The sequence below is a fragment of the Trematomus bernacchii genome, unplaced genomic scaffold (genome assembly GCF_902827165.1).
Source record: "Trematomus bernacchii unplaced genomic scaffold, fTreBer1.1, whole genome shotgun sequence".
Taxonomy (NCBI): Eukaryota; Metazoa; Chordata; class Actinopteri; order Perciformes; family Nototheniidae; genus Trematomus; species Trematomus bernacchii.
The window spans coordinates 1,490,922-1,635,055 of record NW_022987549.1 but is presented as its reverse complement, the minus strand read 5'-3'; the positions used below and the strand labels follow the sequence as shown (position 1 = coordinate 1,635,055).

Sequence of the window (144,134 nt, the reverse complement as noted above, 5' to 3'; positions counted from 1 at the left end):
AACTACAGTGACATAATGACTGCCTGGAGCCTGGCTCAGACCCCATGTGGGGATCAAACGCTCGCCATAACCTGTTGTTATTTTTGTGTTTTGGGGTTGACCCTTGCTGACGCACACACACGCACACAGACACACACACACACACACACGTCTCCGTCTCCGTCCTGTTTTTAGGTTGTGAGCAACTTTACCCAGAAGGGAAGGTAGGGTCGTGAACTTGGAGCGGCCCTCACTCATTTGGACTTCCTCCTCATTAATCGCCTGTCACACACACACACACACACACACACACACACACACACACACACACACACACACACACACACACACACACACACACACACACACACACACACACACACACGACACCAACACCTGACCGACACTTGGACGTGACGAGCGGTAATAACTCGGCTCCTCTGGAATGCTGGGATTGTGAGTTGGGAATTTCCCACCTGACTGCACACGCTCTTTAAAGGCAGCCGCTGTGTGTGTACGTGTGTGTACGTGTGTGTGTGTGTGTGTGTGTGTTCCCCCTCAGCATCTATGTCAACATGCTCAAGCCCTTTTCCTTCCTGGCTGCCGGACCCTGTGCTCCTCTCAGTCCTGTAAGGAATCTCAGATCTCCTTTCATTGACGGACCTCCCACTCCTCTTTCTGAAACACAAACACCTTCAACCCTGCAGGAAAGATTAGTGGGAAATTTTCTGACATGTCCGTGTTGCTATGTCTCAATTTGGATTCTTCCCTTACTAAACTGCCTTGTAGTGTTGTCTCAAATTGCTCAAACATTACCATATACAATAGCAAAAAAGAGTGGTGCAGGAGAAACAAAATTGTGTATGCTGATTCGAAAATTAGCATTTCATTATTATCGCAGATTATCGCAGAAAATTATTTAACGTTTATGATACCTACATGTTTTGTTCAGCAGGATACTCTCCATATATTAACACCACTAGAGTAAAAAGCTAACGTTAGGCTATGAAGGAACTACAGCACGGTCACATGACTTCACGTCACCACCGCTAATCATGCTGTGCAGTCATTCATGTCAGTGGTTCCTCACAGCCTCGTGCATCCAATACTGTTTCAGATTCCCCTCCGGTTGAAATACTCTGTCACGCCTCACTATGTTGGCCTGATCAATGTGATCAATACAACAGCCTGTATCACTATCAGCCTGCATTGATCCTCTCTGAGTTTTTATCAACACACTTTGACCCGCTGCTCTGTTTGTTGGAAGAAGGAGAAGTAAAAAAATGACTGTAGATATTATTCCTTCATCATGTTTGCAGTTCTTCATGATTGAGAATGTACTGTATGCATTTAAAGTGTTGATCATCTAGATTTTGAATAATTTTAGCCTTATTTAATTGTACATTTGTATAACTTATACATAATGTAATGTATACACTTTTAATAAATCATGTTAACATTGCTCCGTTGATTCTCCATATGTGTGCTATTGCCTGATTGATACTCATAATAGAAATGGGTCATTGAAGGTGCATTGATTTATATATTTAGTTTAGGCAAGTTATTTTGATATATTTCATATTTGACGTTAGTAAATAGTCTATCTGTCTGCATGTGAGGCTCACAACGTTGCGTCATCGTTTGTTGTGATTAAGCCGACATGAAATATGTTGCATTTAAGGGAATTGGGTCTGTAAAGTCCTTAAAAAGTCCTTGATTTTGATGAGTAATAAGATGTGTGAACACTAATTACTGCTAAAAACTGTGGCTCAAGAAAATGTCTAGATTTGATCATTTTGAATTTTTCACATCACGTTTTTTTGGCTCTCTGACTTGTTAAACTAAACCTACTGGATTATTTAGAAAATACTTTGTTGAGAAGCTTAAAACACGGCATAATTTTCTTGTTTTTTGGAGATTTCTGCAGAACATTAAAGCTTAAAATTGGGCATTTTAAGCTTTAATAAATGCCAAAATCCTATCTCGCACTCATATATAAAAATATAAGGATGGTGTGAGAACAAATTGTTAAGCAGTAACTGTATTTGCAATAAAATAATGATTATATTGTAAGTTAGTAAGAGTGTGTGTTATTGTGTATATTAGTCTGCGTTGGACCAGAAGCTTTTTGGAAACTGAGGGATTTCTTCGAATCACAGACTTCCCTCTTTTTTCCTCCATGGTCACTTTTTCCATTTGTTTTACTCGACCACACACACACACACACACACACACACACACACACACACACACACACACACACACACAACACACACACACACACACACACACACACACGCACGCACGCACACACACACACACACACACACACACACACACACACACACACACACACACACACGCACGCACACACACACACACACACACACACACCACACACACACACACACACACACACACACACACACACACGCGCACACAACACACACACACACACACACACACACACACACACACAACACACACACACACACACACACACACACACACACACACACACACACACACACACACACACGCACAACGACACACACACACACACACACACACACACACACACACACACACACCACAAACACACACACACACACACACACACACACACACACACACACACACGCGCACACACACACACACACACACACACACACACACACGCACACACACACACACACACACACACACACACACACACACACACACACACACACACACACACACACACACACACACACACACTACGTAACCCTTCCTTCAGTGTCCTGGAAAAGAGAGTTTTCTGAGTATTATTTATGTGTTCAGTCACTCCCTCTCTATCGCAAAGTGACCTCTGCTTCCTCTGTTTACTCCAAACATACGTCTGGAAACTTAAAGATCTCTTCCTGTGAGATAAGGGATTTATCCAAGGAAGGCATATCTGATTTAGGGCAGCAAAATACCAAGAAACGTATTATTAACTGCTTAATTTTATAGTAATTGTACAGCTGGTAAAAGAGAGACATTTACACTAAACTGTATCAGATAATTACTTCCACCAAAGAGGTTGTGTTTCATTTGTATTTCTCTGTTTGTCATTCATTTAACACAAAAACTCACCAGATTATCATGACTTTTGTTGTTGTACATGGAGCTAAGCCTTCAATTTAAAAAGGCTGCTGCTGTAAAAACCTACTATTTTAAATTAAAATGTCTCAGATTATTACTTCTACTACTGAGATGATGTTATTTGATTTGGTTTGTAGGTTTGGTTGTCTGTTCGTCAGCAAGATTACAGAAAAACTACTCGCTCCATTTTCATGATTTTCATAGTTTAACAAGGGCTAAGAAAGAGCTCATAAAAATGTAGAGCGGATATGGAAACAGCCTTGGAGGTCTGCGCTCTCCAAGTGTCCTTCTACTGCTTATTATATTACTTAATGTCTGCATTGTTATATATTCACCCTGTAATCTCTGTCCTATGGAAAGAGACGCATGCTGCTAATTACAAACTCCACTCTTTTTTCCTACTTCCTGTACGCTGCTTTATTGACAAACTGTTTATCACAATGACACAGTGACTCTCAGAATGACTTACACACACACCTGGTCTGCCTTTATTAAAAAAAAGCCCCTTATGATAAGAGATTAGGGTCTAGACTATAGCAGTGTATTACATGCATTAGTCAGTGTGTTTGTTTGGTGTGTGTCCCCGTGTCTAACGCTCTGATGCTGTGTGAGTCAGTCACATTTTCTGACAAATCAGCAGTGATTCATAACGTGCAATCTATTTTTGGTTTGCTTTTGGCTGAGGTCATCACATTTCAGTCTGTGTTTGACACACACACACACACACACACAGGACGTAATGAGTGTGACTGTTTTGGGACATGATTGATCCCTGAACGCACCACAGGGAGGAATTGACCGGTCGCTGTGATTGATTGCTGATCTCATGGCAACGCAGGAAACAGAATGTGTGTCCAAGTGTTTGTCCAAACATTAGAAACAGGAGTGTGTGTGTGTGTGTGTGTGTGTGTGTGTGTGTGTGTGTGTGTGTGTGTGTGTGTGTGTGTGTGTGTGTGTGTCGTTTGGCTGTAGTCGGGTGACTGATCAGCAGGCCTGTGTGTTGAAAGTGTGTGCAGGAATGTTACATGGTTTATCAGGATTTCACGTAATGATGTGAAATTATCCCGAAAAAACATGTTCATGATGTGTGGTTTTATGAGGTTGCACATGGCAAAATGTGTGTGTGTGCGTGTGTGTGTGTGTGTGTGTGTGTTTTATGGTGGGTAGCAATTTTGAAATTGGGGGTACAGGAAGCTTTTAAGTAGGAAAATGATCAAATGCCAGGCTTATTACCAACTGTACACCAAGATGCAATACAGACATGAAGGAAAGCATAGCCCAAGTAAGACACACACACACACACACACACACACACACACACACACACACACACACACACACACACACACACACACACACACACACACACACACACTAAACCCTGCTTTATGGCAAATTCATTAGACAGTAATTACAGTCCACAGTGCTCATTAACAGCGATGTGGTCAGTGTGTGCGTGTGTGTCTGTCTGTGTGTGTGTGTGTGTCTGTCTGTCTGTCTGTCTGTGTGTGTGTGTGTGGCTGGGGCTGGTTTTTAATATCTGAGGGAAAGTGTGTGTGTGGTAAAGTGAAAATAGAGAGGGAGACACATTGGTCTCATTGGGCTGAAAGAGATCCCTCTTGGAGTCACACACACACACACACACACACACACACACACACACACACACACACACACACACACACACACACACACACACACACACACACACTGTGACCACCTGACACCTGCTGCTATCACGTCCTAATTGAGTTGCTCTCTGGACGTTGGCAGACATCACACAGACTGAAGACAGAGTGGCGAGCGCCTGAATGTTGATACTCAGAATCACTGAGGCACTTTGAGGAGTGATGAAAAACCACTGCTGTAAGGAGAGGATTACCAGACTGTGTTTCAGCACATCAGTCAAATGCACCTAGACATTTGAAGTAGATCTTCAGTCAGAGACATGGGCTTAGGTCTGATAACTACACACATTCACAGTAGCTCAGACTGTAAGGGGTCGGTTGGGAAGGGGCGCCAGTTCAAGTCCAAGATACAGGACACCTCTGCTCTCATGCATGTCTATTGGACCTGTACGTGCATTTGTGTTTTTGTGTCAATTGTATTTATATAACATCATTTTGATAATTGAATTTCCACTCATGACCCTTTGGAGCGGGGCTGTTATTGTTTATCTGTATCTGCATTCCACAAACTATTGATTTATTTCGGGGTGACAACTTTCCTTGTTTTGTATACAGGCTATTCCAACACACCTTTGGTCAAAGATTGATGAATAACTTGTATATTTGAAGCCATATGTCGTGGACTCTTGTTTGAAACGAGGGTCGGAGTAGAGGTGAGCAGTTACATCAGGTGTCTGGGGATTCTGTTAGAAAGATCCAGTAAACTGAAATGTGCAGCAAGAGAGAAATCAGGCTTGGGTCTCAGAAGAAAGAGGTTTCAACTCCTACCTCTGAAATATTTTTCTTTTGCAACCCCAGGGGCTCAGTGTCTGTCATTACAGCAACACACGAGATAGAGTAAGATTTGTCAAGTTGAAGAAAGGCGCTCTTTGTGCTCCTGACACTACAGATTGGTGATGGAGGACTTTGGGTATGCCATAGAGCAGGGGGGTCAAACTCAATTTCATCGCGGCCACATCAGCATTATGATTGCATTAAAAGGGTCAGGTTGTAACTTTAAGACTATATACAAATATACATATATAAATATATAATATATATAAAATTATTATATTACATTATTACCTCTGAATTTGATTATTATCGAATAGGGTCATAACTTCATAAATAAACTACGTCTGAAAGCAGAAGTCTAAGGCAAATAAATGCAAGTCTCTTCAGTGCGCATGTCACAAAACGAGATGCATTGTGGGACATGTAGTTTATGGGCTTCTGTAAAGCGGCATGTAACCGTATAATAAACGTATTATATCCTTTGCAAGCTCACATAAAATGAGGGCCAAATTGACACCCCTGCCGTAGAGGGTTAGACTACGTTGTTTTGTTTTTTTGACAAAGCAAAGGTCCTACTTCAGAACCACTGGAAGACAGGAACTCTCTGAGGAACCAAACCTGACACACTTTACTCTTTATAGACGGTGTATAGTCAGAGAAATGTGAGGCCCGTCTCTCTGGAGGATCACTGAGGCAGTCAGAGAGGATTCCCAGGGTCATTGAGTGTATGTTCATTGACAGGAGTTGGAGAAACGTGGACGTCTCATACAGCGACCTCTGAACTGAAGCCAATGATTGACTCCATTGGACTTTTTGTTTTTATTACATTATTTAGCTGGAAGCTCCGAATAATTCCAGCGACCCGTTGTTATCAGTCAGGTCGCCACGCAGGGAGCAAAGCAGATGTTGCAACACCAGTTTGTGACAAAATACTCCATCTCATACAGCACCGACCGCAAGAAGTGGATCTTCTATAAGGGCGACAGCAGGGACCTCAGGAAGGTGGGAGCTCTTTTTATCAACGCTACAAACTAAGATGTTACTATGTGACCACCAGAGATGGCAAAAGTACACACATCCTTTACTCAAGTAGAAGTACAGATACTCCTGTTTAAAAATACTCTGGTAAAAGTAGAAGTACTGACTAAACTTCTTTACTCAAGTCAAAGTAAAGAGGGCTTTGAAATGTACTTCAGTAAAAAGTACCCATAACTAGCAGCTGTTTTAAAGAGTACCTGACCTCCCTTTATATTAATAGAACAATAATGTCATTGTTAGCTAATGAATGTTTCCATGCTGAACAACGGCAACATGACAACGTTTTCATTGGTCCCTCTTCTTTAGAGAAGACCAGGAAATGATGGATACACGGATCGTGTTCAAATCAATAGGCACGCAATGACTCTAAATAATAATGATCACGCCACCAAACACACATTCAAACTAAAGGAACCAGCCTGTTTGGAAAATGTGAGAAGTAGAAAGTACAGGTATTTGTGTTCAACATGTAAGAAGTAGAAAGTACAGGTATTTGGGTTCAACATGTAAGAAGTAGAAAGTACAGGTATTTGTGTTCAACATGTAAGAAGTAGAAAGTACAGGTATTTGTGTTCAACATGTAAGAAGTAGAAAGTACAGGTATTTGTGTTCAAAATGTAAGAAGTAGAAAGTACAGGTATTTGTGTTCAACATGTAAGAAGTAGAAAGTACAGGTATTTGTGTTCAACATGTAAGAAGTAGAAAGTACAGGTATTTGTGTTCAACATGTAAGAAGTAGAAAGTACAGGTATTTGTGTTCAAAATGTAAGAAGTCAAAGTAAAAAGTGGTCTGAAAAATAAATAGTGGAGTAAAGTACTGATACCAGAAAAATGTACTTAAGTACAGTAACAAAGTATTTGTACTCCACTACTTCCCACCTCTGGAGTTCTGCCATTTGGTTTCTGTTCACTCCTCAAGGTCTCACTTTGGAGGCATTAAGGAATATCAAGTACGGGGGAAACCACAGGACAGAGCCTGAAAATGTCTCAAGGAATCACATTTCCCACATGGTCTGGGAGCTCAGACATGAAATGAGCATTGGACTGAAAACAAATGTCTAACTTACATGAAGAGTACAGAAAAGCTTTGGAAAACGTCCCCAGTATCAACACACTTTGTGGTTAACGCAGTTGATGTTTTACTACTAAATGTTAGGTTGCTGTCATGTTTCAGAGTCACTCTTTGTTTCTCTCTGTCACTTCCACACAGTTAAAGCTTCAACACATTAACACCAACACTGGAAAATTCATTTTGTCAGCTGGAACCGTGTGCTCCGTTATTCAATAGCTCAGGTCTCGCCAGGCTGAAGTGGAAAATGTATAATGATTAGAGCCGGTACAGATGGCTAACTCAGATCCAGATAGCCGCCTGTGTGTGTGTGTGTGTGTGTGTGTGTGTGTGTGTGTGTGTGTGTGTGTGTGTGTGTGTGTGCGTGCGTGCGTGCGTGTGTGCGTGCGTGCGTGTGAAACCTTTCCACTTGGTGTTGGCAGCATCTCTTTTCAAACCACTTACAGCTCACTTGCCGCCACAGAGTCTTATTTAAAATGTCTGCCTCCACAAATCAAGTCATTATTTGGGTTATAGTCGACTTGCCAGCAGTGTGAATCAGGAAATGCTGAGTATACCAAAGTTTTATGTTAGAAATGTATAATACGGTTTCCCAGCACATAGAAACTACCGTATGCTAACAATTAGCACAAGTTGCATTAATTATCCTTACTAAGCATACCATTCTGGAGTGCTTTTGGAGGTTATAGAGGATGTTGAATCCATTTCTGACATTTCTAAGATCAAAAATAGCAGTTTTGAGCACGCTAAATCTTTAAATCGACCTGAAATTCATCAAAATCAGCCCACCGTAGTACAAATATTACCACTTTCTGTTTAAAACTGCCATTTTTGATACTGAAGATGTCAGAATTGCATTCAGCATCCTCAATAACCCCCAAAACCCGTCCACAACTGTCCAAATCGGCCAAGCCATTTTGTAACTATTGTCTGCAGAGGCTATAATGCTAATTAGTGCTATTGTGCAAAGGCCTTACAGTATAATCACTGTTTTATTATTTAAACACTTTACATTTTTCGTCTTTTATCTAATTGAATCGCATTTCTATATATTTATAACATTTTCTATGTCATTTTTTGTATTATTTTCTATTTTGTTCTATTTATTTTTAATTTAAACATAATTTCTTTGACTTTCTGTACAGCACCTTGAACGTACCTCTATGTATAACATGCTAAATACTAAACTAAACTGCACTGCCTCTTTCCATGTGCTGGGGACCCCTACTATACATTTCTAACATTAAACTCTGGGGTAATCAACATTTCAGGGTTCAGAATAGCACCCTATGAGCAAACAAACAGACTATGGTAACACTTTATATTAAGATACACTTATTCACCATCAACTAGTTGTTCATTAAAATATTAGAAACTACTAGCTTATTTGTTATGAACGAGACTTCACTTTAAAATAGGGAACATATTCTGAGTTAGAAATACCACATTTTTCGTTATGTTGACACAATTAACACTTGTAGTTTCATGTCTTAAGAATAGATCATATTTGTTAAATGGGGCGAAGCCTGCGAGCTAGTTCAGGCAGTCAACTCGAGCACTTATGCTGCATTCATATATAACGCCCCTTGCCACTCTACAACCAAGCAAACAGAGTCTCCTTAATATGCCGCTCTATTGAACCTTCCAGATCTCTCTCTATGCATTGCTTGCTGCTGCTATTGCTGCAGCTACCTCCACGTCGCTGCTGCTCGCTGCCCCACCACCACCCCAGCTTCCACCCCAGCTTCCACCTGTAGGCTCGGGGGGGGGGGGTTAGTTATTTAATCATCACTCATCGTGCTATGTATATCTGTGGAGTGATGAGGCCCGAGCCTAGACGCCAAACTCAACTATGTGCTGCTTCTAATAAACATGTTAAAGAAACACGTGAGTTGTCTGACTGAAGTGTTATTATGGGAGAATTACTATTCTTGTGGTACTACTGCCTTATTAGGCCCATATTGAGCAGAGCATATTCAGACCAAAACTCATGTACGAGAACTTCCTTACTTACAATAAATAAGCACTAATTAGAGGATTATTGAGGAAAAACTCTCAACTAATGGCTTATAACTTGTAGAATATGGTCATGTAGAATAAGGCATTAATAAGTGTTTTATAATGACTAATAAAGAGCCAATATACTGCTAATATACATGTTAATGAACAACGAGTTGATGGTGAATATGTGTACCTTGATATAAAGTGTTATTATTGGATACAATGCAACTAACAGAGGAGAAAGTGAAAAAGGAGAAGCTAACTGTCCATTTCTCTAAAGCCAAACACTCCTGGACATCATCCACCATTTCCCTCCCTGTGCAATGACACATCAGAGACAGTGAACGCACCATTACTAATACTTACCATTCTGATACTTTGGGCTGTGTTTCAGTCCTGTGACGAGAGTTGCATCATGCAGAGGATGTGGTTTTTATAAAGTGTCTCAGAACAGATATGATAATGCTGTTGTCCTTGACTACCTCTAAACAGGCTTTGTTTGTGTCCTTGTGACCGTTGAGTTGTTAGCAACAAGATATTTATTGTAGAAACATGTGATGTGATAATTTTTGGGAGATTCAGTATCATATGTTAACTTTCTCCAGTATTTTGGACACTGCTCTTCAGTCTCTGATTTCAAAAATGTGTAATTTAAGGGTTTATTTTTGTAGTGTGTGATCTATTTTCAACACTCATGTGGATGTGAGCGTGTGTGTTTTCCCACATGTTGATTTATGGGGAGGCAGGGAGTCTCTAGTCAAGTAGAGAGGACACACCCTCACCCTCCTATATAACCTCTGACCTCCTTTTGCTGGCAATCGTGTTTTTATAAGTCCAAGAAAGTTGGAATACTTTTGGCACTTTTCTCCCCTTAGAATGGGAGAGGGCATTTCATTTATATATTTTTTAAATGCAACATTCATTTGTGCACTGAGGCTGAGTCTCACAAATGATGTCGCATGATACGCATGTGTCAGCTGGTTCATGCACGTGAATTCAACATTTCCTACATTTTCTGCAAACAAAAACATATCATTTTTAGCATCTTGTTTTCAAAAGCAAATCCTGTTAATTGTATTTATGTTCTTAGTATATGTTGTCCGTACTGTTTGCTATCATTATTCATTTTAAGCAGTAATTTTCTTAACAAACAATCTTCTTTATATTAATACAAAAAAGTCTAAATATTATGTGGCACTTTTTTCCCTTGATTATTGAGTACAGCTTATTGGATCCACAGCAAGGTGGAGAGAAAAGGTACAACATGAAGAAATGGGAAGAGGGCATTTCATTTTAATTTTTGTAATGCAACATGAGGCTGTGTATGGAGTCTCAAAACTCAAATCCAAACCAATATAAAATGCTTCTTTATTTTGTAACTAAACTGCATTGCCTTGACCTCTGATCTATTCCAGGTTTAACATTTGTTCACGGTGGTCGGTACGTGTTAAATATTTCTCTCCTTCCTCTCCATATATCCCCTCTTGTTTGTTGAAGGTGTGTTCAATGTGTAAATAAGCTGATTCTGAGGTGTGTTTTTGGGTCAAACTGTGTTTCAAACCTCCTCAGAGTCACAGCTCACAGTCACATGACGATCTGCTGCTGACTGTGCACACACACATCTGGACGGGTCATTTCTGTTTGTGTGTTGTTCCTCTCCCTGCGTGGTGTGTGTGTGTGTGTGTGTGTGTGTGTGTGTGTGTGTGTGTGTGTGTGTGTGTGTGTGTGTGTGTGTGTGTGTGTGTGTGTGTGTGTGTGTGTGTGTGTGTGTGTGTGTGTGTGTGTGTGTGTGTGTGTGTGTGTGTGTGTGTGCACAGCAGACGTTGCACTGATGTGTTTTGCAGATTTGTTTCCCCCTCTCTCCCTCTCTCTCTCATTCTTTCCTTCCGACTTCTTTCTCTCACACCACCACGTCAAACCATAATTCAAATTCAAATAGCTTTATTGACATGAACATAAAGTCATACTGTTAGCACTGTACAAATATGGACAATTACAACATGCATCTATACATATACATTTGTGATTATATGTATCCTCTTTACATTGAAAACAATGCACTTTTTTAACGTGAATGAACACATTTTCCTAAAGCATCACTCAGACGTTGTACTTGAGTAAAAGTAGAAGTACTCAGACGTTGTACTTGAGTAAAAGTAGAAGTACTCAGATCTTGTACTTGAGTAAAAGTAGAAGTACTCAGACGTTGTACTTGAGTAAAAGTAGAAGTACTCAGATCTTGTACTTGAGTAAAAGTAGAAGTATCAGATCTTGTACTTGAGTAAAAGTAGAAGTATCAGATCTTGTTCTTGAGTAAAAGTAGAAGTACTCAGATCTTGTACTTGAGTAAAAGTAGAAGTATCAGATCTTGTACTTGAGTAAAAGTAGAAGTATCAGATCTTGTACTTGAGTAAAAGTAGAAGTACTCAGATCTTGTTCTTGAGTAAAAGTAGAAGTACTCAGATCTTGTACTTGAGTAAAAGTAGAAGTACTCAGATCTTGTACTTGAGTAAAAGTAGAAGTACTCAGATCTTGTACTTGAGTAAAAGTAGAAGTATCAGATCTTGTACTTGAGTAAAAGTAGAAGTACTCAGATCTTGTTCTTGAGTAAAAGTAGAAGTACTCAGATCTTGTACTTGAGTAAAAGTAGAAGTACTCAGATCTTGTACTTGAGTAAAAGTAGAAGTACTCAGATCTTGTACTTGAGTAAAAGTAGAAGTACTCAGATCTTGTACTTGAGTAAAAGTAGAAGTATCAGATCTTGTACTTGAGTAAAAGTAGAAGTACTCAGATCTTGTTCTTGAGTAAAAGTAGAAGTACTCAGATCTTGTACTTGAGTAAAAGTAGAAGTACTCAGATCTTGTACTTGAGTAAAGTAGAAGTACTCAGATCTTGTACTTGAGTAAAAGTAGAAGTACTCAGATCTTGTACTTGAGTAAAAGTAGAAGTACTCAGATCTTGTACTTGAGTAAAAGTAGAAGTACTCAGATCTTGTACTTGAGTAAAAGTAGAAGTACTCAGATCTTGTACTTGAGTAAAAGTAGAAGTACTCAGATCTTGTACTTGAGTAAAAGTAGAAGTACTCAGATCTTGTACTTGAGTAAAAGTAGAAGTACTCAGATCTTGTATTTTAGTAAAAGTAGAAGTACTCAGATCTTGTAATTGAGTAAAAGTAGAAGTACCAGAGTGTAGGAATACTCTGTTACAGTAAAAGTCCTGTATTCAAAATGTTCCTCAAGTAAAAGTAGAAAAGTATTATCATCAAAATATAGTGAAAGTAGCGACAGTAAAAGTAGTCATTGTGCAGATTGGTCCATTTCAGAATAATATATATGATATGTTTTATAATGATTGATCATGAAAGTGTTCTCAAAGCTGGTAAAGGTGCAGCTAGTTTGAATGACTTTGTATACTGCAGGGTAGCTTGTGAATTTACTCCAGGTGGAACTAAAGTTTGATTTAACACTTGATTATATTTCACATCATTCATCCACATCTGTGAAGTAACTAAAGGTATTAAATACATGTAGTGAAGTAAAAATGTTCCAGAATAGGTTACATTTTGAGCACAGTGTGATGGAAAGTGTCTCTGTTTCTGCAGCACTTCCTCCACATGTTGGCACAGCTGCATTCCTGTATGCCAGAGAGATGATAAGCTGCTTGTTCATACCGATGGAAATGAATGTCTCCTTGATGAGGAATAAAGAAAGGAATGATGCTAGCAGCTTTGTAGTTGTGTGTTTATGCTTCACCTTCCTTTCTTCTCTCTTTCTCCTCACAACAACAAGGGTGGAGCTAACGTCCCGCAGACAGACAGAGTCTAAACCAGAGCTTATCCACCGACAACAAGCCCTGAGGAGAGGAGCAGTAATGAGCATAATGATGATGAACGATGACGTCACACTCTGACAGGTACAGAGGGATTTATTGTGTGAGAAACAAAGGCCAAGAGGGTCCAGTTTTCCTCCAGTTCTGATTCTCCGTAAGCCTTTTATCTGGAAGAATCGCTGAAAAAGAAAAACAACCATTTTCCCAAAACACCCATACCCACACATGCATTCCTCCAAGACTGTACCTCTTAAAGACAACACAGAAGAGTGTGTGTGTGTGTGTGTGTGTGTGTGTGTGTGTGTGTGTGTGTGTGTGTGTGTGTGGTGTGTGTGTGTGTGTGTGTGTGTTGTGTGTGTGTGTGTGTGTGTGTGTCTCTGTGTGTGTGTGTGTGTGTGTGTGTGTGTGTGTGGTGTGTGTGTGTGTGTGTGTGTGTGTGTGTGTGTGTGTGTGTGTGTGTGTGTGTGTGTGTGTGTGTGTGTGTGTGTGTGTGTGTGTGTGTGTGACCTTTACTCCACTGACGCCAGGAGTTGGACCTGTTTTGGAAAGACAAGGGAAGATGTTTTGTCCTCCATATACTTCCCTCTATAATTGCATCACACAGATGACTGCTAACGATAATTCCTTCTCATCTAATTCCTAGCCCCTAATGGGCTTTGGAAATGACACAACCCTGATAAGAGTTTCCTGTTCCCTCTCTAACTGGATGCATGTCGCACAAATGCAAAGAAACAGTGTAATTAGCGTAGCCGCAGTTAGCTTCGGTTATTCCTGTGTGTCTGAGGCTCGGTGCCTAATTACCTCAACGCTCAGGAAATGCCTCTCTGAATGAGTTTCCTTTTCTGCCAGCTGACACATATTCTGTTTTTCTGACTGCTGAACGCCACTAACAACCTCATTGGTGGAGAAAAAGAAAATACCATTTAGCTCTTGAGTTAGCCTGCAGGTTTTCATTACAAAAATTAAAAATTCAAGTCTTTAAGTCTATCTATCTATCTATCTATCTATCTATCTATCTATCTATCTATCTATCTATCTATCTATCTATCTATCTATCTATCTATCTATCTATCTATCTATCCATCTATCTATCTATCTATCTATCTATCTATCTATCTATCTATCTATCTATCTATCTATCTATCTATCTATCTATCTATCTATCTATCTATCTATCTATCTATCTATCTATCTATCTATCTATCTATCTATCTATCTATCTATCTATCTATCTATCTATCTATCCATCTATCTATCTATTTAGTTGGCTGATTATTAGAACTCGATAACAATCAGAGTATTAAGATCCACTTTATCTACTGTTTTCATATGTTGTGTTATTGCTCAATGCTTTGGATCTCAGATATTTATCAGATACACGTTGTTGTTGACCGTATGCACATTTGTTGGGTCTATCATGAGACTAATTTTTAACGTTTTGCAGCAGTATTTATGGAAATGCATGTCCTTTGTATCATTCTAAAAGAAAGGCCAAATTGCTCATTAAAAAAGTGACGTTATGTAAAAGATGTGGTTTGATGCAGTGAAAAGTTTTAAGCGTATGGGTTTTAATTGAACGTTTTCCACTGCTATAACAAACTATTGGGTTGAGCATCTTGCATAATAAGAGCCTCAGTACTTTAAAAGTCACCCTCTGTCTTTTTGCTTTGACTTATTGTTTTGCGAGCCAATATTTTCCTCAGCTGGCTCACAACTGTCTCAGTGAAACTCCACATAACTCAGCGTTCATGACAAATGTGTTCAGAGAGCAGCGTGCAGCGTCTTGTTAAACCTCTGAAGGATCTTTATTTGTGCGGAGGGACGACGGGATGATAGATGCAGACCTCAGCTTCTACAGGAGGGCTTATTATATATTTTTATTTGACAGTAATATATGATCCTCCCACTCAAAGACATTCAACTGTTGAAAAGAGGCACTTACACAAAGGAGAATCTGATGGATTTAGGGACAAATGCTGACTAACGTGGTGTGTGATTTATGAATGACAAGAGGCGCAGGGTCAAACACCTTCTGTACACACACACACACACACACACACACACACACACACCACACACACACACACACACACACACACACACACACACACACACACACTGAACAATATATATCCATGATTCAAACACAGGTTCATGGCCTTTTGAAACCATCCAACTCTGATTGATTGTAAGAGAAAATGAAAACATAAATCTGGGCAAGAATGGACAGAGCAGTGGGAGAAAGCATCGAACAATATGTTATAACAACTCTTATTTACTGTCAAATACACACACACACACACACACACACACACACACACACACACACACACACACACACACACACACACACACACACACACACACACACACACACACACACACACTCAGACACACAGGCATGGGGCTAAGACAAAGGCCTTTAAACACTCATGCCTTTTGTCTCAGAGTTTTTCCCCCGCTCCTGTATTGGTCAGTAATTATTTGCGGTGATTTCACTGATGCCCTGCAGGCTCGGCTGAGAATGAAACAGACTCTTTTAAGTTCTGCTGTCGAGGATAAAACAGCAGACTCTGCCCTGAGGAGGAGCTTTCAGCAGTAACTCTTCAGGTTAAGCGTTAACACAAGAGCTTTGAAGAAACTGCTCACCTTTCTGAAGACATTAAGAACTGGGAGGAACAGATAGTGTGTGTTTGAGGGGTCAGTCATACCTGTGTGTGTGTGTGTGTGTGTGTGTGTGTGTGTGTGTGTGTGTGTGTGTGTGTGTGGTGTGTGTGTGTGTGTGGTGTGTGTGTGTGTGTGTGTGTGTGTGTGTGTGTGTGTGTGTGTGTGTGTGTGTGTGTGTGTGTGTGTGTGTGTGTGTGTGTGTGTGTGTGTGTGTGTGTGTGTGTGTGTGTGTGTGTGTGTGTGTGTGTGTGGAGCAGAAAGTCCTCAGTATAATCTCAGGTGAGGTTTCCCCCCTCAGGGTCCAGTTCCCGTGGAAAGTCTGCTCACGTGAAAAAATCAGATTTAATGACAGGGTTCTGTTTCTGTCCCGGAGCTAAACCCCGACCCACCTTCCTCACCCAGAGGGAGGAAAACACTGATAGAGGGGTCAAGAGACGACAATAAAGTAGACCCGCCCTCCTTTAAAATGCCAGAGGTCGTGCTGAGGCTGAAAGGCAGCAGAGACGGCAAAAGTAAACACATCCTTTACTCAAGTACAAGTACAGATACTAAAAGTAAAAGTACTGACTAAACTTCTTTACTCAAGTAAAAGTAAAGAGGGCTTTGAAATGTACTTCAGTAAAAAGTACCCATAACTAGCAGCTGTTTTAAAGAGTACCTGACCTCCCTTTATATTAATAGAACAATAATGTCATTGTTAGCTAATGAATGTTTCCATGCTGAACAACGGCAACATGACAACGTTTTCATTGGTCCCTCTTCTTTAGAGAAGACCAGGAAATGATGGATACACGGATCGTGTTCAAATCAATAGGCACGCAATGACTCTAAATAATAATGATCACGCCACCAAACACACATTCAAACTAAAGGAACCAGCCTGTTTGGGAAATGTGAGAAGTAGAAAGTACAGGTATTTGTGTTCAACATGTAAGAAGTAGAAAGTACAGGTATTTGGGTTCAAAATGTAAGAAGTAGAAAGTACAGGTACTTGTGTTCAACATGTAAGAAGTAGAAAGTACAGGTATTAGGGTTCAACATGTAAGAAGTAGAAAGTACAGGTATTTGTGTTCAAAATGTAAGAAGTAGAAAGTACAGGTATTTGGGTTCAAAATGTAAGAAGTAGAAAGTACAGGTATTTGTGTTCAAAATGTAAGAAGTAGAAAGTACAGGTATTAGGGTTCAACATGTAAGAAGTAGAAAGTACAGGTATTTGTGTTCAAAATGTAAGAAGTAGAAAGTACAGGTATTTGGGTTCAAAATGTAAGAAGTAGAAAGTACAGGTATTTGTGTTCAACATGTAAGAAGTAGAAAGTACAGGTATTTGTGTTCAAAATGTAAGAAGTAGAAAGTTCAGGTATTTGGGTTCAAAATGTAAGAAGTAGAAAGTACAGGTACTTGTGTTCAAAATGTAAGAAGTAGAAAGTACAGGTATTTGTGTTCAACATGTAAGAAGTAGAAAGTACAGGTACTTGTGTTCAACATGTAAGAAGTAGAAAGTACAGGTATTTGTGTTCAACATGTAAGAAGTAGAAAGTACAGGTATTTGTGTTCAACATGTAAGAAGTAGAAAGTACAGGTACTTGTGTTCAACATGTAAGAAGTAGAAAGTACAGGTACTTGTGTTCAAAATGTAAGAAGTAGAAAGTACAGGTACTTGTGTTCAACATGTAAGAAGTAGAAAGTACAGGTATTTGTGTTCAACATGTAAGAAGTAGAAAGTACAGGTACTTGTGTTCAACATGTAAGAAGTAGAAAGTTCAGGTATTTGGGTTCAAAATGTAAGAAGTAGAAAGTACAGGTACTTGTGTTAGAAATGTAAGAAGTCAAAGTAAAAAGTCGTCAGAAAAATAAGTAGTGGAGTAAAGTACTGATACCAGAACTGAATGTTCTTAAGTACAGTAACTAAGTATTTGTACTCCACTACTTCCCACCTCTGAAAGGCAGCAGTGTAGAAAAGCCAAAAAGACAATAGACATGCATATGTATTACATTACATGCATATATATATATATATATTTTGTAATTATTTTGTGTCTTTGTACATACAATCAGTGCAGACCATTGTCTCATTTGTATGCATATATTTTGCTTTCCACTTCTAAATGACAAACATTACTTATGCATTGTCGAAAAAAGACAATAGACAGGGACATGGTTAGTTTAGGAGGAGGGAGGAGACGAGAGGATGGGAGACAGACAAGGAGGGAGAGGGAAATAAAAAGGGAGGAGAAGTGAAAGCAGGAGGAGGGGAGGCAGCATCTGGTGGAACTTAATTATTAACAATGGCCTTTTAGTTTGCTTGAATAATGTTTACTCAGCTGAAGTTATTAGGGTTGGCTGTCAATTAATGTTTAATGATAATGCATCAGGAGCACTGAAACATATTTAAAAATCAAACTGTAGAGACAAAAAGGAGGCTTGAATATCGTGATTATAGAATTGATGCTGATGTCGTTAAAGACACTTCGGTATCCGAGAAATATATCACTTTTTGCAGTATTTTTAAAATGTATAATCAGTTTTTAAGAAGGTAACATCACATGACGTAAAAACAAATTGAACAAAATTGACAATAAAACAAGTAAAACTACAACAACAGGAATAAGAAATGAAATATATATATATGAATACAGAGTGTAGTCATTGACATACAGCAATTATAATAAAGGGCATCCATTTTTGACCATTTTCTTTGTGTTCTTCATCCATTTCTTTTGAGCAATTTTCTAAATTATTTATTAAAAATGACATGCTTTTAAAAGATTGATTATATTTATACAAAAGTCCTTAGTCAGTCATATGATGGGGGATGTTTCAAGCTGATCTGTACACAGATTGCAGAACCAGTGACTACTTGAAACACAGGAAATCAATAAAAAATAAAACATTAAATTAATTAGAAATAAGTGTTGCAATGGTAAGAAAGATTATAGACAACCAGTTAGATAAAAGCCATTTAAAGCATCATGGAGCCTGATTACAATACACTTTACAAAGTGCACGCCCGGCAGATTCCCCCCATCTTTTTTATGTCTCTCCTAGAAACAAGAAGAGTAAAATGTTAACTGCCAAAATTACAGCAACAACACCTGCATTGACAAATCCGTTAGCTCTGTTTTGATGTAGGCTTGAATAAAGAGGCCTGTGTGACTGAGCTGCTGATCAGCTGTGAGAGGCTCTGCGTGGTTTGGCTGTAATTAGAAATCTGTGGAGGACAGCTTCTCTTTCACTGCCTCACCCACCCTAAACTAAACCTCCAATATCCCTGTCTCTACTTTCTGAAGCTGGATATAGAGTGGTGCAGGGATGATGGACAAATAAAATAAAGCTAATGTTGGGCTATAAAGGAACTACAGCACGGTCACATGACTTCACCGCTAAGCTAAAGGCGGCTAATGTTGGGCTATAAAGGAACTACAGCACGGTCACATGACTTCACATCCCCACCGCTAAGCTAAAGGAGGCTAATGTTGGACTATAAAGGAACTACAGCACGGTCACATGACTTCACGTCACCACCGCTAAGCTAAAGGCGGCTAATGTTGGGCTATAAAGGAACTACAGCACGGTCACATGACTTCACATCACCATCGCTAAGCTAAAGGTGGCTAATGTTGGGCTATAAAGGAACTACAGCACGGTCACATGACTTCACAGCTAAGCTAAAGGAGGCTAATGTTGGGCTATAAAGGAACTACAGCACGGTCACATGACTTCACGTCACCACCGCTAAGCTAAAGGTGGCTAATGTTGGGCTATAAAGGAACTACAGCATGGTCACATGACTTCACGTCACAAACGCTAAGCTAAAGGTGGCTAATGTTGGGCTATAAAGGAACTACAGCATGGTCACATGACTTCACGTCACCAACGCTAAGCTAAAGGTGGCTAATGTTGGGCTATAAAGGAACTACAGCACGGTCACATGACTTCACGTCACCAACGCTAAGCTAAAGGTGGCTAATGTTGGGCTATAAAGGAACTACAGCACGGTCACATGACTTCACGTCACCAACGCTAAGCTAAAGGTGGCTAATGTTGGGCTATAAAGGAACTACAATATGGTCACATGACTTCACGTCACCAACGCTAAGCTAAAGGTGGCTAATGTTGGGCTATAAAGGAACTACAGCACGGTCACATGACTTCACGTCTCCACCGCTAAGCTAAAGATGGCTAATTTTGGGCTATAAAGGAACTACAGCACGGTCACATGACTTCACGTCACCACCGCTAAGCTAAAGGTGGCTAGTGTTGGGCTATAAAGGAACTACAGCACGGTCACATGACTTAACGTCACCACCACTAAGCTAAAGGCGGCTAATGTTGGGTGTGATTACGTCTCATTTAGACACTTGTTTGCAACCTCTGTTTTGAAATTCACCAGTGTAGTATTTACTTTTACGTATTTAATGTCGTAGAACCGAAACAATGACTTCAAGATGAAGGCAAAGGCAAAATGCCAACTGATTTCCGGATTTAGGACTGATTCCTGCACCAATCTTTTACATTTGTTGCAGATCTGTTTTTCCATGAAGTCCCTGTCCTTGTTATGGCTGGTTTTATCTGCACACAGTAACTGATTTACCTCTCCTTCTCTCTCTCTCTCTCTCTCTCTCTCTCTCTCTCTCTCTCTCTCTCTCTCTCTCTCTCTCTCTCTCTCCCTGTTTAATCCCGTGTTGGCATCACAGGAACAGATAAGTGTGCAGCACACAGAGGTCCATTGAGAGAAGAGAGAGTTCATTGTGGCTTCACTGGGGCCATTTAGGAATTAAAAGAGGACAAATTGCATCGCTGGATAGCACAGCATGCACAAGATAACTCAACGTTTTCTGAGAGAAACTGAGGTTACAGACCAACTGATGTGTACGTTAGGAAATAGTAAGATGTGTTCATGTTAACGTTCACTCTGTTTGGTGTGAAGGTAATGTCTCTTTGTCTCTTCCTTTCTGTCCCTCTTCCTCTAAAGGTTTGTGTAAAAGGGACAGAAAGGATAAAAGGGATAATGTGTTGTGATTACTGAACAACTTTATGGATCTGTTTATTAGCAGCAATGAAGATCCAGAAAGACAGAATGACAAATGGGAGGAAATGGAGAGAGAACACACACGCACGCACGCACGCACGCACGCACGCACGCACGCACACACACCACACACACACACACACACACACACACACACACACACACACACACACACACACACACACAAAGGCTTCAGGTCTGCAGACACATCACATTACTGTATGTGCGAGAGAAAGTTCAAATCAGGCTATTCCTACAAATAATAGTATGCAATATTTCTGTCACACACATTTACAGCATTGATGCTTGGTTAGTTAACCCATTTGTTACCAAAGACCATTTTATTATGATCATAAAACATAGCAAAACATCACCAGATCAGATGGAAAATCACATTTTACTCTAAGACTTGAGAAATTAAGAGAAAACACTGAAAAAAAAAGTATTACTGTAAACGTCTTCCATATATTATTCTCACATTGGGTAGTGCAGTTTTTCAGATACAGCCATTCTCTTATTACATTATATTCATTATTTGGCCACATGGGACCACAGTTATTTTTCCTAAAAGATCAAAATACATTAGTCCCATGATTTAAAAAAAGTGATTTTTCAGCATAACTCCAACAGATTTTCCGCAGATTTAGTATTAGACAAGCCACTTCCCCAAAAGGATTTAATGGGTTAACCAAGTTCACCAAGTTCCTCTCGGGGTTCAGACGTCATCTTACCGTATGTGCAGAGCTCCAGTGACTCACCAGATTGGAAATACAGGGTCAGTCTCTCTAAATCAGCTTTAAACTGTGAGTCTGCAGACGGGTCGCTGGGACACTAGACCCTGAGTTATTCACAAGAAATGAGATAATCTGGTTTTAACAATTTAAAGCTAACTGTGAGTTTATCCTGTACATGCTAGGGCTGCTTCTTCTATCAAATACAATAGTAAGATACGATACGATAAGATAAGAGGTACTTTATTGATCCCAAATTGGGAAATGTTTGCGTTGCAGCAGCAAAAAAACCAAAAAAACAAAACAAAGCATTGCACAAAAGTTAAACGGTAGAAATAAACAATACTAGAATTTAAACATCTCAAAATAGAAAATAAATCAGCATTAAAAAGTAGAAAATATACAGTAGACCGTGAAGATAAAGGTCAAACAATTCAATAATACAAGTTGTGGCTGCATTCAAATGGTCAATAAATGTCATTTGGTCATGCAACTGAAATCAAGAATGTCCTTTGATGAGAGCTTGGCTAGTCTGAGCTCAAATCTGAAGAAATATGATATTAAGGTGTCGTTTTCTATGAAAAGCAAGTTTTTTCTTTTCATAGGCCTATCGTAGATCTTTAGATCCCTGTAACATCTGTTTTCTTTTAAATATTTAATTATAGTTTAGGCAAAAAGTTAGATTTTCTTATTTGACGCTAACATTTCCAAGTTGTACTGTCAGATACTCGGACTGCCTTCTCTCTTTCTCGATCTAAATGTCTACATATTTTAACAGAAAGATGTATTAAGTGACCCCAGTGTCTGATGTTCTCCTCACATAAACCCTGCAGTCTGAGCAGGAATATTAGGAAGTGCATGCCGGGTTAGGAGCAGCAGAAAGAAACAGCTGTGTCTGAACTCCGGCTGGGAATTTAATGGGCTCAGAGCCCAGAGACATCAGCTCCTCTCTGCAGAAACACACACCAACATCTTCCCACCATTTCCCATCTGTCTACCTCTGCTGCAGACACATGGAACACCTCTCTATAATAAAACAAAACCAGAATGAAATGTGCCAATAGTACATAATTGATCAATCCTGAATTATGTTTAGGAGTATTTTCAATGTAGACCTTTAATAGATATTCTGAAAGGGCAGTTTTTCTTGCACGATGTCCTGGGAACTTATGGCACAAACAAAGGAGTTTCCTGACATTCTTTAAATTGTTTTGATCATTTGACGTAGGGTCCCTTACAGACAGAGCTTCCTGTATCTGGATGTCTGTACAGTTAGGCATTTTCATTGCAGTCTCTAGTGTTAATAGCTCTTATTTTTTACCCTTTGGGACTTTGTTTTCCACCGGTTTCAGGCCAGCCACAACGCCAACAGCACGCCCAATCGCTCGCTATGAATTATCCGGTCAATGAGAGGGTCTATTAACACATGGGCTGGATTGGTCACAGATTATTGGCTAATCCACTCCAACATCTGATACAAATGTACTAACCCAGATCAGTAGCAGATACTTTTCTCTATGAGAATACCCAGAAAATCCTAATGATCGATGCTATTACAAAACGGTCTTGTGATGCCTTGTGTTCTTGTTTTGAAACAGTTTGAAAAACAAAAAATGTCTTCAGTCTATTTGTTTTTTAGTTACCAAAGAAGCCAAAAGTCCCATGACAAGTTTCCCTAAAGGAATGAGTCTCATGAGAAGCACTCAGCACCTGCTGCTGAGATTCAGCTGCACCAATGTCCTCAGCACTACATTCACTTCTCAGATTCAACACACCCACATACATTGTGCAGTGTGTGTGTGTGTGTGTGTGTGTGTGTGTGTGTGTGTGTGTGTGTGTGTGTGTGTGTGTGTGTGTGTGTGTGTGCGTGTGTGTGTGTGTGTGCAGCATCTGCCTGCTACGTACACTGTGACCTAATTTCCAAAGGTGGAGATGAGGATGCATTTCTAATGGCGCATTTCCACCACACGGTCGGCCTCGGCCACGCTCGGTACTGCTTGGCCGTGTTGGGCCTTAACAGGGCCGGCTCACTTCATGCTGCGCTTCCATTACAGTTTAGGAACTGGGGTAGTATCTATAGTAACGCAGTGTAGGCAGAGCCGTGACGTCATCTTCAATGAGAACCCCAGAAAGACAACACAGCCGTTAGCTGTTAGCACTCAGAGCTCACAGCTCCTCATATATGTTCAGAAACTCGACAAAAGTTAAACAAGTACAAACCACAGACTGCCTGTGTCATGGTGAATACAGTCGCTGCTTTATTTATGTCTGTATAGGCCGTTGTTGTGAGTGTGGACGGTCGGAGCATATATTGAGTTAGCTTAGCCAATCTCCATCTAGAAAACACGCATTTTAAAAGGTTTTTCACCTGCCGTCTGTCTGCAGACTTGTCAAAGCATTAATTCATGGTTTTTACTAACTGGTATCTGTATGTTGTTACTTCGGCATCATTTTGAAACGTGTATTACAATTAAATCACGGTCAAATATGTTCATCTTGTTGTAGTTGTAGCCTCCTTGCCAGCGCTCCTCTCTCTAGTTTAGCATACTCAGCCCGACTCAGCCCTGTTTGTTGGCCCCGATAGAACCACAATTTTGTCGGGCCAGAAAAGAGGTGAAAAAGTGGCCCCGGGCCGGGCCGGGCCGGGCCGTAACTAGGCCTAGTGGAAGCGCAACCAAAAACGGGCACGGCACGACACGGCACGCTTAAACCGCGCTCCGCGCCATGGTGGAAATGCGCCATTAAAGGACGTTAACTCAGACACAGGAAGTGGTCTTTATTAGCGTTAAACATCTCATACTTCATCCTCCAGTGTTGTTTTTACATTTAAAGTCAGAGATGCAGTCACAAGTCAAGGTAATACAGACACATGCTGACAGTCGGGTCATAGATAAGTCAGTGTGATAGTGGTGATGGAGGACGTGTAATTAAAGGGACTGCAGGAGCTCAATCACAATAACCTCCATGACAGCCAAAACTGTCAATCAATCGTCATCTCTGTGAGTCTGGACTCTTCATCTCATAAAGGAGAGAGATAGTCAATGAAAGGGAAGAAGTTCAGAGGTCATTTGTACAGATGAAGCATTTACACTTACTCTGCACGCTTTTTAAAGCTGTCAGAGCTAATCTGAGAGATTCTACACCTGACATCTGACTTGTCTTTGACCTTTTTGTACCTTGGGAATATCCCCAAAGGTCTCAATGAAGCAATACATGCATTTAAGGATTATTCAAGTAAAATAACTATTATAAAATAAAGTCTTCAGAGGAACTCTCCCTCTCAATAACATAATCAACTCTGTCCACTCAATGGAAAATAAATATCTTTAAATGTCAGAGTACAAAAGGCGAAAGGGGAAAATGGGATATTACAAGTGTCTGGGATTTAAAAAAGCGTCTTTAATTTATTTCATACAATTTTCTTACTTTTTGTCTGACCTCTTTATATGCGTTGTTAACTGTACCTGTGCTGTTCATTTTATTACATTTGTATTTATTTTCAATGAATGTGCTGTATTGTTCCACCCTTTATCTGTTGTACGTTTATTTTAAAGCTAAAGTATCCAAGAATGTTTATTAAAACTGCATTTTAGTCGTAGATTATTGTTAGGTTTCCACTTAGGTCGTGCCTTCTGCCTCTCAAACTGTGGTTAATAAACAATCTTACTGTCCAAATCCTTAAATACACACACACACACACACGCACACGCACACACGCACACACGCACACATGCACACACACACACGCACACACACACACACACACACACACACACACACACACACAGACACACACATACACATACACACACATGCACACACACCAAATATCAGGTTCAGCTTTCCATCATTGCTGTCCAGAGCGGAGCATTACTGAGTGTGAGAGTGTGTGTGTGTATTTCTGTCTATGTGTGATGTGGACACACATCTGTGCGTCTCTGCCCAGAGTATTCATAGCGAGACCACTTCAGCAGACTTCAGGGGCCTCCCATGGAGACCCATCTGCATGTGAACACTGACACATGGCAGCAGGGTTTAGTGTGTGTGTGTGTGTGTGTGTGTGTGTGTGTGTGTGTGTGTGTGTGTGTGTGTGTGTGTGTGTGTGTGTGTGTGTGTGTGTGTGTGTGTCTTTCTCTGTCAGTTTCTCCATCCATAAGCCCATTTCTTTCAATTACGTATGATTGTGGGAGGCGTGTTGTGCAGTGGGTTGTGCGTTGGTGTTCGGATCAGGGGAGCACAGGTTCAAACCCCACTGCAGTCAGCATGTCGTTGTGTCCCTGAGACACTTCACCCCAAATTGCTCCTGTGGTGATTGCCCACAGTATTGAGTATGTAAGTTGCTTTGGATAAAAGTGTCTAACATGTAATGTAATGTAATTGTTATCTATCCTTAAACTGATCAAACGTATGTTCTGTATGTCGCTACAGGTACAGGCACTTTAAAGCTCACCTATTGTGCAAAATCCACTTTTCCATGTCTCTTCTACATCAACATGTGTCCCCTCTTCTTCATGTCTCTTCTACATCAACATGTGTCCCCTCTTCTTCATGTCTCTTCTACATCAACATGTGTCCCCTCTTCTTCATGTGTCCCCTCTTCTTCATGTCTCTTCTTCATCAACATGTGTCCCCCTCTTCTTCATGTCTCTTCTACATCAACATGTGTCCCCTCTTCTTCATGTCTCTTCTACATCAACATGTGTCCCCTCTTCTTCATGTCTCTTCTACATCAACATGTGTCCCCTCTTTCTTCATGTCTCTTCTTCATCAACATGTGTCCCCTCTTCTTCATGTCTCTTCTACATCAACATGTGTCCCCTCTTCTTCATGTCTCTTCTACATCAACATGTGTCCCCTCTTCTTCATGTCTCTTCTACATCAACATGTGTCCCCTCTTCTCCATGTCTCTTCTACATCAACATGTGTCCCCTCTTCTTCATGTCTCTTCTACATCAACATGTGTCCCCTCTTCTTCATGTCGCTTCTACATCAACATGTGTCCCCTATTCTTCATGTCTCTTCTACATCAACATGTGTCCCCTCTTTTTCATGTCTCTTCTACATCAACATGTGTCCCCTCTTCTTCATGTCTCTTCTTCATCAACATGTGTCCCCTCTTCTTCATGTCTCTTCTACATCAACATGTGTCCCCTCTTCTCCATGTCTCTTCTACATCAACATGTGTCCCCTCTTCTTCATGTCTCTTCTACATCAACATGTGTCCCCTCTTCTTCATGTCTCTTCTACATCAACATGTGTCCCCTCTTCTTCATGTCTCTTCTACATCAACATGTGTCCCCTCTTCTCCATGTCTCTTCTACATCAACATGTGTCCCCTCTTCTTCATGTCTCTTCTACATCAACATGTGTCCCCTCTTCTTCATGTCGCTTCTACATCAACATGTGTCCCCTATTCTTCATGTCTCTTCTACATCAACATGTGTCCCCTCTTTTTCATGTCTCTTCTACATCAACATGTGTCCCCTCTTCTTCATGTCTCTTCTTCATCAACATGTGTCCCCTCTTCTTCATGTCTCTTCTACATCAACATGTGTCCCCTCTTCTTCATGTCTCTTCTTCATCAACATGTGTCCCCTCTGTGGAAAGAGACTCTGAAAGTTTCAGGAACAAAGATTCTCTTTCTTTTTGTCCTGATCCATTTCTATAAAAACCTGTCTGAAAATGAGCTGATCAGATTTTGGCCACTTTATGATGTCATAACGATGTGTTGGCTTGTGTAACCATTAGCCAATCACCAACCTGACATGTTTTGTCTGATGCTATTGATTGTATTGGCTTCCTGAACCAAATGTGACATTAACAAGCAGTGCACGGTCTCAACATGATGAAAAGTTGGCAAGAAAAAACACTTTTCCGCTAAAAAAAGCATTTTGAGATGCAGCAAAGGGAAACATTGGTTTTGCTTACAACGCATTTCTATCTGTGAGTCTATTCTCTTATCCTCCATCTATCCAGAGTCTCTCCTACTTTCCCACAGTCCCAGCCCTGTGTCCGCTGGCAAAGCTAACACTTATACAGGATGGACCCATGCTGCCAAAAAGATGCCCAACTCTGCCAAGTGGGGAGGTTGTTTTAGACGAAGGGGATCAAGTGTTGTGTCAACACGGTCTCTCAGATCAGCTCCGTGGTGCAGAACAGTGGAGACAGAATTATTACACTCGTCTGTGTGTGTTACATGTTGTGATCATGGAGCCCTCCTTTCTGTTGTGTGATTGTGATGTGCTATATGTGACATGTATGTAGTAACGTGTGTTGTTTGCATTGTATTGTTCTCTTTTATCCTTTCGCCTCTATCTACTTGTCTTCCATCCTTTCTTTATAACTAATGCTGTTGATGTGTTGTGATTTTAAAAAGGTGTCTATTATCATCTGGACAACAGCTGGATGTTGGCTAAAGCTGCTCCATGTACTGTTCTTTGTGACAGTTGATCAATGGGGACTGTCCACGACACTATGAACAAATAATCTAAAGTAAACTAAACCAGGTAGGTTGACACGTACGAGGAATTTGACTTGATGTCGTGGTGCATACAGAAATGTAAAACACAGATAGAGAACTATTTGAAGAAAACTATAAAAACATTACTAAATAATAACACAATAGGTGCCCACTGCTCCTCTCTGCCAGCTGTCCATGCCTCCTGCCATCAGATTCACTCAGTCTGGCTCTCAGTTTGTGGGCTGAGGTCTCATCAAAACAGCACACTTCATAGGAACTCAAATCAAAGGTACATTTAGATTGAGGCCACATTGAAGAAAAGCCATGTTTACAAAGGCTCTCGGCTGATTTCACGCTTCACTTTCTGGTCATGAGAAGCACTGACAGTAGGATCCATGCACTGACCATCCATTCTCATTGCACTATTTCTATTTTATTTGTATTTACACTATTGTATCTGTTGTATTTGTTCTACAGTATGTCCTATGTATGTGTTGCACTGTTGGAGGAGCCTGTGGCCTAAGCTTTCAATGAACATACCTACACTGTAGCTATATATGTACAAATGAAAATAAAGCCTTGAATCTCAAATCTTGAATCTTGAATCTTGAATATAGACTGTGAGCGGCTCTCAGTTTGTGGGCTGTCAAATGTGAGCGCTTCAAAACAGGACACTTCATAGGAAACACAATCAAAGGCTGCAGGAAGAATCAGATGCAATCAGAAACTGTCTGAAGGAAAGGAGAGCGATGATGTTGTTCTTTACGTATATTTAGTTTGAGGCCACATTAAGAGGCACTCGGCATCACTTTACGGGTCATGAGAATCACTTAGCCTCTGAAAACTCTTGTGAAATGTCTTTTGTTTCTCTGAAAGGAGCTCTCTGAAGTCTGAGTAAAGAACCCTGATGATGTGAAAGGTGGAGCAGACAGGGTTGACTGGATTTGGAGACAAAAGGTGTTTTTACACGCTAAACAAATTCTGACCTTGCGTCACTTGACTGAGTGTGACTGAGGGGTATTTGTGTTATATGTGCAGGTTGACCTGGTTCACTATGTTTGAACCCAAAATCACAGATTTGACTATGTTTTAGTTGCAATAAATGGATCAAAAAGATGCTGAAATATCTCCCTAATGATTCTGATTTGTTTGCTTTTTCATGTCTGTCTGCAAGACAACTTTTAAAATGCTTGTTTTCTAAATAGAGTTTGGCTTAATCATGGCTACCTACGCTAACAGTGTAGCTGCTTCTTAAATACTTCAAATATCTTCAAACTTGACCCACTTTACCATGCTGCACTGCGTTATATATCAAATGCACCCTATAGGACTCATCATTGCACACTGTATAGCCTAACTGGATGGTCCTCACTTACTATGCGTAGGATGCAGCACTGGTTTTTATTAAGCCATTTTAGGTAAGCTTCCACTCTACATATGTGCCAGATTTGCTCCAGTTTGTGACTCTTACAACCTCAGATCCAGTGCCTGGATACGGGTCCAGGTTCCTGCTGTGCGGACTGAGGCTGGAAAAAGGATTATGGTCCTTGGTCTTGGAATGACCTTCAATCACGCCTTAAACTGAGGGCACTTGTCTCTATATCATGTTTTAAATTGAAGTTGTCTGAAGTCCTCACCACCAGCTGCTCTTGCAGTAATAAGTAGTGTACCTTTCTTACTGTCCTAATGTGCTCAATGTAGTGACTGCTTTTTCGACTTTTGTTTTCTTAGTTATGTTCTCTGCATTTTATATGTTTGTGTTATGTGTTATGTGTAAACGTTGCTGCCTTCTTGGCCAGGTCAGCATTGAAAATGAGATTTTATCTCAATGTTTTTATCTGGTTAAATAAAAAAAAATTAAAAATCTGAGTAGAGCGGTGACACTATCATATATACACAGATTTATCTTTGTATTGTGTAACTTAAAAATGATATGAACTCACAAGAATGTAAGATATTATTATGTATTATTGATGAAAGATGCCTTTCGAATCTTTGCATTGACTTGCACTGTTAAATGTGAACAGTTCATAAAAGATGATATCAGGAAGCTTGTATAAAGTTATGAAAGACAACCTTTAACAGTCTGGGAGAATAAGACCCTTGAGTTGCATTATGGGAAATGTACGAACCAGCATTTTTGGTTGCTTTACTATCAGTTGGCACTTAAAGTCAGGATATCTTGGCCTGTTTTGCACACATTTTAACCATTCTTTGTTAAATCTGTCTCTTGCATTAAGTACCTAAACTTTATAAAACTCTTATTGAATCGCTGGATTTTCCCTTTAAAGACATGAAACAGTTGTATTGCGGCCCCGGGTCTGTCTGCACCTGCTGCTTTACCAGCATGCCTCCCAGCGTGGAAGATCATAGTTTGTGACCTTTTCCCCTGAAATACCTCTGCCCCACCTGCTGTCTCCCTCCACCGCTGGAAATAGACCCTGTTGCTAAAGAGGTTACATAAGTCCCTGCCAGAGACGGCAAAAGTTCACACATCCTTTACTCAAGTAGAAGTACAGATACTCATGTTTAAAAATACTCTGGTGAAAGTAGAAGTACTGACTAAACTTCTTTACTCAAGTAAAAGTAAAGAGGGCTTTGAAATGTACTTCAGTAAAAAGTACCCATAACTAGCAGCTGTTTTAAAGAGTACCTGACCTCCCTTTATATTAATAGAACAATAATGTCATTGTTAGCTAATGAATGTTTCCATGCTGAACAACGGCAACATGACAACGTTTTCATTGGTCCCTCTTCTTTAGAGAAGACCAGGAAATGATGGATACACGGATCGTGTTCAAATCAATAGGCACGCAATGACTCTAAATAATAATGATCACGCCACCAAACACACATTCAAACTAAAGGAACCAGCCTGTTTGGAAAATGTGAGAAGTAGAAAGTACAGGTATTTGTGTTCAACATGTAAGAAGTAGAAAGTACAGGTATTTGAGTTCAACATGTAAGAAGTAGAAAGTACAGGTATTTGTGTTCAACATGTAAGAAGTAGAAAGTACAGGTATTTGTGTTCAACATGTAAGAAGTAGAAAGTACAGGTATTTGTGTTCAACATGTAAGAAGTCAAAGTAAAAAGTCGTCAGAAAAATAAGTCGTGGAGTAAAGTACTGATACCAAAAAAATGTACTTAAGTACAGTAACAAAGTATTTGTACTCCACTACTTCCCACCTCTGTCTGTGACTTCAGTTTTTCATTGACATTTCTAAACTGTAGCCCATGTGCTAATGACAATAAAGCCTTGAAACTTGAAACTTGATAAGTCCCTGCTTGGTTGAGTTCTTGATGAATGAGCACAGAGGGTGAGAGACGCATAGAATCTATTTCTGTGTGTTGCTGTATGTATTAATATACTTTCCTGGGGAGGAAGTGAAGACCCCATCTCTTTCTACTGTACTGTTGCTGTGGCTCTGGAGGTAGGAGGTCTTCATGGGCGAGATACTTAACCCCAAATTACTCCCAACGTGTGAGTGTGTGTGTGAGTGTGTGTGAATGTGAGCGTTCCTGAGCAGGTGGCACCTTGTATGACAGCCTCTTTATACATGTGTGTGAATGCTGACTTGTGTAAAAGCACTTTGAGTGGTTGCAAAAACTGGAACAGTGATATATAAAAGCAGTCTTTTAACCATATATAAAATTGCATGCAGTCTATTTAGGATAGTCTTTCCTTCATGGAGGATTTTAGTGAATCAAATCTTCCAAATTTCAATTAAATAATGCCTTTAATTTGGGTTGTTTTTGTAACATTAATGTAGATCACATTTAGTTTCCCTGTCTCTTTTTGCAGCAACACTAACCCTAACACACACACACACACACACACACACACACACACACACACACACACACACACACACACACACACACACACACACACACACCATGTATACATCACTTCAGGGGACATTACATTGACTTACATGCATTTCCTGGAGACTTATCCTAACCATAAGCCTTACCCTTACCCTAACCCTAACCCTTACCCTAACCCTTACCCTAACCCTAACCCTAACGCTAACCCTTACCCTTAACCTTACCCTAACCAAGTCTTCACCCTTAAAATGAATGATTCCCCTTATGGGGACCTCCATTTTGTAATGGAGGGGGGCGAGTCCCCACACGTGACTGTGTAAACAGCTTTAGGTCCCCACAAGTATAGTAATGCTAGGCCACACACACACACACACACACACACACACACACACGACAGGTGCCCATAGCTTTCTACAAAAGCTTTTCTGCGGTTGCAGATGTGTGAAAGCCCCTTAATAATGTATTGCATGAAGTCTGCATTACGAACTTGTAGCATGGAGTTTAGAAGACAACCTTTACCAGTCTGGGAGAAAGAGACCCTTGAGTTGCATTATGGGAAATGTAAGAACCTGCATTTTGTTTTTGCTTTACCCAAAGTCACTAAAAGTCAGGACATCTCGGCCTCTTTTGCACACATGTTGACCATTCTCTTTTCTTGATATAAGGATTTTCTGCAAAAATATGGAAACCCAATGTGGAATATCCTGTGGTGTTTCACTGTAGATTGGTTATAGTGTACTGTAGCATCATGTGTATATAGGGAGGTTGTAATAGTAAGAGAGGGTAAGACATATAACTACAGAGCATATAAAACACAGAATTGCACATCAAATCGAAATAAGGAGAGGAGTCACGTGTTACTAAAAGAACAATATTTTAATATCATCTCTGGCAGGCATTAGCTGTATTAAATACATATATATAGCTTTCCAGTTTTGTTCAGAAGTGATTCAGTTATCAGTATCACATTAAAGCTCGTCGCCCCCTTTACTCCAGAGTCAAACCTGTTAATAAACCAATAGACAATTTGGAACAATCATTATTTACATAAGATACAAAAATATATTTCCCAACAACAAAAAAACTTTACAATAAGAAGCTCTATAAAATTACAAATATATTTCTATTATAAAAAGCCTTTTGTTTTTTAAATACTCTTCCAGCTCAAGTGTTGAATGAGGGAACCTGGTCTGTGGCATGATTTATGATTTAAAAATTAAAAAGATTCCAGTGACTGTTATTATATTCCTCGTCGTAATTCCTCACGACTTTTCATGGCGTCTGATTCGTCGTATTCTCGTCCTCAGGGTAGCGCTGGAGCTAAATGTGACCCGTGTTGCAGTCCAGGTGGAGTTAGTGGGTTAACTTTAGCAGAACGAGGCTAGACTTGGTGCCGAGGTGGAGACACTTTGTCCCATCCTGCTGGGGGGTTTCCTGTGATGGGTGGGGAGGGTGTTAGCTGCTCCATGGGGGGTCCAAACGAAGTGATCCTGGGTGTCACATGCCTGAAGAGAGCCAGAAACAGACAGACATGATTAGAACTGGACTCTATTCTCAGAGCGCCGGACGTACGCGTTTACAGCTCCTCGTTAACACCGGGAATAAACACGCCTGTTGTCCCGTACTCAGATCTGGTACTCGAGTAAAAGTAGAAGTACTCAGATCTGGTACTCGAGTAAAAGTAGAAGTACTCAGGTCTTGTACTCGAGTAAAAGTAGAAGTACTCAGGTCTTGTACTTGAGTAAAAGTAGAAGTACTCAGATCTGGTATTTGAGTAAAAGTAGAAGTACTCAGATCTTGTACTTGAGTAAAAGTAGAAGTACTCAGATCTGGTACTTGAGTAAAAGTAGAAGGACTCAGATCTTGTACTTGAGTAAAAGTAGAAGTACTCAGATCTTGTACTTGAGTAAAAGTAGAAGTACCAGAGTGTAGGAATACTCTGTTACAGTAAAAGTCCTGCATTCAAAATGTTCCTCAAGTGAAAGTAGGAAAGTATTCTCATCAAAATATAGTTAAAGTAGCGACAGTAAAAGTAGTCATTGTGCAGATTGGTCCATTTCAGAATAATATATATGATATGTTTTATAATGATTGATCATGAAAGTGTTCTCAAAGCTGGTAAAGGTGCAGCTAGTTTGAATGACTTTGTATACTGCAGGGTAGCTTGTGGATTTACTCCAGGTGGAACTAAAGTCTGATTTAACACTTGATTACATTTCACATCATTAATCCAGATCTGTAAAGTAACTAACGGTCAGAGGCTGAAACACAGAACAGAGCATGGCGGTGGAAAGAGGAACTCCGGTCTCACTCCATTCCTGACATTTACAGTCTGAATTTCACCCAGCATGCATTCCTTATAATCTGATGCAGGTTCAAACACTCTCAGGCCTCGCAGTGGAGAAAACACAAATGAGTCTTATATGTCTTTTACTCATGATGTTGAGTAAGCTTCTAAAAAACGCCCTGATGCCTTCTCAGGTTACAGCGTGCAGGTACAGAGGTTCCTAAAGCTTAAAGCAAGTGAAAAGCAAGACTTCTTAAGACTTTAAATGCAACTCTGGATGAAGTGAAAGACCAATTTTCATTTACAAAAATGTAGGAAATTGCAACTAGTTATTTTTTTGCTAAATTGTGCAGTCAAATAAAGCTGATTTACATTCTAAAAAAATTCTAAATGAATTGCATTAAAACATAGACAAAAATGTCTGTATACTGTATATCATTTTAAGTATCTGTGTCAATCTGTGCCGTCCTGTTTTTCATTCTCACCCTGTTGCTGTTAAACTACTGAATCTCCCCACGGGGATTAATAAAGGTCCATCTTATCTTATCTTATCTTATCTTATCTTATCTCATCTCATAACACGCCTCTTCAGCTCCTTCATCGCCCTCGCCTCTGACACATCCTCGCTTCGTAGCAGACCCTAGGGGGGAGTTGCTCCTCGTGTCACTTCACGAGCGGTCGTTAGCATAACTGACATTGAGAACAAACGCTGCACTTAATCCTGAGCGGTGGGCCTCTGTCAGCGAGGGGATTAACACTCACTCTCTAATGTCCTGTCAAGGTCAGCGATGAAGTCCTCCAGCTCCTTAGTGTCGCCCAGTCTGGCTGCAGAGGAAGAGAGAGAGAGTCAGGCTTCAAACTAGGAAGAGTGAAATGTTCTAGTATCTTCTAGGGACGCACAGTTTGGTGAAATGTGATCGAAATTGTGTGTGTGTATGTGTGTGTGTGTGTGTGTGTGTGTGTGTGTGTGTGTGTGTGTGTGTGTGTGTGTGTGTGTGTGTGTGTGTGTGTGTGTACTCACGTTTTGGTGACATGAGAGGAGGGGAGTTGGTGGTGGGGGAGTTCAGCCTCTCATCACTGAAGCTGAAGCTGTTTCTGTTCAGAGACTCTGCACCTGTGACACACACAGAGAAATACATTTGATTAGCGTTCACTTTCCAATGTCACACACAAACACACAAACACACACACACTGGAGCTTCAGGCTGTAATCACTGCATTCTCCTCTAATCACACCCTTCCTCTTTCGCCTGTCACACACATGCATGTGCTTGTATTCGCTCGGTGTACAGAGTGTACGAACACAAACACACCCTTATCAAAAACAGTACTCCAAGTAGACGCTGACCCCTGAGCAGATAGGAGTAGAAACACTTCCAAAAGAAGACGTTTCCTGCTCTGTTGCTCTGGAAGCGACAGCACTATATCAGTGTGTCCCGTGCAGAGACGTTTCTGAGTGCATCAGCTCCTCCTCTGCTCTTGAGCAAGATTTATCTCCGACACGTTTAATCTGATCCCAGAGCAGGGCACGTTCTTGTTGCTGGCGATGTTTCTGTCTTCCATGTGCCAGACTTACTCTGGGAGGATGATATGATCACAGCTTGGACTGTGCAAGAACCATATTTCAATCCCCCATATGACAAAATAGAGTCTTTGTGCAGCTTGTCCGTCTGGTTTCATTCATTAAAAGCATCGTATTATTCTCATTCCATTAAGTTGCAATAGTTTGAGACTTCTTATTGCACATTTTGAGGATGCACAATGGAGCATTTCCTGCTTTAAGACTCCCACATGTATCTGTGACTTCATCGACTCTTATGGATCCATGATACAGATTACGTTACGTTGCAGATGAATGGTATGTAAGGTAATCGCATTACGACTTTCTGCATCTATTATTGCGCTTGTCTGTCTGACTTCTTCGCCTAAAAGCATTTTTTAAATTGTATTCACTTCTGATAATAGACGTGTAGAATGGTTGTCAAATTGCATCCTTTCTCACCGTGACATCTATGAGAGTATGAAGTGTGTGTGTGACAAAAAGATTAGGCAGCACTTGTCTCTGCAGCCGACCTTAAAGCGTCTCAGATGTCGACCACTTACTGACTCTCAGCACTGAAGACACACACACACACACACACACACACACACACACACACACACACACACACACACACACACACACACACACACACACACACACACACACACACACACACACACACACACACACACACACACACACACACACACACACACACACACACACAGCTCACTGGCGTCCGTCTTGAACATCAATCTCTGCCATATCTCAGATTGCATTTCTCTTCTATTTATTCTGCAGCTCTTCTACCTCCGCTCTGTCTCTGCCTCTCACTCAAACATGCATATAAGAGACCGTGCACACATTTAGCGTCCTTCACGTGCACGCTCCCCCCCCCCCCCCTCCGACCCTCCTCTCATCCATCAGGCTGCAGCACAATAGTTGTCTCTGCGTGGGACAGCTCCCTCTTCTTCAGACTGCCATGGAGAGGACGGAGCTTCTGCAGGAATCTGATCCCTTCCTCAAATCAACCAGCTCATTATCTCCGGACACACAGGTCAGAGCTTCTTCACACACACTCTCTCCAGTACAGGTTAGCTCTGAGTGTTAGCCATGCTAATGTAAACACAGAACATATTACGTCCAAAACACGTTGGGCATTGTTTCTGATAGCAACGTTTCTGATAGGGCCGTGGGTCCACATTTCAGATATTACGTCATATCGGACGCAAATCTGGATCAGCTCCGTTGTTCCCACGTTTTTAGAGATGTGGGTACGGAGGAAAAGAGAGAGGGTTTTGTTTTCTGACACCCCTGACGCACCGGGGACACATATTGATGTATAAAAGACATCAAAAAGTGCACGATAGGAGACCTTTAATGCAAGATCTGTCGAGGTAATTACATGAATTACAGCTGGATTACAAGACATTGTGGGCATTGATGATGCTCTCACAAAACCCCTGTGTGCAGTTATTATACGATTACCGAATGTATTGAAATGTCTCGGGAATCAAACTGAAAGACAGTGGCTCCACACACACACTTTCCAGAAGATTTAAGACTGCAACATATTTCCACATCTTCCCTCTGAGGTCCAAACCCACTCACACGTGTCTGGGATTCTCTGCTGAAGCTCTGGAGCAGATGTGTCTCTGCGTTTCACATTTAGTGTTGCCTGAGGCCAGATCTCCAGCTGAGGCAGACTTTAAAACCGCTGTTAGAGTAATAATAATGTAATGGATGACGGTAAAACTTTAGAGGAGCAGCCACAGTATATATGGGGGGCAGGTGAGCCAAAATATGCAGCAGCAGCAGATTAATCTGACGCCTGAATCTCTGGACTGTGATCAAGGATCTCTTCTCTTTTCGAGTGATGGTGTGAGAGATGCAACAGTTTGTCAGTCGGCCATCTGCCGTCGTGATGCCACGTGATAAGAAACTGCACACTCCAGTGAAGAAGAAGCATTACAGAGGAGAAGTCAGTGAGTTATAGATAAATAAGACTGATTTCTATGATTGTATGACATGGCAAACTACTTCAGACCGTCAGCCATTAGTGACAGATACAGAAAATAGATCATAACTCTAAAATGTCTCTTTACAATTAGCAGTATTTAATTCCACTGTTCAGTATTTTACATTCTGCTTGTATTTTATCATTTTTTACATGTATATAGTAAGTATATACTGTACCTATTGTGCATATGTCAATAAAGCTTTTGAATCTTGAATCTGCATTGCCTGATCCCCCTTCTGGAGTCTTATATGTGTCATTGCACTTATAGAAGTACTTTTTTCTGCACATTTTAAACAAGCTTTCTGTAACTTGACATGATTTAGGACCTCCAAACACATCTCTGACTTCATCCACGTGGCCTATTTGTCATTGTATGATCCAAAGAGTATATTTGACAGGACAATCCTCCCTAACCTTGCTGATGCTGACTAACACACACGGTTTTGTTTGTTCTGCCACTCACTCTCTGAGTCGCTGATGCCACTGTCGCTCACGCTCGCGCTGCTCCTCCTCTTCATCGTCTTCAGGTGTTCATCGTACCGAAAGTGACGTTTCTCCACCGGCGACGTGAAGTCCTCCATCACCGCGTCAAACTCACACAGCACGTCCGTCAGATCCTCATGCAGCAACTTGGCTGCAGGAAAAAGTGAGGAAAATATAAAATTAATCACTTTAAATATAAGGATTTTTTTTTAAATATATATAAAGATATCGTGGATTGACAATAAAACAACCAAAAGTACCAATAATATTGTGAAAATAGGGATAGATATGAATAAAAAACGATATGCCTGATTTGCAAAATGCATAATTAAATATTTCTACTTAAAAAATTACATTTAAATACTTTCTATGATAATTGTCTTGGTGTAGGAAGCTAAAGTGACAGTTAAAGCGTAATTAACATACAAAGCAAGTGTTATTATTCAAAATAAAGATCAGGATAGAAAAACAAACGTTATATTTACCTTGAGGCTTCAGCTTTGGAGACTTCATTATTCCAGTGATCAGGTTTGAGATTATCCAAAATCTGAGTTATAAAATATAAATATGTAAATTTGTCCTCAGTGTAAAGTCCCACAGTGTCCCCGTGCAACTCTTCTTGAACTAACCCTCAGCGCGAGCTCTGCCTCCTTATAATGAGCCTGTCAGAGGGGGCGGGACGTGTGTGTGTGTGTGTGTGTGTGTGTGTGTGTGTGTGTGTGTGTGTGTGTGTGTGTGTGTGTGTGTGTGTGTGTGTGTGTGTGTGTTCCCGTTTTCCAGTGTTCCCGGTCACTCCTCTGACGTCCCCTCGTGAAGTGATGTTTGTAAACAACTCGTGTGTCGCATGCCAGGCAGAGGTGTAGAGCACAGATATTAATAATCCTGACCCAGTCATTCTCATGTTGTCACCAGGCAGATCCTCACAGGACCAGAATACACACACAGACTCATGGACTCCTGCCCTTAAATAATATGTTATATTAATCTAATTGACGTGATATAGGCTACTCGTGAAATATAGCATTTAAAAGTTTAAGGCTAGAAAATACTTAATACTTAATTTTACTTCACGTTAAATTAGAAGCAAACATTACTCTACTACGTTGATGCATTGTTACAAATAATTATGTAATATACAAAGCATAGGATCAGCTTATATAACAACACACTTATATAGCACGGTTATAAGTTTAACTACCCAACAGCATTGATAAAACATGACCTTGGTCAGATAAAACATTACAAGCCTTCTCACATTCATGTCTAACAAATGGATATAGTAATTAAAACAAATTGAGACGGGCCATTAGACCTTTATTATAAATACTTGTACCTGTTATTGATTCAGAAGTATTTTACATTCAGTAAGTCATCTGTGTATGTCCTCCATTATTCATATTTACCAAATGATTAACCTGTGCCCCAGCAAGTGATGATTTTTCTTTTACATAGTTTAAAACATTGCATGTATATTGAGAATTTCTACAGTTAGAAAAGGTTAATTGAAATGGTATGACACTTTAAATGTTGACCTGTAGTTACCATATTTATTTATAAAGAGCTCAGATGTATATTGAAGGTATATGTCATATTGTTTAGGTTCAGAAAGTGAGAACTGCTCTGAGAAAATACATTTAAATGGTGAAGTCCATATGATCCTCAGACATTCATCACTCTGACATGAAAGTATTTAGTTCTGGTCTCCAGTAAATGTGAAGCTGTAGCGACATCTACTGGTGAGATATCACAAGTGCATCTGTTCAGGAAGTTACACCTTGAATTGTGATTATTTGTTTCACAGCTATAATGAAGTGTGAAGTAGCATTGTTAGGTACTTAATGATCAATCATTATAAAACATATCATATATATTATTCTGAAATGGACCAATCTGCACAATGACTACTTTTACTGTCGCTACTTTCACTATATTTTGATGAGAATACTTTTCTACTTTCACTTGAGGAACATTTTGAATGCAGGACTTTTACTGTAACAGATTATTCCTACACTCTGGTACTTCTACTTTTACTCAAGTACAATATCTGAGTACTTTGACTCAATTACAAGATCTGAGTACTTCTACTTTTACTCAAGTACAAGATCTGAGTACTTCTACTTTTACTCAAGTACAAGATCTGAGTACTTCTACTTTTACTCAAGTACAAGATCTGAGTACTTCTACTTTTACTCAAGTACAAGATCTGACTTCTACTTTTACTCAAGTACAAGATCTGAGTACTTCTACTTTTACTAAAGTACAATATCTGAGTACTTCTACTTTTACTCAAGTACAAGATCTGAGTACTTCTACTTTTACTCAAGTACAAGATCTGAGTACTTCTACTTTTACTCAAGTACAAGATCTGAGTACTTCTACTTTACTCAAGTACAAGATCTGAGTACTTCTACTTTTACTCAAGTACAAGATCTGAGTACTTCTACTTTTACTCAAGTACAAGATCTGAGTACTTCTACTTTTACTCAAGTACAAGATCTGAGTACTTCTACTTTTACTCAAGTACAAGATCTGAGTACTTCTACTTTTACTCAAGTACAAGATCTGAGTACTTCTACTTTTACTCAAGTACAAGATCTGAGTACTTCCACTTTTACTCAAGTACAAGATCTGAGTACTTCTACTTTTACTCAAGTACAAGATCTGAGTACTTCTACTTTTACTCAAGTACAAGATCTGAGTACTTCTACTTTTACGCAAGTACCAGATCTGAGTACTTCTACGTTTACTCAAGTACAAGATCTGAGTACTTCTACTTTTACTCAAGTACAACATCTGAGTACTTTGACTCAATTACAAGATCTGAGTACTTCTACTTCTACTCAAGTACAAGATCGGAGTACTTCCACTTTTACTCAAGTACAAGATCTGAGTACTTCTACTTTTACTCAAGTACAAGATCTGAGTACTTCTACTTTTACTCAAGTACAAGATCTGAGTACTTCTACTTTTACTCAAGTACAAGATCTGAGTACTTCTACTTTTACTCAAGTACAAGATCTGAGTACTTCCACTTTTACTCAAGTACAAGATCTGACTTCTACTTTTACTCAAGTACAAGATCTGAGTACTTCTACTTTTACTCAAGTACAAGATCTGAGTACTTCTACTTTTACTCAAGTACAAGATCTGAGTACTTCTACTTTTACTCAAGTACAAGATCTGAGTACTTCTACTTTTACTCAAGTACAAGATCTGAGTACTTCTACTTTTACTCAAGTACAAGATCTGAGTACTTCCACTTTTACTCAAGTACAAGATCTGAGTACTTCTACTTTTACTCAAGTACAAGATCTGAGTACTTCTACTTTTACGCAAGTACCAGATCTGAGTACTTCTACTTTTACTCAAGTACAAGATCTGAGTACTTCTACTTTTACTCAACTACAAGATCTGAGTACTTCTACTTTTACGCAAGTACCAGATTTGAGTACTTCTACGTTTACTCAAGTACAAGATCTGAGTACTTCTACTTTTACTCAAGTACAACATCTGAGTACTTTGACTCAATTACAAGATCTGAGTACTTCTACTTCTACTCAAGAACAAGATCTGAGTACTTCTACTTTTACTCACGCACAAGATCTGAGTACTTCTACTTTTACTCAAGAACAAGATCTGAGTACTTCTACTTTTACTCAAGTACAAGATCTGAGTACTTCTACTTTTACTCAAGTACAAGATCTGAGTACTTCTACTTTTACTCAAGAACAAGATCTGAGTACTTCTACTTTTACTCACGCACAAGATCTGAGTACTTCTACTTTTACTCAAGTACAAGATCTGAGTACTTCTACTTTTACTCAAGTACAAGATCTGAGTACTTCTACTTTTACTCAAGAACAAGATCTGAGTACTTCTACTTTTACTCAAGTACAAGATCTGAGTACTTCCACTTTTACTCAAGTACAAGATCTGAGTACTTCTACTTTTACTCAAGTACAAGATCGGAGTACTTCTACTTTTACTCAAGTACAAGATCTGAGTACTTCTACTTTTACTCAAGTACAAGATCTGAGTACTTCTACTTTGACTCAAGAACAAGATCTGAGTACTTCTACCTTTACTCAAGAACAAGATCTGAGTACTTCTACCTTTACTCAAGTACAAGATTGGAGTACTTCTACTTTTACCCAAGTACAAGATCTGAGTACTTCTACTTTTACTCACGCACAAGATCTGAGTACTTCTACTTTTACTCAAGAACAAGATCTGAGTAGTTCTACTTTTACTCAAGAACAAGATCTGAGTACTTCTACTTTTACTCAAGTACAAGATCTGAGTACTTCTACTTTTACTCAAGAACAAGATCTGAGTACTTCTACTTTTACTCAAGAACAAGATCTGAGTACTTCTACTTTTACTCAAGTACAAGATCTGAGTAGTTCTACTTTTACTCAAGAACAAGATCTGAGTACTTCTACTTTTACTCAAGAACAAGATCTGAGTAGTTCTACTTTTACTCAAGAACAAGATCTGAGTACTTCTACTTTTACTCAAGTACAAGATCTGAGTACTTCTACTTTTACTCAAGAACAAGATCTGAGTAGTTCTACTTTTACTCAAGAACAAGATCTGAGTACTTCTACTTTTACTCAAGAACAAGATCTGAGTACTTCTACTTTTACTCAAGAACAAGATCTGAGTTAATGAATCAAAATCTGTAAAGTAACTAAAGGAATTAAATACATGTAGTGGAGTAAAAGTGGAGTAAAAGTACACAATTTCCCTCTGAACTGTAGTGGAGTAGAAGCACAAATTAGCATAAAATGGAAATACTCAAGTAAAGTACAAGTCTCTTAAAATTGTACTTAAGTAAATGACTTAGTGACTTTACACCTCTGGTCTTTCCTTGGTTATGATATGGCTTAGTGTCCCTTGTTTCTCACACGTGAAGCGACGTATCTCAGATCCCCAGACAGCAGTTGTCCAGTAGATCTCTCTGAGAGTGGATTTTCTCCACAGTCTCCATGCTGGGAGTTTCACACCTCCAGTGTTCACTCTACCGTGATCAGCAAATGGACAAACACCGTGTGTGTGTGCAGCTGAACGTGTGTGTTGACTCTGCAGCTGAACCCAAAGAGAGGTGCTAAAAGTGACACCTTCAAAACACCCTGAGAAGATATCAGAGCTCACACACACTCATAACTGGGACACCAACACATACATTCATTTATCTTTATATACATCACAGAGCTGGACACGGAATAATAGGAATCATATTTATTGAAAAATAAATTACATGACCTCTACTTACATATTTACATTCATTTAAAGTCATTTCTGATGGACACTATGCCATATATCGGCTTAAATGCTACTAGTATTTAAAAAAATAGACTATTGACACAAGATTACTCATACATACATACTGCACTTATCAGTGAGTTTTATAACAGTTTTTATCTGAGAATACCATATATCTTTATATTCAACCCTTTGCACATAATGAGTTCAACAGTGGGGCCTGGATGATTCATTTACGTGTGTTTGCAGTGTGGGTGAGAAGTGAAAACTAGTATTTAACTACATTTCAAACTAGACTGCCTGCAGTTTAACTAGCTTCCTACTTGCATAGTGACTCAAGTAGTTATATTACTCTTTTTTTGAGTCGTTAACCAATAGTTTTATCAATGTTTTATTAATTTGTTTACACCAGGGCTCAATTCGGTCTAAAGTGATTCAATTTAACTATTCTTTTAGTAGGGTTTTATTTGTTTTGAAATTGTGTTTTACATTTTCCTATAGTTTGTATCTCATACACTGTAAATTAGATCATTTAAGAGTAGTTTAAAGTACGTTAACCATCTACATTTCTCCGTTAGAAAGCCCTGCTGTTATTCAACTTCTTCCGTATACAGTCATTGGTACTTGCAAAACGTTCAACTATCTTCCACAAAACTGTGTGTTTGTTTCTGCCTGCACACACGTGTTGCAACTTCATATATTCCTATTCTCCATACATGACCCTACTGTGGGATTCATCATACCCTATTTTCAGTCTGCATGTGTTTTTGTTTTGTGCATGTCCTATAACTTGACCTTTCTGTAAATTAGGTATGGATGTGTGTCTGTGTGTCACTCAAAGTCGCAGCCCAGCAGTTCTATTCTCATGGTGATGGAGGTCATCCAGCTTCTGGGGATGACTCGGATGAAGCGGGAGAAAATAGGAGGGTAGATGTAGTTCTTCACGTGGTCGCTGTTATCTGTGTTCCCCAGAAAAGTCTGGATTTGGTAGGAGTAAAGAAAGACATTGTTATGGGAAGAAAGACATGGTCTGTGTAGCTGCAGGAATGAGTCCTAAAACCCGGAAGTGAGTTAGCATTTCACCACTTCCTGTTCCCTCGTCTCAGAGCCAATGGGATTTCTGAACATGTTTTGGGAAAATATCTGGAAATAAGGTTTGTGGTTGAGACACATTGAAGAGACGGATCACGTTTTGTTCTACGACATTAAATCCATCAGCAGTGACCCCACTGGTGATTTCTGAAGAGTTGACGTGTCTGAAAAACGATGGTTGTTACCAAGTGGCTGAATAGGACTACAGAAGTCGTGGAGGACGTTGTACGTCATTACGCCGAACACGTAAACACCCCTCTAAGTTTGTTTGCCGTGTTCTGCTTGAAAGCAAGTACCTGCCTCCTGCTAACTGTTCAAACAAACGCTTCAACTCGTACCATTTAGAATCTGTATGTTTGAATATGGATCTGAAGTTGGCGTGACGTTGAAGTCGTGCTGCTGAACTCACCTGTAGTTCCTTTATAGCATAACGTTAGCATTTAGCTTCTGGAGATTAGATTTATGATTAGAAAATTATAAAAGTAGGGTAGACGTGTGGATATTATCCGGCTGAACAAAACGTGCATTTATCAAACAGGTTCGTTTTCCACAGACCTTATTTCGAGCTATTTTCCAAAATCCTATGGAGAAATCCCATTGCTCTTTTGTCGAGGGAACCAGCAGCTTACTTCAGGGTCGGCCTACAAAAATACGTCATCACTGCACCACTCTATTTCCTCAGGATTTTGTCTCTGCTCACCTTGCATGTGATGGCCTCATCGTCTGTGTACGGGGTCCAGTGTATCCCGTTGTCACTGTACTGCAGAGAGTAGGAGATCACATACATCTCTTTCCCCAGAGATTTGGCTCCTTGCGTTACGATACCTGTGATCTTCTTCACCTGAGGCAGCTCCACCTGAAGCCACTGGTTCATGTTACTATACTGTGGAGCAGAGAGAGAGATACGATATTAGTTGTACCTTGACATTTTTTAAGGTTTTTCTTTAGGCTGTGGGTGCATTGATTTTGATATGTCCTGACTGTATGAGGGTTTGTACCTTAGCCTGCCATGCATTGATGGTTCCTTGTTTGTCCAGACGTGCATACGCAGGTTTCCAGGAGTATCCAGAGTACCAGCTGTAGGCTTCAGAGCTGGCTGTGATACGACGGTCTTCTATCAGCCGGCTCTTCATCCCCAGAGGCACCGAGCAGCCTGGGGATTAGGAATGTTACTGTTAGAAAAATCGCACTGGTCCCCGGCTTGAGCTTCAATCTCAGGATCCATGTATCTCTGATCCTCTCCAGAATGGAAGTAGTCATCACACACAGAGCATCAACTAGTTCCTGAACAGTGTCCTTCACATGCTGATATACAAGAGAGGGAGTTACACAGTCACAAGATGGAGGAATAGAAAGCTTATTTCATCTCGCAGATATTCAGTCCATCTTACCGTCGAGCTCACAGCCGTAGAACTCCATGCGGACGGTGGCTTTGTTGTACCAGTTTATAGGATGGAGCCGAATGAAGCGAGCAATCACAGGAGGGAAGAAGGTGTTTCCCTTCGTCACGTAGGCTTCCTCGTTCCCAGGGAACACCTGGTAAAAGAGGAAGATATGTTTATAGAAAGAAGTCGATAGTGGTAACCAGAGGTGGGAAGTAGTGGAGTACAAATACTTAGTTACTGTACTTAAGTGCATGTTTCTGGTATCAGTACTTTACTCCACTACTTATTTTTCTGACCACTTTTTACTTTGACTTCTTACATTTTGAACACAAATACCTGTACTTTCTACTTCTTACATTTTGAACACAAATACCTGTACTTTCTATTTCTTACATGTTGAACACAAATACCTGTACTTTCTACTTCTTACATTTTGAACACAAATACCTGTACTTTCTATTTCTTACATGTTGAACCCAAATACCTGTACTTTCTACTTCTTACATGTTGAACACAAATACCTGTACTTTCTACTTCTTACATGTTGAACACAAATACCTGTACTTTCTACTTCTTACATTTTGAACTCAAATACCTGTACTTTCTACTTCTTACATGTTGAACACAAATACTTGTACTTTCTACTTCTTACATTTCTAACACAAATACCTGTACTTTCTACTTCTTACATGTTGAACACAAATACCTGTACTTTCTACTTCTTACATTTTGAACTCAAATACCTGAACTTTCTACTTCTTACATTTTGAACACAAATACCTGTACTTTCTACTTCTTACATGTTGAACACAAATACCTGTACTTTCTACTTCTTACATGTTGAACACAAATACCTGTACTTTCTACTTCTTACATGTTGAACACAAATACCTGTACTTTCTACTTCTTACATGTTGAACACAAATACCTGTACTTTCTACTTCTTACATGTTGAACACAAATACCTGTACTTTCTACTTCTCACATTTCCCAAACAGGCTGGTTCCTTTAGTTTGAATGTGTGTTTGGTGGCGTGATCATTATTATTTAGAGTCATTGCGTGCCTATTGATTTGAACACGATCCGTGTATCCATCATTTCCTGGTCTTCTCTAAAGAAGAGGGACCAATGAAAACGTTGTCATGTTGCCGTTGTTCAGCATGGAAACATTCATTAGCTAACAATGACATTATTGTTCTATTAATATAAAGGGAGGTCAGGTACTCTTTAAAACAGCTGCTAGTTATGGGTACTTTTTACTGAAGTACATTTCAAAGCCCATACTTCTTTACTTTGACTTGAGCAAAGAAGTTTAGTTTGAGTATTTTTAAACAGGAGTATCTGCACTTCTACTTGAATAAAGGATGTGGGTACTTTTGCCATCTCTGGTGGTCACATAGTAACATCTTAGTTTGTAGCGTTGATAAAAAGAGCTCCCACCTTCCTGAGGTCCCTGCTGTCGCCCTTATAGAAGATCCACTTCTTGCGGTCGGTGCTGTATGAGATGGAGTATTTTGTCACAAACTGGTGTTGCAACATCTGCTTTGCTCCCTGCGTGGCGACCTGACTGATAACAACGGGTCGCTGGAAGTCCACCTGGACAGAGGGAAGGTTGTATTCACATATTAGGAAAGTGCAGACATGTGAACATAATCAAAGACACACACAACGTATATGACACGCACCTGAATCCAGCTCATGTTCTGCTCCGTGCTCCATGCGTTGTATTTTCCCCCATTGTTCAATCTGGCGAGATTTGGCTCCCAGTATCCTTCAAAAGTGGAGTCATTTTCATTTTACTAGCTTCATATTTGTACAGCAATTTTATAATATCAAAAGTATTTGTCATTGAAGAACCAATGTGATTTGTTTGCCAATTAAGGGTGCATGATTAAGCATTTTTCCATCAGGTATCATTATTTATTTTATTGTATGTTATTTTTATTATCATACCTTTTACCTCCTTGTGTCTCTTAACCTGTTAGAATTGGCAATGGCAATCTCCTCATATGAACCCTTTTATAGTAGTTGAATTGTACATGCAATCTCCAGAAGTAAAAAGCTAACTTTAGGCTATGAAGGAACTAACATTTACAAGGAAGCCCAAAAGTGCTAAAATGCTAACTAGTTTCTGGTCTAACGAGTAATTCCTGCACCCCCTATACAGATGTGTGCAGACAGTAGAGGTGATGTTTACCTCTGGTGTTGATCGCTGTTATCTGGTTGTCTTTCACACTGCCTGACTCCAAACCCAGGGCACGATGGCAATCTTAGAGGAAACATACAAGCAATATTTTAATATCAAAACACAATTACAGGATGTTTAAATGCAGCAGGTTTTTATTAAAGTTGTTTGTACCGTTATCCAGAACCAGAAAGAGGGTCTGCATGCCCTTCTGTTGGTTGAAACCAATCTCCGTCTCCAGCTGCCACAGGCCAGGTTTGGACGGATACATCTCCAGAGTGGCAAAGCTTCCTGTAGAGACAGAACGGTACAATAATTGTCATGATCTGTTTGTTTTCTAATAGTCACAGTCTGTTGGTTTCCTGTTTTACTTTGAAAGGTGTTCACCCCCTGTCTCATGTCTGTATTTGATTCTTGTCTCTGTGTTTTCCCTCCTCTCTGATTGGCTGATTGTGTTTCACATCCCTTCTAAAGCTGTGTGTTGTCTTGTGATTACCCCTCACTGGAAGAAATGCGGCTCCAAAATCAAGTAAAAGAATAATGAAAACAAGGTGTTTTCGCTTTTAATAAAGGGGACCTATCATGCAAAATGCACTTGTGTACGTCTTTTATACATGAATATGTGTCCCCGGTGTTCCAGGGAACTCACCAAGTGTCAGAAAACACAACCCTCTCTATTTTCCTCCATACCCAAATCTCTAAAAAAGGGGCTGCAACGGATCTGATAAAAACTGATCCAGATTTGAACACTGTCCTGACGTCAGGACGGTGGCGCTACGGCTATTGGGCCAACTCCACCAATCAGGAGGAGACAGCCACGGCCATTGCCGTTCGAAAGCGCTGGAGACGCTGTAGTACATATGCCAGGCCTGTAGGTGGTGCTGTTCTCACAGAATCTGACCTTGCTAAAACAGATCTAAAAAATTGTCAAATTGAGCAAAATGAGGCATGGCTAAAATGTATGATCTGTTTGGTATTTTGAACAGAAACGTATAAATATGCCTTATATAGGTATGGTCCTACAATATATCATTTAAATATACCATGATAGGTCCACTTTAATAAGTAAAGAAATCTGCCAATAGAACAAGTGAAGATTTGCTTGGTTAGATTTCTTTAAATGACATGGGATATTTAGATAAATGAGATCTTAATTAGCTGGGAAAACTTATTTTGAACTATATCTTACCAGGATCAGTAAATGTTATTACAAAATAAGCCTGAAATGCTCAAAAGTTTTCAGTTTTCTGACGTTAGTTGGTGATTTTCCAATAAGAATTTGTTTTAGTTTTTTTAATCAAGTAAGATTTATTTGTTAAAACAAGCTTAAAGAACTTGTTTCATTTGACATACAACTCAAAATAAGATGTTTTCAAGAGTCTTGAAGATGCATTGTCTAAAAACAAGACCCTATATCTCACTGCATTGTTACCTCTTCAGTTATTGTGTCTTATATCGAGTGTAAAGACATATTCTTAGAGTAGAAATTAGACGAATATACTTGGCAAGATTTTGAGTTTTTACAGTGCTGTGTATTTCCCTCGTGTTCCTTGTTAGTTTGTCGTTGTTTTTCACGTGGTTTGGTTCTTGATGTCTCTGGTCTGCCCTCCTGTGTCCTCCGAGTCTTCCTGGTTTGATTTAGTTTTGTTGCTACTTTTCCTTTTGTTAATCGTCCCTGCTTGCACCGTTTTTTGTAAGTTCAGCTTTCATTTTAATAAAGCTAGCTTTTTGTTCCTGTCCTTATATCTGCCTCCCCTGTTTGTACTCTATTTGGGTCCGTACTCTTGCCAAACCCGGCAGTGTTGGGGTAGTTAGTCAAAAAAAGTAATGCGTTACATGTTACTAGTTACTTTAAAAAAAGTAATCCCTTACTTTACTTAGTTACTCACTGCTGAAAGTAATTAGTTACACTACTAGTTACAATACTTTTGGATTACTCTGTAACATCACCTGAAAAAGGGACGTTAGATTTATTTTTCTATCTTCCCGTTATGCAGATAGTAAAAGTAACGCAAGTAACAAGCTAATTTCGTGCTTAGTAACTGTAATGGGAATACTGCTGAATGAACAGTAGCGAGTTATGGCGCATTTCCACTACACGGCCTCGCTCGGTATGGCTGGGCCTCGTTAGGACTGGCTCACTTTATGGCGCATTTCCATTACAGTTTAGTAGCTGGGGTAGTATCTATAGTAACGCAGTGTAGGCGGAGCCGTGACGTCATCTTCAATGAGAACCCCAGAAAAACAACACAGCCGTTAGCTGTTAGCACTCAGAGCTCACAGCTCCTCATATCTGTTCAGAAACTAGACAAAAGTTAAACAAGTACAAACCACAGACTGCCTGTGTCATGGTGAATACAGTCGCTGCTTTATTTATGTCTGTATAGGCCGTTGTTGTGAGTGTGGACGGTCGGAGCATATACTGCGTTAGCTTAGCCAATCTCCATTTAGAAAACACGCATTTTAAAAGGTTTTTCGCCTGCCGTCTGTCTGCAGACTTGACAAAGCATTAATTCATGGTTTTTACTAACCGGTATCAGTATGTTGTTACTTCGGCATCATTTTGAAACGTGTATTACAATTAAATCACGGTCAAATATGTCCATCTTGTTGTAGTTGTAGCCCCCTTGCCAGCGATGCTCTCTCTAGTTTAGCATACTCAGCCCGACTCAGCCTCGTTGTCTCTGGCCCTAGACCCACGATTTTATGAGGCCAGAAAAACTGTGAATTAGGACCCGCCGGCCGGTACTAGGCCAAGTGGAAACGCAACCAAAGACGGGCCGCTGACGTCACAGCCCTCTTAAACCGTGCTCCGCGCTGTAGTGGAAACGCGCCATTACACTACTGCGTTACAAACAAAAGTCATCTGATTACTGTAACGGTACGTCCACACGGCAGCGTCGCGTTGAAGCTTGTCGGTGGGCGTATCTGGCTTGGACCAACAACCAATCACATTAATCTCCCGCCCCGGACACACAAGCACGCCGTTTGATTGGCTAGAGCTTGTACTGGCATATGTTTTGATTGGCTGGCGCTTCCGTCGACGCTTGAAAAGTTGAACTTTTCTCAACTTTCGAAGCGAGCAATGGAGGCAAAGCGACGGAATCACAATGCAGTTCGGCAAAGCGTGACGTCACCCCATTCAAAGTGAATGGGAAGCGAAGCACGCAACGCTGCCGTGTGGACGTACCGTAACGCGTTATTTTGAAGCGCGCTACTCCCACCACTGAAACTCTGACAATAATTAGGTTAAAACATCCTGTCTCTGCTTCTTTTTTGACATCAACTAAAGCCAGTAGATATTTTCCATGTTGCAGTTTTAGAGAAACGCAAATCCAAATAGAAACGGGGACTTTTTTCAACTTGAAAGCATGAAATCAGAAGAAGTAATGACTCTGAATGAACACACACAGCACACACACACAACAACACCACAACACACCACACACACACACACACACACACACACACACACACACACACACACACACACACACACACACACGACCACAACACGACACACACACACCACATCACACACACACACCACACACACACACACACACACACACACACACACCACAACACACACACACACACACACACACACACTACACACACACACACACACACACACCCACACACACACACACACACACACACACACACACACACCACACACACACACACACTCACCACACAGCACACACACACCCCACACACCCACACACACACACACACACACACCACACACACACACACACACACACACACACACACACACACACACACACAGTGTTTCTCACCCGGCAGCAGAGGGTAGACGGACTGTCTGTAGCTGCTGATCTTCTTGTGAATGAACGTCTGTCCGTGGAAGTTGATGCTCTGGAAGTCTTTGGGAGACCCCATGTTGATGAGGTACCAGCTCACCAGCCGGTTGGTGTACATCCTCAGACCCTTCAGGTTGAATATTATTCCATTGATGGCTTGGGAAGAAACAGACAAAATGCAAAATGTTCGTTTAATCATTTTTGGTGAGGTTTCTTTCCTTTAAGTGATCCTTGAATGCATGAAAAGTAACGTGCAATTACGTAACTACCACTACGTGTTTGCACTACTAAATACTGTTAATATTTACATTAATTATGTGACCGTCTATGTTTCCCGTAGTTATTTAATTGCTCTTTTTACTGCACTGTTAGTGTATAGTTGTATTATTGTGCTGCTGTGTTTATTGTATTTGTGTAACTCTGGCACAACAATTTCCTTCAGGATAAATAAAGTCCTATCTTATCTTATTGCAACTCAGTAGATATAATATCAACAGTGTTTGTATTCTTCAAGGTTTCTGCGGGTTTCAACAAGTTACATGTAATCCTCTTGAAGACCTTTTTGAGATGACATAAAATGAAAATGAAATGTGTGTTAAATGAATTTATGTACATTTTTAAAGACAAAACTATCCTAATGCTCTATATTACTGCAATAAATATATATATATATAAGGGTTTGACCAATATACCAGTTGTCGGTATACTAAGTCATGTAAATTATGTAAATTGTGTATTTATTTCAACAAGGACCATGCATACAAATACATTAATCTCAGAAAAGAGAAGAGATGAGTTATGCCAGATTATAGCTAATAGCTCATTTCCATCTGCAGTCCATTTCAGACTAAATGCATTCTGACAACCCAAATTCATTCTTCATTCATTTTAAGATATATACATCTGTGATTTTTACCAATTTCTAGACTTGTTATGTCCTTTTACTTCCCGCAGAAACCCGGTTCTTTGTGAGTAGGATTTAAATCAGGATAGTTTGAGGTACATTATAATGCCTTACAATGGAATTGGAGGCTCTTGTTGTTTTGGCCCGTATATCTCCTTTTGCTTTTCCTCTGCATCATCTCCTGGTTCTCGTTGTAGTACCAGCTCTGAGACTCATCAAAGGTCATGAAGAGCAGCGTGAACTCCCTCATGTCGGGGATGTTTTTCTCCAGAGTCCCCTCTCGACACACCAGCAAAGGCCCAATCAATCCAGAGTGAATATCCCTTTCCTAAAAACAAGAGGATCCACTAGGGTTCATAACTGTTTTAATGTAATGCACTCTAGGTGCTTTTAAAAGTGAAACATTGGAGGATCTGAGTGTCCTTGCTGGTTGATCAAATGAGAGACCGTCACTTAAATCTGTTGGAGCAAGGTTATGTAAAGCATATATAATATATGCTGCCTCTGTATGCTGTTTCAAACACTCCACCATCGTTTCTGTCCCCAAAAAGACAAAAATCACCAGCCTCAATGACTACCGCCCAGTAGCACTCACCTCCATCATAATGAAGTGCTTTGAGCGGTTAGTCAAATCATTCATCACCTCCTCCCTCCCTGAATCTCTGGACCCCCTGCAGTTTGCCTACAGAGCAAACAGGTCCACAGACGACGCCATAGCCCTCACCCTCCACACTGCCCTCTCACACCTGGACCCGAAGAACAGGAACACATATGTGAGAATGCTGTTCATTGACTACAGTTCAGCATTCAACACCATTGTGCCCTCCAAGCTGGCCATCAAGCTCAGAGACCTCGGGCTCAACAGCGCCCTCTGTGACTGGATCCTGAACTTCCTGACGGGCAGACCCCAGGCAGTGCGGGTGGGAAATATCACATCCTCCACCCTGATTCTCAACACCGGTGCCCCTCAAGGCTGCGTGCTCAGCCCTCTCCTCTACTCCCTGTTCACTCACGACTGCGTGGCCATACACAGCTCCAACACCATCGTGAAGTTTGCTGATGACACGACCGTCATCGGCCAGATCACAGACGATGACGAGACGGCGTACAGAGAGGAGGTCGAAAACCTGACATCTTGGTGCCAGGAGAACAACCTCCATCTCAACATCAGCAAAACAAAGGAGCTGATTGTGGATTACAGGAAGCAGCAGGGAGAGGGACACGCCCCCATCGCCATCAATGGGACTACGGTGGAGAGAGTCAAAAGCTTCAGGTTCCTTGGGGTCCACATCACTGAGGACCTGACATGGACTCTTCACACCACCACCATCACCAAGAAAGCTCGACAGCAGCTCTTCTTCCTCCGCAGGTTGAGGAGGTTCAACATGGACTCCAGGATACCCTGCAACTTCTACAGGTGCACGATAGAGAGTATCCTGACCTTCTACAGGTGCACCATAGAGAGTATCCTGACCTTCTACAGGTGCACCATAGAGAGCATCCTGACTGGCAGCATGACGGCCTGGTACGGCAGCTGCACCGACCTCAACCGTAAGGCTTTACAGAGGGTGGTGAAAACTGCACAGCACATCACCAGGACAGAGCTGCCATCCATGAAGGACCTTTACTCCCAGCGGCTCAGGAAGAAAGCCCTCAGGATTATCAAAGACCCCCATCACCCCAGCCACAAACTGTTCAGTCTGCTGCCGTCTGGCAGGCGTTACCGCAGCATCCGGACTAAAACCACCAGACTCAGAGACAGTTTCATCCCACAGGCAATAAGACTGTTAAACAACTGAACTGTTGAAACAACATCCATAACATTCATCTGCTACTTAGTAATTATTTATCTATTTATCTAATATATCATTCCAATAGCTTGCATATAGACTCTTATTGCACTGTTTCACTATTTCACTTTTTTTAAACTACTTTTCTTTTTGAATTTACTTTTTAATATTTACTTGCAATATATTGCAAGCTGAGGGGGGCTGAGGGGGCTGCGAGGATCCACTAGCACCCCTCCCCCCAGCGCATCACAGTTTCGCCGCTGAAAGAGTGTGTGTGTGTGAGGAGCTCCACGGATTGGTCCAATTGGACCAATGGGTCCATTTGGGTATGGAAAAAGAGAAATGTCCAACGAGGCGTTCTGGGGCAGCACAGACAGGTCTAGACAGGTTAGAGTTTTACTCGCTACAGGGTGTACTTTGAGGGCTTGTGTCTTTGCAGACCGTTTACATGCATAAAAAGCTTCATAACACACAAGGGGACGGGTAATAACCGGAAAAGCATGACATGGGACCTTTAATTTATATGTTTAAAGGTCCCCGCGAAATCCACTTTTTCATGTATTTTCTACATAAACGTGTTTATGTGTAAAGAGATTTATATAAAAACCTGTCTGAAAATGAGCTGATCAGATTTTGGCCACTTTATGATGTCATAATGATGTTTTGGCTTGTGTAACCATTAGCCAATCAGCAACCAAGGTAACCCCCCCCCCCCCCCCCCCCCCCCCCCCCCCCCCCCCCTTATCACCTGAATCTCCTCCTAGAGCACCATTGAGTTCTTTGTAACCAAATGTCTCTCAGAGGGGCGTGGGGAGGGGCTCCTTATTTTCATCTGAAGTAACAGACAGAGAATCAGCACTTTGGAAACAGGGCTGAAACAGAGGGGATTATGGGATGCTGCAATGATCTGTTTGGTGTTTCAGCCAATCAGAGACAGGTTCTGTATATATCTGAGACCTATAATATATTGATGAAAAACAGTACAATAGGAGATCTTTAATCCCTATGTGTTCCCCATCCAGGCAGTGCCACTGTGTGGCCGGCGCTCTGGTGAAAGACATGAGGAAGACGGCAAACATACATTAAAAACATTTGTAAATCACAGAAACGTTGATATATCTTAGGGGTGTAACGGTTCACAAACATTTCGGTTCGGTACGTACCTCGGTTTTTAGGTCACGGTCCAGGTAGCGCTTTGCTAACATGGCAACATAAGGATATTTGGCGTTTGTAATAGCTTTGGCTCGGTCTGAACTTTTTGCGAGTGTTGGAGGCTTAAATGCTAGTGGGAGTTGGGTTTTGCACTTCAGTCATTTTTATTTTGGTACCGGTGATATTTACGTTCGGGTGATGCCTTTTCAAATGAGTGTGCAAGTTTGATGTATTGCCAGCCGCGTAACCAATTTTAGTTGAACAATGCCGACAAACAGCTTTGGTTCGGTCCACCTGTCTTTGTCCGTCATCCTTGTACATAACTGTGAAACCAAAATGTTCCCAAACCGGAGACTTCAATGATGATGGAGGATTTTCGAGCTCAACTTTAACTGCGTTCGCCATTTCGACAGTTCCTCAAATTACAGACTAAATTTGAACGCATCCCTGTGACCAGCTCTCATAGTATGCCTCTCGTCCAATTAAATGACTTGGTCGCTCTATGACGCGTTGAACCCAATGTGAGAAAATTACACTGAATGCTGCGACGCAGCACCTGAGATTACTTCCCAAAAGTTGTTCACGTTCTCAATTGTTTACGTTTAACGTTATATTCGTTCGGTACACTTCGGTACACACGTGTACCGAACCGAAGGGCCCATACCGAATATTTTCGGTACGAATACGTATACCGTTACACCCCTAGATGCTGCAATGATCTGTTTGGTGTTTCAGACAAACACTTCAGAGACATATATATATATATATATATATATATATATATATATATATATATATATATATATATATATATATATATATATATATATATATATATATATATATCTAAGACCTATAATACATTGATGAAAAACAGTATAATAGGGGACCTTTAAATAGCATTTCCAAGCAGGTTAATACATGTCTAAAATACAAATGTACTCACAGGATTGACGCCTGAATAGTAGGCCCAGGTCCGGCAGTGAGACTCTGTTGGCATCGGCCCCACCTTAGAGTTGACTTTCCAGATATATGTGAAGGTGGTGTTGGGTTGAACCTCATTGTCATATTTATACCAGTACTCAGAGCCATCCTCATAGGACAGACCCTCTGTCTGCTTGGTATAGGTAACTCCATTCGGGTGTAAGGAGTACGGACGGCTTGCTTTGTTCATGAACACCACCTACAAGACAAAAAATACATGATAAGGTAACGTATTTGTAGAGTTGAAGGAATAGTATTTATTTCACTTGCACATTGAGATGAAAAAAAACAATGCTACTCTTTTATGTCGGGGTAAATATGAAGCTACAACCTGTTAAAGGTGGGGTATGTAATTTATTTCAGAAACACTTTTTGCTATATTCCATGGAATGCTCTTAACATCCCGATAGCAATGAATATATTAAATGCTTTGACAATAAATACATAAAAAAATGTCATCTGTGGAAGCCGTAGCGCTGTAAAAAGCACGACCAATCATCTGAGCCGGCCCGGCTAAAATAACTGGATGGCCTACCTGCCTGTCAGCCTTCTATCTGTGCAAACTTATCTTGTGCCCTCATTGGTCATGTGCGCGTTTGTGTGTGTTGGAGGAGGGGCTCTGTAAGGAAGTGGCAGATTTTTTCCGGCTGTGTATTTTCAAATTCTAGCGATCTCGAGCTGGTTTCTCCAAAATTACCCACCCCACCTTAAAGACTGTTAAAACACCTGCACTTTTGAAAGATCATCCATAACATTGATGACTCATTAATCATATATCATATTCCAATTACTTGTATATAGACTCTCCTTGCACTATTTTTATCCTATTTTATTTGTATTTACTTGCACTATTTTAACTATTGTATCAGTTTTATTGTGTTGCACTGTTGGAGGAGCCTGTGACCTACAGTAAGATTTTCATTGACATATCTACACTGTAGCTATGTACACATGCCAATAAAAGCCTTGGAATATTGAATCTTGAAGCTAGTTAGCTTAGCACAAAGTATGTAAACATGGCTAACCCCTGCTGGAAGATACTGTTCCTGCACATTAAATAGTCTGGTATAAAACCCAATGTAAAACCAAGGTTTAAAAGGTGAGCTTCAGAAGTGTTAAATATGAAGCTACAACCAGAAGCTAGTTAGCATAGCACAAAGCATGAAGACATGGCTAACCCATGCAGAAAGATACTGTTTAAAAAGTGAGCTTTAGAAGTGTTGGTACACAGATTTAATACCAAAGACCAAATAGTCAAAAGCCTTTGAATCCATTGATTTGAAAATGTGAGATATCGGAAGTGCTCTCAGATGAAGTCTTACCATGATGCTTTGTCCAACCTCCGCCTTGATGACAGGTCCCAGGATGCCTAGATGCTCATCCATTTCTCCACGGATGTCTGGTGTGCTGAAGCTACTGTCCATGTAGCCTCGGAAAACCACCTTGGTGAACTTAGTCTCTCTGCTGTTCTGCTCCGATTTGTCTTGCCTCCTGTGGGGATTACAGGACCAGATCATATATTTGCATGGATGTCTACCAGAGATGGCAAAAGTACACACATCCTTTACTCAAGTAGAAGTACAGATACTCGTGTTTAAAAAAAGTACTGACTAAACTTCTTCACTCAAGTAAAAGTAAAGAAGTATGGGCTTCGAAATGTACTTAAGTAAAAAGTACCCATAGCTACCAGCTGTTTTAAAGAGTACCTGACCTCCCTTTATATTAATAGAACAATAATGTCATTGTTCAGGGATGCAAACTCATCAGGTATGAAAAAGGTGACAAGGATCCGAGCCCCCCGACCCCACGGAATATCGGCTTTAAAATGAGGAATAACAGAGGATTTTAGCAGTCAGAACAACTAAAGCAGTTAATAATAACAGAAACGCCAAAGAGTCACATATAATAGAAATATATAAAAGCATTTATTTTAATTGTGTAGCAGTCCGTTTATAATTTTGGCAGGACTGTTGAGCATTTTGAAAATGTATTTTCATGCCTCTGTGCAAGGCTTAGTCTTTCTATCTGTATAGCCAGTGGTGTAAAGTAACTTCAGTAAGTTCATAAACTCAAGTACTATACTTGGGTACAATTTTGAGATACTTGTACTTTATTTAAGTATTTCAATGTTTTGCTACTTTGTTCTTCTTCTCCACTACAGTTCAGAGGTAAATGGTGTACTTTTACTCCACTACATGTATTTAATACCTTTAGTTACTTTACAGATGTGGATGAATGATGTGAAATATAATCAAGTGTTAAATCAGACTTTAGTTCCACCTGGAGTAAATTCACAAGCTACCCTGCAGTATACAAAGTCATTCAAACTAGCTGCACCTTTACCAGCTTTGAGAACACTTTCATGATCAATCATTATAAAACATATCATATATATTATTCTGAAATGGACCAATCTGCACAATGACTACTTTTACTGTCGCTACTTTCACTATATTTTGATGATAATACTTTTCTACTTTTACTTGAGGAACATTTTGAATGCAGGACTTTTACTGTAACAGAGTATTCCTACACTCTGGTACTTCTACTTTTACTCAAGTACAAGACCTGAGTACTTCTACTTTTACTCAAGTACAAGATCTGAGTACTTCTACTTTAACTCAAGTACAAGATCTGAGTACTTCTACTTTTACTGTCCCTACTTTAACTATATTTTGATGATAATACTTTTGTACTTTTATTTGAGGAACATTTTGATTGCAGGATTGTTCCTACACTCTGGTACTTCTATTTTTACTCAAACCTGAGTACTTCTACTTTTAATCAAGTACAAGATCTGAGTGCTTCTACTTTTACTCAAGTACAATATCTGAGTACTTCTACTTTTAATCAAGTACAAGATCTGAGTGCTTCTACTTTTACTCAAGTACAAGATCTGAGTACTTCTACTTTTACTCAAGTACAAGATCTATACTTATACCACCTCCGTTTATAGCCTATGAAAAAAACTATTAGAAAACGAAGGCTAAAGCTAACGTTAGCAGATAGTGACAATGTATGCTAGTTAGCTAGCTCGACAACGATAATATAGCGACAGAAAAACTTTTCAGTGCACATCACGCTCTGCCGCTCCGACAGGGAGCTCTGCTCTGAACACCTGAACGGCCCATTCTAACAGCTGTTCACCAGCGGTGCAGTCTGTGCCACAGTGACTCCGGACCGCACAGTTAATATTAACGAACGCACCCGTAGATAATGTAGCTAATGAAGCTAGACCATCATCGTGGAGCAGCAGAGCCTTATTATACATCCATGAGCAGAGCCGACAGGCAGGAAGACTCAAGCACACAGATCGCGCTGCATTATAATATATACACCATGCGTGTCATGATGGCACATAACAGCTCGCGGCCGCAGATTACTCCGGGTCCCAGACCACCCCCCATACCCCAAAAATATTTTTATTGCAGATCTACATGAATCACACAAACGACCTATTTTGGATTCAAAACGGCGAATTTCGCCGAAAGGTGACAAGTTTGCATCCCTGTTGTTAGCTAATGAATGTGTCCATGCTGAACAACGGCAACATGACAACGTTTTCATTGGTCCCTCTTCTTTAGAGAAGACCAGGAAATGATGGATACACGGATCGTGTTCAAATCAATAGGCACGCAATGACTCTAAATAATAATGATCACGCCACCAAACACACATTCAAACTAAAGGAACCAGCCGGTTTGGAAAATGTGAGAAGTAGAAAGTACAGGTATTTGTGTTCAACATGTAAGAAGTAGAAAGTACAGGTACTTGTGTTCAACATGTAAGAAGTAGAAAGTACAGGTATTTGTGTTAAAGAGTTGTCAGAAAAAGTAGTGGAGTAAAGTACTGATACCATACAAATGTACTTAAGTACAGTAACAAAGTATTTGTACTACACTACTTCCCACCTCTGATGTCTACCCATGTGTGTACAGTTTGTAATAAATCTGAATCGTCATATTGACTCTAAGCTTACCTCTGTCCATAGCCACCATAGTCCCAATTCACCTCTTCTGCAGCGATGAAATAAGTCCTGACGTTGGGACCTGAGAACTTCAGGTAGTATTTGGTCGTGTCGTCCAGGTTGAGAATCTTGATGTCTGTACCACCGCTGTAAGGGTCTACATAAGTCACATACTCATATTCATCTGCGGTCACATCTCCCTCCATCGCCAGATGATCCGGATCGTCTCCAGGAACGTACAACTCGTAGTCGCTGAAATCGGATCGAGGCACACCGATGACTACAGGCTCGTTGATCAGTTCTTCTTCATCAGTGACGGGTTGCAGAACGGGTCGAGACCCACGTGGAGTCATGGCTGGGCCAAAACCTCGAGGAGAAAGAGGTAATCCACTCCTCGACTGAGGTTTGTACTCCTTCTTCTTCTTTGTTTTCATGCCTAGACCTTTCGGGGGTCTCTGACGAAGACTTACCTTCCGGATCTTTTTTGGAGGCGGTGTTGCTTTGGGGGTTTCTTTCGGAAAATATTTCATCATGTAGTCGGGAATATCCACGGGTTCCATTTGGTGAGTGCTCTCATAAGTCCAATTGTGCGACTGTGTTTTGACGGGGGTTGTTTTAATCACCTGTGAATGGTTTCCTGTGAGGTAGATGAGCAGTTCTTCACTTTCCTCCGAGACACTTAGCTCCTCAGATTGGCTCTCTTTTCCTGCGTCGCCGGAGAGGGACACATTACTCTTATTGGAGAAACTTTCTGCAGAAGATGTGTAGTTCGACTCATCAAGAAGTGAGGTAACATTACTCTCTGTTGTGTTAGATCTGGATATATTCTGTTTACTCTCGAGCAAAGCTTGTGATACATTTCCCAGGCTTGAGTCGGCTTCGATAGTTACGTTTTCAGAGGAATTCATTTGAAGTGTATACTCAGGTTCTTCTGTAGTGTCATTGCCATTGGTTTTGTTGTCTGTGCCGTCCACTTCCAACTCTAAGATGGTTAAGTTGCTTATGTCCATGCTAACCTTTTCAACATCAGCTGCTGGAAAAGACAATGAATCATCATCTGCTGATACGTTAGCTGCTATGTTGTTTTCATCTACCTTTTCTGCAGAGTTTGACAGAGACGTTGCGTTACCGTCTGTTGAATTAGAGAGATTTTTCACGCTAGAATTGGACGTTGGCACAGAGTAAGAAAACACGTCACCTCTTGTGAGAATCTCCTCTGAATCAGTAGTCTGGTTATCACTGGTCAAGGTTACATTGAGTTCTTCAGTCTCCAAGATTGAACTTGCATTTCCTGTTAAAGTCACGGTAAGATTGGTAATATCTGTGGGTACATCCGCTGATAGTACTGTAACATTGTGAACTGTTGTGTTATTTGTGTCAGAAACTGCAGAAGCGCTGCTGTTTGTAGTTAAGTTGTCATTCTTTAGCACTATATTTGGGCTGTACAAAACGGTTGTGTTCTCTATTTTATTATTCAAAGAAGAATCACCAAAGGTTGACGGCTGACTGCTGTTCTGCGATTGTGTTGTATTCTCACTGATGCTTTGGTTTAGCAAATGTACGTCCGTGAGGTTAAATCCATCCACCTTTTCCAAGTTTGATAATAATGTCTCGTTGATTGCATTTGGCTTTATGGATACATCTCCATCTGCTGATAATACCGTAGCATTTTGAACTGTTGTGTTGTTTGTGTGAGAATCGGCAGAAGCGCTGGTATTTATAGTTGCATTGTCACTTTTTAGTAAATTTGGGCTATACAAAATGGTTGTGTTCTCTATTTTATACAACGACGAATTACCAAGTGTACTGCTGTTCTGCATTTGACTTGTGTTCACTTTAATGCTTTGGTTATACAAATCTACTTCCGTGAGATTCGATCCATCCACGTCTTTCCAGTTTGCATTTGGCTTTGAAAAAGAGGTTTGTGTTTTATTCTTTGTCCCTTTGAAATGAATCATGACATTTCCATCCTCAGGCACATCAACAGCATCATAGTCGAGGAAAGAGAGGTCCAACTGGTCCACACCTGGATCTTTGGATTGGTTCTTCAGAGATCTCAAATCCCATAGCTCTGCATACATGTCTGTGTCAATGTCTATCTTTACTGGCTTATTTTCCACCGCAGGATTTGGCTTTTCCTCTTCATTTTTGATTTCGGGAAGTCCCTGAGGGTTCCATATATGAAACGTATTCTTGTAGTCGTAGCCAGGGTAATCGTACTCGTTGTCACGATAGCACTCAACATCCTTAAACTTGACGCGCATTCCTTTGGTCGTCTCATGGGAGTTCAGGGACGCCAGGAGCCAGACACCTTATATGAAAGAAACACAAAAAACATCAGATGAAGACCTTAAAACAACTGTCACTTTTCACGTGCAAAGGTTCCAGATATTGCCAATTGGCCCTGAGAGCTTAAATTAAGAAGCATCTTGCAAATAGATGCAACACAAGCAATGCACAGTATTTAATATTCATGCCTCGAGGTTATATACCTCTTCTTATTGGTCAAGTCTCCGTTTTACTTCCTTGTCTGTCCGAAATGTCATCACTTCATAATAATTGTATCTTTTAGACATGTATGTAAAATGTTCTTATTTAGCATATGAGTTCAACAGTTTTGGCCAAAGATGTGATTTGTTAAGTTGCAAATCAGTACTTTTTTTGTGTCAAAGTTGACATTTAAACCACATTTGAAAATATTTACTCCCTCAGATATAGCTTTCACAAGAATTGGACAAACGAGTCACAGTGACATTAACAATTGACCTTTGACCACTGTAACCGAACCCCAAAAAAGGTGATGCCTGGAAACTTCTTGCAGCAGTTTTCTGTATTTGCAACGCTTTTTCTTAATGCAGCGTATTTGTTTCCAAATTGGTGAAGATGTTTCTCCATTTGCTTGTATTGTGTCGATTATTGGGCCAATATTCTAACTCTTTGCAGTATTCTGTATAATAACTATCTGCTATCTCATTCTCAAAATATAGGTATCCCTACAGACAAAATAATTGCACACACATATTTTAACTTAGAAAAAGAAGCCATTGAATGCCCTTACATACCTAAGTTGTCCATTTCCATAGTGATAGTCTCTCCGGTCATTGGGTAGAGACTCAGAAAGTCCTCTGTCCGCCCATTCACCTCAAATGTGTGTCCGTAGAAAGTAGCTGTCTGGATGTAGTCCTGCGCTCCGATGCTGGACATGTGCCATGTTGCAATCTCACCGTTACAGAAACCTAAGTGAGGTCCGCTTTCAAACACGTACCCATTGATCGCTGTGAGGAAAAGGTGAATAAATATCAGTCATCTGACGGCAATGCAGTAAGTTTTGCAGTATTAATGGAGTTCATATATCATAACTTTTAGGATAAATTACTATCAGATGGCAAGAACTTACAGTGCATGACATTGGACTTAATAAACTCCGGGTCTGCCTTGTTGACTTTGGATCGATCACAGAATTGGCGAATGTTGTCATCCAGGTACCAGCTCTTGTTCTCGTCGAAAACAGCCAGCATAGCATGCTGCTCCTTGTCTGCCTTCAGCTATAGAAACAAAAGTATATTCTTTATTGATAAAGTGAACCAGATTAATGAATATTAGGCTTTTCTTTCAACATATCTAGTAGGAAAAAGGGGCAACTTCCAGGTCTGAGAAGTCAAGCCAAGTGCCTTATATCTGCCTTCTCTTTTTTGACCAGAAGGGGGCTCATTCAAGAAAATGCCCTACTTTTCACTTGATTTATTGCCTCAGTTAATCTTTTTCTTAAACAGTTTATAGTCTCAATCTCTAGTTTTAAACCTTCCTTAATAGAGTTGGATGTTCATTTAGTAAATGATGGTCCCATTCAGAGTAACAAAGGTGATAAAGGGTCACAAGGCTATCTTGTGATTGAGCTGCCACCACAGTGCTGTGGTGCATATACTCTTTTGAAGGTGTGTTTAAGTTCTATTGAAGTCTATGTTTCCTAAGAACAAGATGGCGATGCCCAAAATGACCAACAAGGTTTCAAAACCATTGTCCACAAACTAATGGGCACTTGTATGCAATCTGATGTATATACAGTAAGACTGATATCGATATTTGTTTCATCAAGATCACAAGTTATTTATGCTATTTTTTTTAAAGTATAATTTTGTTTTTTCAAGATAACAACATATAGTCATAGGCCATTATATTTAATTTATAAAACAGAAAATTATCTTTGGACATTTGTTATTTTGAGATATTGACAAAAATAACGTTCTCGTTATTATCACGGAAGGGGAGTAGGAAAAGTGTAACACAAAATAAACCCATGAAACATCTGATCGAAACACTTTTGTTACTGTACATTTGTAATTCAACACGTATATTTTTTACGTTTTTTTAATGCTATTTAATTTTTTATTGAGATGTTTACATTTTGGAATGTTTATTTCTAGTCTTTTAATTTGTATTGTACAATTCCATGTCTTTTTATGCTGCTGCAAAGTAAACATTTCCCAAATTGGGATGAATAAAGTACATTTTATCTTATCTTATCTTAACCTCTTGAGCACGGGGCTCAGGCTCGAAAATGACATGCCCAGAATGAATGACTATATCTTCACTTCTAAAAGGGGTATATGAATAATCTTTTGTATCAAAGCAATGATACACCTGTGAGTTGGCTGTAGAAGTGTCAGAATCAATTTAGATATTGCTGTGTCAGAGTAAATTCAGATTGAACATAGTAAAACGTTTCAATTCTAATCTCCGTCATTACTTATAGTGAAAACCACCCGTAAATGATGGGATAGTAGCCCAGAACCCTTAGGGATCCAAACCACAATATATCACAAGTACCCTGTGTCAAGATAGATGCTAATTCATGTCTAATCTTGTTACCTGCACACCCCTGACATTCAGCGAGCGACTCTTGCAGATGAGGATCTGTCCGATCAGTCCTGAAGCGATGTCTCGTGGAGCGTCCACAGCGCTGTGGTACAGACGGGTCAGACATCTGGAGTCTCCGTCCAGAGGCTCGTCCTCGTCCACCACCCTCCAGACGTAGGTGTGTGTCTCGCCTGGCTGAACCCCGTGAGACTGGTTTCCTGGAAAACACATTGAGATATACCTCTTCCAGTTAATATATAATATAATAATTAGAAGAAGAGTGGCAGGGGGTTATGTTGAAGAAGTAAATGCTGCTCATGAATCATTCATGGTGCCTACTTATCACTTTATGATGAGCACTGTCCAATTAAATGTTCTAATAGTCGACATGATTTGGATTAAAAGCCCTGGATAACTAAGGGCTTACAGAATTCTTGTAAGAAGAAAAATAATCTTTATAGATATGTCATAACATTCAGAACAACTACTGCTAAAAGCAAAACAGAAAAAATACAGTAAAACTTGGATAATGATGATACTAGTGAGAATTGAAAGTTAACCCCAAATTAAAAGCCATATTAAACATTTCAAGGGAGTTTGCTGATCTAATATAATGAAAGCAAAGTGCGTAAAAAGTGTTTGTGTTGCTGTGAGGACAGATTTACCTCCTGCTGGGTAGTTGACGCCCTCATCTGACTTCTCGATGGTCAGACCATGAGGATAGATGCTGTACGGTCTGGAGGCCAGGTTCTTAAAAACTATCTGTAAAAAGAACAGGAGTATGTATGATGGCCAGAGATGGAAAAAGTACACATCCTTTACTCAAGTAGAAGTACAGATACTCGTGTTTAAAAATACTCTGGTAAAAGTAGAAGTACTGACTAAACTTCTTTACTCAAGTGAAAGTAAAGAGGGCTTTGAAATGTACTTCAGTAAAAAGTACCCATAACTAGCAGCTGTTTTAAAGAGTACCTGACCTCCCTTTATATTAATAGAACAATAATGTCATTGTTAGCTAATGAATGTTTCCATGCTGAACAACGGCAACATGACAACGTTTTCATTGGTCCCTCTTCTTTAGAGAAGACCAGGAAATGATGGATACACGGATCGTGTTCAAATCAATAGGCACGCAATGACTCTAAATAATAATGATCACGCCACCAAACACACATTCAAACTAAAGGAACCAGCCTGTTTGGAAAATGTAAGAAGTAGAAAGTACAGGTATTTGGGTTCAACATGTAAGAAGTAGAAAGTACAGGTATTTGTGTTCAACATGTAAGAAGTAGAAAGTACAGGTATTTGGGTTCAAAATGTAAGAAGTAGAAAGTACAGGTATTTGTGTTCAACATGTGAGAAGTAGAAAGTACAGGTATTTGTGTTCAACATGTAAGAAGTAGAAAGTACAGGTATTTGGGTTCAAAATGTAAGAAGTAGAAAGTACAGGTATTTGTGTTCAATATGTAAGAAGTAGAAAGTACAGGTATTTGGGTTCAACATGTAAGAAGTAGAAAGTACAGGTATTTGTGTTCAAAATGTAAGAAGTAGAAAGTACAGGTATTTGTGTTCAAAATGTAAGAAGTAGAAAGTACAGGTATTTGTGTTCAACATGTAAGAAGTAGAAAGTACAGGTATTTGTGTTCAAAATGAAAGAAGTAGAAAGTACAGGTATTTGTGTTCAACATGTAAGAAGTCAAAGTAAAAAGTAGTGGAGTAAAGTACTGATACCAGAAAAATGTACTTAAGTACAGTAACAAAGTATTTGTACTCCAATACTTCCCACCTCTGATGACGATAGAGATAAATATCATGTATGAAGTCCAGAAGGAAAGTATTGGGATTGGACAAGATTTGACATTTGGCTCTGTACCCACAGCCATTTCATTGAAATATATAGGGGGTGCTGAATGAAGAAAATCTGATACATCTTCAATATTTAGTTTAGTTTCCTACATATTTAGTCTATTGTCTAACTCATTCGACAACATTGCGAGTCATCTTATATATAATCAAAATCAAAATGTAAAATCTAAATTTAAACCTGAAAAATCTAAATGTCAATTCAAAATATTAAGTCAAAGTCTAATTGTTAAATCTAATGGTACACGCTGTGTCTACTTAAATCTGATAGTCTTTATATCCAAAGCTGATTAACACTCTAGGAACTGTAACTATATTTATACACAGTACCCCAATTCCAGGAGAAGACATAAACACATACTTACATCTCAAATATTGAGTTCGTTTTAGAAAATGATGTGGTTTTTTTATGCTATTTTCCAGTCCTACAATTAATTGTCTGCTGATTTCTCCGGGCCTTGTGTTATGTAACGACGGTCATAATGAAAGGCAGTTATAACGTTGCTGATAAGATGCTTTTACACTTAATTTATATTGTTATTTGATATGTCCTCACCTTGATAACGTCTCTGATTTGCGCCTTGATGACCGGACCGAGGATCCCGAGCTCGTTCTTCCTCTGCTTCGTCTCCAGCCTCTCAGTGAAGGACTCGTTTGTGTACAGCGTGTAAACCGCCTTCTTGTATTTCCTTCCTATGCGTGACGCTGACTGTTTCAGGTACTGGAGCTTAAAGTCCCTACACAGAAGATAGAAGGTTTTATAACATTTTGAGACATTGATATAGCTTTAAAAAGAGACATAACACTGCATTTCAAGCTGCGTGGCTCCAGTGTTTCCAATCAGGGCAAAGATGAGAAGTTCTCTTAATGTATATGTAATTCCATTAACAGTGGAGAAGAAATGGAAATCCTGCATTTTTTAAGCTTACTCTTCTTTTAGTGTATTTTAAGAATCAGTAGGCTAGATTTTCTTTCTTTTTTGAGCTTATGTTACCTTTTTAGACCGTTCAAATGTGTTTATCAGATGCTTCCATTGCATTGTCTGCTGTCTTATGATGCAAACACACCTTTTCTCAAATCGTTCTCATTATTTAATTAACATTTCTTGGGGCAAGCTATTAGGCAGAACATTTTTAACAAATTGTACTTTTTAAGAGGACATGTTCTGATCATGTTCAGGTGTATATCAGTATGTAGTGTCTCTACTTTAAAGAGTCCTCTCCTGCTGATGTTCAGGTGTATATCAGTATGTAGTGTCTCTACTTTAAAGAGTCCTCTCCTGCTGATGTTCAGGTGTATATCAGTATGTAGTGTCTCTACTTTAAAGAGTCCTCTCCTGCTGATGTTCAGGTGTATATCAGTATATAGTGTCTCTACTTTAAAGAGTCCTCTCCTGCTGATGTTCAGGTGTATATCAGTATGTAGTGTCTCTACTTTAAAGAGTCCTCTCCTGCTGATGTTCAGGTGTATATCAGTATGTAGTGTCTCTACTTTAAAGAGTCCTCTCCTGCTGATGTTCAGGTGTATATCAGTATGTAGTGTCTCTACTTTAAAGAGTCCTCTCCTGCTGATGTTCAGGTGTATATCAGTATGTAGTGTCTCTACTTTAAAGAGTCCTCTCCTGCTGATGTTCAGGTGTATATCAGTATGTAGTGTCTCTACTTTAAAGAGTCCTCTCCTGCTGATGTTCAGGTGTATATCAGTATGTAGTGTCTCTACTTTAAAGAGTCCTCTCCTGCTGATGTTCAGGTGTATATCAGTATGTAGTGTCTCTACTTTAAAGAGTCCTCTCCTGCTGATGTTCAGGTGTATATCAGTATGTAGTGTCTCTACTTTAAAGAGTCCTCTCCTGCTAATGTTCAGGTGTATATCAGTATGTAGTGTCTCTACTTTAAAGAGTCCTCTCCTGCTGATGTTCAGGTGTATATCAGTATGTAGTGTCTCTACTTTAAAGAGTCATCTCCTGCTGATGTTCACGGGTATATCAGTATGTAGTGTCTCTACTTTAAAGAGTCCTCTCCTGCTGATGTTCAGGTGTATATCAGTATGTAGTGTCTCTCCTTTAAAGAGTCCTCTCCTGCTAATGTTCAGGTGTATATCAGTATGTAGTGTCTCTACTTTAAAGAGTCCTCTCCTGCTGATGTTCAGGTGTATATCAGTATGTAGTGTCTCTACTTTAAAGAGTCCTCTCCTGCTGATGTTCAGGTGTATATCAGTATGTAGTGTCTCTACTTTAAAGAGTCCTCTCCTGCTGATGTTCAGGTGTATATCAGTATGTAGTGTCTCTACTTTAAAGAGTCCTCTCCTGCTGATGTTCAGGTGTATATCAGTATGTAGTGTCTCTACTTTAAAGAGTCCTCTCCTGCTGATGTTCAGGTGTATATCAGTATGTAGTGTCTCTACTTTAAAGAGTCCTCTCCTGCTGATGTTCAGGTGTATATCAGTATGTAGTGTCTCTACTTTAAAGAGTCCTCTCCTGCTGATGTCCAGGTGTATATCAGTATGTAGTGTCTCTACTTTAAAGAGTCCTCTCCTGCTGATGTCCAGGTGTATATCAGTATGTAGTGTCTCTACTTTAAAGAGTCCTCTCCTGCTGATGTTCAGGTGTATATCAGTATGTAGTGTCTCTACTTTAAAGAGTCCTCTCCTGCTGATGTTCAGGTGTATATCAGTATGTAGTGTCTCTACTTTAAAGAGTCCTCTCCTGCTGATGTTCAGGTGTATATCAGTATGTAGTGTCTCTACTTTAAAGAGTCCTCTCCTGCTGATGTTCAGGTGTATATCAGTATGTAGTGTCTCTACTTTAAAGAGTCCTCTCCTGCTGATGTTCAGGTGTATATCAGTATGTAGTGTCTCCTATAGAACACATTAAAGGAAAGGGAAAACCACCAAAAGCAAAATCATAAACACAAAGGTCATATTTTGCCACTGAAGTATGTCTGGTAGATTTGATAAACTGTCCTTATATGCACTTGTAAAAAATGCTAGGAAATGTATGAAATGCTTCTTACTCGTCAACGTATTCCGGCATACTCGGGGCGTAATCCCAGATAATTTCCTCCGCAGCGATGTAGTATTTCCACACCTTGCTGTGTCGTTTTTGCTCGATGGTCATCCTTCGATTGGGCACACTGAAGCCGTCACACTTCTTCACCTCCAGGAAACCATGCATGCCAACTGCAAAAACACAGATTTGTTCTTGTAGATTATTGTAGTAAATGTATCATTAAGTCTCATTGAAGTATATCACTTCCTTCTCTGGTTTGATTTTCCCGTGGGTTTTTGTTTTTAAAGCTACGGACCCAGAATCAGCACTTCTTTAACAGGGCTGAAATAGAGGGATATGAGGCTAGAAAGGGTGATCTGTTTGGTATTTTGAGCAAAACACTTCATAGACATCTTTTTTATATATCTGAGACCAGAGATGGCAAAAGTAAACACATCCTTTACTTTACCAGAAAAATGTACTTAAGTACAGTAACAAAGTATTTGTACTCCACTACTTCCCCCCTCTGCCTGAGACCTATAATATATGCCTAAATATAGTACAATAGGAGACCTTTAAGTTACATTGGTTAGGTGTGTGTATGTTGTGAACCCGTACCCTCCATGTGCTTCATGGTGTGAGAGGACAGCATCCAGCGGCCCCTGTGCAGAGCCACCATGCTGCAGGAGGCCGTGGAGCCGCTGATCAGACCCACTGAGGACACTTTGTGGCCGTTGTGCTGCAGCACCTGACCGTTCAGGTGCACGGAGAAAACCTCAGGGTCTGAGCTCATGGCCAGCAGGTGCAGACTCACAGAGGCATGGGCACACACACTCACATCTGCAGAGAGAACAGGAGGGTTATGTTACCTCTAGATTTCTTGTTTATGCAGGACATCTGGAGAGTGTCTTCATGTAAGACAGGGGTGTCCAAACTTTTTTCACCGAGGGCCACATACAGAAAAATATACAAAGGGCTGGGCCAATCAATAGAGGTTTATTGCCTTATAAGTTCAGTTATGAGTTAGCAAAATCAATCAAATGTAGGTAAATGATACTTGTGAGTGTTAGCAGCTCATTCCTTAAAACAGAAGATTGATTATAATAAGGAGAAATAGGAAGGGTGTATTTCAAGCTTGTTATGTAAATAAGTCATTGGGCTTGTTTCTCATCAACTTAGATGTTAAAACATATTTTCAAATTGAATTGACTGAATTTATTGTAAAGTGGTCTTATTAACACATGAATACTACTGTGTAATATATGTTTACAGATATATTTAATAAGTACAATACAAGAAAAGCTCAAGTTTCATTTGTGGGCCGTATTCCATTATACTTTTTGAATGTGCTGTAGTTTGGACAGCACATTACATTTCATTTCATTTAGCTGACGCTTTTATCCAAAGCGACTTACGTTTATTAATTACAGGGACATTCTCCCTGGAGTAACTAAGGGCTAAGTGCCTTACTCAAGGGCACACTAGTGGTGGTGTTCCAGGCGGGATTTGAACTCACAACCTTCCGATCTTCAGCCCATCTCACTATCCATTAGACCACTCACTATCCATTAGACATCTGGAGAGTGTCTCCTCTCTGACTGTACAACGTGACGTGCAACACTGTCCATTAATCTGTTCCTATAAACAGCGGTGGGAGATTGTTTATTGGAGTAAATCCAGACACAACAGTGAACTAATACACGAGGAAAGCTCCAGTAAGTAAAACAAGGGAGTTATTGAAGTTTGATGGATTAAATAAGTGATGATTCATTTCACAATGAGGTGTAGTTACATTTCATTAAACCTGGAGCCTTAATCTAAAGCAGAAAGTTCAATCAACCGTGAGGATACATTATCATTACATTTTTTAAATATTGATACCCCTTGGAGTGCATTATTCCATTTAGAGACTTCTTATGAAGCGCTAAAATAATAACTTGATTGGACAAAAGAAAAGTAACTTACAAGAAATCCGTCAAAGTTAAAATTGTAATTGGTTCGTTCTTTTTTATCTGATAGGTTATATTAAAGGGGACCTATCATGCAAAATGCACTTTTGTACGTCTTTTCTACATGAATATGTGTCCCCGGTGTTCCAGGGAACTCACCAAGTGTCAGAAAACACAACCCTCTCTATTTTCCTCCATACCCAAATCTCTAAAAAAGGGGCTGCAACGGATCTGATAAAAACTGATCCAGATTTGAACACTGTCCTGACGTCAGGACAGTGGCGCTACGGCTATTGGGCCAACTCCACCAATCAGGAGGAGACAGCCACGGACATTGCCGTTCGAAAGCGCTGGAGACGCTGTAGTACATATGCCAGGCCAGTAGATGGTGCTGTTCTCACTGAATCAGCCCTTGCAATAACAGAGCTAAATGAGGCATGGCTAAAATGCATGATCTGAAAAAAAAGTATAAATATGCCTTATATAGGTATGGTCCTACACTATATTATTCAAATATAGCATGATAGGTCCACTTTAAGTTACACTAAATTATAAAATACCTTTTAAAAAGAGGTAAAGTCACCACAAAATATTAAAACATCATTATAATTTTTCCTTTTAAAGCATGTGTGACAATCTGCTGTTTTTCCAAATTAAAATTAAACTCAATATCTCAGGGTTATGAAATGTTTGTTGGAAAATAACAAGACATCAGAAGACAGTTTCTCAAATCTGGCTTACCATTGACAGGATGACTATTAAGATAAATGAATGATTGAAATATGTTTCTGTCCTCCATGCTTTTAATTATTGAACTAAGTACAAGTCATTGGCAAGTTGTTAAGACTACTTTCTACTTTAATATACCTGACGCACTGACTGAGGTTTGTCTATTAACCAGGACTCAGTCTAATGGGTCCTGACGTTTTCAAAATCTGTCAAGGATACAAACTAAACGGCTCACTGTGTAACTATATAAGTAATACATGAATAAACATGCTCACCAGGCAGTGTGCCCATAGCGTATCCGTTGATGGTGTACTTCACATGGTTGGCGTGGATCTTCGGTGTGTACTTGCTCTCTCTTTCATCAAAAACCCCAAAGAGGAACACGTACTCATGCTCGACTCCGATCTGAATCCCCGACTCATCCAGACTGCCTAAGAGAACCAAGAAAGAGAGCAAAATATTATGCAAAAAACACTTTTTCCTGTCTCTTCTACATCAACATGTGTCCCCTCTTCTTCATGTCTCTTCTACATCAACATGTGTCCCCTCTTCTTCATGTCTCTTCCACATCAACATGTGTCCCCTCTTCTTCATGTCTCTTCTACCTCAACATGTGTCCCCTCTTCTTCATGTCTCTTCTACATCAACATGTGTCCCCTCTTCTTCATGTCTCTTCCACATCAACATGTGTCCCCTCTTCTTCATGTCTCTTCTTCATGAACATGTGTCCCCTCTTCTTCATGTCTCTTCTACATCAACATGTGTCCCCTCTTCTTCATGTCTCTTCTACATCAACATGTGTCCCCTCTTCTTCATGTCTCTTCTACATCAACATGTGTCCCCTCTTCTTCATGTCTCTTCTTCATCAACATGTGTCCCCTCTTCTTCATGTCTCTTCTACATCAACATGTGTCCCCTCTTCTTCATGTCTCTTCCACATCAACATGTGTCCCCTCTTCTTCATGTCTCTTCTACATCAACATGTGTCCCCTCTTCTTCATGTCTCTTCTTCATGAACATGTGTCCCCTCTTCTTCATGTCTCTTCTACATCAACATGTGTCCCCTCTTCTTCATGTCTCTTCTACATCAACATGTGTCCCCTCTTCTTCATGTCTCTTCTACATCAACATGTGTCCCCTCTTCTTCATGTCTCTTCTACATCAACATGTGTCCCCTCTTCTTCATGTCTCTTCTACATCAACATGTGTCCCCTCTTCTTCATGTCTCTTCTACATCAACATGTGTCCCCTCTTCTTCATGTCTCTTCTTCATCAACATGTGTCCCCTCTTCTTCATGTCTCTTCTACATCAACATGTGTCCCCTCTTCTTCATGTCTCTTCTACATCAACATGTGTCCCCTCTTCTTCATGTCTCTTCTACATCAACATGTGTCCCCTCTTCTTCATGTCTCTTCTTCATCAACATGTGTCCCCTCTTCTTCATGTCTCTTCTACATCAACATGTGTCCCCTCTTCTTCATGTCTCTTCTACATCAACATGTGTCCCCTCTTCTTCATGTCTCTTCTACATCAACATGTGTCCCCTCTTCTCCATGTCTCTTCTTCATCAACATGTGTCCCCTCTTCTTCATGTCTCTTCTACATCAACATGTGTCCCCTCTTCTTCATGTCTCTTCTACATCAACATGTGTCCCCTCTTCTTCATGTCTCTTCTACATCAACATGTGTCCCCTCTTCTTCATGTCTCTTCTTCATCAACATGTGTCCCCTCTTCTTCATGTCTCTTCTACATCAACATGTGTCCCCTCTTCTTCATGTCTCTTCAACATCAACATGTGTCCCCTCTTCTTCATGTCTCTTCTACATCAACATGTGTCCCCTCTTCTTCATGTCTCCTCTACATCAACATGTGTCCCCTCTTCTTCATGTCTCTTCTTTATCAACATGTGTCCCCTCTTCTTCATGTCTCTTCTACATCAACATGTGTCCCTTCTTCTTCATGTCTCTTCTACATCAACATGTGTCCCCTCTTCTTCATGTCTCTTCTACATCAACATGTGTCCCCCTCTTCTTCATGTCTCTTCTACATCAACATGTGTCCCCTCTTCTTCATGTCTCTTCTACATCAACATGTGTCCCCTCTTCTTCATGTCTCTTCTACATCAACATGTGTCCCCTCTTCTTCATGTCTCTTCTACATCAACATGTGTCCCCTCTTCTTCATGTCTCTTCTTCATCAACATGTGTCCCCTCTTCTTCATGTCTCTTCTTCATCAACATGTGTCCCCTCTTCTTCATGTCTCTTCTACATCAACATGTGTCCCCTCTTCTTCATGTCTCTTCTACATCAACATGTGTCCCCTCTTCTTCATGTCTCTTCTACATCAACATGTGTCCCCTCTTCTTCATGTCTCTTCTTCATCAACATGTGTCCCCTCTGTGTAAAAAGACTCTGAAAGTTTCAGGAACAAAGATTCTCTCTCTTTTTGTCCTGATCCATTTTTATAAAAACCTGTCTGAAAATGAGCTGATCAGATTTTGGCCACTTTATGATGTCATAACGATGTTTTGTCTTGTGTAACCATTAGCCAATCACCAACCAAGGTAACCCCCCCCCCCCCCCTCAAGGTTCAAGGTTCAAGGTTCTTTATTGTCAAACTAACATAGCTACAGAGTAATTATGTCGTTGAAAATCTTATGTCACAGGCTTCTCCAACAATGCAACATAATAATACAGATAGTAAAAGTAATACAAAAAGAAAAATAGTTCTAAAATAAAGTGAGTATGTGGAATAGTGCAGTACGAGTCTATATACAAGTTATTGGAATGATATATATTAGATAGTAGATATATATTACATAGCAGACAGAGAATCAGCTCTTTGGAAACAGGGCTGAAACAGAGGGGATTATGGGATGCTGCAATGATCTGTTTGGTGTTTCAGCCAATCAGAGACAGGTTCTGGATATATCTGAGACCTGTGATATATTGATGACCAACAGTATAATAGGGGACCTTTCATGTGCAGCAAAATTGTTTAAAAAGCATGTATTTCAGTTTCTCTTCTCACCAGGCTTGCAGATGAGTAGAGCTCCAATGAGGCCGGAGTTGTAGTCCTGAACTACGTCTTTGTGGGAGACGTAGCTGTAGGTGAGACAGGGGGAGTCGCTCGGCTGAGGAGAAACATCGGGCGTCACCTCCCAGTAATAAACATGTTCACTGTTCGGCTGCACCACGTCGTCCTCTTTCTCCTTCTGAGACGTGTTGTCAAAGTAGTTAGCTCCTGAAAAAAACAAAAAAACAAATAGAGTTTGAAAAAAACAAAAAACCCTAAGTGCATAATGAAGATCTCCATTTGACTCCTTACTTTCAGAGCATAGTGACATTACTCTGTAACTCTTGTGCTCCTATTGGCTTGTACGTGATAGGCAAAGGGGCGGGACATCTCTAAGCGGTTGACCAATCACAACAGAGCCAGCCAACTAACCAATCAGAGCAGCTCTGGTTTCAGACAGAGGGTGAAATGAGGTGCTGCAGCACAGGCAGTATGATACAAATAAAGAGCTTTTTGAACATTAGAGCATGGAGACATGTAGAGACACTACATACTGATATACACCTGAACATCAGCAGGAGAGGACTCTTTAAAGTAGAGACACTACATACTGATATACACCTGAACATCAGCAGGAGAGGACTCTTTAAAGTAGAGACACTACATACTGATATACACCTGAACATCAGCAGGAGAGGACTCTTTAAAGTAGAGACACTACATACTGATATACACCTGAACATCAGCAGGAGAGGACTCTTTAAAGTAGAGACACTACATACTGATATACACCTGAACATCAGCAGGAGAGGACTCTTTAAAGTAGAGACACTACATACTGATATACACCTGAACATCAGCATGAGAGGACTCTTTAAAGGAGAGACACTACATACTGATATACACCTGAACATCAGCAGGAGAGGACTCTTTAAAGTAGAGACACTACATACTGATATACACCTGAACATCAGCATGAGAGGACTCTTTAAAGTAGAGACACTACATACTGATATACACCTGAACATCAGCAGGAGAGGACTCTTTAAAGTAGAGACACTACATACTGATATACACCTGAACATCAGCAGGAGAGGACTCTTTAAAGTAGAGACACTACATACTGATATACACCTGAACATCAGCATGAGAGGACTCTTTAAAGTAGAGACACTACATACTGATATACACCTGAACATCAGCAGGAGAGGACTCTTTAAAGTAGAGACACTACATACTGATATACACCTGAACATCAGCAGGAGAGGACTCTTTAAAGTAGAGACACTACATACTGATATACACCTGAACATCAGCAGGAGAGGACTCTTTAAAGTAGAGACACTACATACTGATATACACCTGAACATCAGCATGAGAGGACTCTTTAAAGTAGAGACACTACATACTGATATACACCTGAACATCAGCAGGAGAGGACTCTTTAAAGTAGAGACACTACATACTGATATACACCTGAACATCAGCAGGAGAGGACTCTTTAAAGTAGAGACACTACATACTGATATACACCTGAACATCAGCAGGAGAGGACTCTTTAAAGTAGAGACACTACATACTGATATACACCTGAACATCAGCAGGAGATGACTCTTTAAAGTAGAGACACTACACACTGATATACACCTGAACATCAGCAGGAGAGGACTCTTTAAAGTAGAGACACTACATACTGATATACACCTGGACATCAGCAGGAGAGGACTCTTTAAAGTAGAGACACTACATACTGATATACACCTGGACATCAGCAGGAGAGGACTCTTTAAAGTAGAGACACTACATACTGATATACACCTGAACATCAGCAGGAGAGGACTCTTTAAAGTAGAGGCACTACATACTGATATACACCTGAACATCAGCAGGAGAGGACTCTTTAAAGTAGAGACACTACATACTGATATACACCTGAACATCAGCAGGAGAGGACTCTTTAAAGTAGAGACACTACATACTGATATACACCTGAACATCAGCAGGAGAGGAGAGGAGAGGATATGGCCCCTTTAATTACGTGCCATTGCTCAACAGGAGTCTGAGGAAATGATGGACTTTCCCGACATATTTATATCCAAAAATAATGAAGGCTTAATGAAGGCTTTCCTGTTCTTTAATTGTGACTTCCTCTGCCTTCTGGCTTTTGCATTAAGATCAAATCAACTAGTGCTTAGTGTAAATTCCCTACATCCACAGTTTCTCTCTCGTGGACACAGACAGTGATTTCCTAGGACTCAGCAGAGCTTCCTGTTGGACTTCAGAACCGTCTGCCTCTCCGGGTTAATATGTTATAAAAAAGACAAATAAGCTTGTTTGTTGTGTTGGCCAATCTTGTGTAATTATCGGAATCAGTAACAAAAAATCAGTGACCCTAAGAGACGGACTGTGGAGCTGCTGATTTAAGGTTTCCAACAGCTGTCAGATACAGAGCTGGGAAGTAGTGGAGTACAAATACTTCGTTACTGTACTTAAGTACATTTTTCTGGTATCAGTACTTTACTCCACTATTTCTTTTTCTGATGACTTTTTAATTTGACTTCTTACATGTTGAACACAAATACCTGTACTTTCTACTTCTTACATGTTGAACACAAATACCTGTACTTTCTACTTCTCACATGTTGAACACAAATACCTGTACTTTCTACTTCTTACATGTTGAACACAAATACCTGTACTTTCTACTTCTTACATGTTGAACACAAATACCTGTACTTTCTACTTCTTACATGTTGAACACAAATACCTGTACTTTCTACTTCTTACATGTTGAACACAAATACCTGTACTTTCTACTTCTTACATTTTGAACACAAATACCTGTACTTTCTACTTCTTACATTTTGAACCCAAATACCTGTACTTTCTACTTCTTACATGTTGAACACAAATACCTGTACTTTCTACTTCTCACATGTTGAACACAAATACCTGTACTTTCTACTTCTTACATGTTGAACACAAATACCTGTACTTTCTACTTCTCACATGTTGAACACAAATACCTGTACTTTCTACTTCTTACATGTTGAACACAAATACCTGTACTTTCTACTTCTTACATTTTGAACCCAAATACCTGTACTTTCTACTTCTTACATGTTGAACACAAATACCTGTACTTTCTACTTCTTACATGTTGAACACAAATACCTGTACTTTCTACTTCTTACATGTTGAACCCAAATACCTGTACTTTCTACTTCTCACATGTTGAACACAAATACCTGTACTTTCTACTTCTTACATGTTGAACACAAATACCTGTACTTTCTACTTCTTACATGTTGAACACAAATACCTGTACTTTCTACTTCTTACATGTTGAACACAAATACCTGTACTTTCTACTTCTTACATGTTGAACACAAATACCTGTACTTTCTACTTCTTACATGTTGAACTCAAATACCTGTACTTTCTACTTCTTACATTTTGAACACAAATACCTGTACTTTCTACTTCTTACATGTTGAACTCAAATACCTGTACTTTCTACTTCTTACATGTTGAACACAAATACCTGTACTTTCTACTTCTCACATGTTGAACCCAAATACCTGTACTTTCTACTTCTCACATGTTGAACACAAATACCTGTACTTTCTACTTCTTACATGTTGAACACAAATACCTGTACTTTCTACTTCTTACATTTTGAACACAAATACCTGTACTTTCTACTTCTTACATGTTGAACTCAAATACCTGTACTTTCTACTTCTTACATTTTGAACACAAATACCTGTACTTTCTACTTCTTACATGTTGAACTCAAATACCTGTACTTTCTACTTCTTACATGTTGAACACAAATACCTGTACTTTCTACTTCTCACATGTTGAACACAAATACCTGTACTTTCTACTTCTTACATGTTGAACACAAATACCTGTACTTTCTACTTCTCACATGTTGAACACAAATACCTGTACTTTCTACTTCTTACATGTTGAACACAAATACCTGTACTTTCTACTTCTTACATGTTGAACTCAAATACCTGTACTTTCTACTTCTCACATTTTCCAAACAGGCTGGTTCCTTTAGTTTGAATGTGTGTTTGGTGGCGTGATCATTATTATTTAGAGTCATTGCGTGCCTATTGATTTGAACACGATCCGTGTATCCATCATTTCCTGGTCTTCTCTAAAGAAGAGGGACCAATGAAAACGTTGTCATGTTGCCGTTGTTCAGCATGGAAACATTCATTAGCTAACAATGACATTATTGTTCTATTAATATAAAGGGAGGTCAGGTACTCTTTAAAACAGCTGCTAGTTATGGGTACTTTTTACTGAAGTACATTTCAAAGCCCTCTTTACTTTGACTTGAGTTAAGAAGTTTAATCAGTACTTCTACTTTTACCAAAGTATTTTTAAACACGAGTATCTGTACTTCTACTTGAGTAAAGAAGTTTAGTCAGTACTTCTACTTTCACCAGAGTATTTTTAAACACGAGTATCTGTACTTCTACTTGAGTAAAGAAGTTTAGTCAGTACTTCTACTTTTACCAGAGTATTTTTAAACACGAGTATCTGTACTTCTACTTGAGGAAAGGATGTGTGAACTTTTGCCATCTCTGCCTGAGTGACCCTTAAGAGACGGACTGTGTTACAGAGCTGCTGATTTAAGGTTTCCAACAGCTGTTAGATGTGTATACTTGCAGCTGAGTTAACATGCTCTCACCCTCTGACTGCTTCCCGTAAGCGACTCCGTGAGGGTGGATGCTGTGCGGTCCGCTGGCCATGTTTCTGAAAGTGACGACGATGGTCTCTCCCTCCTGAGCCCTCAGAGTGGGTCCCAGCAGACCTGTGGAGAAAATACACAACATGAACTTTATTTGGATTTTGAAGCACATTGAAGTATTTTTTTTGGCACATCATTATGACACACAGGGATAATAATGTGCTGACTCATCACATCAATCAGCAATGTAAAATGTCCCCGTCGGTCCATATGTTAAGTGTTAATGTGTTAATTGTCATATTCATAATCAAAAAACATTTTCACAATGTCATTATTAATTTCCCCTCTGCTCTGAATGACGTATTTGAATGTATGAAACAGAAAGAATTGATCCAAAACAATAGATAAACACACTAAAACGTAGAGATATGTGCGAAATGTGAATGTTGTGGTTATTATCATCATCTAATGCAAATGGTAAGATAAATGTTATGCTTTCCAATAAAGGAATAAACATGCAACTGTGTTTTCTCAGATACTGGAAAGCAAAAAGTACTTTTCAAATACCAGGACAGTAATGTAAAGTCACGCTGACTCAGTATTGACTTTTATCAACCAGGAAATATAACGTTGTTTTCATATTCATAGTAAAAAAGCAATATCACAATGTTCAGTAATTCCTTCTTTGCCTTCCTCTCTCACTGACGTATAAATAAAGGAAAGACAAGGTGTAATGGAATAAATACAAAACAATAAATAGAGAAAAACATGCACATATATGAATAAATAAATAAAATAAGACTTCAAAGGAACATTAATCGATAGCAAAAATCAGTTTTCCACTAAAATAATTTAAAATCGTTAGCAATTTTACAATATATTGGAACTTGTATATGGCCCACAGGTAGTCATGCTCACTTATTACTTACTGTTGTTTAACACCAAACATTATATCACCTTTGAGCCATATAATCAACGTTGCTATTGTCTTATTCACATCTAAAATAACAAAGCAATATTTGCTAATTTTACTCTTTATACTTTCCTATGACATTTTTGACTAGCAGATGTTATTCGTTACGAAATATCCTGAGAAGATACATTTATTTTTGTACTAATTAGAAGAAGAATTGAGGATGTATTTGATTAGGCTGTTAAGTATTTTCACATATATTGTGATTAGTTAGAATAGAAGGAACTGTCAAATAGTTAGTCTGAAATGTACCAAACTTACAAAACATTTCACAAACATTTCTAGACAATTAATCTCAAATTGACAGCCGGTTATATAACTTACTGTTCTAATTTATGAGCTGGTGGCACATTAAAAGAAAACACCTCCCATACTAAATGTGGGTTTGTAATATCTCTACGTGCATAAAGGACATCTTCTTTTCAGTCGTGTTAAGTAATGTATACTCAGTAATAAGTGAGTATACTAACTTTGTAGCTGTCCTACATTGGTGTTTTATCCTATCTTTGACTTGCTGTGTTTTATGCACATTTTGTAGTTGTATTTTGTATTGTGTACTGTCTGTAAAGCACTTTGTACATCCGTGTTGAGAAGGGTGCAATATAAATGTACTTACTTACTTACTTAACGGCTTTAATATTCATCAACACAGACTCTACAAGTCTCCACTGGAAGCATGAGCACTGTTCATATAAACAATAAATCCTAATTTGGTTTTTAATTATGATAATTGAGACCACTGTCTGACATGTCTCCGCAAATCTCCGTTATGTGTTCATTTGGTGGTGACCATGATATGATTCATGGTATTAGACACAGTCAAAACACCAATCAGTCAAACTATTATCTACACTTTCTTTGTTTTTAGGCAAATGTATACTCATTTATTTATTTTTATTGACAAACTGAAAGAAATCAGAAGCTAGGTGTACCGTATCTCTATCTCCCCTGTAATTACAAAGTCATTTTAAGGAGACCTTGAGGTACATATTTAGAAAATGAAAGGGTGTAAACGTGATTTTTGTAGACAGGAGAAGTGTTTCTGAGAGCCAGACAGACGGAAACTTACCTAACCAGGAGGGATGAGTCTTAGCCTGCCTGAAGCCTTTGTCATACTCCCGAAAGACCACTTTCTTATAGGTGGGACCGAACCTACCAAAGGAATGAAAACACCAAAGATGAATCAGACATGAAGAAAGAACAACTCACTTCTTTATTTAAAAACAACAACAACACCCTGTGAAAGTCCTCCATTCAAACACATACAAGTATATAGGAATTAGGACTTTCAGTATAAAAATGTAACGTATTTATTGAATGTGTTTTACTTATATATGTGGTGTTTCTGGATTAAAGGTGGGGTAGGTAAGTTTGAGAAACCGGCTCGAGATACACTTTTTGTTATATTCCATGGAATGCTCTTAACATCCCGATAGCAATGAATATCTGAAGTGCTTTGACAAAAAATCCATAAAAAAATGTCATCTGTGGAAGCTGTAGTACTGTAAAAAGCACGACCAATCATCTGAGCCGGCCCGGCTAAAATAACTGGATGGCCTACCTGCCTGTCAGCCTTCCATCTGTGCACAAACTTATCTCGTGCCCTCATTGGTCATGTGCGCGTTCGTGTGTGTTGGAGGAGGGGCTCTGTAAGGAAGTGGCAGATTTTTTCCGGTTGTGTATTTTCAAATTCTAGCGATCTCGAGCTGGTTTCTCCAGAATTACCTACCCCACCTTTAATATATACAGTCTATGACCCCACCTTTAATACTGCTGCATAAATGTTTATGTTGCATGTTACTGCTGAAGATTGTTAACGTACTTATTTTAGAGAACCACATATCTATAAAAGTCAACAGTCCTGTTTTCGGCTTTATGATAATGCATTTTCCAGCTGACCTAAGAGGCTTTTAAAAGACTATATTTAACTTAAAGGATTTTCTAAACACATAAAAAACATTTTATCCTTCAGTTTATGACAAACATTTGAGATAATGTTGATATTCATGTGTTTTACTGGAGAGGAAAGTGCATAAAAACTGTTATTGTGAAGTAACTAAAGCTGTCTGATGCAGTGGGTTCACAAGTCATACTTGACTCGGAGATGTTTTTGGTATAAAGTTGAATAAACTAGAAGCACTCATGTAAAGTTTAAATTAATCCAACGTGTACGGAAGTGCAGAGCAGAGTTCATATTTACATTCTACCACTGAGAGCAGAACAGAGAGAAAACACACGTCGTTCACACAGCAGCGTATCAACAAGATATGAACTCACATGATGCAACTCTGTGTGTGTGTGTGTGTGTGTGTGTGTGTGTGTGTGTGTGTGTGTGTGTGTGTGTGGGTGGGCGTGTGTGTGTGTGTGCGTGTGTGTGTGTGTGTGTGTGTGTGTGTGTGTGTGTGTGTGTGTGTGTGTGTGTGTGTGTGTGTGTGTGTGGACTGTTACAGAACACTTTCTTAGTGACGTTGGGTGTACAGAATTTAAATTAATAGTAATTTATATAACAAGAATATTAATAATACTACTTCTACTACTACTACTAATAATAATAATTATAACTGTACACTTCTTAGGTGAGCTTAAATGAACATAATTGTATATATAATAATATGTATAATAACAAAGCGCTTCTAAAATGAGGTTATCGGTGGAAAGAATTTAAATAAATAATAATTTATATAATATATTTATTTGAACAGAACACTTGTTATATGAGTTTTGGAACAGAATGTCAAATATATATAATAGTAATAATAATTAACGATAAAAATATGATATGAAAACAAGGATTTCAATTAAAATAATTAATAATAATAATAATAATAATAATTCATTACATTTATTTTTGCGCTTTTCCGAATGCCCAAAGCGCTTTACATTAAATATTACACATATCAGACATGTTAAAAATATAGCTGCACGTCTAATATTTTTAATTTGTGATAAAGACGTTATCCATTTTAGGATGAATAAAGCATTTTTCTGATTTAAAATCCTTAATCCTCCACCAGTACCTGTGAGGGTCATTCTCAGCGTAGTCCCAGTCTATCTCCACAGCAGCGATATAGTAATGTCTCTCCTTTGCTGTCGGCTGCACTGCGTTCACATGGAGGACAGTGAGGAGAACCAGGACAGGCAGGAAACCCCTCGCTCCAACCCACAAACAGAGCCTCATCTCTGGGTACAATCCTCCAGGTGAAGACGGTCCTTTCTTACAAGTGAAGAGAAGCTCTGATCTGACAGAGAGGACTGCTCTGTGCTTTATCATCTGTCACTGACACACACACACACACACACACACACACACACACACACACACACACACACACACACACACACACACACACACACACACACACACACACACACACACACACACACACACACACACACACACACACACACACACACACACACACGTTTAAACATTGTGTCCCAGGGCAATGAACTGTGTCTCTCTTGTAATTGAAACCTTATGTATTTTGCTGTGAGTCATCCCTAAGGGGTGGGCTTTTCCCCACCGTCTTTTAAAAAAAGAAAGCACACTGAGGTTGTGTGGTGCAATTTGACGTTGAAGATTCTGTGACCTCAAAATCTCCCTGGAAAATGACCTCATAATTTATAGGAAGCATTACAGTTTATGAGGGGGAAGGAGCCTATCCCAAACTTTAGGTAAACATCTGGGCGGACTTCATTTCATCACTAACACACTATTTATGAGAGACTGGCTATTTAACTTCCATGGTTTATATACATATTTTATGATATAATATTTAACTTGATTACTTCTTGTGCTTATATAAATATTTTATTCTTATTTTTAATGTATTTTATATTTGGAAATCCTTGCTTTAACATTTTATACCTATATACATATTTTTGTTTTATTTTATTCTTATTTTTTATTGGACATTCCTACTTTAACTTCTTATGTTTCCAAGAGTATTTTATAATATTATATTTTATGATTTGGTCTGTCTGTGTGTGTGTGTGTGTGTGTCTGTGTGTCTGTCTGTCTGTCTGTCTGTCTGTCTGTCTGTCTGTCTGTCTGTCTGTCTGTCTGTCTGTCTGTCTGTCTGTCTGTCTGTCTGTGTGTCTGTCTGTCTGTCTGTCTGTCTGTCTGTCTGTCTGTCTGTCTAGTGGCTCAGTCAGTAGGGGGCTTGGACTGTGAGCCGTAGGGTCGCCGCCGGTTCAAGTCCCCGACCAGACCTAAAAATATGGAGTGTGGACTGCTACTTGGAGAGGTCCCAGTTCACCTCCTGGGCCCTGCCGTGGTGCCCTTGAGCAAGGCACCGGACAACCCCCCCCCCACTCCCATTGCTCCCCGGGCGCTGTACAATAGCTGCCCACTGCTCCTAGTATAGACTCCTGGTACTAGGATGGGTTAAAAGCAGAGAACTAATTTCACCGTGTGCTGGGGGCTCTGCATGTGGGACTATTAGAGAGGGTTTCATCCCTCCCATTCTTCTATCATTATTTTTTCCCTCTGCTTTCACTTTATTAAGATTTTATTTTGCTGTTACTTTAACTTTATCACTGGTTTTATTAGTCTAATGTTGGTTAATTGTATTTCCCCCCTGGCCCTTTTAATAGTTTTAAATCTAATAACCTAATTAAATCACTTCGTAATTCAATCCACAGACCTTCTGCTCAGATGAGAAGAGATTAACAAGTTAAAGTAGCCTAATAACAAAATAACATTAAATACAGTTTCATATTTCAGATTAAATATTTATTAATTACACAATTTAGTTTTGATTGCCTTTTATTCATAAGGCTTTTAATAGTGCTACTATTATTGTTTTTAATTATTGATTTAAAAAAAAAAAGGACAATCGATATTCCGCGTGCACAATCACAAATCACGTGTACGTTCAGTGCGCGTAGGATGACGCACCTGTGCCAGTACGCATGCGCGGATCAACCCGGAAGACAAATGCTTCCGTTATGGTTTGGGGAAAAAGAGAAAAACAAGTAAGTCTTCCTGTCATTTAATCATCTTATTAACGGTTATAACCACAGTAAATATATGTAGGATTGTTTAGAAGAACAATCGATTTGCTTTAATGTTTTTCTAATATTATTTTAAGTGTTAATTTGCAGATATATGACGGTTTTGGTTCAGGTGATGCTATCTCTGAGCTTTTTTACTTTGTTCCTTTGGGGCAAATTTCACAGATATTTGACACAAAAAAAGACTATTATCGATTAAGTTGTTGTTTGTTCTCATTTTGTATTAGTCCTGTAGTCTGGAAAAGGTCGGAAATGTTATAAAATGCTTCATATCAGAGCCCAAGTGACGCCTTCAAAATGTGTGTTGTGGTTTTGCCAAAAATCCAAACATTATTTTCAATGTTTAACCTCATAGATATTCAATTTAAAATGCAGAGAAGTAGCATGATTTAGAGCTGAGAAGACAGGACTGGAAGTAAGTATTTTAATGTTTAAAATGCCTGTCCAAGCAGCTGTTGTGTATCATCCTGTAACATTTAAAACAATGGAGCTGTGTGTTGTATAGAAAATAGTTTTCTATCAATATGAATCATTGAAAGTCAGTGCAGACCTTACCACAAGTCACTTTTTATTTAACAAAAATTTAACATTTATTAAAAAAATGCTCATTATTTCTCAACTTGCTGCAATTTATATAATATTTGCCTATAAGAATAATCTTCTTAAACCAACAACGTGTCTTGTGTGTGTTCCTGGTTGTTGTTCCTACCGTTTATGGCCCTAAAATGCTGGATCATCCATCAGGAGAAACGTGTAGCTTCTAAAATGATCTCTAATAATCTCTCTAAAAGGATTTCCCCAAAAACAGAATATTATTACACAAATGTATAGCAAGACTGTACTCCTTTTTGCAAGGTTAACTTGTAAACTGGTTGTATTTGACACATGTTTTATGTATTTTATATATATTATATTTTCTCATATTCTATATACATTTCCTGATTCTTCTAAATACTGGCTTTTTGATTTTCACCTCTAAGCATGTTTACTGTATGCTGCACCAAGGTAAACAAAACTGTATAATCTTTGGTGTTTTTTGACAAAGAATATATATTTTTTAAACTCACCCAAGTGTGTGTTGTGTTGCTCCAGGTCTGACTGAGAGCAGATCCAGGATCAGCCATGCTGTGCTCCCGCTCCTCGGCCTACACGCTGGCCCTCGGCCTGGGCTTCGTCACTTTGGGGACGAGCCGCATCCTGCTGCTCAAATACTCTGCCAACGCTGGTGAATAATGCTGCTTATTTCCCACAAAGAGTATACAAATAAAACATATATAAAATATGTGCAGTAAAAAAACAGATATTGCACACAATATACACAATATCTGTTTTTTTACTGCACTTTTTTATTCCATTCTTTATTATTTAAGAGGTTTACACATACAAGGAAATTGCTTTGATGTGTGATGGCGCAGACATAGACACAGAAAGAGAAATAAAGTTTTAAAAAAGAAGCAGCATTGAAGTGTTCATTCTAAAATGTATTACAAAAATAAAATAAAAATAGGAAAATGTAAGTACACTATTATATACACTTATTATATACACTACAGATAACATCTCATTTACAATGCTGACCTGGCCAAGAAGGCAGCAACGTTACACATTATTACACACAACACAGACATATAAAAGCAGTCACTACATTGAGCACATTAGGACAGTAAGAAAGGTACACTACTTATTACTGCAGCTGGTGGTAAGGACCTCAGACAACTTCAATTTAAAACAGGCTATAGTGCCGTCAGTTTGAGGCGTGATTGAAGGTCATTCCAAGACCAAGGACCATAATCCTTTTTCCAGCCTCAGTCCGCACAGCAGGAACCTGGGCCCGTATCCAGGCACTGGATCTGAGGTTATAAGAGTCACAAACTGGAGCAAATCTGGCACATATGTAGAGTGGAAGCTTACCTAAAATGGCTTTATACATTAATAAAAACCAATGCTGCATCCTACGCATAGTAAGTGAGGACCATCCAGTTAGGCTGTACAGTTTGCAATGATGAGTCCTATAGGGTGCATTTGATATGTATCGCAGGGCAGCATGGTAGAGTGGGTCAAGTTTGGCCAAAACAGTGGGACAGGCAAATCTATAAATGGTATCACCGTAGTCAAGCTGGGACAGGAATAATCCTGAGACCAACCTTTTACGGGAAGAAGTTGAAAAACAACATTTAAGGCGTGTGGTGCAGTGGGTTGTGCGTAGGTGTTAGGATCAGGCGTTCACAGGTTCAAACCCCACTGCAGTCAGCATGTCGTTGTGTCCCTGAGACACTTCACCCCAAATTGCTCCTGTGGGGATTGCCCACAGTATTGAGTATGTAAGTCGCTTTGGATAAAGCGTTCTAACAAGTGACATGTAATGTAATGTAAGTCTGTAAGGAAGCCAAGAGTGTATACATAAATAATATAACTAATTGACACATTTTTACTAAAAGTGCAGTATATGAGCATTTCAAGTGTAAGAGCTGTGCAGAATATACAGATGAATTTGAAAGGTTTATGAGGATTGATTGAAGAACAGGTTATAAAATGTATTTTTTTAATGTTATCTGACTTCTTGTTGACTGTCTCTCTTTTTTCTTTGTTACATTTTCAGAGAACAAGTATGACTTTCCTCCTGCGTCGGTCAATCTGCTCGCACGAGCCTGCTCAAAACTGCTCTTCTGTCTGGCCATGTCTGCCAGGGTCATAGTGAGAGGTAAAGTGTGTGTGAGTGTGTGTGTGTGGTGTGTGTGTGGTGTGTGTGTGGTGTGTGTGTGTGTAGTGTGTGTGTGTGTATGTGTGATGGTGTGTGTGTGTCGTGGGTGTGTGTGTGTGGTGTGTGTGTGTGTGTGTGTGTGTGTGTGTGTGTGTGTGTGTGTGTGTGTGTGTGTGTGTGTGTGTGTGTGTGTGTGTGTGTGTGTGTGTGTGTGTGTGTGTGTGTGTGTGTGTGTGTGTGTGTGTGTGTGTGTGTGTGTGTGTGTGTGTGTGTGTGTGTGTGTGTGTGTGTGTGTGTGTGTGTGTGTGTGTGTGTGTGTGTGTGTGTGTGTGTGTGTGTGTGTGCGCGCGCGCGTGCGTGCGTGTTTCACTGTCTCTCTCTCTGCTGTTTCTTCAGAGGGAAGATCGTGCAGAGACCTCGGCTTCTCCTCCAGCGCCTCCTTCCTCAAATCCCTGAAGTGGGCGGTCCCTGCGTTCCTCTACTTCCTCGACAACCTCATCATCTTCTACGTGCTCTCCTACCTGCAGCCAGTTAGTCAACACTTCAATATCTACTGTAGTAAAATGACCACTATGTTCAAGTCTGTTCCAGTCTCACATTTACGGTTTCTGGAGGACATTCTGATGCTTAAATTGCAATTATTCAAACCCAATTAACACGCAAACCACACTATGACAATGTTTTAGGACCATTTTAGGTTCAAATAAATACATTACGTAGCCGAAATAGTTCCCAGAAAGAAACTTGGTGATAAAAGTCGTGATGGGATGATGTTGATCCGACCTTTCAAAGCGCTGTGGTTACTTTACCCAAGAAAAACCTCATGTTCTTGTACATTTGTGACTTTAATGTCAGTGATTTGAATTTGTTTCCATGCAAATGTACTACTTTATACAGTATGACTATGTTATCTTACAACATTAAGGGTTTTTATTTTCTTTATCTAAATATAACCCCGTTTCGCAGCCTAGTAAAGATATGTGTATTACCTACAATATCCTTAAAATGCCGTCCAACACCCTATTGCTTTACTCTTTAAAAACCTCTTTTACATCCGATACAAATATGAATAAGGCCAAAATAAATACATTACGTAGCTGAGTTAGAGGGGTAATGTTCCCAGAAAATAAAAGTCGTGATGGGATAATGTTGATCCACACATTTTGTTGTAGATTTGTGACTTTAATGTCATTGATTTGAAGTTTTATTCATGTAAATGTATGACTTCTTACATCCGGTAAAGAAACGTTATCTTCACATACAGTCAACTTGTCTCATATCATATCAGCTGTTCCAAAACGTCCTGCTCAAAGACTTGTTTCAGATATGATGTTTAATCTCTAATCTCGTCTGCAGGCCATGGCGGTGTTGTTCTCTAACTTCGTCATCCTCACTACGGCTGTTCTCTTCAGGATTGTTCTGAAGTAAGAGACTCCGTTAATCACCCTGTAATGTTTTGTTCTGCAGTCTGATAGTGTGTGTGAGTCTGCTGATACACGGATCATACATGGATGGTTGGGTTCGGTCTGAAGGGGAGTGGCTTAGCTTGACCCTGGTGGTGGTGAATGGATGGTTGGGTTCGGTCTGAAGGGGAGGGGCTTAGCTTGACCCTGGTGGTGGTGAATGGATGGTTGGGTTCGGTCTGAAGGGGAAGGGCTTAGCTTGACCCTGGTGGTGGTGAATGGATGGTTGGGGTCGGTCTGAAGGGGAGGGGCTTAGCTTGACCCTGGTGGTGGTGAATGGATAGTTGGGTCGGTCTGAAGGGGAGTGGCTTAGCTTGACCCTAGTGGTGGTGAATGGATGGTTGGGGTCGGTCTGAAGGGGAGTGGCTTAGCTTGACCCTGGTGGTGGTGAATGGATAGTTGGGTTCGGTCTGAAGAGGAGGGGCTTAGCTTGACCCTGGTGGTGGTGAATGGATAGTTGGGGTCGGTCTGAAGGGGAGGGGCTTAGCTTGACCGTGGTGGTGAATGGATGGTTGGGGTCGGTCTGAAGGGGAGTGACTTAGCTTGACCCTGGTGGTGGTGAATGGATAGTTGGGGTCGGTCTGAAGGGGAGGGGCTTAGCTTGACCCTGGTGGTGGTGAATGGATAGTTGGGTCGGTCTGAAGGGGAGGGGCTTAGCTTGACCCTGGATTCAGAGGGACAGGTGGTGAAAAGGGGTGGAGGAGGGTTGTGTCGAGTCACCTGAAATGACAGCTGTCAGAGGGGGGAGAGCAGATTTAAAAGGTTTGGCCGAGCGCTATGATAGGCTCTTGGGAATAGAGCGAAGTGATTGGTTAAGCTGGGGAGTGACGCCCCCGATCACTTATTAAGAGGAGAGAGAGTAGTTACATGGGAATAGTAGTTCCGTCTAATCCAAAAATGTATGTATCCACAAGTAGCATTAAGCTTGACTCCAACAAAAATACGTCTCAGGAAAGTTTGGTTGACTCTTTACTTGAACAAAAGGTATCAGTTCAAACACATGTTTTCAAAGGTCTAAAAACGATATTGCGCCGTGACTCTTTTCTCCTTCTTCTAATTACCAGCAGCTGCGGTCGGCTATGACGTCAATTTTACGACGTTATAAATGTTATATACTAATAACAAAGAATTACCATGTTCAAATATATCTATATACACACATAATATATCCAATTATACATGTTAACATATCCTACACCATCTGTATTTTTGACTTGTTAAGAGGAGACTTATGCACTTTGCACCAACGGTCTTTTTCTGAAAACGTGCTTCCCATAACTTCAAATTGATCTTTCTACACTTTAGGACAAGGGGGTCAAACTCAAATACACAGTGAGCCAAAATAAAAAAATGGGTACTAGTCGAGGGCCGGACTGGTTCAATGTTTATAGCAGAACTTATTGAAATGAACTTATTGCACATATTAAACCTGGAACTAACAAAGCTTAAATGATTGCCTTTAAAAACAACATTAAACATTAAATAATCAGTTGCATTCATTTCTTATGATTACATTTTTCCACAGGCCAACAACAGCTTCAACAAAACTATTCCCTCAAAGAAAAAACCAAACATGCCCTGTTGTCGAGAGAGAGAAAGTGCAGAAGGAAACATCCATGTGAACTCAGTGTGCTGCTCTGTGATGCTAGCTCAGATACTTGGCATCTCATCTTGGGTGCAAGGTCATCAATGTTTGGGGTCAGGCTCTGAGCTGAGGAGACCCTCAGGATGGAGTGAAGGTGTGCGTGCAATATACCGACGGGCCAGATCTAATAGTAATTAGAAATTATCCTGCGGGCCGAAATTAAATCCACCAAGGGCCTGATTTGGCCCCCGGGCCTTGAGTTTGACACATGTGCTTTAGGACAATATAACAGAACGTGATGTAATTATTCAAATGGCAAAGTTACGCTTAAGCTGATTGAATTACTCAAAGTGACATTTTATTGGTACGGCTTTTCTTCAAATGAGACATCTTATGCATCATTTCCTACACTCTGTTATCCTAGGTAGTGATTGCTTTAAGAAACCTTTATTTATTATTATTCTCCAGTCTGATAGTGAGTGTGAGTCTGCTGATACACTTTCTCTCTCTCTCAGGTTTTGCACAGTCAGTGGTTAAAATGTTTTTTTCTGAAAATGTGTTTCCAGTTATTTCAAATTAAGCGTTCTACACTGTAGGCAGTGTTACCCAGTGTGTTGTAATTCCTCCAATTATGTAGTAAATCCAATTTATACTTAATCTGAGTGAAATACTCAAAGTTCCCATTGCTATTGGAACAGTATTTTGTGAAATGAGGCATCTTGTGCATCATTTCGTACACATGACCCTGTTATCCAGCTAGTAAGAAACCTTTTTTTGACACTGTTTATTCCACATATTTATATATTATTACAGTTTAGATTGTTTATTCTAATGTAAAGTATTTAAATGTTTTATTTGTGCAACTTTCTCCATTATGTCTCTTGCATTGTTTTATCTATTTGTCTTCTTATGCATTGTGGTAGAAGCCTCAAATGTAAGACTTTTATTTCAAAATGATGCTTTAGATAATTTGTATATGCCAATTAAGCCTTTAAATATTGCATGATTGAGTTAACACGCCTAATGTGAACCAAAGAAGAAACAAAATTCTGTGTAAATGTAAGACTTTTATTGCCAAAATGATGCTTTGGATAATGTGCACGTGCCAATCAAGCCTTTAAAACTTTGAACATAGCTGATGTCAACCCCGAAATAAACTAAAATCCTTTCTTCTCCCCTGTTCCCTCAGGAGGCGGTTGTCCTGGGTTCAGTGGGCGTCGTTGTTCATCCTCTTCCTGTCCATCGTTTCCTTGACGACGGGAACAGGAAGCAGCCAAAGTGCCATCGCTGTTCACAACCTGCACCTGAACCCCCTGTCCCCCCCCTCCAACTCCTGCCTGCTCTACACGCAGCTGCTGGAGCAGATGAGGAACAGCAGGTAACGTGAGGAGAGCATGAAGGAAAATATTTAGGATTGGACTCGTGTAACAACAGACTCATAGTGGGCAGTTCACATGAAAAAAAGAGATGCAAATCAATGAAGCAGAATTATATATATATATATATAAGATAAGACTTTATTTATCCCGGAGGAAATTGTTGTGCCAGAGTTACAAAAATACAATAAACACAGCAGCATAATAGTAAAACTGTACACTAACAGTGCAATGAAATATCTACAGGGAACACAGATGGTCACATAGTTAAAGTGGACCTATCATGCTATATTTGAATAATATAGTGTAGGACCATACCTATATAAGGCATATTTATACTTTTTTCTTTTCAAAATACCAAACAGATCATGCATTTTAGCCATGCCTCATTTTGCTCTATTTGAAAATGTTAGCTCTGTTTTAGCAAGGGCTGATTCTGTGAGAACAGCACCATATACAGGCCTGGCATATGTACTACAGCGTCTCCAGCGCTTTAGAACGGCAATGGCCGTGGCTGTCTCCTCCTGATTGGTGGAGTTGGCCCAATAGCCGTAGCGCCACCGTCCTGACGTCAGGACAGTGTTCAAATCTCAGTTTTTATCAGATCCGTTGCAGCCCCTTTTTTAGAGATTTGGGTATGGAGGAAAATAGAGAGGGTTGTGTTTTCTGACACTTGGTGAGTTCCCTGGAACACCGGGGACACATATTCATGTATACAAGACGTACAAAAGTGCATTTTGCATGATAGGTCCCCTTTAATGTAAATATTACCAGTATTTAGTTGTGCAAAAAAACGTAGTGGCAGAAACGTAATTGCACGTTATCATAGCACATTATTCATAATAATAATATTGCACATTTTGCAGACATTCTTTATTTTGGTCCTGTTGTCTGTCACACACAACATCTTCAGTTCTCTCCTTAATAGGACACCTTTTCTTAGCTAAGGGACTTATTTAAGGGTGTTGCACAATATCTCTTTAAAGGTTCTCAGTAAGGGAAGTTACTATTGCGTTCAGAAAGATTTTACCCTTGAAATATTACAGTTTCCATAAAGAGTGTAAATGGTAAAGATGGCAGGAGTAGAGAAGGAAAGAAATAACCAAATGATTTTACCTGTACTAAAAACTTTAATTTGATCTGCAAATAACACAAAAGCAAAAGCAACAAATGTGGGTTAGAAGGGAATCAAAGAAAATTGATTTACTGTAAGAAGTAGAGATACACATTTTGTTCCGGCCATAAAGGGGATGAGTTAATACAGGAATAAATCCAACAACATAATATCTAAGAATAACTTTAAATTGTTATATGACTGACAAGAAAAATCTGTACTAAAAATATAGTGAAGTGTTAAATGAATTGCTCAAATGTAAGCACATCCATTGACTTAATTTGAATTCTATGTTTTTTGTTTACTGTGGTTACTAAGTTAAATTTTTGGTTAAACAAACTTAAAGGTACGTATAGGACCAAGGAGAAACACCTTAAATACTTAGGTGAACCTTTTAAAGTAACCTAAATGTAAGGAGAGGACTTAAGTATGTAATTATAGTATTTTAATGCTTCTACCAGACTGTGGTCAGTTTTATTTCCCATGTTCATAATAATAATAATAATAATAATTCATTATATGTTTTCCTTTCAAAGCACCCTTACAATTCATAAAATGAGCTTTAAGACAGTACAAAAGGACGTAACAGGGAACATGTAGGGAGACATTAAGTAGCCTGATCTGAACAGGTGGGCTTTGAGGAGGGACTTGAATGTGGTGATTGTGTCAGACTGTCGGATATGGTATGTATCTCTTCCTCCCCCCACAGTGCCAGTGAGTCGTGGGTGTCGTCGCTCCCCGGGCAGGCCTGGAGGACCCGGGTTGTGGAGAAGCTCCGCTCTCTGGGCGTGGGTCACATCCTGCTCCTCCTGCAGTGCTTCATCTCCGCCATGGCCAACATCTACAACGAGAAGATCCTCAAGGAAGGAGACCAGCTGGCCGAGAGCATCTTCATCCAGAACACCAAACTGTGAGAGAGTGTTCTTATCGCTTAAAGAGATAGTATTAGAAACCCCATGGGTAAACAAGTACTGGACATAAAATACACACTGTTTTCACACATCCATGTAAATATATGTAATGTGTATATGACCCAAATATGTATATATGTTCATTTTAATTCATTTCTTATTTTAAAGTTACTTAAGTGTATATAATTCAGCATCTTCATTCAGAACAGCAAACTGTGATAGGCCGCTTAAAAAGAGATAGTATTATCAGAATCAGAATCAGAATACCTTTAGACTAGGAAACAGAGGGGACATGTACATTGTTACAGCAGAAAAGAGCCAAAGACAGCTTATTAATGTCAACTAAGAATCATGCATACACAAATATGAAAGAAAGAATCGCACAATTGACAAAATACACATCCTGTAACAGTTCTGAAACAGAGATGGCAGAAGTACACACATCCTTTACTCAAGTAGAAGTACAGATACTCGTGTTTAAAAATACTCTGGTGAAAGTAGAAGTACTGACTAAACTTCTTTACTCAAGTCAAAGTAAAGAGGGCTTTGAAATGTACTTCAGTAAAAAGTACCCATAACTAGCAGCTGTTTTAAAGAGTACCTGACCTCCCTTTATATTAATAGAACAATAATGTCATTGTTAGCTAATGAATGTTTCCATGCTGAACAACGGCAACATGACAACGTTTTCATTGGTCCCTCTTCTTTAGAGAAGACCAGGAAATGATGGATACACGGATCGTGTTCAAATCAATAGGCACGCAATGACTCTAAATAATAATGATCACGCCACCAAACACACATTCAAACTAAAGGAACCAGCCTGTTTGGGAAATGTGAGAAGTAGAAAGTACAGGTATTTGTGTTCAACATGTGAGAAGTAGAAAGTACAGGTATTTGGGTTCAACATGTAAGAAGTAGAAAGTACAGGTATTTGTGTTCAACATGTAAGAAGTAGAAAGTACAGGTATTTGTGTTCAACATGTGAGAAGTAGAAAGTTCAGGTATTTGAGTTCAACATGTAAGAAGTAGAAAGTACAGGTATTTGTGTTCAACATGTAAGAAGTAGAAAGTACAGGTATTTGTGTTCAACATGTAAGAAGTAGAAAGTACAGGTATTTGAGTTCAACATGTAAGAAGTAGAAAGTACAGGTATTTGTGTTCAACATGTAAGAAGTAGAAAGTACAGGTATTTGTGTTCAACATGTAAGAAGTAGAAAGTACAGGTATTTGTGTTCAACATGTAAGAAGTAGAAAGTACAGGTATTTGTGTTCAACATGTAAGAAGTAGAAAGTACAGGTATTTGTGTTCAACATGTAAGAAGTAGAAAGTTCAGGTATTTGTGTTCAACATGTAAGAAGTAGAAAGTACAGGTATTTGTGTTCAAAATGTAAGAAGTAGAAAGTACAGGTATTTGGGTTCAACATGTAAGAAGTAGAAAGTACAGGTATTTGAGTTCAACATGTAAGAAGTAGAAAGTTCAGGTATTTGTGTTCAAAATGTAAGAAGTCAAAGTAAAAAGTCGTCAGAAAAATAAGTAGTGGAGTAAAGTACTGATACCAGAGAAATGTACTTAAGTACAGTAACAAAGTATTTGTACTCCACTACTTCCCCCCTCTGATCTGAAGATATAGCAGCCAGGTATATATATATAAACCACATGTGTAAACTCAATGCTAATCGTAGCTCTTCTCTCGATGTTTCTGCAGGTATGGTTTCGGCGTGGTGTTTAACGGTCTGACTCTGGTTCTGGGTCGAGAGGCTCGAGGTCTCACGGTTCACTGCGGTCTGATGCACGGACACAACGTCTTCTCTCTGGGGCTGGTGCTGGTCACTGGTGAGTGCTGCGGATCAATAACACCTCCTTATACATACAGTAAACGACTAAATACGTGATTTGTTAGTTTTCTTTCTAAACGACTGAGGTGTTTCTGATCTGAGATGATAGTTTACATGACATGTCACTTTTATCCAAAGCAACTTACATACTCAATACTGTGAGCAATCACCACAGAAGCAATTTGGGGTGAAGTGTCTTCAGGGACTCAACGACATGCTGACTGCAGTGGGGTTTGAACCTGTGCTCCCCTGATCCCAACACCTACGCACTAGTCCACTGCAACACACGCCTTCTTTCAATGGCATCATATAGGTTTCTACACAAAATATAAAACATCTTCCAAATTGAAAATAACAACAATATATTAACAAAAATGTATGAGAACATTTGAATAAATCGGATTATTAAAATGATCAAGCTTTTTTGAACGGGATGACTAGAGAAAAGGCTAAATTGTGATTTAGAATTGATATCGGGAAAAAGGACTTTGGCCATATCCGCCAGGCCTAATGCAACAAGTCATTAGTATGTATTATGAATAAATCCATGCTTGTTATGCTGAGCTAGGCTAACAGCTTCTTTCTGTAGCTTCACATGTAACAGACTGATCTTCTAACGCTAGGCGAACATAAAAGCATATTTCCCTGAAGGTCTTAAGGAGGCAACTTAGTTCAATCAGGAGAGACTTCATTTAGTTTAAAGAACATTTATTGACACATGCCATATGATAAATGTTAAGTCTTTGGCGATTAGACCCCGATCCTGAAATCGTATATCTAAAGGGGGAAATGCAGCCGTGTCTAGACACTTGTGGTGATGTTGAAGATCTGGATTTGATGAGGAGATGGGATGAAGAGGGGATGTGATGAGGTCTAGCTCTCCTGGCACTGGATGTGATGAAAGGAGGTGGATAGGATGGGGAGGAGGTGGAGGAGGTGGATGATGAAAGGAGGTGGGGGGGGGAGGTGGAGGAGGTGGATGATGAAAGGAGGTGGGGGGGGGAGGAGGCGGGAGGCAGCATGAACACCTGGAATCACAGCTGACTGCAGGAGAGAGGAGAACCATTTTAAAGTGTGGCTGCAGCACAGTGATTGGCTGCTGGAGAATGAGGTGAAAGTAATAGGTTATAGAGAACGCCCGTGATGAGCTGATTATATGCAGCTGCGGAGTGAATGTATATATACCCAGTCTTCCTGAAAGAACTTGCGCTGAGCTTCTTATAGCTGCTAGAAGTGAGGAAGCAAACCTTTATCTACCATTTCTAAGAAGGAAAAGACTCAACAGGTCAGTGGTCAGCCACAAACTGTTCTTTCTGTTGTCGTCTGGCAGACGTCACCGCAGCATCCTGGCAAAGACAAAAAGATTCGGAGACAGTTTCTTCCCGCGGGCAGTGAGACTGTTAAACAATTGAACTGCTGAAACAATTTCATAACATTCATCTGCTACTTAGTAATATATATCTACTATCTAATATATATCATTCCAATAACTTGTATATAGACTCGTACTGCACTATTCCACATACTCACTTTATTTTAGAACTATTTTTCTTTTTGTATTGCTCTTGCTATCTGTATTATTATTATGTTGTATTGTTGGAGAAGCCTGTGACATAAGATTTTCAACAACATAATTACTCTGTAGCTATGTCAGATTGACAATAAAGAACCTTGAACCTTGAACCTTGAACCTGGTGATAGGACAGAATCAGGCATCATCCGCTCTAGCTATTAAACGTAAACGCAAAGGCATTTCAAAGACATTTCTTATAGTAATTTGTGAACTCTTGCATTGCTTATAAGAGCTCACTTGTCAGGTCAACTTTTCAAAGCATTTTTTCTAATTTCTGCATTTGTATAGCCAATGCTGTTGTTTATATGGTAAGGGCTTTGACTAGATAACTGTCTCTTAATAAAAGATGCAGAGTTAGTCAAACAATTTAAAGGATAGGGTAGGTAATTCACTTCAGAAACACTTTGTTATATTCCATGGAATGCTCTTAACATCCCGATAGCAATGAATATCTGAAGTGCTTTGACAATAAATATATACAAAAATATCATCTGTGGAAGCCGTGGCGCTGTAAAAAGCACGACCAATCATCTGAGCCGGCCCGGCTAAAATAACTGGATGGCCTACCTGCCTGTCAGCCTTCCATCTGTGCACAAACTTATCTCGTGCCCTCATTGGTCATGTGCGCGTTCGTGTGTGTTGGAGGAGGGGCTCTGTGAGGAAGTCTGAAGGAAGGGGCAGATTTTTTCCGGTTGTGTATTTTCAAATTCTAGCGCACTCGAGCTGGTTTCTCCATTCTTACCTACCCTACCTTTAAAGCTTTTATAGATAAATGAAGACATTCTTAGTGCACATTTCTTGAAAACCTCTCCCTCTTCCCCTCTGTTCTCCTCAGCTGCTCTGGGTTTATTGGTGGGCTTCATCCTGAAGTTCAGAGACAACATGTTCCACGTTCTGACGGGTCAGATCAACACGGTGCTCGTCACCGGCCTCTCCTTCTTCCTCTTCAACTTCCACCCCTCGCTGGACTTCTTCTTGCAGGCGCCCGTGGTGCTGCTGGCCATCTTCATCTACAACGCCAGCAAGCTCAAAGACCTGGAGTTCAGCCTGCAGCAGGAGAAGCTGAGGGTCATCAACGGGGAGGTGTTCGAGAGGTCCAGAGGGGTACGTAGAAAGAACCTCACACACACTCAGAGTCACTTCCCTCACACACACTCAGCGTCACTTCCCTCACACACTCAGCGTCACTTCCCTCACACACTCATCGTCACTTCCCTCACACACTCATCGTCACTTCCCTCACACACTCATCGTCACTTCCCTCACACACTCATCGTCACTTCCCTCACACACTCATCGTCACTTCCCTCAGTCATCGTCACTTCCCTCACACACTCATCGTCACTTCCCTCAGTCATCGTCACTTCCCTCACACACTCATCGTCACTTCCCTCAGTCATCGTCACTTCCCTCACACACTCATCGTCACTTCCCTCAGTCATCGTCACTTCCCTCACACACTCATCGTCACTTCCCTCACACACAGTGGAAAGAACTGGGGACTCAGGGACAGTTTTATCCCACAGACAATAATACTATTAAACACCTGAGCTCTGTGAAGTGCCTCGATAAACATTCATCTGTTTGTCATCTTGCAATCTACTTGTTTATATAAATAGTTATCGCCGCAATAAACCGTATTTAATTAGTCTTAATCAGGGACGTGCACAGGTACGGGCTAATGTTGCCAACATAATAAGCATTTTCCATCTTTGGCTGACCTGCCCCTCTGGAGAGAGCGAACGTCTTTTTTTCTGTTGTGGCCGAATCAACATAATAAGCCCACAATTAGTATTGTAGCGTCTCGCAGTGATAAAACACACCTTGTCAGCGCGCAGCACCGTCATCTGCCACCAGTCACGTGACTTTGTTTACAATCTGACAGCTGGAAGCAAAGGAAAGCCCTCCGGCGGCCAGCCTCATATGGCTATGGTGATCATACCAAATGCCTGCCTGGCTTTGGTGGCCAATCCCCGGCTCAATCTGTCCCCAGAAATGTCCCTGTTTTTAAAGTGGACCTATCATGGTATATTTAAATGGTATATTGTAGGGCCATACCTATATAAGGTATATTTATACGTTTCTGTTTTCAAAATACCAAACAGATCATGCATTTCAGCCATGCCTCATTTCGCTCAATTTGACATGTTTTAGCAAGGGCAGATTCAGTGAGAACAGCACCACCTACAGGCCTGGCATATGTACTACAGCGTCTCCAGCGCTTTCGAACGGCAATGGCCGTGGCTGTCTCCTCCTGATTGGTGGAGTTGGCCCAATAGCCGTAGCGCCACTGTCCTGACGTCAGGACAGTGTTCAAATCTGGATCAGTTTTTATCAGATCCGTTGCAGCCCCTTTTTTAGAGATTTGGGTATGGAGGAAAATAGAGAGGGTTGTGTTTTCTGACACTTGGTGAGTTCCCTGGAACACCGGGGACACATATTCATGTAGAAAAGACGTACACAAGTGCATTTTGCATGATAGGTCCCCTTTAAATATGCTTTATAAACACATAGCAAGGTGAAATACAATGGTAACAAAGTTGATGTTTCAATGGCGTGGTGCTTGTTCGCAGCAATACAATTATTGTTAGCGTTAGCATTTAGCATTAGCAGCCTCATTCTTCTTCTACTACTTCTTCTTATATGTAATTGCCCGCAAAAACTTTGAATGAATATCTCGTTTCAGTGTGAACTCATTCCTCAGTATGACCACAAAAGTGTTTTAAACCAGGTACGTTTTTATTATTTATGTTCTATATCGCTATGTGTGTGATTACATGTTTTACATATTGTATTGGTGCCGGTGCGTTAAAGACCCAGGGACGTGCACAGACATTTGGAGGGGCTATATTATTATCAGTATGTCTGCACAGCAGTTACAATGGTTCAAACTACATTGAAACAGAATTGTCCCCATTTTTTCTTTAATAGTTATAACATTACATATTTTAATGAGATAAAAAACAAAAAATGTCCCTTGTTTTCATTAAAAAAATCAAGTCACTGAATGCAAGTAGTCGCCTTAGCTTATTTTGTTAAGAGATGATGATGTGAATTACTGTTCAAATTAGGTAATGTAATAATCGTTTGGTTATTTTATGCATAGCCTATTCAAATCAAATCAAGGTTTATTTATAAAGCACATTTATAAAGCGATTTTTGGTCGGGCCAAAGTGCTGTACATGTAATAACTACAATCACATAAAAACACATTTCTATAATCACAATAAAAGACAATAAATTACAACAGAAATATAAAAACAAAAACACAGGGAAAAGTCGTGCTCCACTCTGACTAGAAGGCCAGGGAGAAGAAGTGAGTTTTTAGTTTAGATTTAAAAACCCCTAGGGTCTGGGCCGACCTCACATGGAGGGGCAGAGTGTTCCAGAGCCTGGGGCCAGCTGCTGCGAAGGCTCGGTGCCCTCGGGTTTTGAGCCTGGTCTTGGGCACTACCAGCAGCAGCTGGTCAGCCGACCTTAAAGCTCTGGCTGGGGTGTAGCGCTGGAGGAGTTCAGCTATATAGGCCGGAGCCAGCCCATTTAGTGCTTTGAAAACAAATAAAAGGAGTTTAAAATCAATTCTGAACCGAACTGGAAGTCATTTCTGTGCTTAAGAATGCCTTCAAGACAGAGGAGACTGAAGCAGAGAGAGGTATCTGAAGCAGGCAGCTAAAAGGACTGCAGCTTTGCAGAGCTGGATAAAAGGTGCCAGCAGGGCAGCTGCAGGTGAAGCACTGTGCTTTACAAAACAAATTAAAAGACTTTTTATGAATAAATACAGTAAAAACACATTATACAAAAGTGAAAGCACCTCCAGAATTAGTTTTTTTGCTACAGCTACCAAACCCCACCGATCCAGCCCATGTTCAGAAGAACAATATCAAGTACAATGAGGCCTTCGTCAAATGTTCAAACTCAATTGGACCCTGTCGTCCTCTGGTCCAGTTCCCAAAAAATCAAGATGGGCGGTCTTTTCAGGGCCACTGGTATGATGCAAACCCCTGGTTGGAGTATTCTCCACAGAATGATGCTGTGTACTGCTTCAGCTGTCGCATTTTAATGAGTGACGATACGCACAAGAGTAGGTCTACATGGAAGTCTGGAGGTGTAAACAGGCAAAAGTACGAATGAAGGAGCACTGCTGCAGTGAATCGCACATGATTGGCATGACCAGGTGGAATAAATATAAGATGAATCCATTGGACATGGCTTTGGCAGTAGCAGATTGGCAGATGCAAGCAGCAAAAGAAAGGGAGAGGCAGAAAAACAGAGAGATCATCTTCCGGTTAATAGAGATCACATTATATCTTGCAAGACAAGGCTTGGCCTTCAGGGGTAGAGATGAAAGGGGGGGGGTGCCTTTTTCCAGTTAGAGCAATAGCCCCTCCAAATGTCTGCACGTCCCTGGTCTTAAGGGATGAAATTAAACAATGTACTGTTACGTGGGTCAGTGGTGGAATTTCGTTACGCTTTCGTTGGGGCTAACAAAATTCCACCACTGACCCAAATAGAACACGAAAGACACCTTTTAAAATCATCGAATCCATCGGATTTATTATAACCAACACATCAAATGTTTAAAGGGGACCTATCATGCAAAATGCACTTTAGTACGTCTTGTATACATGAATATGTGTCCCCGGTGTTCCAGGGAACTCACCAAGTGTCAGAAAACACAACCCTCTCTATTTTCCTCCATACCCAAATCTCTAAAAAAGGGGCTGCAACGGATCTGATAAAAACTGATCCAGATTTGAACACTGTCCTGACGTCAGGACGGTGGCGCTACGGCTATTGGGCCAACTCCACCAATCAGGAGGAGACAGCCACGGCCATTGCCGTTCGAAAGCGCTGGAGACGCTGTAGTACATATGCCAGGCCTGTAGATGGTGCTGTTCTCACAGAATCAGCCCTTGCTAAAACAGAGCTAGAAATGGTCAAATTGAGCAAAATGAGGCATGGCTAAAATGCATGATCTGTTTGGTATTTTGAAAAAAAAAAAGTATAAATATGCCTTATATAGGTATGGTCCTACACTATATTATTATAATATAGCATGATAGGTCCACTTTAAGTATCCATCCTAGGATGAGAGGCAGAAACACAGCAGTCCCCACACCAGAGGCCTCCCTCTTCTGCTGCTGCACTGGAGCTTTTAAGCACTTCCTTTTCCAGGTGCACCTCGTCTGAACCTCGTTACAGCAATGCAGCACACCTGGGTAGAGGAACCAACGGGAACAAGAAACAGGGAATACATACAGCCGTAACAGTACATTATTTAATTTCATATTCTGTTCTTGTGCTAGTCTATTTACATGAATATAGACTTCTTGCACTATTTTGTATTTTTGTATTTTATTATACATGTTGCATCGTTGGAGGAGCTCAGGTCAGAAGAATTTCATTGCCATTTCTACTCTGTAGCTTTGAGCATATGACAATAACACCTTTGAATTTTGAATCCTCACACACACACATACCAAGCTCTCTGTAGGAAACTTGGCTCTCATTTCTCTATAATGTGATTTCTTCAGTGCTGCAGGAAACCTAATGCTCTATGAAAACAGCATAAGTGCTTTAACTCATGTAATTACATCAGCTCGATGCAGTCTATTGGATTTTGTAAGAGGAACAGATCTCTGGAGTCTTTGTGAGGACAGCGGCCTGAAGTTAGCAGGACTTTGAGGTCCTAAAACCCAGAAATTAGTCTGCTTTGCTAGGTTTTTTTGTGTGTATGTTACAAGTTGGGTCTCTGCTTGTAACAAAAAGGACAACAGTTCCACACAGGAGTTGCCCAAAACAATCATTTATTTATCCCAACACACTGGTTTACAACTAACAATTCAACACACAGAGGAGCGCTGGCCTGGTGCACCGAGCAGGGCAGCCGAGAGAGAGAGAGAGCGAGAGCCTGTTCTGCAGCCCTCTTAAATACTGGAACCAGGTGCCACAGGTGGGTCTCATCACTCCTGATTACAAGGAAAAACCCAGGTTACAACAGCACCACATGGTGGACAATCTCAGGGTTGTCACAGTGGTTAACACAAGCTGAAGAGATTTTAATGTTTTATTCTACTACATAAAATATGTCAGTAAATACCCCACTGGTGAATTAAAAAAAACGGCGGTTGCTAACAAGTGTTTAAATGAGACGACTAAACTTCATCAAGCCCAACATTAGCCGCCTTTAGCTTAGCGGTGGTGACGTGAAGTCATGTGACCGTGCTGTAGTTCCTTTATAGCCCAACATTAGCCACCTTTAGCTTAGCGGTGGTGACGTGAAGTCATGTGACCGTGCTGTAGTTCCTTTATAGCCCAACATTAGCCTCCTTTAGCTTAGCGGTGGTGACGTGAAGTCATGTGACCGTGCTGTAGTTCCTTTATAGCCCAACATTAGCCACCTTTAGCTTAGCGGTGGTGACGTGAGGTAATGTGACCGTGCTGTAGTTCCTTAGCCTTCACTTCTGGCTATTACATTTACACTTCAAAAATCTTAAAGGGGTGTTTATGCGAAGAATATCCTGCTAAACAACATTTGAAATGATCATAAACATTTGTTTGTCACAGAGCTTTTTATCTGGCTTTTTGTCATAGAAAACAGGGAGATGCTAACTTCCACGTCGTCTTACAATAACACATCATCACTGCACCTCTCCATTTAGGAACTTAATTTGAAGGGCTAATACTAACATGTTTATCTGAGAAATACTGTATTTCTCAGTACTGTTTGTCCACTCGATGCATTTCAATCTTCTCTTCATGTGTTTCTGTTGCAGGACGGAGAGGAACTGGAGCTCCTGGCGAAGACCAACACAGACAGTGAATCTGAAGAAGAGTCTTTGTAGTTCAGATGTATTCCTCTGAGCATGCGGCTATTACCAAGCTGCAGTATAGACTCATGGACACAGAACAGTGGCGTAACTATCGACGGTCTTTTAAAAAAAAAAATAGAACAAGGAGATGCAACGGCTAAACTGACGAAATTAGACCGTTTTTTTTGTCATACATCGTCCTCGAAATCTCGATTAATTCTGTAAAGTGATTGTGTGATTAGTTCGCTGTGCCGTTGTCAGGCTGTGGTGGTCTGAGGCCAATCACCGGGGCCAATCACAACCTTGTTACGCCACTGACGCAGAATGTGTCCGTCCGAGCATTTATTTCAATTAAGTCAGCGGCGGATAAACGTGAATGACAGTGTTAAAGTGGGATGATTTCTCTCAGACACTTGTGATATCTAAGGCTATTGTGTATATATTGAAATGTGCCTATCATTGCCTAGTGTTGTCATTAACGTGGAAGAAACTCTAGTAGGCTTACTGTATACATCACGGGGGAATAATTGCCATTTTATGCCATTTTTGGTGAGGGTTTCTGTCATTTCTTTCTCGTATGATTCCTGTTGTATTAGCTTTTTGATTGCTTGCAGGTGATTCATTGGTTTGACGACCAGACAGCTTTTTGTGTTTTTTTGGGGGCTTTTGTGCCCTTTTTCGGACATGGACAGTGTACATGGCTCCAATGCAGATTGTTTTTTGATTGTTTAAGGCTTTGTACTGTTTTAATTGCTGTTTGCACTGTTTACAAATAAGTGTTTGTTCAATACAAGGTCAATATTTAAACAATAGTCCAAATTAAAGCACCACTTTTCAGTGCATAGCCACATACTCAAAATACATTACCAAAAATATACATTACAAAGTACGTCAATGATAGTATTTTCTACATTATGAACCAGCAGGAGCATTTACAGAACGTCTAAAAGCACAACAAAGTGATTCTTGGTTCTCTTACTTTGCCTTAAAAGTTGTGTTTTTTTGGGTCACATGGTAGTGATGTGGTTAAACTGTGAAATACATGAATATATATTTTAAGATTCTTCTTGTGCCATAAAATGTTGACATGTATAAATGCTTGTTGTTCTGAAATAAACTGCAAGGAAAATTGACGGAGAAAAAGGTAAATTCATGTTCAGAAAAAGAACATGTGTGGATTAAAATGCACCTAATGACTGCTCTTAGAGGTTAAACTTGGACTCATTAGGCCACTAGGAGGCGCTGTAGGCTAACATGTTCATGCAATGACGAAGTTAAGACTGAAAAGTTGCATGTGTATTGACAAACTCTGCAAAGAAAGCAATTCACAGACAACTACCAGTAGTAAACAAATGTTTATTTGTCATATAGCACAATAGAGTATAAATAAGAACACTTTATAGCAACAGAAACTTTACAAAAGAGAAATGAAAAGACAGCTTCTTTTCATAAAATAAGCAAATAACTGCACCTCAAATGCAACAGAAGTCCAATAAATACATATATGTCTTATCTTAGCCTATTATCTACAAAATAAAGGTCTGAACTGATAAAAATGAATATGTTAATTTGACCTGGAAGGCAAGTGAAGGAGACAGGGAACGTGAAGAAAACAGATCTCATCTACACATTTACTGACTAGCCGACTCTGATTTAAGTTCCTTAATCACCAATACTCTGCAGCATACTATGCAATATATATATTTAAGATGTGGAAAGGTGAAAGCAACAGGTGACGCTTTCACTAAGTGCTACATTACATTCAGGGAGGAGGTGGAGGGCGGGAAGTAGTGGAGTACAAATACTTAGTTGCTGTACTTAAGCTGTACTTTCTACTTCTCACATTTCCCAAACAGGCTGGTTCCTTTAGTTTGAATGTGTGTTTGGTGGCGTGATCATTATTATTTAGAGTCATTGCGTGCCTATTGATTTGAACACGATCCGTGTATCCATCATTTCCTGGTCTTCTCTAAAGAAGAGGGACCAATGAAAACGTTGTCATGTTGCCGTTGTTCAGCATGGAAACATTCATTAGCTAACAATGACATTATTGTTCTATTAATATAAAGGGAGGTCAGGTACTCTTTAAAACAGCTGCTAGTTATGGGTACTTTTTACTGAAGTACATTTCAAAGCCTCTTTACTTTGACTTGAGTAAAGAAGTTTAGTCAGTACTTCTACTTTTACCAGAGTATTTTTAAACACTAGTATCTGTACTTCTACTTGAGTAAAGGATGCGTGTACTTTTGCCCTCTCTGAGGAAAAGGAAAGAAGTGATGGCTGAATGTAAAGAGGATCCTCAGGGAAATGTTAGTACCCATAACCCTGGTGATACCATCCTGGTGTCCATGTTCATATCCATGTTGGTGATATCCATACCCTCCGTACTCGTCCTCAGGGACGTACTATGCAATATATATATTTAAGATGTGGAAAGGTGAAAGCAACAGGTGTGACGCTTTCACTAAGTGCTACAAAACATTCAGGGAGGAGGTGGAGAATAGGGTAGGAAAGAAGTGATGTCTGAAAGTACAGAGAATCAACAGCAGGGCATAACTGAAGTGTTTAGAGGATGGGAAGGAAAGAAGTGATGGAAAGCAAGAGGATCCTCAGGGAGATGTTACTCTTATCTTATCTTAGTACCCATAACCCTGGTGATACCCATCCTGATATCCATGTTGGTGGTATCCATATCCTCCGTACTCGTCCTCAGGACATCTCATGCCCAGTGACTGCTGGATGGCCATCTCCTGCCTGCGCAGCTGCATGGAGTCCACCAGGTCGTAGATGATGGCCATGGAATACATGGGGGAGGGGTACCAGGACTTCACGTTTCCATCCTTCCCCACTAACAGCATGGAGAAATACTCTGGGCTGACCTGGAAGTAGTTCCTCATGTCTTTCACCAGAGCGCCGGACATTCCTTCTCGCTCCACAGTGGCACTGCCTGGATGGGGAACACATGGGGATTAAAGATCTCCTATTGTACTGTTCTTCAACAATATATCACAGGTCTCAGATATATACAGAGCCTGTCTCTGATTGGCTGAAACACCAAACAGATCATTGCAGCATCCCATAATCCCCTCTGTTTCAGCCCTGTTTCCAAAGTGCTGATTCTCTGTCTGTTACTTTAGATGAAAATAAGGAGCCCCTCCCCACGCCCCTCTGAGAGAGATTTGGGTAAAAATAACTCAATGGTGCTCTAGGAGGGGATTCAGGTGATAAGGTGGGGGGGGGGTACCTTGGTTGGTGATTGGCTAATGGTTACACAAGACAAAACATCGTTATGACATCATAAATTGGCCAAAATCTGATCAGCTCATTTTCAGACAAGTTTTTATAGAAATGGATCAAAAAGAGAGAGAATCTTTGTTCCTGAAACTTTCAGAGTCTCTTTCCACAGAGGGGACACATGTTGATGTAGAAGAGACATGAAGAAGAGGGGACACATGTTGATGTAGAAGAGACATGAAGAAGAGGGGACACATGTTGATGAAGAAGAGACATGAAGAAGAGGGGACACATGTTGATGAAGAAGAGACATGAAGAAGAGGGGACACATGTTGATGTAGAAGAGACATGAAGAAGAGGGGACACATGTTGATGTAGAAGAGACATGAAGAAGAGGGGACACATGTTGATGAAGAAGAGACATGAAGAAGAGGGGACACATGTTGATGAAGAAGAGACATGAAGAAGAGGGGACACATGTTGATGTAGAAGAGACATGAAGAAGAGGGGACACATGTTGATGTAGAAGAGACGTGAAGAAGAGGGGACACATGTTGATGAAGAAGAGACATGAAGAAGAGGGGACACATGTTGATGTAGAAGAGACATGAAGAAGAGGGGACACATGTTGATGTAGAAGAGACATGAAGAAGAGGGGACACATGTTGATGTAGAAGAGACATGAAGAAGAGGGGACACGTGTTGATGTAGAAGAGACATGAAGAAGTGGATTTTGCATAATAGGTGACCTTTAAGATATATAAACATGTGTTTTATTTTTACAAAGAAAGGAAATGCCATGTTTTCCTTTGAAGACTGGTTTGATATTTACGGTATCTACATATTCCTTGCTTGTTCTTCTTGTTTATGATCAATGTTATAAGGGAACATGTTCAATAAAAACACTTGATTTACTGTATCTACATATGCCACAGGATAACAACGTGAATGACGTACAATATTATGACTTTTTATAAATATTTTATGACAAATTATACTGTCAATTATTACAACATATGACTTCTTACAAAAATAATTTGATATACTATACTATGACTTTTTTTTTTTTTATATATTCTTTAAAGACATTAGGGTTAGGGTTTTTTTTTATTATAGTGTGACTTTTTTATTATAGTGTGACTTTTATGACTTACTATACTAAGAATTTGTACTACATACTTGTACAAAAGTTTAACGACATGCTATACAACTACTTTTTACAACAAAAAATACTATGACTTATTATTGGATATTATACTATGACTTTTTATAAAACATTTTTGACATACTATACAATTACTTTTTAGGACATAATCAACATGACTTTTAATTATAATTGTTGGAGAATAATTTGCTTAGGTATTCAACCTTTGACACAGTTCATCATTTTCTCCTCTCACTGTCTCCTTTCCCACGGCATAGGTCTACGGCCTGGGGTATGGCTGCTATCTCTCTTAAGGAGCAGCAGCTTGGGCGCATTGTTGTTGCCAGCTTATGACCGAGCACAAGCCGCCATGAGATAGTTTACTGTTCAGGGACGTAGGTTCCCTGGCGCACGTTCTTTTCTAACGACGACAGCTCTAGTTAAATTCAGGGTCCATATTGCTTTAGTCTCGCTGATAAAGAATGTTGATTATTACACTCTGAACTAGATAAAACCTCAAACTACAGGAGGGTTCTTCAGAATTGATTTGGCATCTCAACCATGTGGTCAACTCGTGGCCCGTGACATGTCTTGTGAATTCTCCGGCCCAAGCTCCAAATAAACCGTCAGTGTTTGCCATCAAAGCTCCAGCTCTCCTCGTGTCTCTCTGAGTCCTGACTCCAAATGCTTCAGAAGTTTCCCACACAATAATTTAATGTTTTATGCAATACTCTATGCTGATGCTATACTAGGTCTCTTTATAACATAATATAATATTTGTATCACGTCTCTATGACATAATAAGACCCATTATGTTGAATGCTGATGCGTAGAAACTGAAACACTATCCTGTACGTTATCTCATTAACGGACTGAGTGTCAGTAAAATGAGGTATTATATGGACTATAATGTATGTTTTTGACATTATTTTATAAGAGAAACTTCTTACCATTGATAGGATAAAGTTCCAGGACTCCACCAATGTCTGCCAGGTCCGTGCCGACCAACTTCAAAATGGCGATGTGCCGAAGACCTGTTCCAACGAGACAATAACAAACATTTTGAGAACAAACAACAGAGAGAAATGTGTCTTAACCCTTTAGAGTCCTGGGCTCCTTTGGCTGTTTTCGCAGACTTTTGATTTGTCTTACTAAACCCTGTTAAGAAATGTTTAGCATGTCAATGTTTGGTATCTATCTTTTTAAGGCAACCTCACCTATATAAACTGATAGTTCGTTTTGGACCCAAAATCGCACAAAAAAACGTAAAAACAGATTTTGAAAATGATATTATTTGTACTATAGGTAACACAAACATGCACAACGAAACATTTTGAAAGCTGGAAGTATATACCTGGGATGTCACTGTGATAATGTAAACGTTTGATTGAGGTAGCATGACCCGAAATACACATTTTATGAACAAAAAGCAGGTGTATCCAGAGGCGTTTTTTTTTATGAACGGTCTTCTCCTCCTCCATGTCAAGTCAATAAACGAGAACATCATTTCTGAGATATAGCATTTGAGTAACTGTGGAAAAGTTGACTAAGCTTTTTGACAATGTTCTGTCATCTGGGATCCCTCACACACACACACACACACACACACACACACACACACACACACACACACACACACACACACACACCACACACACACACACACACACACACACACACACACACACACACACACACACACACACACACACACACACACACACACACACACACACACAAGTGGTTTAACTTGTACTTTTACAGGCAGTGACAAATAACATGCCAGGGTGAAGTTTAGGTCATGATTAAATATTAGTGCCAGGTTGCATAAAACGCCTTGGCCCTTGAATCTTCATCTAAAAATGTCTTAATATAATAATAAATTATTAGATTAAAATCACCTTGAGGATTTCCTATTTTAGATTGTTGTCTAAATTACGTTTTCGCCGTCTGTGCAATTAAATCACGTTAAAATATGTTCATATGTTCAAAACTTATAGTACCACTGAAAAACCCGTTCTTCTTTCCATAAGTATTTTCTTTGTAGCCCATTTTTTAGACGACAGCTAACACTGACCATACAGGTTTCGAGTATTGTGAGGAGCAGTGGTGTAGTGGTCGTTGGACGCGGGGGGATCGCCGTCCCCCCACTTATTTGGAGCCCCCACTTTTGTTAAGCATGATTTTTTTTTAATAGTCTAATAAATATGAAATCATTGCCAGTGTTATCGGTTGCAAGTGTGTATTTGTTGTAATAATGACGAAACATAATACATTTCACAGTAATTATAATAAAAACGTAGCTCAAGTATTTATGCCACTTGATTTGAAGCGTGTGTGTGTGTGTGTGTGTGTGTGTGTGTGTGTGTGTGTGTGTGTGTGTGTGTGTGTGTGTGTGTGTGTGTGAGGGGCGGCACCGCATTTTTATCATTTGTCCCGCGTCCCACAAATTGAGACTATGTCCCGCATTTGAGTGACAGTCGCGCAGAAAGGCCGGCTTGGTTTGCTGACGGCCGGCACCGCCCTTTATTATTATATTTTTTAAACGGCATCATGTAAGTTTTGCTGACAGGCGACAGAGGTCCACAGTGGTCCCCCCCCCCCCGTTGACAGTTCACGAGCGCGTCCATAGTGTCTCTCCCAAAGTAGCTTGGAGCACAGAAAGAGTAGTCAGTATGTAGTGAGCTCACACAAAAAGGACAGAAAACAGAAAACTCAAAGAGGAAATTCCACACTACACGGACCCACACTTAATAAAAGTGCATGAAAGAGAACACACAGCACAACAACGTCAAAACTAGTGCAAAAGAGAAACTAATTGAGGTGTACTTTAAATCACGAGAACAACATTTCCTAACTTAGCTCTGGTGGTTTCCAGCCAAGCTCTTTTTCTGTGAGACGTGCACTTTCCAGACCTCATGAAGAAAGAGAGTTAATTGGCCAGTGTCGTGTGTTGGTTTTGGACAGAGGTGGGAAGTAGTGGAGTACAAATACTTCGTTACTGTACTTAAGTACATGTTTCTGGTATCAGTACTTTACTCCACTACTTATTTTTCTGACGACTTTTTACTTTGACTTCTTACATTTTGAACCCAAATACCTGTACTTTCTACTTCTTACATTTTGAACCCAAATACCTGAACTTTCTACTTCTTACATGTTGAACACAAATACCTGTACTTTCTACTTCTTACATGTTGAACACAAATACCTGTACTTTCTACTTCTTACATGTTGAACACAAATACCTGTACTTTCTACTTCTTACATGTTGAACACAAACACCTGTACTTTCTACTTCTTACATTTTGAACCCAAATACCTGAACTTTCTACTTCTTACATGTTGAACACAAATACCTGTACTTTCTACTTCTTACATTTTGAACCCAAATACCTGAACTTTCTACTTCTTACATTTTGAACACAAATACCTGTACTTTCTACTTCTTACATGTTGAACCCAAATACCTGTACTTTCTACTTCTCACATGTTGAACCCAAATACCTGTACTTTCTACTTCTTACATGTTGAACACAAATACCTGTACTTTCTACTTCTTACTTGTTGAACACAAATACCTGTACTTTCTACTTCTTACATGTTGAACACAAATACCTGTACTTTCTACTTCTTACATGTTGAACACAAATACCTGTACTTTCTACTTCTTACATGTTGAACACAAATACCTGTACTTTCTACTTCTTACATGTTGAACCCAAATACCTGTACTTTCTACTTCTTACATGTTGAACACAAATACCTGTACTTTCTACTTCTTACATGTTGAACACAAATACCTGTACTTTCTACTTCTTACATGTTGAACACAAATACCTGTACTTTCTACTTCTTACATTTTGAACACAAATACCTGTACTTTCTACTTCTTACATGTTGAACACAAATACCTGTACTTTCTACTTCTCACATGTTGAACACAAATACCTGTACTTTCTACTTCTTACATGTTGAACTCAAATACCTGTACTTTCTACTTCTTACATGTTGAACACAAATACCTGTACTTTCTACTTCTTACATGTTGAACACAAATACCTGTACTTTCTACTTCTTACATGTTGAACCCAAATACCTGTACTTTCTACTTCTTACATTTTGAACACAAATACCTGTACTTTCTACTTCTTACATGTTGAACTCAAATACCTGTACTTTCTACTTCTCACATTTTCCAAACAGGCTGGTTCCTTTAGTTTGAATGTGTGTTTGGTGGCGTGATCATTATTATTTAGAGTCATTGCGTGCCTATTGATTTGAACACGATCCGTGTATCCATCATTTCCTGGTCTTCTCTAAAGAAGAGGGACCAATGAAAACGTTGTCATGTTGCCGTTGTTCAGCATGGAAACATTCATTAGCTAACAATGACATTATTGTTCTATTAATATAAAGGGAGATCAGGTACTCTTTAAAACAGCTGCTAGTTATGGGTACTTTTTACTGAAGTACATTTCAAAGCCCATACTTCTTGACTTTGACTTGAGTAAAGAAGTTTAGTCAGTACTTCTACTTTCACCAGAGTATTTTTAAACACGGGTATCTGTACTTCTACTTGAGTAAAGGATGTGTGTACTTTAACTCTGACTCACCCAGGTTGCAGGCCTGGCTGTTGAGGGCGTAGAGCTGCTGCTGATAGGCCCAGTCCTCATCGTTTGGGGCGGAGATGATGAAGAGGCGACGTCTCCATCGAAACCTGCAATCACACAGAAGAAGAAACTTAAGTGGCGCTTTGCAGCAGCAGAAAAGCTCCGTGCCAAGACAAGAAGTCGTTATTCTTTGCTCGTACACCGACATATTACCATGCTGCCAGAGAGTGACAACCCAGAATTATGGTTACAAAAAAAAGCTGCCAAATTTCAGCGCTGTGATGTGAAGCTGATACTCAGATCTCCATGGGAACAAAAAAGACTTCCTGTGTGGAGAGTAAGTGCCTGCAATGATTCAGCCTTGAGGCACTTTGAGTGATTCTTTAATATCAGAGGAACACACACCGTGCTATCTGTGACATGCAGCTTATAAACACAGTGAATTATGTTCCAGCTGATTATTTGGCAATCAGAAGATGTTTGATGGGACCACCCAATTATCCTGACAACCAACTGCAAAACACTAAACAAAGACACTTTCTGGGATTCAAAGAGCTGCAGATTTCAGACGTCCTGTGCACAAAGCCAGGACACTCAGGAGTGTGCACCAAAAACGTCTAAATTCCACCGAAATATGTAAATGTTGACGAGCCAATTTCATATAATATTTTATAGTGTGTGTGTGTGTGTGTGTGTGTGTGTGTGTGTGTGTGTGTGTGTGTGTGTGTGTGTGTGTGTGTGTGTGTGTGTGTGTGTGTGTGTGTGTGTGTGTGTGTGTGTGTGTGTGTGTGTGTGAATGTTAGTGTCCTTACAGGCTCTCTCTGCCTCTGTATGACTGTTTGTGAATGCCTAAATGCTTTCTTGTACAATGAAAACTTTATTGGGTTGCAAAGACTGCAACACTGCTATAACATTTGTAATCATCAAATAAAATCAATCAATCAATCAATACAAACTTCAAGGACATTGTGAGGACTTCACCTTGACAGGAAGTTCTCCAGAGACCTGGGCTTGTCCTCCTTCTTGCACTCGACCCCGTCTCTCTTCTGCTGCTCCATCTCTCGGATGCGAGAGGAGAACGTGTCGATGTAGTCGAACACGGCCTTCATGGCGATGGGAACCTCGTAGGTTTGCTGAAGAAAAATAGAACATCAACATCAAGACGTGGTTTAACCTCAGAATAAATAAACCGATACAACCAGAGAGAAGAAGAGATCTGGAAGATATGAAAATAGAAAACATCGGTGAAGCTGTTTCCAGTAAAGTGATGAAGTGAAGTTCTTCTAGCAGATGTGGTGCGGCTTTTTCCACATCAAACATCCTGCAGGATCACTTCTGGGAAACAGCACCAGAAGTATCAGCTACATATAACCAGGGAGGGTGACTGCACAAATGTAACATGTAACCTAGTGCAAGTATCACAATATAAGAGCAATATAACCTGATTACTGTCGGTTACTTTTGGACTACCTCAATATCAAATATGCAAATAAGGACAGACCATAAGACTATTAAACACCTGAACTCTGTAAAGAACATCCATAACATTCCTCTGTTTGCATCTTGCTAATTATTTATCTAATATATCATTCAATTTACTTGTATATAGACTCTTCTTGCACTATTTCAATTGTATTTGTATTATGTCCTATATATATATTCATGTTGGAGGAGCCTGTGATTAGGTTTTTCATTGACATATCGCCCGTTTTCTGCTATTGGCTAGCGCTCCGATTACATTGTACGTGATAGGCTAAGGGGCGGGACATCTCTTAACACAGCCGGCCAGCTAACCAATCAGAGCAGACTGGGCTCTGGTTTCAGACAGAGGGTGAAAAGAGGTGCTGCAGCACAGACAGTATGAGAAAAATAAAGAGCTTTTTGAACATTAAAGCCATTTTGCCCCTTTGTATTTCCTAGCCTGAACGTAACACAGCAGCCCATTACATTTACAAAAAGCTAGTTATGTATGTGTGTGTATCTGTGTGTATGTATATGTGTGTGTATGTATGTGTATGTACATGTATGTATATATATATATGTATGTGTATGTGTGTGAATATATATATGTGTTTAAGTAGATGCATGTGTAGATATTTGTCATTTCAAACGACCCCTATATGCACGTTTTCGGGTTTTTTTTGTTTTAAAAATGTTGTTCATTGCCATTTTCGGGTCACTAAAGAGAAATGATTTGCAAAACTGTACTTTTAATATAATGTGTTTTTTTTACAAAAAGCTGAACACTCTGGACATGAGCCACACACACTGTCACACCTTCCTGTGGTTCTGCTGAATCAGCTTCTTTCACACTCTCTCTGTGTCCCACACACACTCTCATACACTCTCTCACACACTCTCTCACACACACTCTCGCCCTCCTGTCTGGGCCTCGGTCAGCACACAGAGAACACTGGCCTCTTTGATTGAAACGTCCAAAAACAGCCTGGAGATTTACCCTGGCATGAACACACACACGTACACACAGGTGTGGGCAAGATGTCATGTCGTGTGATTTAAATCAGTGTGAGAGTGAAGGCGGTGGTTGGACAGGTCAGAGAGCAGCAGAGGATCAAAGAGCTGCTGGTGAACCTGTCAACGTTCATTTATGGAAATAACTCCGGCTGTACTACACATCTTTTTTTACGCAATGTCAATGTTATGCAATATTTTGAGGGGTCAACGCAGCAAAAGGACTGCAATATTATTATTTGCTGAAGGAGTATCAGTAGAAATCTTTTTTTATGTGACTTTTATGTTCAATTCAATGTTATTTTTTGACATGTTAACAGTATACTGAAAGCAGCATAACATTTTTTTCTTTGGACTATGTACATTTTTCTTTGTTTTTGGTAACTTTTTTGTGCAAATAAACCCTTTTTTTATGGTGTGTCTATTGATCGTTAACATTTCTTGGTGCAGGATATTTTTTCTAGGACTATTTGTGCAAATAAGCCTTTTCAGAACTTCCTTATTTGTTCGTTAACATTTCAATATGTCGACTATATTTCTTAGATTTTTTTGCAAATTATGCTTTTAAAAAAGGCAGCTAGTGCAAAAAAGGTCTCCAGGGTAAATGACACTTTTGTATATTTATGTGATTCCTTATTTACTCTTTAAAACATTGTTTTTTGTGATAACAACCGTGTTAAATGTGTTTTTATTATATGTACAGCACTTTGGCTCGACCAAAAATCGCTTTTAAATGTGCTATATAAATAAAACCTGATTTGATTTAAAGATCTCCATGTTTCCACTGCTCTCTTTATTATAGTTTTACAAAATAAGTGGTGCATCAATCTCGATATTGTGTTTTCATTTACTTCCCTGATGTGAGTACTGAACTGTAAAATGTACCAAGCGTTTCTGCATATCCCATATTCTTCTCATAACGGCAGCCCTAGAATGAACCTTCGAGGGAAAGTCTGATTCTGTTCACATTGTTAAAACATCATCACGACCAGAGATGGGGTCGTTACTCAAAAAAAGTAATATATTACTTTACTTCGTTACTCTCTACATAAAGTAACGCGTTACTTTACCCGTTACTTTACTCGTTACTTTACCCTCCCTACAGGCAGATCACGCAGACTGCGGAGGGTGCTTCATTTTGCGGAGGGAGCCTCATCTGAAGCGCAAATGCGGCGCACCTACAGTGTTACTCGTTACTTTACTCGACATCCTCACTCTGGATTCGGAGGTCCTCCTTAGCTATTAGCTTCACGTTAGCATGTTGCCTTTGCAGCCAGGTGCTTGTTGAGGTTTGACGTGGTGTTTGCAGCAGTGGATAAAAGCTTCTGGCCTGGACACAGTTTGCACCTCACCGTCACATTCCTGTCCTTTCTTTGGACGAACTCAAAATAATGGGCAGACCTCCACCCCTCGAAAGTTATCGCTGTCTCAGCCATGTTTATGCACTGCATGTGGACGCGCAAGTCGCGCAAATGTTACGTAAATATAAACCTGCGGCGGAAGTCCCTCTTGTCTGTCAAAGGGAGAATCTAGTAATTCTTTATGTTAGTAGGCTAACTGTAGTGTGATTACTGATTTGATAAAAGTAACGAAGTAACGCGTGTCGGGCAATGTTAGTAACTGTAGTGTGATTACTGAATTATAAAAGTAACGCGTTACAACCAACTCTGATCACGACTTGTCCTTGTCTGGTCTGGATTTTTCAAAACAAGTGGCCCATAAAAGAGGTTCCTTTTGTCCTCTGAGTTCAGGTAAAAGATGAGAGAGCCTTTGAAATGAGAACATACAGACCTCTGCATCACTACATTTATTTTTTATTCTAACCTTTTTTACATTACCATATTTTATTCAATATGTTCCTAAAATAATTTTTTCTCCTCATAGCATTGTGAAGCACCTTGAGATGACGTTGTTTTTTAAAGTCTGCTATATAAATGAAATGTATTATTATTATTATTATTAAATGTGCACAAAGCTCAATAATGTGGGGACCAAGTACAGAACCCTGAGGGACGCCATGATTGACGGGGGCTGTGGGGGATTTGGAGTTGGTAAAGGAAATGTGCACAGAGCTCAACTTAATGTGTCTCTAAGGACTTCCATCCCATAACTTAAGTCCTCACCTTGACCCTCATGTCTCCGTCTGTCAGCACCATGTAGAAGTCATCATACGTCATGCTGAACTCTTTCCTCAGCTCTGTGATCAGATCCTGGTTCACCAAGTCCTCCTGACGCAGACCCTTCATCGGCTTATCGTTCTCTGAAGGAAATAAAACAGAGAGACAGAGGTGAGATTCTGTGATACATTTCACACTGTTTGACTGTACAGGGCTGGCTCTGTTGTGATTGGTCAACCGCTTAGAGATGTCCCGCCCCTTAGCCTATTACGTACAATGTGTTGAAGCGCTAGCCAATAGGAGCGTGTGTGTTACATAGTGATGTCATTATGTTCCGGAAGTAAACAAAGGAGTTCAATGGAGGCGTTTCAGGTAGAAGAAAAGACTTGTGCCATGCAGTGATTTCCATAAAACCAGTGAAACCAAAACATGAGAAATATAATATTTCATAACTTCTGACATCTCAGCTTTGTTTGACATTTTGCTCCAAAAAGACGAGTGAAATTGGGCTCAACAAAGTAAATCTAATCTATTCTAATCTAATCATGAGAGTCTTGCAATATCACATCGGAGAGATACAATCTTTTACACGCATTTACAAAAGTCAAATAACTGTCACTGAACACTTGTGATGAAGAGTTTTCCCATAACATAACCCATAATAATAATAACACACAATGTGAGAGTTTGGCTCTGAGACAGGGGAGTAAAATGTGTTTTTATTGCTCAAACGTAAAACATTTTTGACAATTGTTTTCGACATGGCGGTAAAGTGGGGTCTGCAGAATGTAAACATGCAGAGCGAATCAGGGACAAACTCCACAAAAAGACACAAAGAGTGACTGGTTAACAGTGGAAAGAATAATGATTTATAATGAGATGTTAATCACTTTTAAACACAGTTTTTGAAGTCTCTTTCTCTTGTTTTTTCTCTTGAGATCAGGGTAGAGACTTGTCTTGTGTTTAACTTTTATTCTCTCTGTCAGGGAAGTTTAGGGTTTTTGTATCGCAAAGTTTGTTTGTTGTTTTGGGCATTTCTCATCTATGATCTCCAAAAAAAGCGGCTTTGAATCACCGAGATCTGGCCTGGTCAGATGCCTTATGAATCTATGTACTGTAGTTAGGGTTTAAATAGACCAAAGCAAAAGCCTTTAATCACCAATGCCTCATTGCATACACACACACACACACACACACACACACACACACACACACACACACACACACACACACACACACACACACACACACACACACACACACACACACACACACACACACACACAGACCACAGAACAGTGTGTTTTGGTGGTTGTGCATGAGCAAATCAGGAAAACCCCAGCACACACACTGCAGCTGATACACACTCAGACGTTACACACACAGAAAAACACACAACAAACACACTGACCACCATGAGGTCACCCTATAGTGAGGGAGGGGCAGCAGTGAAAGAACCAGTTGTTTGTGTCCAGTACATGCTCACACACACACACACACACACACACACACACACACACACACACACACACACACACACACACACACACACACACACACACACACACACACATACACACACACACACACTTCGGGCCGGTAAGTGGAACAAAAGTCTAACAACCGTGGGAGGGGGTTTCGCTGACGTCAACTCTGCACTTTTTCCAGCATTCCAGCTGAATAAAACCTCGTTGTCATGCGGAGTGACAGACTCGTAAAAGGGTTACAAAGTGGGTTTCAATGTCCCGAAGCCAACACACACACACACACACACACACACACACACACACACACACACACACACACACACACACACACACACACACGCCCAGGCTTTGGGTTTGAGACGGCTGTGAAATGCCTGAAAATATGAGAGAGGACGCCGAGACAAAATGATACAGCATTTCATAAAAATAAACCGCGGGGGGGTTTTGGAACTTCTTGAACAAGAAGCTCTGAGCAGTTTGATAAAAGGGACATTTTTGGAAGTTGTCGTAATTGCATTAAATGTGTGTGTGTGTGTGTGTGTGTGTGTGTGTGTGTGTGTGTGTGTGTGTGTGTGTGTGTGTGTGTGTGTGTGGTTAAACTCCCCTGATACAGATAAAGACCCCTGTACTCTAAATAGCTTCTGAACAAACTCATTCCTTACAGCTGACCTAAACACCCCCTCTCTCCTATCTAGTAACCAGCACAACCATTATGTTACAAAGAAAGCTGAAACTTGTTTATCAGAATTTGCAATAGTTCTTTAATTATTTTTGAAAAATGTAAATTCCTAAAATCTTTTATTTATTAAATGTTTTAATGTTTTAACTTTATTTTGAAAGTTTTCATTTTTTTTAATCATGAAATGAACTATTTCTTAAACTTAACGAATGAACTGAATGACCTAAAAGCTTTGTTGAAATATAGTGCAGGTTTTCTGAATGCAAACATGTTGTCTTAAAAAAGTGTTTGGTTTTTTTTATTATGTTGAAACTCTTTGTTTCTGCTTTTCTTGTCCAGGTCCAGGTAAAATATATCCTTGATCTTGATGCGACAAATGTGGCTAAATCAAAAAAGCCTCTCAACTTTACATTGAAAGTGCAACCTGTCAAAGTGCTTTCACCACAGGAGAACATGCACACTAACAAAAGAGAACAACAGTCAGGATGAAATAAATCAGCAGTGAGCTCTATGTATCATCACCTGCTCAGAGGAAAGTGCTCTGGCTTTGGCAGAGTTCAGTCTGTTTTACTTGGAGCAGAGATAAGGTCAAACGAGGACAGCAGACGTGGCCTCTCAACACGGAGAACATTCACACTACAATAACATTTCCTCTGCACAAACTGCAGCTTCAACAGCAAGAGCAGCATGTCACGTCTGAACAAACCGTGTAAGTATCATAAACTTGTGTTTGTCAATTTCTAGAATATCTCATAAAACCAATGGGTTTTTTTGGAGGGGAGAACAAGGGAGACAAAAGGTGTTGGTTGTCCTACACAAATACACAATAAAAAAAGGACACCTAGAAATATAATGTCCAAGACGTGATGCCTCGCCCTACGTTAAGCTCAGTGTTTCCGCCAGACCAGGGCTGAGAGGGCGTCCACCCCGAGAGCAGGGGGTGGGGGGGTGCTTGAATTTTGACTTGAGCCGTCCCTTATAGATACTGTCTTTTTACGTTGGTGAGCCGGATCATTTGGCTCGGCTCTCTTAAAGCGCCGGCTCCCAAACGGCTCTTGATGTTACCACAGTTTACCACGGAGCCTCAGTTCTTCCGCTGCGAGGCTCTGGTGCTCGCAGCTCACGCGCGTGCTCCACTAGCACCGCTCATCGCGTCCAAATCGTGCACGTTCCGTGTTGTCCTGTGGCAGGCACCACCGATGTCGGGGAAACGATCTTCAATACTCCGAAAAGAATCCCACCAGATTCCTTTGCCCCTCCAACAGAGGGATGTCCTTGTCCTTTTTCCTTTTCGTTAGTTCAAGCGATAAAAACTCTCGATCTTCTCTCAAAATGACGGCAAGACGCGCCCCCTGGCGGAAACGCTGGTTAAGCAATAGAAATGCTGCCATGTGTTTGTGTTTGTGTGCCTCTGCCAATCAGTCCAGTTGCTGTTTACATCCATATCCGGTCAAATGTCATCATTTCATCATCGAACCATATTAGACAATTGTGTAAAATTGATTTATTGAGTTATGGCCAAAAATGGGTTTGTTATGTTTCAGTTACTGATGTTTAACGACCAATTTCTAATCAGTTTGTCATTGGGGCTAAGTGGACGTATTTGCCAAATTTGAAGTAATTCCCTCAAGTTGTTTCTGATCAATTGTGTTGTACGAAACAACCCAAAAACGAATTGCCTCTGGCCAAGTTTACTGCCAGAGCAGAGGCATACAAATAAGGTAGAGAATGCAAAGGGCACATTTTAGAAAACACACGATGAGACTTAAGAGTTTCGTAAACAGTTATTCTGAGTGACTAAGAAACAAGGACAGATTTCCCAACCAGATGGAGGCATCAACAGTCTGAGAGAACTGCCAATCATCTTTCTCACAACGTTTAAGAGTTAAAAACAAGTTCCTTTTAAACTTGTTAACCTCTCCTTTCCCTGGTGAGACACTTCAGGATACTCACCCAGCTGGTAGTGGTCGATCTTCATGGTGGAGTTGCTCAGCGAGCCGAAGATGGTGATGATGGAAACTTTCCTGATGGCCATTTCACACACAGACTCCAGGTACTCATCTCTCTGCTGAACGTACATGTTGCTCTCCTCCCCGGGGGACGTGATCAGCTGCAGGAAGGGAGGGACTGTCATGTATGTGCAATGAAAAACACACACACACACACACACACACACACACACACACACACACACACACACACACACACACCTACACACACACATACAGGGTGCTGCAGAGGTGATGTTTACATTAACCTGCAGGCGGAGGATGGGGCATATTTTCCCAGCACTGCTGTGATAAGAATCTATAGCTGAGACACTCAGTCTGTTAGCACTCAGCTGTGCAGCCTCCACATACTGCATGTCTGTATTCACATTTCAAACTACTTCAGGTTATAAAGTAATGACATTAAGGGATACAAAAGGGGGAAACAAGTGAGTGGTTTGCACACCACAGAACATGTGTGTGTAGTGGTTTGTTGACCTGTAAGAATTTATCAACAATAAATCCCTTCTCCAGATGTTGCGATTGTTTGTGGAAAACTTGTATGAGTTTACATTGCTTTTTGCAGTTGCAATGTGGGTCACCTTTTTCTGTTCTAGAAGGACTAACTTCTGCTGAAAAGACTAATGTGAAATGGAAGACAAAGCAATATCATTTTATTGTGATAGTGAATGGTTTTACCAGACATTTTTGTTGGATACATTTGTCTGGTTTACTGTGTCTTACTCTGAAAAGATAAAGGTTAACTTCTGATGTGAATCTTTTTTGGGAAATACGCTTATTTGCTATCTTGCGTTAGCTTAGCGTAGCATAAAAACAGTTTTTGCACTGAGCAAGGCTAACCATGTCTACCTGTTTCCAGTCTCTATGCTAATCTAACTAGCTGCTGGCTGTAGCCAAATAGATTATTCTAGCAATATTCTTATCTGTCTTCTAGCAAGAGAAGAAGAGGGAGGAATTTGAACCACTCTCTTATCTCTGCAGGGAAAAAAATGAAGCTACAGCAAGGAGCCAGTTAGCTTAGCTTAGCATAAATAATGTTTTCTGCCCCCGGTTTCCTGTATGTATGCTAAGCTAAGCTGACTAGCTAACTACCTGCTGGCTGTAACTTTGTAGATTGAAAAGCCGGAACTTAATACTGCATATGAACAGAGGTGGGAAGTAGTGGAGTACAAGTACTTCGTTACTGTACTTAAGTAATTTTTCTGGTATCAGTACTTTACTCCACTACTTATTTTTCTGACGACTTTTTACTTTTACTTCTTACATTTCTAACACAAATACCTGTACTTTCTACTTCTTACATGTTGAACACAAATACCTGTACTTTCTACTTCTTACATGTTGAACACAAATACCTGTACTTTCTACTTCTTACATTTTGAACACAAGTACCTGTACTTTCTACTTCTTACATGTTGAACACAAATACCTGTACTTTCTACTTGTTACATTTTCCAAACAGGCTGGTTCCTTTAGTTTGAATGTGTGTTTGGTGGCGTGATCATTATTATTTAGAGTCATTGCGTGCCTATTGATTTGAACACGATCCGTGTATCCATCATTTCCTGGTCTTCTCTAAAGAAGAGGGACCAATGAAAACGTTGTCATGTTGCCGTTGTTCAGCATGGAAACATTCATTAGCTAACAATGACATTATTGTTCTATTAATATAAAGGGAGGTCAGGTACTCTTTAAAACAGCTGCTAGTTATGGGTACTTTTTACTGAAGTACATTTCAAAGCCCTCTTTACTTTTACTTGAGTAAAGAAGTTTAGTCAGCACTTCTACTTTTACCAGATATTTTTAAACACGAGTATCTGTACTTCTACTTGAGTAAAGGATGTGTGTACTTCTGCCAGAAAGGAAAGAGAGGCAGAGTGAGGCTCCTTTCATGAGCTGTGAGTTACGTCATGCTCTCACCAGCAGTCGCCTCCTGTTCTCAAAGTATTCGAGGAAGGAGGCCAGAGATCCCTTCGGAGGGGGCGTCGGCTTCTTAGTGGGCTTCGGGAAGTCCTCTTTCTCCGGGTACTTTGACAACTTCTTTCCATTTTTCTTCCCCCCGATCTTCCCGGCCTTTCCTCCTCTCCTCTCGCCTTTCTTGCCAGCCTTGTCGTTCTTTTTCTTCCTCTTGTCGAGCTTATCTTGTTTTCCCTTCACCCTCTTTGTGGGACTGATGCTGGTGAAGGTTTCCTCAGGATCACTCACTGTGGGTTTGCCCGCTTCAAACCTGTCCTCGTACTCATTTGTCATCACCTGCACGGACAAAAGCATGTTGTTAATTTGGTTGTTAAAGTATATTTCCAGTTTCCTCATTGATTTAATACCATCAGAATCAGAATCAGAATCAGAATCAGGTTTATTACCAGGTAGGTTGACACGTACGAAGAATTTGACTTGATGTCATGGTGCATGGATAAAAGTACAATGAAAATGAAAAACCACAGATAGAGAACTATTAAAAAACACAGATAGAGAACTAGGGCAATGATTAACCATTTCACAAGAATGTAAAGTTATGAACCCCAGAGTCTCGTTGAACACACAAAGTGAAGCACTAGTGGTTAAAATTGTAGAAATTCCAGTCAAGGCTAAATAGATGAAGAAAGGTCCAATCTTTTAATGAAGTTATCTGTGTGAAAGTGCCCTGCAAAATGACTCCTAAAGAGACATTTCAGTAGCGTTATTATATTTATAATTTCTACTTTAGCTCACTTTTATAATCATATCCACTCCCAAAACGAATTACCTCTGCAAAGGACGTCCTATTGAATGCTTTCAGTTTGGTTTGTTTGTAATTGGAGTGCATTTATATAATGCTTTTCTAGTCTAAATTTCAAAGCGCTTTACAACACATGTCATACATTCATACACCGATGAGTGGTTAAGGTTTGATGCTCAAGGACACTTCAACACTCTCTGGAGGAACATTTCAATTATTAGACAACCTTCACCTCCTGAGCCAAACCTCTCCATTTGTCGGTCAACAGGATTACGGAAAAATTCCTCACCCTATTTTCTTTAACCTTGGGGGAAGGATGTTGCATTAGCGGAGGAAGAACTGATTAGATTTTGGAGCGGACCCAAATTACAAGCATTATTATTTACTTATGGAAATGGTCGAAGTCTGCTATCTCTAAATGCCATTCTAGTTCATTCATTTATGGGTTTAGTACTGATGTTTTCCAAGTAAAGTAGCCTTAATTATGGGTCTTTATCAGGGGGTCTGTAACCTGTAATTATTGTTTGATATGATTTGAAGTGTTTAGTTTTTTTAAATGTAATGGCGCGTTTCCACTACAGTGCGGAGCACGGTTTAAGAGGGCTGTGACGTCAGCGGCCCGTCTTTGGTTGCGTTTCCACTTGGCCTAGTACCGGCCGGCGGGTCCTAATTCACAGTTTTTCTGGCCTCATAAAATCGCGGGTCTAGGGCCAGAGACAACGAGGCTGAGTCGGGCTGAGTATGATAAACTAGAGAGAGCATCGCTGGCAAGGGGGCTACAACTACAACAAGATGGACATATTTGACCGTGATTTAATTGTAATACACGTTTCAAAATGATGCCGAAGTAACAACATACTGATACCGGTTAGTAAAAACCATGAATTAATGCTTTGTCAAGTCTGCAGACAGACGGCAGGCGAAAAACCTTTTAAAATGCGTGTTTTCTAAATGGATATTGGCTAAGCTAACGCAGTATATGCTCCGACCGTCCACACTCACAACAACGGCCTATACAGACATAAATAAAGCAGCGACTGTATTCACCATGACACAGGCAGTCTGTGGTTTGTACTTGTTTAACTTTAGTCTAGTTTCTGAACAGATATGAGGAGCTGTGAGCTCTGAGTGCTAACAGCTAACGGCTGTGTTGTTTTTCTGGGGTTCTCTGAAGATCACGTCACGGCTCCGCCTACACTGCGTTACTATAGATACTACCCCAGTTCCTAAACTGTAATGGAAATGCGCCATAAAGTGAGCCAGTCCTAACGAGGCCCAGCCATACCGAGCGGGGCCGAGCGAGGCCGTGTAGTGGAAACGCGCCATAAGTGTCTGAAACTACTAACTGGCCTATTTATCGGGAAAACAACCAAAACTATTTAACTTACACAACAATGACAGTCTTCCTCTAACCCATAAATACTTGAAATCACAAAGGCTAGCTATATGCTAAATCACGGTGCAGCACTTTTTTTAAACTGTGAACTTCTTAGCTAAGGTTACATATTATTACTTTAAAGGCCCTGACACACCAAACTGACACCAAAGAACATGTCCCGACGGACCCGATTGTTGTGTCGCCTCACGTCTCCTGCGTCTTGGCCAAAAGGTCGCACTGGAACACACCGCAAAGACTTCAGCCAACGGCCAAGTAGCACGTACGAATTGCGCATGCGTGAGGGGCAATAACTCTCCTTACCAGCAGGCGGCGGTAGTGTGTATTCGTCATTCAAAAGAGGCAACCGGAAGACAGACTGCGTGATATATACAAACAACAAATAGCGTGCGTTCCATTTTCACTCTCGTCCGTCACAGGCTGTTTCACAGACTGTTTCACATAACGACTTACAATCAAAAACATGTTTAGTGCGGTACTGGAAAATGAAAAATAATAGCCGTCTGTGTGTGCCTTCTTCACTTCCGTTTCACTTCTCATGCACTGATTCGCTAAGCTGAACAGCCAATCAGAGTGATTTATTTTGCCGACAGCCTTTTGCCGACTTGAATCGGGAGCGGAAGGTGTCGGCACGGCCGAAAAGACACGACGGTGCGGGACACACCAATCTGATGCTCATCGGCGGCCAGACATCTATCGACGGCCGAAATGGGCTCGGTGTGTCAGGGCCTTAAGAGTTTAGTATTGTATGCACCATAAATATGGAATATAGAATATTTATATCTAATATCTATACATGGCACTTAAGGATACCATACACCTAATGGAATGACGAATATGCAATTCAAGTTTATTCAGAGGTAGAAGGAGGTCCCTGCTCCGTCAGGACTTCCTTTTTTCGCAGACCCTTGACCTAACATACACACAAAAAGACTCAAACACTTTTACCTCACCTTTCCTCCCCCGTTCTTCCTCTTAGTGGGTTTGATCTTTGATGGTTTTTGAGTGGAGGGAACCAGTTTGCGGCTGTTTGGATCGCTGTTGTCTTTATCCGTTCGGTTATCTCCAGACGGGGTGGTCTTCACCTGGTTCCTCTCCCTCGCTCTGCTGTAGTGGGAGGGGTCAGCGGTGGTCCTGGGGACTGGGAGCCACTGGGAGGTCGTCTGGGCTCTGGTGGGTCTCTGGGAGAGGAGAAGTAGTGGAATACAATACTTATGTTATATTTGTCTCATATTGTGTAACCCTAGAATGAACCTGTACAACATAAGAGAAGCGAAAGTACTTTGAGGGAAAGTCTGATTCTGTTCACATTGTTCAAATATCATCATGATCTGTAATTGTCTGGTCTGGATTCTTCAAAACATGTGGCCAATAAAAGAGGGTCCCTTTTGTCCTCTGAGTTCAGGTCGAAGATGACAGAGCTTTTGAAATGTGGACAGACGAGGACATAATGTGTCTCGAAGGACTTCCAGCCCATAACTCGAGTCCTTGTTATCGTAGAAATGTATCCAAGTCTCATTTAATTATACATGTCAATGTAACTTACTTTCTTTCTTGGGTTTTTCCCACAGTTTCAGTTTGATGTAAGCTACAGCTATCACCAGAGATGGGAAGGAGTGGAGAACAAATACTTCGTTACTGTACTTAAGTACTTTTTCTAGTATCAGTACTTTACTCCACTACTTATTTTTCTGACGACTTTTTACTTTTACTTCTTAAATTTTGAACACAAATACCTGTACTTTCTACTTCTTACATGTTGAACCCAAATACCTGTACTTTCTACTTCTTACATGTTGAACCCAAATACCTGTACTTTCTACTTCTTACATGTTGAACCCAAATACCTGTACTTTCTACTTCTTACATGTTGAACCCAAATACCTGTACTTTCTACTTCTTACATGTTGAACACAAATACCTGTACTTTCTACTTCTTACATGTTGAACACAAATACCTGTACTTTCTACTTCTTACATGTTGAACACAAATACCTGTACTTTCTACTTCTTACATGTTGAACACAAATACCTGTACTTTCTACTTCTTACATGTTGAACCCAAATACCTGTACTTTCTACTTCTCACATTTCCCAAACAGGCTGGTTCCTTTAGTTTGAATGTGTGTTTGGTGGCGTGATCATTATTATTTAGAGTCATTGCGTGCCTATTGATTTGAACACGATCCGTGTATCCATCATTTCCTGGTCTTCTCTAAAGAAGAGGGACCAATGAAAACGTTGTCATGTTGCCGTTGTTCAGCATGGAAACATTCATTAGCTAACAATGACATTATTGTTCTATTAATATAAAGGGAGGTCAGGTACTCTTTAAAACAGCTGCTAGTTATGGGTACTTTTTACTGAAGTACATTTCAAAGCCCTCTTTACTTTGACTTGAGCAAAGAAGTTTAGTCAGTACTTCTACTTTCACCAGAGTATTTTTAAACACGAGAATCTGTATTTCTACTTGAGTAAAGGAAGTGTGTACTTTTGCCATCTCTGTACCTGAGTGGTGGTGGTGGTGAATCTCTTTGTGGTGGTTCTTCTGGTGGTGGGTTTGGTGGTTGTTGTTGTTGTTGTTGCTTTTGTCGTGGTGGTGGTTGTTGCTCTCTTGGTGGTGGTGGGCCGAGTTGTAGTTGTGGTGGTTGGTCGTGTGGTGGTTGTTGTTGCTCTCTTCGTGGTGGTGGGCCGAGTTGTAGTTGTGGTGGTTGGTCGTGTAGTGGTTGTTGTTGTTGTTGTTGTTGTGGCAGCTGTGGTTGTTGTTGTTGTTTGGGGCTTTCTTGGGATCTTCTTGTGTGGTAATCTTTGTACTCGTGTATCTACTTGTCCTAATAAAAAGGCAGATAACAGATGAATAGTTTTATTAATATCAGCAAAATGAATACAAAATAAATAAATAAGTGAATACCAATATACGTAAATACAATAAAATCAATAATGAAATACAGTATGTACGGAAAAACTATGTAGATCTCCACCTTTAATTTGTTTTGTATCATACTAGGGCTTGTGGCCGCATAAAACAGGTATTTAAAGACGTCACCTTGGAGACACTGGGATGGATGTTTTGAACCATTTTAGTTTTATATAGATTAAATAATGGTTAGTTGCATTCTCTCCACATCCCCCCTCTCACCTGTGAGCGTGCCCTCCTCCACCTGACCCTCCACTCCTGCAGCTTTGCATTTCTGCACGAATCCTTTCTGTCTGAGCTTCTCGTTCTTCCTCGCGGGCGCCTGGTCGATCGCCTCGTACATCGCCTCCAGCCTCACTGGGTACGGGTACCTCTCCTCCACCTGCAGCGTCTTCTTCAGCAGCACCATCCCAAACTTACCTGCAGGAAAAACAAAAAGTCACTGATCACATATCAGGTATTCTGTCATGTTTCTACCCAGGTGAGATGCTCACAATGTTGCCCCAGGTTGGTCACCAACATAGCACATTTTCATACATGATTTATTACATTTATTTTGAAAAATGGGAACTTAAAGGTCCCCTATTATACTGGTTTTTGTATCATTATATTATAGGTCTCAGATATATACAAAACATGTCTCTGAAGTGTTTTGCTCCAAATACCAAACAGATCATTGCAGCATCCCATAATCCCCTCTGTTTCAGCCCTGTTTCAAAAGAGCTGATTCTCTGTCTGTTACTTTAGATGAAAATAAGGAGCCCCTCCCCACGCCCCTCTGAGAGAGATTTGGTTACAAAGAACACAATGGTGCTCTAGGAGGAGATTCAGGTGATAAGGGGGGGGGGGGGGGGGGGGGGGGGGGGGGGGGGGTTACCTTGGTTGGTGACACAATGGTTACACAAGCCAAAACATCGTTATGACATCATCAAGTGGCCAAAATCTGATCAGCTCATTTTCAGACAGGTTTTTATAGAAATGGATCAGGACAAAAAGAGAGAGAATCTTTGTTCCTGAAACTTTCAGAGTCTCTTTCCACAGAGGGGACACATGTTGATGTAGAAGAGACATGAAGAAGAGGGGACACATGTTGATGAAGAAGAGACATGAAGAAGAGGGGACACATGTTGATGTAGAAGAGACATGAAGAAGAGGGGACACATGTTGATGTAGAAGAGACATGAAGAAGAGGGGACACATGCTGATGTAGAAGAGACATGAAGAAGAGGGGACACATGTTGATGTAGAAGAGACATGAAGAAGAGGGGACACATGTTGATGAAGAAGAGACATGAAGAAGAGGGGACACATGTTGATGAAGAAGAGACATGAAGAAGAGGGGACACATGTTGATGTAGAAGAGACATGAAGAAGAGGGGACACATGCTGATGTAGAAGAGACATGAAGAAGAGGGGACACATGTTGATGTAGAAGAGACATGAAGAAGAGGGGACACATGTTGATGAAGAAGAGACATGAAGAAGAGGGGACACATGTTGATGAAGAAGAGACATGAAGAAGAGGGGACACATGTTGATGTAGAAGAGACATGAAGAAGAGGGGACACATGTTGATGTAGAAGAGACATGAAGAAGAGGGGACACATGTTGATGAAGAAGAGACATGAAGAAGAGGGGACACATGTTGATGTAGAAGAGACATGAAGAAGAGGGGACACATGTTGATGAAGAAGAGACATGAAGAAGAGGGGACACATGTTGATGTAGAAGAGACATGAAGAAGAGGGGACACATGTTGATGAAGAAGAGACATGAAGAAGAGGGGACACATGCTGATGTAGAAGAGACATGAAGAAGAGGGGACACATGTTGATGTAGAAGAGACATGAAGAAGAGGGGACACATGTTGATGAAGAAGAGACATGAAGAAGAGGGGACACATGTTGATGAAGAAGAGACATGAAGAAGAGGGGACACATGTTGATGTAGAAGAGACATGAAGAAGAGGGGACACATGTTGATGAAGAAGAGACATGAAGAAGAGGGGACACATGTTGATGTAGAAGAGACATGAAGAAGAGGGGACACATGTTTGATGAAGAAGAGACATGAAGAAGAGGGGACACATGTTGATGAAGAAGAGACATGAAGAAGAGGGGACACATGTTGATGTAGAAGAGACATGAAGAAGAGGGGACACATGTTGATGAAGAAGAGACATGAAGAAGAGGGGACACATGTTGATGTAGAAGAGACATGAAGAAGAGGGGACACATGTTGATGTAGAAGAGACATGAAGAAGAGGGGACACATGTGATGGAGAAGAGACATGAAGAAGAGGGGACACATGTTGATGAAGAAGAGACATGAAGAAGAGGGGACACATGTTGATGTAGAAGAGACATGAAGAAGAGGGGACACATGTTGATGTAGAAGAGACATGAAGAAGAGGGGACACATGTTGATGGAGAAGAGACATGAAGAAGAGGGGACACATGTTGATGTAGAAGAGACATGAAGAAGAGGGGACACATGTTGATGTAGAAGAGACATGAAGAAGAGGGGACACATGTTGATGTAGAAGAGACATGAAGAAGAGGGGACACATGTTGATGTAGAAGAGACATGAAGAAGAGGGGACACATGTTGATGTAGAAGAGACATGAAGAAGAGGGGACACATGTTGATGTAGAAGAGACATGAAGAAGAGGGGACACATGTTGATGTAGAGGAGACATGAAGAAGAGGGGACACGTGTTTATGTAGAAGAGACATGAAGAAGAGGGGACACATGTTGATGTAGAAGAGACATGAAGAAGAGGGGACACATGTTGATGTAGAAGAGACATGAAGAAGAGGGGACACGTGTTGATGTAGAAGAGACATGAAGAAGAGGGGACACATGTTGATGAAGAAGAGACATGAAGAAGAGGGGACACATGTTTATATAACAGACATGAAGAAGTGGATTTTGCATAATAGGTGACCTTTAAAGGGTCATAACAACAAACACCACCAGCCTCAGTGTCCCCCCCTCCTCCAGGATAACCCCACCTCTCACCTTTCTCCAGTTTGAGGAAGCTCATGAGTCTGGGGATGAGAGCGGTGTCCAGCGGTTCCTCCATCACCTTCCCCTCCTTGGTGATCCTCCTCACCTTCCCCCCCATCTCCCCCTCCTGATGGAAGATGACCACCTGGTGCACGTGTCTCTCTGCCAGCTCGCAGTAAACATCTGACTTCAGAAGAGACATCATCATCCGGTAGTATCCGTCTGATTCGTGGGGAGCAGAAATCACCAGAACCCGGTTCTTTCCTGCGAATGTGGCCAGAAGGTTTGGAGACCCCGAGCTGAAGAGATGGAAAAAGTTCACACATCCTTTACTCAAGTAGAAGTACAGATACTCGTGTTTAAAAATACTCTGGTAAAAGTAGAAGTACTGACTAAACTTCTTTACTCAAGTAAAAGTAAAGAAGTATGGGCTTTGAAATGTACTTAAAGGTCACCTATTATGCAAAATCCACTTGTTCATGTCTCTTCTACATCAACATGTGTCCCCTCCCTCTGTGTAAAGAGATTCTGAAAGTTTCAGGAAAAAAGATTCTCTCTCTTTTTGTCCTGATCCATTTATATAAAAACTTTTTTTGGCCACTTTATGATGTCATAACGATGTTAGCCAATCACCAACCAAGGTAACCCCCCCCCTTATCACCTGAATCTCCTTCTAGAGCACCTATTGTGTTCTTTTTAACCAAATCTCTCTCAGAGGGGCGTGGGGAGGGGCTCCTTATTTTCATCTAAAGTAACAGACAGAGAATCAGCACTTTTGAAACAGGGCTGAAACAGAGGGGATTATGGGTAATGCTGCAATGATCTGTTTGGTGTTTCAGCCAATCAGAGACAGGCTCTGTATATATCTGAGACCTATAATATATTGATGAAAAACAGTATAATAGGGGACCTTCAAGTAAAAAGTACCCATAACTACCAACTGTTTTATTGAGTAACTGACCTCCATGGATACACGGATCGTGTTCAAATCAATAGGCACGCAATGACTCTAAATAATAATGATCACGCCACCAAACACAGATTAAAACTAAAGGAACCAGCCTGTTTGGAAAATGTAAGAAGTAGAAAGTACAGGTATTTGTGTTCAACATGTAAGAAGTAGAAAGTACAGGTATTTGTGTTCAACATGTAAGAAGTAGAAAGTACAGGTATTTGTGTTAAAAATGTAAGAAGTAAAAGTAAAAAGTCGTCAGAAAAATAAGTAGTGGAGTAAAGTACTGATTCCAGAAAAATGTACTTAAGTGTATACAGTAACGAAGTATTATTACTTCACTACTTCCCACCTCTGGCTGCTGGGTCCTCGGGGCACCCTGCCTCGCGCTGCCTCATCCTGCATCACCCCTCTCCGTGACGTCACACCTCCTGCTCTTCTGCCCTGCACAGTCCTGGTGTAAACCGGAGCTCCTTCATCAGCCTGCACGTCTTCCTCCTTTGTGGGACTGTGCACCGATAAAGCAGAACCAAATCCAGGGTGCATGCGCCTCACGAGACCCCCATTTGGGCCAAGTCCCTGTCTCGCGCGCCTGCGTAATTGCACTTTCTTAATTTGAGTCTGTTTGTCAGCTTCACCTGTCCAGGTTAGCAGATAGACAAAAGATAACGTGAGAATGAAAGCCCCCCGCATTGTGGCGAGATACAGTTAGATTTACTGAGGGGGGAGAGATAGAGATCCAGTGATCCTGGTGCGTCTTTAGTGCATTTCATAAAAGAATGAACTCCAGATGAAGACATACAGCGAGCAGCACAGAGCCAGAGAAGTGTTTCAGATCATTCCTTCTGCTCAGGAAACCTCTGTGTGTGCCAGACAACGCGAAAAAAGAGTGTGCGTAAAAGTTACATCCAAAAAATCTCAACCATCCGTGTGCATAAATATAATCCCAGGAGGTAATATCATGTCACACACACATCTAACACTTTGTAATAATCCTCGTCTTTCAGGGGAAAATCAAAGTCTTTCAGTGGCGAAAAGTTTGGACCACGTCACATCTCCAAATACTTACGCGTCCGGTAAATTAATGAATCCAATTAAACCCTCCGGTATTGTTTTAAGTCCAACAAACTGTGAGATGATCCTCCAGGCTCAGAAAGGTGAAATCCTCCGACAGAATGTGCCCAAAGTGCTGAGTCTGCTCCGCGGCTGTGTGCCTCCGCAGGTTCTCTTTGGCAACACTGAGCTTTTTGGGAGGCTTTTCCAAGAAAAGGCGCACACAGACCTCAGCCTCCGGACTCTTGGCGACGCTCTGCCCCGGGACTCTCTGTCGGTTCACTCTGCAACACCCATTATAAAATAGAAACACCCCCGAAAAAAAGGCATGTGTCTCCGCGCAGGGATGAGTTTAGATTTTACTGAAGTTAAACATTTATCTAGCTGAGTGGAAGCACATTTCAAAAACCGTGAGGAAACTTTTTGTTCCCCTGCTGGCCAGATCACCGGGAACTAGAGAAATGACCGGAATCAGAGTCAGTGTCAAATTCCTTCCTTAAAGTCAGAAGGGAAACGCCCCCTGATCCCATCCCTGTCCACCGTGCACCCCCCACCCCCTTCAAACCCGTATTTTGGTGTAACACAATACGAATTAAATAACCTTTTAAAGGAGGCTCTTTGAGTAGGTGTCCTATTATGCAAAATGCACTTGTTGATGTCTTTTATACATAAAGATGTGTCCCCGGTGTGTCAGGATACTCACAAAGTGTCCGAAAATAAAACCCTCTCTTTTTCTCCTTACCCACATCTCTAAAAACTCAGAAACAATGCACGACGTGTTTTGGAAGTGTAATAGAAAAATATGATGCTCACTTACTTTTAGAATAACACTGTGATTCTTGCTTGCCAATGTTTATCTGTATTTACTGGCTTTCACTTATTTGCTAAGCTTGGGAAAAGTCTTATTAAGAACATGTGTTGCAGTGTTGTTAGTTAAACTCTCTGTGCCCAAACAGTATGACCTTCACCTTCTGTGAACTGAGAACATCCTGATACTGCCTCCCTAAACTTTATTATCGCCAAGCTTCACCCCACCTTTCTCCTCTCTCTGTGTTTAAATATGAAACCCAAACTCTACTCTTTCACTCAGCAGACTGTATGCTCTCTGTACGATTGACTGAACTTCTTGCAAGAATAAAATACAACACAAGACAATCAAATGATTCATTCTTTATTCACGTTTGATAAGTAAATTCCCACAACAGAAGTAATATGGTCTTTGTTTACATTAGCATCGCTAACACTCAGAGCTAACCTGTACTGGAGAGAGTATGTGTAAAAAAGCAGGAAATCAAAAAAGGAACTCACCTTGTGGTAAACCTGAGAGAGAGAACGAGTTTGAGCTCCATACTGTTTCAGAAATAATCCTTGATGTGGTTTGGAACATAATTTGGAGTATCTGGGTAGAATTATCCTGCATGAACTCTCGTTTATTTTATTTTAAAGCTACAGACCCAGAATCAGCACTTTAGTAACAGGGCTGAAATAGAGGGATATGAGGCTAGAATGGATGATCTGTTTGGCATTTTGAGCAAAACACTTCATAGACATGCTTTTTTATATATCTGAGACCTATAATATATGCCTAGAAATAGTGTAATAGGAGACCTTTAAAGTCTTGATCCTCTGTTTTCAGGGTGGGGGCCTCCCAGTGTCTCATAATCTACCCATGGTGTAAACAAACAGATGACTCTAGTTCCTGTTGGAGGATTTGAGGCAAAACAGAGATAGTGTTTTTTATATGATATGTGTTGAGGCAGTCAGACTGGAAGTGGACGGAGCTACTGTAGTTCACATTTGAGAGTGACGTTCATATTGTTTTAGCATTACTTTGTTACCAAATACTAGCAAGGAATAGTTACTTCTATATGCTTTAAATGCAGTTGCATCTCCCCACGGACAAGTATCACTTTCACTGAGAGAAAAGTGAATATAAGTGATGAAACTATAACATGTATAAGATGTGGTCATCACAGAGGGATATAAATAGCCTCTTTACAGCATGTGGCAGTCGGACACACTGTGCAGTGTTCCCTTCGCTGTGAGAGTGGATGTGGCTCAGACCGAGGTTTACTTTTCTTTACTCGGTCCTAAATTACAAGCCGGACTGGGAGACTTTCTTAGAGGAAATGGAAAGAGCCATCATAAAAGAGGAAAAGCCAGTCATTGCATTGAGTTCTTTTGGCAGTAAACATGAAAAAACAACATTTCGTTTTTTGGCTTTTCTCGGTATAAGCAGTAAAGGAAGTGTAGAAATACACAGTCAATTATTTGTATACTTCCTGGCAGATAATCCATATCATTTATCAGTCCATTTATATTGTGTATTATTATGTATTTATTTCAATGATTATGTGACATGTGGAAATGACAAGAAAACATTTGAGTTGCATGCACAACAGAGATAACCAATGCAAACAAATGAGCTGTGCATTTGCACACAACATGGACTTTGGAGGACTTCCAGTGCTCATGTCACATACCTTGTTGCTCATTTATCTTCTGTTAAGAGATTTACATTTAGGGAGTTATCCGGTTTGATATAACTGGAATAAGGGTGATTGTCACAGTCTGCTTTCTCACTCACCTATTTTCTGCATTAACATTCCTTAGTCACCTGGTAGCCACACCCTGTCTCTCTCTCTCACTCTGTTACACCCATCAGCTCCATTAGTATATAGGCCCACTTCACTCTCACCTCAGTGCCACATCGTACTTTGCAGCATGCCAGTCTTTCCCGCATTATCTTCCAGATTGCTCTCCCGGTTTCGACCCTGCCTGTCCCTGACCAGCCTGCCTCGCCTGCTCCCTGACCCTGCCTGTACCCGGACTATTTTGCGTCGCCTGCTCCCTGACCCGGTCTGTACCTGCGACTCCCGTCTTGCCTTCTCCTGGAACCCTCGCCTGTCCCCGACCAGCCCTTTGCCTACTATCTGCCGTTTCGTCTCCTACCAGCCTATTGCCTTTAATAAAGCTGGTTACCGACTATCCCTGGTTTCCCGTGTGTTGCATTTTGGTTCTCAGCTCGTTTGTGACAGTGATGCAACAGGTGTAGGTTGAGTGTGAAGCTCTGGCATTTCCGGCAGCTTTCAAAACGGACTGACATTAAAGCAATCGTAATATAATCTGTTGAGGTGAAGCAATGATGTGCCATTAAATGTGTGATTTATTAAAAACAGGGAGGAAATATGATTGTGTGTTATAAAAACATAAAAGCTTGTACTGTGGATTTGTATTGCTGTTTGGCATAAATGGGACACTTAATCCTCTGCAGACACATCACCAACATCTTTTCATTGGCATCATTTCACAATACACCCTTTTAATAAAATAAAGCTAAGTTTATGGGAGAGAAAAGTTATTGTTTTGTTAGCAGGAAGGAACTGCATGGTGCTGATAAAGTGTGAGGGAACACCCACCTAATTAGAACAAAACGTATCTGCATTTGTCTGTTCTCCAAGCATGTTTATAAAAGTCCTGCCTATTCCCACAGTACAGTATGTGTTTCATCTGCAGAATGTTATTGGTTACTACACAACACAAGTGTGAAGTGGTGTTAAGGTGTGACTTTTTCAGTGCATGCAAACGGTCTTGGGGCTTTAACAATCTCTTGAGATGATAGATAAGACGGGCCTGTTCTTACTCGCTCTGGGCTTCAACCACACAAATGTGTCTTAGACGTGACCCTAAAACTATAGGTCTGCTACTTGTGGTCTGGGTCTTTGCTCTGAGAACTTCATCACACTCAACATGTTTATTTGCAGATGTGCTGCTCAAATGCTTTTGTAGCCACTGTCTGTCCTTGTCTGATGATCCCAGGCTAGTAAACATACACTTTGAGCCTCCAGTAATATTTGCAGGTGCAGTTAAATATGAAGCAAGCCAGATCTGTTTTTTTGATATACACTATTAGTATAAATATTACATAGAAAAAAAAATATATTCAATATAAAGCTTTTCCTTTCCAAAACCAGCAGGACAAGCATAAAAGAGACATGCGACAAACATTCATTATTGAAACCACTCAAATTAAAAGATCATAAGTGGTTTTGTTTTACATATATTTTAAGGATAATAATAGCAATGTAATGCTGCGTTCACACCGGACGCGATGCGAATATTCGCTTCGCTCTAATCGCTCCTATCGCATCGCTCTAAACGCTGGAGTTTCACCGCGGCTGCCAGCTGTGTTTACTCGCATCATTCAAACAAGACGCGCTGGCTCGGGAGCTACAACTACAACAAAATGAACATATTTTACCGTGATTAAATTGTAATACACGTTTCTAAATGATGCCGAAGTAACAACATACTGATACCGGTTAGTAAAAACCATGAATTAATGCTTTCACAAGTCTGCAGACAGACGGCAGGCGAAACACCTTATAAAATGCTTGTTTTCTGAATGAAGATCGGGTCGACCAGGCTAAGCTAACGTTGTATATGCTCATTCCACACTCATAACAATGACCTACAGACATAAATAAACCAGCGACTGTATTCGCCATGGCACAGACAGTCTGTGGTTTGTACTTGTTTAACTTTTGTCCAGTTTCTGAACAGATATGAGGAGCTGTGAGCTCTGTGTGCTAACTGCTAACAGCTAACGGCTGATGTTGTGTGGTTGAACGTCAGTGACGGCGGCTGAGATCCTCACCGCTGATTGGCTTCCGCGAGAACGCGTCACGTGAATTTGACGCTCGAGTTGAAAAAATTGAACTCTCGCGTTTAATGCGGCACCGTTCAATCGCCTCAATCGCGTGATTCGCGCCGCGTCCACCGCTTCATGCGCGCCGTCGGAGCGAATTCGCGTCTGTCCGCGTCTCTGCATTGACTTTACATGTAATCGCGCCGCCCCCAAACATCGCATCGCGTCCGGTGTGAACGCAGCATAACACAGTCTATGACACTTACTGTATAACACTGATTTAAAAAACATACAGAAAAAATTAATTCACTGCCCTAAGTAAAGTATTTAAATATACATTTCAGGTGTGCTGTTTTGTTCAAGGTTCAAGGTTCAAGGTTCTTTATTGTCAATCTGACATAGCTACAGAGAATTATGTAGTTGTATGTAGAAAATCTTATGTCACAGGCTTCTCCAACAATGCAACATAATAACATAATAACAATAAGAGCAAGAGCAATACAAAAAGAAAAACAGTTATAAAATAAAGTGATGATGTGGAATAGTGCAGTATGAGTCTATATACAAGTTATTGGAATGATATATATATATATATTAGATAGTAGATACATAATACTGAGTAGCAGATGAATGTTTTGAAGTTGTTTCAACAGTTCCATTGTTTAACAGTCTCACTGCCCGCGGGAAGAAACTGTCTCCGAATCTTCTTGTCCTTGCCAGGATGCTGCCAGACGGCAACAGAAAGAACAGTTTGTGGCTGGTTTAGTAATGGATATTGAATATGGAATAAAGGTTTTAACAAGACCTGGTGTAACAATAATCAAAAAGGACATTAAAAGAGCTCTAGATGTTAATTATCTGTTTTTGCAAAAACAAAGTATGCAAAGTTGATTCTAGACTCTTTAAACACTGAGGTGATTGTATTATTGTATAGTAACAATAATAAGCTCCATTTTGTATCTCCAGTCCGATTCATATTCATATGCAATGTGTTTGGTTCTATGCAAACTCAGTAATCTCCATTGTGATACAGTTATAAGGCCTTCACATGAGACTGTCAGTGGAGATGAAAGGGGATCAGGAGCTCACGTCTTCTCAGAGTCATCATCATGTTCTCTGTAGCTCTGCTGCTGCTGCTGGCAGCTGGAAGTGAGTCTCTCTCTGCACGAGTCAACACGTATTATACTGCTGTTTAACAGGATCATCTGTCATATGACTTTTTTTTTATTTGTACAGGTGTGAAGTGTGAACAGTTGACACAGCCAGCCTCTGTGACTGTGCAGCCAGGTCAACGTCTGACCATCACCTGTCAGGTCTCTTCTGTTAGTTAATTATAATAATACAATTCAATAACGTGCTTTAACCAGTAGGTGTCCCTTTCTATCAGCTGTGCACCGTTATGGTGTAAATACAGCCTATCTACCAATTGGATCAAATATAAAAGTCAGCCGAATTAGTGTTGATACTGCAAGGAGACGTATTGTGTGAAAAGAAATGTAAGATGTTGTTTAATTGCTGATACATTTATGATCCACGTCACGTTTTCAGTTTTGGCGGCAGTTCCTGTTTGTCCAGAAGTCTTCTCATCAGGGCTCTATAAATACAGAACTACGGCAGATATGTCATATTTAATGCAGCCGAACCGTGTATTACAATGCCGTTATGTGATGACTTTCAAAGAGAAAAGCAAGCACACTCGGAATAAAGTATTATTTTTAAATGTTTTCGGATTTCACATCGCATAAACACCATTTCCCAACGTGCATTGCGGCTAAACCATCGAATCACCGAGCTAAGGATCTTGCCTACGTCTGTTTCCGGTATTGTTTTTGACGGATGTATTTTGTTATACACACATTCCTTCACATTTAAATTTAAATTTACATTAAAGTATTTCGTGAAGCCTTCTAAAATGTTTTTAAATATAACTACGGTTCGAGTTGAAGAGTTTGTAAATTAACATGAACCGAAGCTGTTGCCTGGCAACGCAATCGCACAACGTCACGTCCGTTAATTCCACATCCACACACATGGATTAACATCGATTTAATACATTAATGTAGCCTTTGTTTCTGCTAAAAGAGGTGTCGACCAGCTGGGGCAACAAGAACATCGGCGAAATCGAGTGTGACTATTAAAAAATAAATCCTTATTATATTAATATTGACAATAACAACCGACTGTCGGGGTAGCATTTGCTTGGCACTTCCGGGTATATCTCCACTGGTTGGGCCATGTTAACAATACCGTGTAACTGTCACGTTTGAAGGGACGAAATCGTGACATATTCACGTCTCCCAGCATGGTAAATCGTCACATGTTCACGTCTTGCCGTGATACCGGGTTGCATGTGTCAACTCAGCTGCTGTTACATTGTCCGTTTGGCAATCCTCCTTCGGTTTGAACATAAATGAGTTCATCGACCGACATTTTTCCTTTAGAGCTAGGCGTTTCTTATGATTTTCACAAGCAATGTGTCACTTTAAATCGTACTCTCCTCCGTGTGCGATTGTGAAAGAACTCTGGCAAATGGTACAAAACACTCTCTGGGAATCTCCCTCCACCGGTTTCACACACCCTCCCAGGCTTCGTTGTAGCTGAATTTTCTTTTTCCCAGGCTCCATTTCACACCACCAACAGTTTATCCCGCTATTTCGTTCTATTTTATGCCGGTAAAGGGGCTCCGTGTAATAGGCAACGAGGAAGCCAGGAATGCCGGGTGGTGACAGGCGGGCAAGTCTTCCCACGTGGGTTTAACTTTTGATTGATTGATTGACATGTCAAACAGGCAATGGTGATAGGCCTATCTTACTTTCTATTCAGCCATTGGATAAAAGCCAAGTTTCGACTTTCTGCGCGACTGCCACTCAAATGCGGGACATAGTGTAGTTGTTTTTTTCAACGGCATCTTGTGAGTCTGTGCTCAATCTCCCTTTCAGTAATCCACCCATGACATCAACTCATCCACAGGCTGCTAGGTTTTATTTAAAGGACAATGAATGCTACTCATTTTATATATAAACATCCATGGTTAATATCAGAGTCACATGCAGCTTCCCCAGTAGTGTTACTCTCATTAAACAGATATTTGTTGGATGATG

At 40.2% G+C, this 144,134-nt stretch overlaps 4 protein-coding genes across 7 annotated transcripts; 1 reads left to right on the top strand and 3 right to left on the bottom strand.

Annotated features, from left to right (window-relative positions):
• Window positions 1-33,076: 33,076 nt before the first annotated feature.
• rgcc (regulator of cell cycle) lies at window positions 33,077-39,196 on the bottom strand. Its single transcript, XM_034123685.1, has 5 exons — window positions 39,038-39,196; window positions 38,533-38,703; window positions 35,528-35,620; window positions 35,269-35,331; window positions 33,077-33,724 (listed from the first exon to the last, which is right to left on the bottom strand). The coding sequence occupies exons 1-5, from the start codon at window positions 39,063-39,065 to the stop codon at window positions 33,717-33,719; spliced, it is 363 nt and encodes a 120-aa protein (XP_033979576.1). The 5' UTR covers window positions 39,066-39,196; the 3' UTR covers window positions 33,077-33,716.
• Window positions 39,197-43,778: 4,582 nt separating this feature from the next.
• f5 (coagulation factor V) lies at window positions 43,779-85,421 on the bottom strand. The gene is made up of 25 exons (XM_034123634.1): window positions 85,210-85,421; window positions 83,262-83,344; window positions 81,220-81,342; window positions 76,524-76,736; window positions 73,766-73,921; window positions 71,431-71,652; window positions 70,838-71,003; window positions 68,383-68,563; window positions 66,629-66,725; window positions 65,976-66,181; window positions 64,504-64,651; window positions 64,169-64,381; window positions 61,119-63,417; window positions 58,462-58,630; window positions 57,102-57,338; window positions 53,328-53,541; window positions 52,286-52,465; window positions 48,654-48,770; window positions 48,492-48,563; window positions 47,980-48,065; window positions 47,735-47,890; window positions 46,301-46,445; window positions 45,908-46,062; window positions 45,610-45,792; window positions 43,779-44,795 (listed from the first exon to the last, which is right to left on the bottom strand). Exons 1-25 carry the CDS (start codon window positions 85,368-85,370, stop codon window positions 44,649-44,651), a joined length of 6,129 nt encoding a protein of 2,042 aa, XP_033979525.1. The 5' UTR covers window positions 85,371-85,421; the 3' UTR covers window positions 43,779-44,648.
• Window positions 85,422-87,087: 1,666 nt separating this feature from the next.
• Window positions 87,088-107,726, top strand: slc35a5 (solute carrier family 35 member A5). 4 transcript variants are annotated; one of them, XM_034123633.1, is made up of 10 exons: window positions 87,088-87,169; window positions 88,301-88,433; window positions 89,808-89,909; window positions 90,306-90,439; window positions 91,266-91,333; window positions 94,147-94,335; window positions 96,157-96,357; window positions 98,069-98,196; window positions 100,607-100,875; window positions 106,548-107,726. In XM_034123633.1, exons 2-10 carry the CDS (start codon window positions 88,331-88,333, stop codon window positions 106,614-106,616), a joined length of 1,263 nt encoding a protein of 420 aa, XP_033979524.1. In that variant the 5' UTR covers window positions 87,088-87,169; window positions 88,301-88,330; the 3' UTR covers window positions 106,617-107,726. The 4 variants fall into 4 exon arrangements, with proteins under 4 accessions (XP_033979524.1, XP_033979523.1, XP_033979521.1 ...); XM_034123632.1 differs by lacking the exons at window positions 87,088-87,169; window positions 88,301-88,433; window positions 89,808-89,909 and adding exons at window positions 102,458-102,502; window positions 105,626-105,724 and having other exon boundaries at window positions 90,281-90,439; XM_034123630.1 differs by lacking the exons at window positions 87,088-87,169; window positions 88,301-88,433; window positions 89,808-89,909 and adding an exon at window positions 105,626-105,724 and having other exon boundaries at window positions 90,314-90,439.
• A 197-nt stretch (window positions 107,727-107,923) lies between these two features.
• ccdc80 (coiled-coil domain containing 80) lies at window positions 107,924-136,841 on the bottom strand. The gene is made up of 12 exons (XM_034123629.1): window positions 135,685-136,841; window positions 134,393-134,679; window positions 131,593-131,790; window positions 130,962-131,284; window positions 129,407-129,634; window positions 126,259-126,591; window positions 124,283-124,439; window positions 120,170-120,306; window positions 116,556-116,707; window positions 115,578-115,681; window positions 111,912-111,995; window positions 107,924-109,530 (listed from the first exon to the last, which is right to left on the bottom strand). The coding sequence occupies exons 1-12, from the start codon at window positions 136,023-136,025 to the stop codon at window positions 109,220-109,222; spliced, it is 2,655 nt and encodes an 884-aa protein (XP_033979520.1). The 5' UTR covers window positions 136,026-136,841; the 3' UTR covers window positions 107,924-109,219.
• Window positions 136,842-144,134: the final 7,293 nt, after the last annotated feature.

Excerpts from the sequence above, each read along its gene's own strand:
- rgcc (XM_034123685.1), bottom strand. The coding sequence starts at position 39,065 with ATGAAGTCTCCAAAGCTGAAGCCTCAAG. Across the intron at positions 35,621-38,532 it reads TGGCATCAGCGACTCAGAGA|GTGCAGAGTCTCTGAACAGA; the intron begins GTGAGTGGCAGA and ends TGTGTGTCACAG. Across the intron at positions 35,332-35,527 it reads TCCTCTCATGTCACCAAAAC|CCAGACTGGGCGACACTAAG; the intron begins GTGAGTACACAC and ends CTTCCTCTGCAG.
- f5 (XM_034123634.1), bottom strand. The coding sequence starts at position 85,370 with ATGAGGCTCTGTTTGTGGGTTGGAGCGAGGGGTTTCCTGCCTGTCCTG. Across the intron at positions 81,343-83,261 it reads GACTCATCCCTCCTGGTTAG|GTCTGCTGGGACCCACTCTG; the intron begins GTAAGTTTCCGT and ends TTTTCTCCACAG. Across the intron at positions 63,418-64,168 it reads TATGGAAATGGACAACTTAG|GTGTCTGGCTCCTGGCGTCC; the intron begins GTATGTAAGGGC and ends CTTTCATATAAG.
- slc35a5 (XM_034123633.1), top strand. The coding sequence starts at position 88,331 with ATGCTGTGCTCCCGCTCCTCGGCCTACACGCTGGCCCTCGGCCTGGGC. Across the intron at positions 94,336-96,156 it reads GAGCAGATGAGGAACAGCAG|TGCCAGTGAGTCGTGGGTGT; the intron begins GTAACGTGAGGA and ends CTCCCCCCACAG. Across the intron at positions 98,197-100,606 it reads GGGGCTGGTGCTGGTCACTG|CTGCTCTGGGTTTATTGGTG; the intron begins GTGAGTGCTGCG and ends TGTTCTCCTCAG.
- ccdc80 (XM_034123629.1), bottom strand. The coding sequence starts at position 136,025 with ATGCGGGGGGCTTTCATTCTCACGTTATCTTTTGTCTATCTGCTAACC. Across the intron at positions 120,307-124,282 it reads GATCGACCACTACCAGCTGG|AGAACGATAAGCCGATGAAG; the intron begins GTGAGTATCCTG and ends TATTTCCTTCAG. Across the intron at positions 111,996-115,577 it reads CAGCCAGGCCTGCAACCTGG|GTCTTCGGCACATCGCCATT; the intron begins GTGAGTCAGAGT and ends TCGTTGGAACAG.